The following is a 144,179-nucleotide window of genomic DNA, read 5'->3' as shown; positions in this document are numbered from 1 at the left end:
AATTCATGTTTGGTCATGCTCAACTTTGCTAATATTAAGGATACTTTTTTTTTTTCACATTGGGTCCACAGTTCTTTAGCAGTTCTGGACTCCAAGACTTCCCTTCAGCTTTCCATTCTTAATTTTGTAAGATTATGGAACCCTTGGAAAAATGCTAGTTGTTTTATGCCAGAATAAATGAAGGTCACTAGCTATGAGGAATCAACTTGTTATTAAATCTATTTGTATATCAAAAGAAGGATCCAGACATAAGAGTACACATATTTCAAGAGAAAAATAATAGTATCTTTCTAACATTCATTAGAACTCTATAAATTGTGTATAGAGTCATTTCTGTGGGGCCAGAAATCATCATTGGTCATAGTCTGGCTTTTTGTCTGGAACAAGGATCACTAAACTCACTTATACATATGTATCTTATATTCTAAAAAACCCATACATCATCTTTATTTAGCTGTTGTAAGAGGTGAAGGGTCCCCCACAAGCACTGGTAAGTTGTTTCAGTGATTGATTAGCCTCCTTCATGTAAAGATTACGTTTATCTGCTTATCCTCCACCCCCAGTGCTGACTCTCAGGCAGCAGAGCCTCTGATGTGCTGTTGTCTCTGATAAGAGAACCCTCAGCAGGATGCAGAGCTGGGCAGAGGTGGGGGAGGCAACTCAAGCACAACCAGCAGCACAGCCTCCAGACACCTTCCCCCTCCTGACCACGTTGTTCTTGTAAGGCAAGCTAACTAGCCCACATTTGGGGGTGATCTAAAGGGGTTATACTGCTCCTGGTACCCAGAAACGGCCAAGGGAAGCAATTTGGGTGTTCCTACACGGCATCCTCTCATCGTAGCACACACTGCCGATATCCACAGGCTGCAGGCAGGCGGCAGGAGAAGGGAACTCCTCCCAGCACAATGGCAGGAGGCAAGACAGACAGCTCCCAGACTGCAGTCTTTGGTAAGAATACTCCAAAAACCAGCTGCACCTGACTTCTTTCCCCATGGTACAGCTCAGCTGGTTCAAATATCTGAGAAGAACCCCCTCCTCTCCTTACATCATAGCACAGAGATGTGGCCATGTAGAAAAACCTCATTTTCTTCCTGCACCCACCTCCAGCTGAGCCAGGCAACCCTGGCCCAGCCACCACCTTCTGCTTCGTGCTGCCTCTGACTCACATGTCGTGTGCTGCCAGTGCTTTTGCTGCTTCCTGTCAGGTCACTGCCCTGCCTCCAAATGCACATTCCCTCCACCTTCCAAACCTTGACAGAGTCTCATTTGAAACAGCTGCTGTCAGCATTCACTGCTGGCAGCCTGACCCTCAGCTGACAGCAAAGAAGGCAGTGCTAAATCTTTCCTTCCTTCTCCCAATTCCTGCTTTATGTATGTATTTGCGGGAATAATAAAAGCTCAGGCACCTTCCCCTTCACCACTCAAGATATTGTAGCAGCCACAGGGAAAAGCCTTTTCCTCTCTGAGGAAACTGCCTGCTGAACATCTGCTCCCTGCTCCTCCTCACTGCTGCCCACATAGACTTCTGTAACAAAAGCCAATCAACCTCAGGTAGTTACTAGAGGAATCAAAGAAGACATGATTTGGTTAGGTCACAGTCTGATTGCAGCTCTGAATCTGCCTAGATCCATCGAAACTCCTGATGAAATCTTTTTAGTAGATTATAATAGCAAATGTGTTTCCTGCCAAGCATTTTTAGAGGAATATTTCTCTGCAGGCCCTTTCAAGGGAAGAACCCTCTTACAATCTCTTTGCTCAGGAGGGTCTGAACATACTTTGGACCCATTTGTGTTGCACCTGACCGATCCTTTTGGATGCAAAATCAGACATCCTCTCTTCAGAAAGGTGCCATTTTCTTCTCCCTTCAGAGATTCTGGGGATGTGATCCAGCTGATACACACAGTCCATGTATGGGACTCTCCCTGGAAATACAAAAACACTTCTCCAGCCATTTCAGTTCTGGTAACTCAGATAATTCTTACTCTGCATCCAGCCATGGCCAGGACAGAAAAGCCTTTTTCAGAGGAAGCTGGTGAGCTTGGCAAACCACATCCTCCTGCACCATGAGGGACACGGGGAGAACAAATTCCCAGGCTGGCAGAACAAGGAGCATCAAAGTAGAAAGCTGCACATATCCTGGCAGGGATTTTTTGATGGATGAACTTGGGGCCAAGCTGGGCAGCCTGTCACACCTTCAGACTGGTGATATATTCTCAGCACTGGCCCTTGACCAGACTTCCCTCTCATTTCCCTGGGCCAGTACTCTAACATCTGCCCAGAAATGCTTCATTTACCACATGGAAATGACTGCTAACATACATATAGTCTTCCATATTTGCTATTTATGGTTAAGGAAATGAGGAAAAAATAAAGGGGTTTTACATATATTGTCAAATTAAAAATGTCTTTTGTTACTTAGAAGGAGGCAAGGGACAATCTATATTTAATGCTACACTGTATCCCTTAGGAAACCCGATTTTATTCTTGTGTAATTTTGTGGGAGAAAATTGGTTTAAGTTTGAAATGGCCCAATTCTCTGCTGCAGTAAAATGCTAACTAACTTCTCTGCGAGCACCATCTATTTACTTACAGTTGAATGAAGCTGAAATGGCACTTGTCCTTGCTAGTGACCAAGAGGTGTCATTGATACCTTCCACAGGGCTGGGCACTCACGGGATGGTGAACTCAACTGGCTTTGGCAGCACCCACCAAATGACGACATGTAAAAGTCCTGCACCTCAGTCTGAGGTTGGTTTTTTTTTTGGTTTTTTTTTGTTTTTTTTTTTTTCCAAAGCTTAAGATATTTCTCTTATTTTGAGGACAAGGACAGCTTGCCTCAGCAGAGCTAACAGGTCAGGATGACCTTAAGGATGCCCTTAAGAGTTTCTTTTCTTTTAAGTAAAGTGGCCCTGAAAATGGCTTTCTAAAGTGGCATCAATTTAGCAGTGTTTTTTTGCAGTAGAATTTTGTATTTCAGTTTCCCATGTGAGTTAAGCACTTCTGGTTTTTGCACAAGGAGGAGGAGGAGGAGGCAGTTAAAAAAAAAAAAAGAGTGAATTGAATATTCATGAGCAGGATAAAGTAACATCTTTCTCTTGAAGCAACGAAACCTAACAATTTTTAATGGGATTTGACTTAATCTCATATAATCTCAAGAATAATATGCGATTTAAAAAAAAAAAACAACAAGGTATTTTGTTGGGTTTTTTTAAAAAAAAACAAAACCACCTTTTCTTAGTTTTTCCTGAATTTGTTATACTCTTTCTGGTAGCCAAAAAAAAAAAAATTTTCAATGATGCAGTAATATATCAAGTAATAAAGATATTCCAGTATTGGGGGGAAATCAGTTCCATTTTTTGGAGTTTGAGTTCATTAAAAAGACAGTCCTTCCCTGAGAAATTTGGCAAGCTGTCTTTGAACAGAGGGATAACAATATTACAAACAGATTATGTTTGCTTTGCTGGCCACACTGGTGATGTCTCCACAAATTTGCTTTGTTGAAAGCAAATGTACGATACACAAAAGGGACCACCCTCCTTTCCTGGTTAACTACCACATCTGCATCTCCTCCTCTTGAAACCCTGCAGACAAGGTGTCCTGCCAGGAGAAGTGATCAAGTCCAGAAAAATTCTGTGCTTTGATGCAGCACCTCTTTATCTCCCCACAGGCCACCTAATAGGTCTTGTATTTCCATACATCTCTCCTCCAGTGTATCCTCTTATTCCTTTCTATACCCACCAACCACCAGAGGCTCTGTGGGATCATGAACTTGATGATTGCAAGCACAATCAAGCCAACAACCCCATGCATGCCACATGCCACAGCCTTCCTTTCAAACTTGTCATAATAACCTGTTTGCCTTTGAGAGCTGTCCCCCTCTGCTGAATTTTGCTGAAATGTTAGTGCTTCATGGACAACAGTCACAGAATGGCTGAGGACAGAAGGGACCTCTGGAGGTCACCCAGAGCCCCAGTCATATCCTGCAGTCACAGACAAAAGAAGGATCTGCACCAGCCACCTTCTTCTGGGTACAACTTAACATAAGTTTCCTGATTCATGAACCCATTGGCTGCTTTGTGCTGTCTTTTTAGGAAACCTTTCAGGCTTTTCCTTTTGCATAGGGATTGCATAAGCTCCAACTTCCTAGGAAACCACACTAAAAAAAAAAAAAATTCAAAGCATATTAAGTGTCACAGCTAAGATTAGAGCCTGCAGGCAGGGATATGTAAACCAAATGTGTGCTATGAAGGAAGCAACAGTGTAACTGAACCCAGCTGGCTCCTTGTGAGCTCCAGAGAATCTTTCACAGATTTTAGACCTCTGATGGACTCTCTAGGATGCAGGAATGAGCAAACCTTAGGTTTAGTATCAGAATAAACAGACCCTGGGTGCAGAAGAACTGCAGGATTTTCTCTGATTTACAGGCACTGTCACATCCTATGATAATTAATTTCATTAACAGGCCTGATAGCAATCTCTCATTACTAAAGGAAAGTGTCAGAAACAGCCGAAATTGCTCTCATTACACATCTGCTCCACCTAGACAGATAAAGACTCTGCTCCCACGCTGGCAGGACTGCCAGTGTCAGGAGAGCAGCTGTACCCCTTGCTATGCTGGCAAAAGGAGCTTCCTTACAGACCAGCAAAGGCAATGGACTGTGAAGTTGTGTGTGAGGACCTGTGCTTTTAAGGATAAGAAACACTCTGCACAGCAGCCAGCTGACCTACATTTACAGCTGAAGATGTAAAGCTGACCCACAGGGACTTCGGTCTGACCTACAAACACAGAAGGAGTGCTACTCAAGCAGACCAGGTCTTTTGAAACTATAAAGTGAGCAAGAGCAGCAGCATGGGGAGAGGCTTTTCCTGCTCCCATGTGTGAGAAGCAGAGCAGTTCAATATACCAGGGTAAGCCACTGCCAGCAGGGAAGCACATCCCAGGATCACTCCTATGGCCTCGACATGCCTTGGTGCAGGGAGAAAAGCAGAGTTTTGCTATGTGGAGGCAAGCAGAGTGAGCAGTGAGATGGCAGCCTGGGCTAAGCTGGGCAAACAAGGCCCTAGGGTCCCACTGCAGGCAGTAAAGCTGCAGCAAAGCCGGTGCTGCTGTGCTGTCTCTGCTGCCAAGCTCATGGCATCAAAGCTCACACAAAGGAGCAACACCGAGCCTCAGAGAGCTCGCCACGTGAGCAAGGGTAACCTTCAAAAAACAAAGGGGACAAACAGTGCATTCTAGGGTTGCTAGGCCATGAAGAGAGAAGAGGAAGAGAGAAAGGCACAACCTTCCCTAGGCACAGTGGTGATAGTTGCATCAGCAAAAGAGAATGACACAAACTTGGGGCCAGATTTTTAACCCACATCAAACAAAGTAAGTCTGTTGAGATCAGCACAGTGCTGCTCCACAGTGTATGAGGATCTCCCCATTGGCATAAATCAGCCTTTAGAAAAAAACAGGCTCCCAGTTAATTTGCTGAGTCCTTCCCCCAAAAGACTGATTTTTCTTGAACAGAGCATTCCCTGTCCCACTGTGGAGCTGCAAGGTCACATGACAGCTGAACAGTACATGAGCTCTTTTTCTACTGCTACAGTGGTAAAGGAAAGATGTAAAAGAAAAACTGAAGGTTACTACGAGGCAAAATTGCATATCCTAAGCCCACCTATTGAAGACAGACTGTTGGTGCTAATTAAGCTACCTTGCCTATAGTTAAATTGCATCACACCATTTCATCCCTGAATGGCAGTTCTATACTTTGGAATTTTATGAGACAAAACCAGAGCAAGGAATAGCTCTTCTGGGCTCTGTAAACGTATGTAAATAACCACAGAAGGAAATAATCATTAATAAAGCCTGGATAGCAAGACATCTCCCAGATTACTCACTATTAACTTCCTCTTAGTTCTGTCTTGCAGAAATCTAACCATTATTTATCAGAACTTCACACAGACAAGACTTTTCCTGAGACCATGAAAAAGCCTGGTACAAATGCAATAAACCTGGGAGCCAGGGCAGCTTAACTGCAGCATGGAGCAGGGACTGACTGCTGAGACACAGCCACGTGTCTAACTTGAATCTCAGAGCTTGTGTTGGTGCAAGTTGCTGCAGGGAGTGTCTATATTTATCACACACTTGACTGGGTCATGTCTTGGTTCTCAGGTAGAAGTCATCTCCATATTGGATCTTCATGGCATTTCTGTGGCACCCTGATAGAAAGTGTGATACCCATGTATTGGAGCCAACATGGGACATCAGCTTGAACACAAATCATTCATGTTTTCATGCATCATATCTTTGTCCTTCTCCCCAGCCAGAGCTTGGTACCATAAAAAGGGGGTAAGAAGTTAAATAAATACTTCCTCTTTTTTATATTAAACATTGGTGTCCACCATATTATATATGGTCAAGAGGAATGAGGTTTGGTTTTCAGACCAAACAGGAACATTTAATATAAAAACCTAATCTGCTGTGATAAAGCTTCTGGAGGAAATTCCCATTTCCTGTATCATGGGTTCTGGAAAATAATTCAAGTCGCAGAATCATGGAATCATAAAATATCCTGAGTTGGAAGGTATCCACAAAGAGTATTGAGTCCGACTCCTAGCCCTGCACAGGGCAAGTGCTCACTGTTCCTTTCCTGAGACAAGTGCACTTTCCTACCATGCTTTTTTCAAGCACAATCTTTCCTATTACAAAGGTTGAGACAATTATCCATGACTGTCCCTGACAAATCTTATCAGTTTATCAAGTCAGTTCCAAATTTTACTCCTCATAGATTTCAGCAAGTTCATAATCAGCAATGCTTTTTTTGCCAACGTTAGGCCGTTTTTACTTATGGGAAATAGATATTTCTATTCATTCAAGGAAGATGGACTAGAAAAACATTTCAAAGTGATTGCAGGATTCAATATCATAAGCCCCTAAACCACTTTTAAAAGCTAGAAAGTCAGAGGCTTTAAAGCTGCTTTTGACAACTTTTAAATATTTTACCCTAATCTTGAGCTGCAGCAATTTACAAGAACCTGAGGAGATGACAGATCATTCCACAGTAAGGAGCAGCCTGTCAGATATAATTTTTGTTAGTGACCATCTCCTCTAAGAACAGAGGTATTGACCAGTATACATTCCACGTGGCAAATTACGTATTCACTAAAACCTATACAGTCATTTGGATTTATGAAACATTGCAGAACTCTCTCAAGGGAAAACAGAATAACAGGTATATATTCCTTCTGTAGTCTAGCCTGAAAATTACAGGCCTGTAATACCACATAGGGCGTTTTCCTCAAGAAATCCTTCCTAAGAAGCCAGCTGAAAAGAGAAGCCAGGTATGCTGGGGAAACATTTTATATATTAGCACTAAAGCAGCAAATTAAATTATTACACAGCCTTTAAAGTCCCCCCATTCCCCCCCACCTCCCACCCCCCATTTTAGTTACCTATGGGGAGACCAATTTTTTCAACTTTGTGCCTTGTACTAGCTCTCCATTTTGAGAGCCTATTTTAGCCTAGATTCCCACAAATTGCCACATTTTAATGGCTTCTTCACCAAAGGAGCAATGCCCATCTGGACACACTTGGCCAGCCACGTTGCATCAAACACATGACATGATGCTTGGTACAGAAATGCATCATCTGCTTTGGGGTTTAAGCTTTCACACTGTGCCCATCTTTTGCAAAAGGTTAAGGGGGACACAAAGTTTTTCTTACGTGGGTTCACGGGTGACTCTGTGCAGTTTTGCCATTTGCCACTGCCAAAGCAGAAGCTGAAACTACTCTGGAGGTGCTGACAGTGTTGCAGTTACAAGTGGCCACAGGTTGCTGCCTTACAGGCTTTCCCTTCCCCCTGCTTCCATCCTGCATCTCCTTATCCCTGGAAGGTTCACATGAACACTGTGAGGGAGGAAACCTCTCATGTTTGGGGAAGTAGAAGTGTACATCCACACATGCTTTGTAAACACTTCAGTTCACATTAAAGGCACGAGCTGTGCATAATCATTATCATTTTTTTGGTAGGAACACCCAGAAAGGTCCCAAACACTGTCTGCCCACTGAGATCAAAGTGGCTACAAGAGCTAAACCATAAGGGAGGATATGAGCTGCTCTGGAGAGGTCCTGTCACCCATCCATCTGTTGTGACTGTGGGTGTAGAAAACAGGGTGTCACCTAGCTTGTTTCCTCCCAGACTGCAGTGCTCTGCAGATGATAATGAGCAAACTTCAGCAAGCTTTGCTTTCCAAGATGGTATTTCCATGGAGATATTCCTGGGTGTCTCCAGCTGGTGTCCTGGCTATGGATTTCGGTTTTGCTTCTAAAAGGTATGATAAATAATGTGATTCCAAGTAAATAGGTTGTCTTTATTCCAAGGGATGTGTGTATCAGGCTGGTGGGGTTTTTTGGTGATGCGTATTTCTCACATAGAAAGAAATTCTGATTTTGCTTTGCGTTGCTTTCTAAATTTCTTCTCTGGTTAGTTTTTATCTATCCCTGCATGCCAGGCATCCTGGAATCTAGACTGTGCACCATGGAAAAGCCATCCTCACATAATCTGTGAAAGAATGGAATTTGCTAATGGGGAAATTAGTTTTATCTGGTGTGACATGGAATGTGAGGAGGTTGCTGGCTCTGCTGCTGAGGTGGGTGCAGCATTCTTCAAGCCTTCAGACTGGAAAACTCTGAGCTATCTAGGGTACCTTCTCCTGGAAGTGTCCATTCTTTTACTCAAGACAATATTTTGCTCAGAAAGCCCAGATCAAATGTTAGGTTCTGTATTCCCTGAAAAGAAATGCCTTACTGTTGCAGAAGCAGCAGAGCATGTGATCAAAGGATGCCATATGGGCCATTTATTAACAATGAAAAATGAATGCACCATTTGTCAGGCTGTAATTGAAATGGAAGAACAATTCCTGTTTTCACTCCCACTGCTGATCTGGCTATCTGTATCACAGAGCATAAACAGTTTCTCGCCTTACTACTCCTAGCATGAATTCACAGCACATTAGATTTACACATGGATATTGAGAGTAAATATTTCATGTTATGACTCAATAACATGCTGGTATACATGCTGGTATATATGTAAGCATATTGCCTACCAGCTTCCTACTTACATACATGTTTTAATGGGATTATGTTTATATACATATACAGAAATACAAATTCACATCCAAGCTAACCAACAAACCCAACTGTGGTGCAAACCAGCACATTAACGAAGATAAAAATAAAATCACTGCAGACAGTTTACATGTCATTCTGAATTCCAAGTGTTTTAAAATACTACTGCAATTTGCAAGTCCACATTCTAAACGAACATGCTGTAAGAGCATTGCATAGAAGATATTTTAAACTGTCAAATACAAATCAATGTATTTCCACTTTCTGAACTTAAGTCTTACTCTAAAAACAAAACATTTCCAGATAAATGCTTTTTAGAAATCAAAGAATCATAGTTTTCTCTTGGTTTCATTTCTACAGAATTGCCAAATATAATCATTAACAAAGATCACAAGCTTTATATTTTTAGGTGCCTCCTCTTTCTACTTTTCTCCATTTTCTCCCCTCAAAGTAAAATGTCTAGAATTTCCCTTATCTTTTATCTACTCCAACAAAACTGAGAAACTTGCAACATTTACAAGGCTGAGGGAGGCAATTGGGGTGCAAAGCACCACACCAGATTGACAGCGGAACAGGAGAAAATCTGCCGTTCTGTTTTGAGGCTGGCTGCAGTCATGGCCTTCCCACTGCTACAAGCTGAGGTTCAGGCCAAGAAAGAGCAATTCATCCCCTGTGAGTGATCCTCATCCCCTGCCACAGGGCCCTGGGGCACCCTTGCTTCCCTGCTCACAAAGACCACCAACAGCTCAGGCTGTTCCCAAGGAGCACTCCTTGGGAATCCATTCCACTGGAGCCCAAAGTGAGGCCACCTCTACCTTTGGATTGACAGTGACAGAATTCACCAACATTTTGCCTGTTGTGGCACGTAGAGTGATGGCAAAGGCTCAAAAATAAATCAGCAGCCTGTATTCAGCTCATTCATGGTTACTATTTTGCTGGAACACACCAGCAGCACATCAGTTACATGGTTTCGAAAAGCCCTTTGAAAAATCAAGAGAATCACTCATTCTCCTCCAAATAAATTGCATCCTACTTGAGGGAAATTACTAGTAAAGGTAAGAAGATTTTCAGAAGCTGTAAAAGCATGCCTCAGAAACAGGAAGAACAGATAACTTAGAGTTAGCTGCAGCTACAGAGTGTGAAAGCAGAGAAGATACAATGATACAGTAAGCAAGGACATGAAACAATAGTTTGAGTTTCTAGTCTTGGCTAGAATAGACCTTAAGACTGCAGAAAAATATGCTTAGCAAGATAGTAGAAGGTTTTAAGCTTAATAATGGAATATGGTGTATTGTTAATAGAAAACATACAAGCAAGCATTGTTTGAAGCAGGTGTACGTGTGCCTTTAGTGATTGGCTAGAACAACTGTCTGTAAGCTTTAGCAATGTGCTGTTGGCTGGAAAACTTTTAAAATGCCCTGTAACAAAGAAAACTTTGGCCACTGCTGGCAAGATGTGAGCCGTTGCCATCGTTCAATTGTCTCAACCTGTTATGAGGCTGATGTTGCAATAAAGGCTCAAAGAACGTCTCCCAGTGGTCCCGTCCCATTTGTGCCATACATCAACACACTGTTTAGTGGCAAAGCTCCATTTCCACCATAGGTTACTTTCAATGCATCTCATTTAAATCTAAAACTAGCAAAATTCACATCTTCACGCACAGTTTCCTCCCCTTTTATTTTCCCTTTTCAGTGTTACAACTATAACAGCCACAGATTGCAAGTTCACAGATGCATGTCTGACATTAATACAAAAAACTTCTCCAGAAGGACAAACATGTACTGAGCTGGCATGTCAATACTATGTTTTTCACATTTGCTAAACTTAAATCTTAACCTGAAATAAGCTCTAATTCAGATTCCAGAAGAAAATTCCAGGGAATCACAGACACATCCATAAAACTAGGTGTAAAATGGCCTCATCTTCCATATAGTGACAGATCCTGTGATTTCTAGAAGGGATGTTTGAAATCAAATTAGTACGAATGTCAGCTTCCCATGGCTCCCTTGGAAGCCTCAGCCAGCAAGAACAGGAGCAGAAATGGTATAGAAACACAGGAACAAGCAAAAACATAGTTTAGACTATGTTTTTGGCCAAATAAATGTTTAGAAGACATTTAAAACCAAAGTTTGTCAATGCTGTCTGGGACAATTGCACAAAAGTCATACTAAACTGTATCTGCCACATCATTTCTCATTAATAAAAGGTCCTACTTCACTCTCATAACCCCAGGTGGTAACAGGGCTACATAACTTCATGGACTGCCATTCCACTGGTCATGGGAGCCAGTTCAACAAGTTATTTCCTTCTGAGCTGAAAGAGAAATGGAATTGCACCAAATGAGACCTCTTCCCCACTTGGACATGTTGGGGAGACTCCTCCTTACAACTACAGCTGCAAATCCGTCTTCATGTCTCTCCTGCACCTACAAACTTGGCCCTCCCACTCCGTCCTCTTCCCAGAGTACTCAAAACATAACTTTAGCACAGTTTGGAAAGGCAGCTGTGGTGCAGGTGATTCCAAGAGGCTATAGCCAGCCCCATGCCATCCATTTCTGACTCCCTGAGGAACCAACTGCATCCCAGGCCAGTATAGTACTGCAGAGCTATTCCAGCCAAGGCAAATCTTGAAGCTGCTCAGGTTTCTCCTTGGCCCACAAGAAGAGGAATGAAGAGAAGCATCATTGCCATCAACAGTTGTGCTACACGCTGCCCAAGAGAATACAAAGTTCCAGCTTGGGAAATCTTTGGGGACTGTGTATAGCTTTACTCAGATTTAACTTAATACTTTGTCTTAGCTCTGAGGAAACTATATTGTCCCTGCATTATTTTCAGCAGGGATCTGTTTGCAGAAAACACTGACACCCCACTTCCTGCACCACCTCTCCTAAAAAAACCCTGGAAAATATTAGAGAGAGGTATTTTGACCAAGTACAGTGATAAAATGTTGTTTTCCAAAACTGTCAAAAATACACATTTTCAAACTCTGCTCTGAGTATCAGGGACACTGCAGGTTGTTAGAGTGAAACTCAGGTTATTTAGTATCATTTTTGAAGCAGCAGGTATGATGCACTCTCAGGATTGGCTGCATCTTTGTATATTATTGGACTGCTGCAGTCTAAAAAGCTGCATTCCTTCATCCTGTTCCAGTGCTGCTCGTCAACCATCAGTTCCTTAGGTAGCAATATTTTTTGGGGCTCTTCATAAATGTTTATCTGTAGAGCTGTTTGCAACTGATGTAGGTGCAATGCAGTATCCTGCCACTTTGAGCACCACACACTTTGGGGGCTCCATTAAAAACATTCCCTTCCTTTGCTCTGCCCTATTTTTGCTCTGAGGCAAAGAACAACTTGCAAAACGATCCATAGCATCAAACTTCACTGAAGTTACCCTTAAAAAAGAAAGGGCACGATTAATCAGCAATTTTTAGAAGACTTGAGCAAATATTAGCAAGCAGCTCTGGTATTTTGAGTTTCCATTAGCAAAATAATAAAACCAAAGAAAACATTTTAATATCAACATCTTGCAGCTGCATTTTGCTCTCTCATGACTAAAAAGCTTAAATCGATGTGTTGCAGCACAGGAAACAACCAGAACAGGACACAAACGCAGTGTTTTAACTTAGATCATTGCAACAGTTAATCGAGCATTTTGTGACAGCAAGCCATATACCAAGAACATTTTCACCTAATTAAGCAGCAAACGAGACACAGTCCACAGGAGCCGCGCATTTAATTGTGTCAGCAATTAGATCACAAAGCACTTCACACATATAGACGTGGCTATAGGACCCGTCTTTCTATACTCACCGTGCAGCAAGGCATGGGTGCTGCGTTGGTCTCGAAACAATTGCTTTAGAGCCTCAGGCAGAGCAACCTTCCTCTCACTCTCATCTCGGGCAAGTCAGTGTTTCTGGAAGGTGGCCAGGCAAGATCAGATTCATCAGCCAATAAAATTGTCTAAAGCTGCCGTTCCACAGGAGACCGTTCCTCCGGCTGCAGCCTCAGGAGCAGCCAAGAAAGGAGAAAATCAGCGTCAGAGTGCGGGCGAGCGTTTTGTCCCACGCCAAGGGTCTGCTCTCCTAAAATCCAGCTTCTCCCTGCCTGTGCTGCTGCACGCAGTCATCCTGCGTGAAAAAACAACTCGCACTTGGCTTGCCTGGGTAAAATAGGTGCACAGCTATTCTGAACACTGACAAGGGTAAAGGGATCAGTCAGGCAGGTGCCTCACGAGCTGGGAAGCAATACGGTGGCGTTCGGAGCCATGGATTCATGCTGCTAGAGGGGTACCCCAGCAGACCTAGCTTTCCGTGGGGCACTGGGAATAGCCGCTCACACAACGTTGTGTGAGTTCAAAGACAGTTCATGGTGGGCAATGTGGAGACTGTGAAAACCTTACCCCTATTTTATCTTCCAGAGCTGGACCTGCTGCAGTGGCTGCGGGAAGCCATCCTGTCCTCAGCCCCACGTGTTTGTCCTGGACTTCATTGCCATTCAGAGGAGCCCTTGATTTCACCCTGCCAGTCCTACAGCGGCAGCAAAATATCCCAGTGTGCAACAACGCTCCACAGAGGAGCTGTCTGACATCCCGGGATCCTTAGGGCTTGCTGTTCCTTGGAAAAACAAAAAAAAAAAAGTCAGTTAAAAAAAAAATCAAAAATTCAGTCATACAATGTGTTATCTAACCAACGGTAGATCCTAAAGGTGACAAGGCATTTGTGACAGTTACACATGGAAGCAAGTCAAGAAAGGCCTTTGGAGGTCTTTCCTTGTAAATTAACAGTCTGAATAAGACCAGGCCCATGTGTGATCAGTCTGAACACACGTATTTTGACAGCAGATGACACATTTTTGCCACAAAATCTTAGCAGAGAAAAAGCACAAGTGGTCTCTGCACACTATTTTACTGCCTTGCTGGCACTTACCCCCCCAACCTCTCTGAGGTTAAAGCTATTTGGATTTGTTTCCACAAAAAATTTTGCACCAAGTTGCTTTATCTGCAAAGCTGAGTTACCACCAAATCTGAGGGCAGCCCTGGTGAAATGCCACATTCTCAGCATCATTTCTTTCAGTCTCCTGACACAAATGAAAAGCAAATACCATCCAGTCTTCACCAATAATGTTACGTACCCTCACCTACATATGCTGGAGGACAAAATTGTCTGTGGTGCAGACAATCCTTTGTAAGGTTAAGACTTTGCAAACAGCTACACTGCACCTTGAAATGGGAAGGGATTCTTCATGAAAAAGCAAATGATAAGGAAAAAAAAAATAGGATATGAAGATTGGGAATTAGATTAGATATTAGAACAGTGTCAGCCAGACTGTCATTAACAATAACTGGCTTTCGTTTTCACATGCCACTGCCTTTAATCTCCTGGTTTATATGGACATATTTTTACACATTTATGTGAGACCTCTGCTCTCTACGTATTTATGTGAAACGTATGTCTCCTTTCATGCTGGTACTACAGCCATTTGGAGGACAACAAGTCAAAGATGTTTCCCCCAGAGCTCTGAAGGCTGTGTTACACTGGCAGAGCTGGAAAAGAGACTCCTCAAAAGCCACGCAATGCTAAAATCAGGAAGCACAGAGCCACAGCCTGACCAAATTCAGCAGCCTGGACTTTGTACTCTGATCTTGTAAAGCTGCATGTGCAAGCATTTATGATCTGGATTTTCCTTTGATGTAAATTGGCATAGACCCATGTCACTTCACACAGGCTTTTCTTCCAGCTGGGGATCTTCTGCTATCTCTGGAAAACACAGGGTTCCATTTGGAACCATGGGATGCTGCCATATCGTCCATTCAAGGGCAGGGCTGGGCAGGGAGCACACGCCAACCTGAAGGCAAGTACATGCTGAGGTCTCCCTCAGGTGGGGCCCTGGGCCTTGGGAACAGGCTTGTCAAGCAGTAACTTCAGAAAACACTGCCTTGGCTGCAGAGAGGCTGCCAAGCTGGACATACACTTCCTTGGAGCAGCTGGCTTAAGGAAACTAAGGGACACTTGACAGCTCCCTCACCTCTGGGAGCAGAGCACAAAGCCAGTGATGGGCCAGGACCCACACCAGAGACATACAAAAGAGGGGGATGCCAAGCAGCTTCCCAGAGAAGCCTGCCTCCAAGATCTTCTTCATTTTCGCACAGCTGAAAAGAAAAAAACAGTCAGGCAATCAGCTGTGCTTGGTGCCCCATCCCACTGGCAAGCACTGGGTTGATTTAGGCTGGGAGTTGTGCACATTGTGCTAAAAACCTGGTGAACACGTACATTTTCTTCTCCTATATGTTTGGAGTGAGGTCAAACTGCACAGAGAGGCACTGGTGCAGGGTTTGGTTTATCACTCATGGTAAACTTTGGTTCCAGGATCTAAATGCAGTAATGGAGAACATTTTCTATGCTGCTTTCTACACATATTTGAGGTGGTTTGGGCTCTAATTAATTTGGAACAGGGCAGGGAGTTCAGAAATTTTCCTTTTCTCTCTCACATCCCTGTGTCCCACTTTAGTTTTAAAGTGGTAAGGCCCATCTAGATTAAGGCACTAGGAGGGAGAAGGAAGAGAAAGAAAAGAAATCTGGCTGAATTAGAGATGGCTGACAGGGCATTTCATCAACCCAATTGTGTACTCAAAGCTTTTCAGAATCCATGACAAGAGTGGCCATGCAAATCCGTGAGTCACTGCAACAGCTGAAGGGGAAAAACCCTACACACACACACACACAAAATAAAAAAAGGAGGAAAAAAAAATAGCAGAACTCTGCTCATCTGCTGAATCTGCTCAGTGAGGAGTTTCCATAGCGTGCTTTGCCTAGCCGTAGCCCATTTTTCTTCTCTTTTTGAACTTTGTGAATTAGGGTGCTCCTTCTGGGAAAGCTCCATCACTTTCTTACACTAGGATAGGCCAGCAGCATGCAGGAAGCCTATGACACTTCAAGGAACTGAAGCATATCTTAGTAGTTAGAGCTAAGGCTATTAAATCTGCATTGGGCTTCTCTGTAACACAAGATCAAAAGCTGTTTCCCTCTTCCCCATCTCTTCCAGCACCTGGATATGCAGCTGATATCTGTGTGTCCTCAGTGAAGGGGCAGGGCAGTCTTAACCTTTTAACAGCAGTATTCTGGTCTTGTATGTTTTATGGGCTCAGTATTTGCACAATACTTTAATACTTATATTTTTGATATGTAGAAGACCTCAGTGTTAAAAGAGAATGCATTGAATTTTGGGAGAAAACTGTTTTACACTCTAGCCTTCACACTTACTTTGATAACAAAGGATAGCAGGATGCTGGGACTTTCTGTAGTTACACCTTTTCTAGCAAGGAGTGATGAAAGGTCACATATATGAAAAAACAGTAAAACAATCAGAAGAACTCAGACTTTTTTTTCACGCACCTCAAGTCTAAGCAGTCCCTGCTTGTCAGGACTCCAGAAACATGGAGAAATCCAAGTGCAATATGCACCAGAAACAGGCATCGGTCCTAGAGTACAAAAAAAGCAGCCTGCAAGAGAGTAACAGGAAAGTATTTCCCTGTGAATTGTCTACCCCTGTGAGAAGTGAGGTACTGTCTCTTGGAGCAGGCAGGTTAGCAGGCACAGCGCCCAGTGGCCCTTGCTTTGAGGGGGAAGGCTGCTTTGGAGTGATCAGGATGTGGAAGAGGCAAGATCCAAGAATTGGTGTTGCAGTGCTCAGCTCCAGGTTGCTTCACACAGTCCTACTCCATGAGCAGCTTGTGATGAGCAAAAGGAATGAAACCAGCTCTGACAAAGCTGGGGGTTTTGTGTGGCAAGCACATGTAAGGAACACCTACTGTGTATGGTGTCCTGTGATCTGTCATGACAGATACCTAACTTATTCAATAACACAGGAAAGGAGACCTTAAGTGATTCACAGCTGGGGAAAGAAAGAAACAAGTCATGTTGCTCAGAGCTCTGATTCAGATGAAGCAACCCTGCAAGTCTAATAATGCAGTTTTTGGCCTTTAGTGTTATTTATGGGAAAAGTGAATTTGAACAGATCTCCTGGGCTTGTTCAATAAAAGGAAGGGTCTGGGTTTTTATTTGCACACACACCCCTCCTTAAATCAGTTTGACACTGCAGTATAGAGTCAATGCCCTCTGCTTGGCAGCCTCATTACCATCTGTAACGAATGTAACGTCTTATAAATAATTTATGTTGTAACAGCAAATACAGTTTAGAAGAAAGAAAACATTTAGGAAATCTGGGATCAGAAAAGGCTAGAGTGAGTCAACATGGGCCTCTCTGTTTCCATGGAATTAAGAGCATTACCCTACCCGCCTTGGCTGCAGTCAAACAGCAGCCCAAGTGACCGGGCAGGAAATATTGCATCAGATTACCAGAAAGGGAAGAAGAGCACTAAGCAGGGAGGGAGATCTCCCAGGCAGGGAGCATGCTGGACTGGGACCCAGCAGGAGCCAAAGTTGTTTTCCATCTCAGTTGCTGATTTCTGTCCCACTCTAGGCTGATCCCTAACTGTGAGGGGGAGGAAATCTATATAAACAAATGAAAAAATTTAGCAAACAGCTGTTCTGGTGTCAATGCCTTGTCACATCCCATTTTCTGCTTGTTGAAATAAACTTTACCCATGCTTCCTCTGCTGCACTTGGACTAATTTATCATGCATTATGTATGTTCCTCTGTCTCAGAGATTAATTATTCATGAAACCCTCCACCCTCACCTTCTTTCCCCTTCCACGTGCACATGGACCAACGGGCACAATTCATCAACTCAAGCCCTCCATCACCACCAGCTTCCAAGGTGTGAGCCTGCAGCCTGGCCCAGCTGTGGACACTGCTGGCTCCTGCCGGAGATCCCCAAATCCATGTGTTTGCTGACTGGCTTGCCTCAGACCTCGGGAAAGTGTAGGAGCATCAGACCTGGCTGCTGATGCACAGAAATGTCATCCCCCCTGGGGCTCCTTAACAACCCTCCCGCCCCTCAGGCAGGTGCTGTGGGCTGGGGGCAGCCCAGTGTAACCCCTAAAAATGCGGGGTGGCCGCCAAGGCATGTACCAAAACCCGAGTGAGGCTGGAAACAAATTCTGCTCATCCCCCACACTGGCAGGAACCCAGAGGGCCCTCTCGCCTGGGACGGGACTCATTGTTTCTCCCAGCACCATTTTCACTCCGGTTTTGTGTGGAGGGAAATGTCTGAAGGAGGCAAACCTATCTGCTGGGTGCCAGCTTACACAGGGGCCAGGCCAGTCCTGTCCCCAGCAATGGAAGGAGTGGGTAGAGGGATGTGGACGAGGAACCCGGGCCTGACGGTGGTGGGGTGGCCAGGAGAAGATCCATGCCTGGGGTGGTGCCCAGGTGCCGGCAGCAGAGGAGCAGCCACTGTGAGGAGAGGGGCCAGGGGTGCCCTGTGATGGACCCAGCCGGCTCCAGCCCACTCCTCCCCAGCCACACCACCGTGCACCGCCCGGCCCCTCCCTGACACTGGGGCTGCCTCTGGGAAAAGGTTCTCTAGTGAGAGCACAACTCTCACCAACAGCGGGGGACACGGTTTGAGGAACAGCCCCGACAGCAGCCTCGGCTGGACGAGAGCTGAGGCAGCATGAGGAACATTTATAGACCCATGGAATGAGGAATTATATACAGCACAGAAGCTTTTTCTGAGAGGCAGGATCTAAAAGCTGTTCTCAACTCCCAGTGCCATGGGAATCTTGATTTGACTCAGGTGTGTTCTCAACAGGATCACGCATGGGAGCCATGAAGCGTAAGAAAACACTTGATGCCAGCCCAGTCCTTCCAAGTCAGCTCCCAGCATGCAAGTCCAGCCAAAGTGAGAAAAAATATGAAATTATTACTGGTATCTGTAACTTAAGTGCCAGATACCATTGCTCACATTTTATTCCAAGCCCCATTTCTAAACAGCCACGAATAGATTTGTTTTTTAAAAAAACAGAGCACTTTTCTTCTCATTTTAGTAGCAGTGATATCCCACAGTGTAGAAGAGGTATAATCTGCTGTCACCACTGCTGTCCTGGGCCAGTGCTCTCACCTGCGCTGTATTTCTACTTCATTTAGCACAGAACGCCTCACTCTGCACCACTGCCGAACACATCAAGTATAATGTGCCTTTTTCAACTTTTAAGTCTTCCCCTCTGGCCTGTATAACATTGCTCAGCTGAGCTCTTAATTTCCTACATGCCAAAGTCGAGCTCTTTGTTCTCAAACCACACAGCTTTCATGTGCTGCCAAAGGGGAATCCATCTGGGTGCCGTAACTTCCACCCTTTGAAATGAGTCCTCCCCACACCCGCTAGCAGACAGGAGGTCTGTGGCCACAATTCAGGATGCCTGCTTGGTTTTGGTTTACCAGGGATGCTCCCAGGGAGGATTGGAGAGAGCAGGCATTCTCATCCTAGTCACAAATCCTTCCTCACAGCTAAACCTCACAGGATGGGGGGACATCCCCCAGTGTAGCAAGACCCTAACTACCACTGTCCTCTCCATTTGCTTTCTGCCTTTGCTCCGAATTTAGTTATGTGAAAAGATGGCATTTCATTTAACTGTAGGAGTTATATGGGGTTTTTCCATCCCTCAGAGCACTATGGAATTGGTTTCCTGTGCTGTGGCTCTGCTTGGTGCAGGGAGCCCGGGACTGCTGCTGGGGACTGACCCATGATGGAGATGAAGCCTTTGCCAGGCACGACTGTGAAACACCATTCTGTCCACTGCAACTTCTTGGGCTGGCCCCTCTGCTGCTTTTGCATAGCAAGAACCAGGTCATAAAGGCAGACACACCCTATGGCAACTGATCTACCCCAAATGTCTCGCCCCCCCACCCACAGTCCTTACCCCCAGTAGGTCCCGCTTGCCTGGCCACCCTCACACCTGCTGCCAGTGACTCAGTGCAGCTCAGACCTCCATCTTCTCTTTCAGTTTCATTGTTGAGGCTATTTCTTGCTGTAATTAGTCAATTGATTCCCCCATATGCGAACACTGAGGCATCCTGAGACTGTCACTTCAAAGGGCTTTTGTCAGATTTGTCACCAATAATTAAAGCGTCTCCACCCAAGCAGACTGTGCTTTTGATCAAGGATAAACAGTTTGCTCCTGACTGTGGGCCAAGGAAAGCCATAATTTGATCACAGTGCTGGCAGATGTCCTAGTGAGCAGGGGAAACTCACTTTGTTATGCTTAGTAGCTCCTGCCTTTCAATCATGGGAAATCATAATTTGACTATTAGCATGTAAGAATTTTCCTTGCACACCAGCAAAGTTAAAAGGCCACTGTCAGCTTGGAACACGATGCCTTTCCTATGGAGCCTGATGAGAGCCTTCACACAAATCTCTCCCTGCTGTTTGCCTATAAGTTTCTGGAACAGTCACAGGTTATTGAGATGTTAGATTTTTTGCAATGGAAGTATTTAACTGCAGAAATTATTTACTTTTTCCTTTTCTGTTGTGTGAAAGAAGAAGCAGCATCACAGCTTCACTTCTGCAAATATTTGCAGTATTCACCTGCTATGAAACACACAGGTTTTTCCCCCACCATATCCCCTTAGCACCGCAAGAGTGCTTTCTGCTTCCCCCAGCCTTAGGAAAGCAATTCAACCCCGTAACACAGCTGCCAGCAAAGACATCAGTTCATTTTGCAAATTCTTTTTGGGGTATTTCAAAGATGATCGTTTGTCTCTGTTAATGATACCAACATTGAATCGCCTACAAAGCCCTCTGATTTTATCCCTACTCCACCCATTTTGCTGAAAGGAACTACTTCTGAGCCATTTGCCAAACTGCCTTCAAATGTCTCCTAAAAATTTTGTATCTAGGAAGTCTGAAAAATGGTAGACAATTGCAACTGCTGCTTATTAAAGTGACCATGGTTACCACACTGCTGTCTCATGCCTCAGCTGCTGGTTGTGTTTATCTCCTGCCTCTGGCCATAGCATTGATTGCAAACTCTAATCAGGAAATGGTCCTTCCCTCCTTGGCAGCTGCGTCCTCAGCCCAGAGGAAGCAGCCACCTGAGTCCTCCAGAGCCATCCTGCCTTTTCCAAAATAAACCAAACAGCAAAGTCCTTAGAAGTTGAAATGTCTACTGAGTAAAGGCTCGATCCCAAGAAAAACTGCAGTTTTGTGTTTTTTTTCTGGGTGCAGAGAGCAGTCTCTCCAGACTGTGATGCTGCTGGTTGTGTTTTCAGAAATTCTGGCTCTGCCTTATAAAAGCATTTACAACATATTGATCACTTCGTGTAATAAACTGCAACTACAACGTTTAATCTGAATTGTCCATGGTTCATAGAATAATACTTCCATGACTTCTAATACCATTTACAGCCAACGATGTTGAGAACTGTAAGGCTCTAGGGTTTGGTAATAACATTGTGCCTCCCTCAGGCTGACTTAGAAAATTTCATTGCAATAGAATAATGTAACCAGAGGGGAAAAAAAAATTAAAAATAAAAAGTAAAAAGACATCTAATTTCTGTCTGTGAAATGGAAAGTGGATAACCTACATAAATGTAATGGATGGCTCAGTACAATGCTCCTCAGGAAAGAGCATATACTTTCTACAGCTCTTTAGAATAAGGTCCTAACTGAAATCTATAAATCAGATAAAAGAATACTGTGTAAAAAATGTCTTGAACTAGGTCAACAAGTAGAATACTAAAATCCACATACAAGAGAGCCTTGGGGTTAGGGGAACTTGCCTTCAGTTCTACGTGGCTCAGAACAACATCAGCAGAAAGTTTAAAAGGATATTACTGATTAACATCCATCCACATTCAGATTCCTTATTCTCTGTCCCATCCTTTTCTGTGTGTTTAATATTGCTTTAAAAAAAAGCGCAAAAAAAAAAAAAAAACTTGGTTTACCAAGACCCTGTGCAAACTGCATACTCTGTGTATGCCTACATTCCCTCTCTTGTCTGACTTGGAAGAAGAGGGGAGGAGAGATAAGGTCATGTGCCACATGTGACAGGAACCAGAGCTTTCTTTGGAATTCTCAGTATTTCAGTCCCTTTTCCTGAAAAACACACTTTAGGAAACAAACATGGAATATTTTCCTAAATTCTGATTGAAACAGCTATGTTCATCTTTACTTTCATTTGCTTTTAAAATATGTCCAAATGGTGAATAAATAAAACAGATAGAAATTCCCAAAAAATACTTTTTTCAGGTAGAACTGTTCAAATCTTTATTTAGCAGAATTTTTTAAAGAAAACACTTTCTAAAATGAAAAAAAAAAAAAAAAAAGCGCTCATTTTCAAAATACCAAGTGGCAACATAGAGTGTCTTAACAGAAATAACATGACTGGTACTAACGTGATGCCAGTGAGCTTGAGACACGAAAACACTGATTGCAGCAAACACTATGAAATGTTTTTTCTGGCATCTCAATCACATTCTAGGAGATGTTCATGCAGAAGAAAACCAATTCAGTAGCTTTAGACCTGGCTTATAATTAAATTACAATGAGTTTAAAGGTTTGACTGATCCACATCGGTCACAAATTTTTCTCTGGATTTTGGTAAGTGGCCTCTGGAGCTCAGCTTTCCTTCAGCATGTGACAATCTGGCCTGTCATCATCAGCACTGGGAGCATCAGTCAGGCCAGGAGGCAGAGGGAACATCTGAGAGCTGTTCAGCTCAAAGCAGATCTTCCACAGGACCAGTGCTGATACACAAGCATGGGAAGTTCTGATGTGAAATGTTATTTCCAGGTCTGATTTATTCCCTGCTCAAAGGCTGAAGGATTTGTAAGCAGCTGGGCAGTTGCAGATAGATCTTCCAGAAGATTTAGAGCTCTCTCACACACCCATCTCCATTATTACCTTGTCTGTAAAAAATATATCACTAGAGCTTTGTATTGAAATCTCACTGTATTTCAAATAGAAGACAGAGGAAGCCAAAGCAACTCAGCAGATGTTGCCAGATGCTTTAAAAGTTACATTTAAAATCTCCCCAAGGACCTGTGTAAAAAAAGGCAGGAAAAAGTCACGTTTAGTATTACACACACACACATATAAACAGATCCATCAAATGAAACAGCCTTTTAACTGTTACTCATATTGAGTAGTACGAGCAAGCACGTCACTGTTTGCTGTCTTTATTGATGTATCTGCACTGTGTTCAGCAATCCCATAAATCTGCTATTGCTGGGAACAGCTGTGGAGCAGACTGCTAAGCTGGGAAATGAGCACACAGCTGGTAATGCTGAAAAACCAGCTCCAGGCTGGTCCCAGCCAGAGCCCTTACACCTTGGAATACACACACCATCAGAAAATGCCTAGGTATCAGCAACACTGAAGCGTGAGAGCACTTCCCGAGGTAGCAAAGGATTATTTGGCATTATCAGGCTATTGCTGAGCTTAGGAGTTTCTGAAAAAAAGTCACCTAACCAGGTGTACAACACACTACGTTTCCCTGCAGAGCAGTCAGATGACTTTACACAGGCACTGTGGCCTGGGCTTCATGAGTGACATGGGCAAGGAAGGGGAAACAGCACAAGGAGTGGAGGGAGGTTATCAGAATCTGGGAAGGAAGTGAAAAAAGAGCAGTCTGGGAGGGAAATTTTCCCATGGAAAGACCAGTGGTATCATGTGCCATCTGGAGGCTTAAACTAGAAATGAGCAGGATATATTTCCCTTCTGGAATGACAACAATCACCTTTTAGGTAGACATACCTTAACCAGAGCTGACAATAGACCATTATCAAAAATTCTGTTTTCCTCCTGATAGCGTATTCCTGACTCTGGAAGCACCACATCAAAAATCTGCCAGATGAAAAAATAAAACAAGTCTAGAAATCCCTTAGAGAGGATCTGTGATTTTCTGTCCATCCTGCCCCTGTGGTGAAACAAGGGCAACACTGGCACTGTGTGTGAAGAGTGCTCTGTTCCTCACATACGGAGCACCCAGCTCATATGCGTCCCTAGAAATCTTGTCAGCATTATTAATATACCAGGAATGTCCATGAGACATCAGCACTACACTTGGAACATTGCTCCAAACAATCTGGCTTTTCCCTGATTACTTGGAAAGTTGGAGATAAAAGGCGAATTCAAGCAACTCACTTGGGATCAAATTAAGCTCTTTTCTCAGTGAAAGGGGATAACTTGCTAACTTTGCTTCTGGCTGCCAGAAAATTATGTGTATTAATTTAAAATTAAATAAACCCAGGGAACACAACTTGAATGAATAAATGGGGCTCTGCTAAGTAACAGGGACTAAGAAGAACAGGTCTGGATTCATAATCTTTGCTTCAGGTCTAAGAAATAGCTTGAGAAGGGCTCTCAACTTCTCCCCACATGAGATGTACTAACAGCTCCTTCCCTACAGCCAACATTGCTGGCAGGAAGCAGCTCCTCCTGGTGCTTCCAACTCAGGTTTTCTTCTTCATTTGCCTCCTCCTCCCTCAAAGGCAGGAGGCTGGCACGGGCAAGGCGTCTGCCGAGTCCAAGGGTAACAAACATGGAATGGAACACCATATTGGAGAAAGGCACTGTTTGCTACCAACATCAAGAACACTTCTGCAAAGTGCTGAAAATGGAACAGTTTGCAGGCAGGAGTTTTTCAACACTACCAGCTCTTACATGAGGAGCTGAAAGGGACTCCCTGAAGCAGTGCCACAGTAAAAGAAGTAGTACAGTAACTTCTCTGGTGAGTACAGGAAGTGCAGAACACTGTACCTGCCCACCTCAGAAGCAAGTAAACTGTTAATCTTTGCTTTCCCCTCATTCCAGCCTTTGACCACAGTGATTGCATCTGCATTTTTTAATTAGTTTTTATCCAGAACACCCAGGAGCTGTTAAGACCTTGGCTTTTTCTTTATGGTTCAGAAGAGTACACTTGCCACCCTAATAGCACACAGTGCAGGTGTTTTTCCCTCCCAGCCCCCATTTCTGACCCTCTTCCACTAAGGAACCCACATGTTCATCTCCAAAGTCTGTCTGCTGCCTGATAACATCCAGCCAGGAAGGGCATGCACAGGCATCATCAGTACATCCCATTTATCAAGCCAAGGACAGGACAGAAACATCACATCCTCTCCTTTCTGACCCCCATCTCTTTCATCTCCGAGGCAGTAAAACTAACACATGACAAGACCAGGTACAGAACGTGATTTCAAGATATTCAGGTTCAGCTCTACCCACACAAACAGACTTAGGCTCCAAATGGCAGCCAGAACAGCCGGCTTTCCTGAAGCTCCAATATCACAAGGATAAGACCACCATGACGTGGCTGGCACATGATCCCACTGAACAATGACAAGACAATCACACTTGGCTCTTCCCATCTCACCACGCAGTCATTTCAGAAAACACAGCAGTTGCCACAGAGGATCACAAGATTTTAGTTTAGTGTGAGCACCCTATGATGAACTGGAGAGCTGCTGAGTGCCAGTATCACCCTCCAGGCATGTGATCCTCCTTGGGAGCAGTTCAGATGGCAGCCAGGAACAGCAACTAAGACTTTTAGGAGAAAGGCACTTAACTGAGGTAACTTTCTATGCATCTACAGACAGGTGATCTGTAATTCAGCAGCCAGGTATAACATTACAGAGATATTTCTGCATTCCCTTCTATCACCACCTCCAGACAACGCAATGTCTTCAAGAGATGAAAAAGTCCTCACTCTTGTTTCTCTGGAAGCAAACAAGTCTTAGAAACACTGGTCCTCCCCCAAGGCTATTTCAGCATATGGAAATCTTTGATGGACCTTGGATGATGGTCCTGTTTCTTTACCTGGTATCAAGCTCTTCATTTAGAGAAGCTACCAACTGCCAGGACACATTAACATCAGACCCAGGGCCTGCCAGGGAAGTCTGAAAAACAGATTAACACCGTCCCAGGGAGCTCCAGAGACTGCAGTACACAACTGACTCAAGTGCCACCCCAGAGGATGGGAGTCAACTTTCCATTTATAAAGTCCTTTGAAATGAAAAGAGGATTTTAACAAATTAATTTTAGTCAAAACAAAATACCAACCAAGGAAAAAAAAGACCAAAAGTGCTCTAGGATGATGCTTTTTAATTGTTATTTTTATATTTTTAAGAACAAATCAAACCATTAAAAATATTACAGACACGTACTGAAATTTCCTGTACAACAAATATGAAAACAATAAAATTTGTACATCATTTCAAGATATTCAACAGTTACTTATTTGAAACACATCAACTTTTCCCTTCTTAAACAGGCCCCAAATGGGAAGAAAGAGTAAAACAGAAATGCAACAGATGCAATTGTCACACAGTGGAGCTTTCAGTGGACAGCTTTAAATAAGCAACAGTGAGAGAAAACACTGACTGAAGAGACAGATCTCAGCAATTATAACACAGAACATCAGAGGGCAGGGAGAAAACATTTGCAGGAATTCAATTCCTCTTGACCAAGACAGATTGACAAGGCAGTGGAACATTATTACCTGTAGTCCTTTTCCTGGAGAGACATCCTATAAAGAATGTCCTACTTACTCACACTGACACTGCCCAAGTTCATGTTTACAACAGTTTAAGCCTTACCAACCTTTTCCACCCATACACAGAATCAAGAGGTCATTTACTTCAACCTTCAGTTTCTTCTCACAATGTGTCCGTTTTGGGAAAAAAAACCCGCGTACAGTTCTTCAAAAATGGATACTCATTAGACGATGGCACATGTGAGAATTTGATGCCTGCTTCCAACACCAAAATAATGGGACAGATCCATTTGTTTTCTGTAAGAGGATCTGGGCAGTGATTAGGCAGAAACACATACTGTCCTAGCTCATTTTCTGATGTTCTGCTGCAACAGAATAGAAACAACATCATCTAGCATGGAAGACTCATCTCCCTCTCCTCTATGCTATACAAAACAAGGGCCTTCTGAAGCAAAAGAGCACTCGCCGCCCTAAGGCAGCAAGTTCCTGGGAGACCTGGAATAATGAATACTGGCTCTGTGCCCTGCACAGATGTGCAGTAATTAAAAAGAGTACGAGAGTTAAAGAAAATAACATGACTGTAAAGGGCAGACTTTCCTCCCTCCCAGTTCCTTTGGAATGGTTCTGTTTGGTGCAAGTGGTTTATCTTTGTCATCTGACAGCAGCTTGGGAAGAATGCAAATGAGAGATCCACTTCGTGGGCTGCCAGTTTGGATGGAGGTGGGCAGGATCATGAACCTCATGATGAGGGTTTTTAAAGTATTTCCAGAGAAAAAGAAACAAAATTATATTCAAGAACCCACAGTGGCTGCTACAAAAAAACCCCATAAAACAACAAAACAAAAACAAACAACAAAACCAAACCCCAAAACCTAACAACCAAAAGTGCACTGTGGTTCATCCTCCAGTTTCGCTCACACAGCACACCACAGTTTCACATCAGGTTGTAAAAAATTCCTCAGGATATTTGTAAAGTTACAGTTGTGCACCAGGAATTCCTATGTTCTCCTTCAGCTAACATTAGATCCTGTGAGGTTGCCCGGTTCCACTGTAAAGCCACATATACTCCTAGCATTTGCAGCTTTTTCTGACAACTCTACCAAAACAAAGAAAAAACCCCCAAAACAACAACAAGAAAAAAGCAGCAGAATTCCAGGGACTCTGGTTATTAAACCTTCATAAGATTTATTTCCCTGCTTTATAGCTATTCTATAGCATTATTCATAAAATTCATTTTCAATTGCAATGCAACCAGTGCAATGATCCAAAGACCAAAAAACACATCCGCCCCCCACCCCAAGCTACCTAAGTCCTTCATTGGTAATGCCTTCCTAAGTCTAACAGTTATGTACCAGCAAAATAAATCCAGTCTGATCCTTGACTTGTGAAATCAGCAAATGGGGGGATTTCTGCTTGTTCCTTCAGTTTCTAAAAGGACCAGTCAAAACAAAAGCAGCAGTATATTGCAAATAATTACAAAATAATTACACTGGATCAGTGAGATGCAGGCAGGTATAATGTGTCTCAGTTTTGAATGGCTAAAACAACCGAGAAATTTGTCTTTACAGCAGAATTTTGTGCAACGTCTTTTGGTAGAAACAGTAAAGCCAGTCGATCCGTTTGGGAGTGCTTGAACACTTGGAACCTTAGCTTCAGCATTTTCACAGATTTATATATTTGAGGAAAAACAGCAACAATGATAAAAAGACACCAACCTGAGAAAAAACTCTATTAGAGTGAGCATTATTCCATAAATCATATATTGCACCTTTAAATAATTCATTATAAACTGTATCAAAACAGGAATATCAGCCAGGAACAGGGAGGAGCTATTCTGTCCTTCACCCACACCCCCACTCACCCCCCGCACACACATTCACAGATTCACTTGCTCTGTTTTTAACTACAGTTAAAGCTCGGAGTGATAGACCACACTCCTTTTTCTCTGGCAGAGGCACCGAAACATTAAGGCAGGGGATATTTGTGGTGAAATGCAAGAACGAAGCTCACCTCCAAACTTCTGGAGAGTCCTGCCAACAGTGCAACTACAGTTAAGTTTGACATAAGCCTTATTTAAAAATCTGTGTTCTCATTAAGAGTTTCAGTACAAAAATAAAATCTCTGCTGTTTTTTTTTTTTTTCCTAGAGTAGCAACTAGAAAAGGCACGATTTCCAAATATAAATGTCCATTTGAAGGAGCCATTTGTACTCCTTTTTTAAATAAAAAGGAACACAGAAAAAAAAATAGATCACAGAGGCACATATCTATTAACTAAGTAACCAGATACAGTAGATAAAATATGTTCCTGAAACTTATAATTAAATATATCAAAACAGCCCACCAGCCTGGTGTCTGTAAATGAAATCATATAAAATTGTAATAGAAAGCTTGTGTTATTATTTTAATATTTAAATCCTAGTTCTCTGTTCATACTGCGAATGCTATCTCCTCTATCAGTACTGTTAAAGTCCCAAGAAAAAAACCAAGATTCCTCTGTTGACTTTAAGAAGTTTTGCTTCGGTTTTGTTGTTTGGGTTTTTTTTTTTAACATCAGTTTGCAGCGCCTGCCAGCATTGTGTTTCATCTCCTGGAGATCAGACCTTTGAATGCAGACACAACTGGAGAAGCCAGACATGAGACACTGCACACAATCCCAGAAAACACGAGTGGGACACTTCCCTTGGCTCTGGGCAGGTAACACCTCCTGGAGGCACTGGGTTCATTCTGGCCTATGCATGGTAGCCATTGGCCTTCCCAAAGGCTGGCCCAGGTGTGAAGTTCTCATAGATTGCCATTGCTGTCACGTTTTGGTAGATAAGGTCAGTTTTCCTCTCTCTCTGGGATTTAATGATATCCATGACACACTGGTTTAGGAAGACGTACTGGTCCTGATGGGAGAAAAAGAGAAGGAAATACATTTCTAAAAACCACCTGATTTTGGAAGTAATTCTGCTTCTGAATATAGGTTTGGGCACTGCACTGAGTGTTATCACAGTGCTTGTTTTAGAACTTATATGCATAGTTTATAGAAAATAGAGCTGGAAAGGACCTCATGATGTAATCTGATCAACCCCCCCCAATAAAAAAAACTAGGATCAAGTTTTGCTGTCTTGAACTAGGATCTATCATGCCCAACACTATCCTAGAAGACTTTCATCATGGAGATTTTACAGCCTTTTTCAAATTAGCATGAGTTAGTCCATACACCTTCCTGGATCAAAGTGATAATTTCTGTAGGAATACTTGTATTCCTGCAGAACACAAAAGCAAAGATGCACACCGAGACCGCTTGACTCCAGGTAATTCTGGCTCTCAGCTAAAGGATAAAACCCCCATAGGTAAAACTACTCTGCAAAAAAATCTGCTTCAGGATTTGATCCCTTCCAGCTGCAAATGCCAGTCCTACAAAGTACTCTGTAAAGATATTACTTGGATGTACTATGGTCTCTGACTGCAACTACTTTTGTGGGGAAGAGATGAGGCAGGAAGGAGGGAAATTAAATAAGGAGCAATTGTAGCTCCTTATTATCTTATTGTCCTGTAATTCAGAGCTACAACTGGATGATTATGCACATCTGAGAGACGTGCTGGTGGGTGGCAGAGAGGCTGACCTCAGTCTGCACCATGAGGGGCCGGTGCATGCGGAGGTCGTACACCACTCCGTACACATCCACGGTGTTCTCCATCTCCATCTGCTGGATCAGCCGGTCGATGGCGATGAACGTCCCCGTCCTCCCGACGCCAGCGCTGCAAAAACACGGACAGGCTGTTTGTGCTTCCTCTCAGACACCTGCTCACTGCTGGCCTGATAAAAAGTCAGGATGATGCCTCCTACTACTTTAGTGGCACAGATAATCAAAGTCTTGGCAGCACAGTGGGGTGGCTCTTAGCATCACCAGGAGGGGCTTCTCAGTCATGCACATGCACAGGATTATATACACAAGCTCTTGAAAGAACATCTTTTCCAGCTCACTTTTCCATGCTAGGAGAGATGCTCTGTTCTTACAACATTTTGTATCCCTTCCTTTGCTACCTACACAGCACTACTCCTTTCTGAAGCACCGAGCAAAGGTTTCAGTTTGGCAAGGTAAATAGCCCATGTCCTTACACAGAGAGACTTCGGTTATAATCCCACTGAAATAGAATTGGCTGTAAAAAAACCCCACAAAACAGAAGTGTGTCTAACAGAAACACCTTTTTTCCTACCTGCAGTGCACCAGAGTAGGAGAGTCCATTGGATTCTGGCTGGTGTACTCATGAACAAGGTGCCTGAAGTTGATGAGAAGGTCTGTTGTCTCTGGCACTCCGTGATCCGGCCAGGAGGTGAAGTGGAACTGGCGCACCGTGTGGCTCTCGGGGGTGTTGGACTGCAGGAATACACATTAAAAAAAAGACAGTGAAAACTGGCTTCAGAAGAGTAACAGTTCAACTTCCTGACACATGTACTGGGCCAAGCTCAGCTTCATCAAAGATGCCCGTTACAAACTGTGCAGTAATTTGACCAATGGCATTCCAGTTTCCGTCTTCTTTCTGCTGTGATATAGAATACTTCGAAATAATTTCCTTGAACTTTACTCCAAGCTCATCTCTACTGCATTGTGTTTGTTGATGGGGCTAATTGCTCATTACAGAAAATAATACAGGTGTCTGCATAAGCATCAGGTTATTTACACACGAACAACCAACAGTTAAGGCAGTCCTTACCTTTTCTACAGTGAAGTCCCTTATTGTCCATTCTGGAAGGACAACTTCTGAGACCATTGTCACAATAATGTCACCATAGCTCTTGGGTTGTTTGTCTGGCCAGTACTGCTCACATTTTGTCTAAGAAGAGCGTTACAAAGTTAGACACATCACACACAGCAATGAAACAACTCACTTGAATAACACCACCTGAAGCAGGGCTAGAAAGCACATCACCCTTCTCTCAAAGGCTATTCCAGGGCAAGAGAAACTGTACCAAAATCATTCCGCAGAGAGAAGAACCCACCCTTAATGACAGAGGTTCCACAACCCTCATCAGCAGATATAAAAAATAAGAAAAAAAAGTTGTGTTTGTTTAATTTAGAAAACAATCTTCCACCAAGAGGATGGTTGTCAAAAGACTATGGCCAGTCTCCAAAACACTAAGGTAACCATAAAATCAGAAGAGATGCAGCTGCCTTCAAGAGACAATTCAGTATTGATAACAACATACCCGGGCTTGTTCCACACATTTTGTCAACATAACAATAGAGTAGATACTCTTTTCCCAAATCATTTGCCAGAAGTCTTCTATGGTATTGGGTAATGGACCCTGTGCAGCGATAAATGCCTTCTTTGAGTTATAGCCCTAAGAAGAAAAAAACAAAATAAATGTGTATATACACACACAACATCAGTGAAATAAAAGCTGATTTTAAACATCATTATGAGCCCTTATGCCTGCATCAGAAAAATACACATTATATTTCATTTCAGCTGATGAAGCAACTTACAGGCATATAGTTTGCATTAATATAATCACCAGTTCCAGAGCTTTGATTTGAAAGCTTAACACGAGAAATATCATCTGCAGAAAGAAAAAAAGAAAAGACAATCATGAATTTTCAAACTGGAACCTTTCAGTAAAATACTGTTTATCTAATGCATGGTTTCTAAATAAAAAGTGTTCAATGTGCATTTTAAGAGTAAGTATTTAACCTAAGGAATCATAAATAGCAGTAGCCTTCAGAAAAAGGAGTGGCCAGGATAAACACTCAAAAAACATTGATTATTTTGGTTTTAAATATGGTTTGGTATTGCCAGTTTGTATATTTTTAATCCAACACAAAATTTACTACAGTTTTAAATACTGGTTTAAAAAAAATTGATTTGTCTCGTGCTGCTATGGCAGCTGATGTTTTTCTTCCAAAGCATCCTCAAGTACCCATCACTGTTCACTTTTCAATTACTTCTGACTCTCTGCTACACTGGGATGCCCACAGGCAGCTTGACAGGGCTTAAACTCTTACTTCATCTGGAAAGCTGGCCAGCAGGGTCTTAATATTTCCCATAGCTCCGCACATTTATTTGTCTGTGGTCAACTGTTATCCTGTTGTGTTTTCAACCTGGACTGCACACTTCTCACAAATGGAAAATTAAAGTTCTTTAGTTAAGGAAAAGTTCTTTAAAGAAGCTTTCTGAGGAAATATCCTCGAGGGAAGGCTCCTTCAGGTTTGCTTATACAGTGACTTTAGAAAAGCAGCAGCCCAAATTCATTCATTTGGAAAATTACATTTGAAACTTCTGGGTACTATTAAAGCCAGATTAGCCAAACTCAACTGTTTTCACTTAAAAACTCAACCAGTAGAAGACGCAAACCCAAAGAGAACAACTCACATGGTAAGACATTGTTGTATCTATTTTTCCCCCTGTTCTCGGGAAGTTCAGCAGCAAATTTGGGCTGATGAACACCAGCAGACTTGAGTTCCTACAATAAAAGGAGGATTCATGAGCACCTGGTCCAGCTTTAGCAATCATACAGAAAAGTGAGAAACAGGAAAGTAGTCCAAACACTCGTGTCCTGTGCTGTGAAAGTAGGCATGTTAAACTGTGATAAATGTCAATAAAAATCATCTTATTACAAAGTAGGAGGGCGACAGTGGCAAATCTTTTAGAGAAGGGATTAATACAGAACATAGGATTAGCAGCATGTTTAAAACCCACAGATGGACTTTAAAAGCCTGGAAACAGTTCTGTGGAAACAGAGACTGATATCAATGCCAGCTCCTTCTCTTCCCAGGGCAGTGAAGCACTGCATAAGCTTTGCAGACATTATAGGGAGAGAGAAACAAACACATCATGAACCAACTGGAGGAAGCAAAATCTGAGAGGAAGGTAAGGTGGAGTGCCAGCCTGTGAAGTACAAAGAGACAGAATTTGAAGAAGAAAGTCGATTAATAGCTCTGAGGAGATGAGAAACAGAATGAGATTCTTTAACACCAGACATGACAACACAGAATCCCCCCTGACACTTCCTTCCTGTCCTTTGCTCCTTACAACAATTGAGCTTTAGCACATTTCATAGAAAAACTCTTACGGTCAGTAAGCAAATCACAGTTGCTGTTTCTCTGACTGAGCTATTCACAGGTGTGGTTTGCAAATCACACCCACGCACTAAAGAAGTCAGTGAGATTAGCAAGAGACCTGTCTTGATACGTATAAAAACCCCCAAAGCAACCCAAGATGAGAAAACTGAAGAGCAGAGGCATTATATAGTGTCCCCTAGGCTAACTTTATAGGACTAGGGTGAAGATTTCTCTGATGAGAGCTCTGACAAGCAGGCCATGCTACAAGCCCACAGTCAAGAGATAGTAATTCAGGGCAGGAAGTATTTATCATGCACTTCAACTAAATTTGGAGCTGCATAAAGGAAGGGAAGGCTATACATACAGCTTAATCATCTCTATAAAAAAGGACCCTCCTCTCCTCCTTCAGTAAGCCTTGTGCATGCTCCATAGGAAAGATGATTTGTCTTTCCAAAAATATTTGTCATGAAGCTCTCTCTCCACTGAGGGCACATACCTCATACTCTTCAGCAAAACCACAGTTGGAGTCAGCTTGCTGCTTCTTGAAGTATGACTCAAAGTTCTCCACTTTAATCATTTTTGATCTAAAATGAGAAAAGCCGTATGTCAGCAACTGGTGTTAGGTAAATAAGCCATGAATTAATTCAGTTAATGTGTTAGAAAGTATTCTTTACTTACTTCTTGATTCTTCAGGAGAGGGTGAAGGGAAGAAAAAAAGGCTGATTAGACACATGCAGTTGTATTTTTCATTATGCGAATCTAAGACTGAAAGCATGACTGTTAGTTGCAGTCACAAAATGGTGCATTTACAAGGGACAGGGTATCAAGCATAGCATTTAACTGCTCTGTTAAATCAAGGAGAGAACTATGCAGGAGAGGAACAAGGTGTCAATCAGCTGCTTAATCCCTTTGGATCGACCCTATTCCCTGGTGTATTTCGTGCCAGCCATCAAAGTTTACAGAGGTGGGGTTCCATGGGATGTTGTGGCCACGGCTTTCCACCAGCACAAAAACTGGTGCCAGAACCAATAACATGATTCAGTTGCAGTGTCTGTGACTTCCAATACATAGTGGTTACTCCCTCCATGGCCATCTTTTACAATTACAACATCTGGATGAATGGTTCACCACAAAGTAGTCATTAAAAAAAAGAAAAATTCAGGTCACAGAACATCCTTTGCCTTTTTGCATTTTATCAACAATTTGGATTGTTCCCTCAATATGCACAAAGTCTGTGTTTCATTCAAACATCCTGTTTTTCAAAACCAAGTGGAATATTTGTGTGTCTAATAGTGATTCATGAAGTGAACACTCAAATGCCTCTGGTGGCTCTAGAAGTCTCAATCAACATGATTATTTTTAGTCTGCATGCTGGCATCTTTCAGTTCCACAAGGAATTAATTCTTCAAAATTCTCTACAAAACTGCACAGGAAACAAGTATCTGAGTTCTGAGTAATTTTTCCTAATATCACTTGAGCTCAGAAAATACCATGAAAAAAGATATGGACTTACTTAATTGGAGAAAAAGACACTTCAGTATTTCTTTTATCTTTCCTAAAAGGTGAAAGAAAACAACACAATAGGTTCACAGTAGAATTCAATAGAATTTATATGAGATTTCTTATGTTTCCTGTGCCTGTTGAAAACAATTTCTTTTAAAGCATCTTATTCTGTGGAAAAAAAAAACCAACAAACTCCTGAGGCAAACTTTTACACCTGGAATTTAAAAAACAAATGAACAAACAACAACCCCCCCCCCCCCAAAAAAAAAAACCCAACAAAAAAACCCTTTATCCCTCTTTTGGTGATGTTGTGCAATGGGACTGCTTCTTCCTGTTGGAACCAGAGTATAAAGCCTAGACACAAAGCAAATATTTTGGTGGAAGATGTACACCTGAGGGATCTGCACCACTAGCTGATTATCTCAGGAGAACTGCTGCTAATCCCAGAATCCCTACAGGAAGTGGTCAACAGCAATGTGTCAGTCATTCAGTGGTAGCTGAATGAAAAGAAAATGTTGCTAGCTTTAAAGGAAGCTCTTCCCATGGCTGTGCACAGCTATTGGACACAATTGTAAAAATAACAACAGTAAATCAAAGCAGCTGGAAAGAAAACTGGACTAAGTGCCCTACTAACTCCACAGAAAGGAAGTACTACATGGCCAGAAGCAGGAAAAAGCCTTTGTGTACTTTTACATCCCACGTTATCTGAACAAGATTGGAAACTGAGAGACCAGCTCAAACTCATCAGCTTCTGGAAATTCCAGAACAGAAGTTTCATGTGACAGGCCATCAAGCAATTAAAAAGAATGACTGATGGATAATTTAAAATCAAACCACCTAAGGTACATTTACATCCAATTAGTTTTAGTACAATAATTCAAGATGTTTGCTCACTTGTGACTAAATGACTTCATCACTATTCATGAATGATGAGGCACTGGCACAGGTTGCCCAGAGAAGCTGTCAATGCCCCATCCCTAGCAGTGTGCAAGGCCAGATTGGATGAAGCTCTGAGTAACCTGGGATAGTAGGAGGTGTCCCTGCCCATGGCAGGGGGGTTGGAACTGGATGATCTTGAAGGTCCCTTCCAACCCAAGGCATTCTATGATTCTATAATACTATTCTATGAATTAAAATTTATTTTGTTTGGCTCTTCTCAACTCATTAGTTTGTAACTATGGGCTCAAACAAAGCTATTAAACAAGTGGTTTGATACTTCAACTCTAATCTGTAACATACATACAACATTTAAAAATGTCTTGACAGCCATGTATCATGAAAGAGAGAGCCCTTTTTAGGAGAAAGATACTAAAGTGAAACATTAGCGCTCCTCAACACAATCAACTCAACAACAAACACACATTACCTTCTCCTTCTCCAGAATATAAACCCCCCTACAGCGACTACAGCAAAGATAGCCAAGAGGCATCCAATAACCACGCCAGCAATAACACCTGATAAAAGAGAAAAAGTATTACTCATCTTCATCTTCAGAAACTTCTAACTGAACCAACATGCTACAGCAGAACCTTGCAAGGGACTAACCAAGCATGCTCCACTCTACTAAAAAAAAATTTTAAAAAATCTTGTCTTTTACTGTCCTTTGACAGTACCAGTACTGAAATCTCATTAAGAATTATGACCAGAGAATGTTAAATTAATATAAATTTGGGATCAACTGGGACCAGTACCTGCATTTCAATACATCTGCTTCTAGTTTAACAGAACTGCGAGAACATCAGTTGCTCTTTGCTACTTGTTGCTAGACCAAAGTCTCACTGTGTAATCCAATCCCTTTCAGCAGGCCATAGCTTTTGGCCAGTCCCGCAGTGGAATCTTACACGGAAAAAAGGGATTACCTGCAGGACTAGCAAGGTATGAATTTACAGAGCAGTGCCACTGAAAAGCTAGAAAGAAACAGTTCATACAAAGAAACCAACGTGTATTTTGATATTATGAAACTTGCCATAATTAAGCAATCTCCACACACTGTGTATGTGCCAAGTGGCCAGTCCTATATTTGACATTAACTATACCTGGATCCTGGGGTAGTAAAACTGGTTCAGAACAGGGTGAAAATGATACATAGCTGTCTTCCCCCTCAATCACGTTGGCCATAAAGGTTATATTAGTGAAACCTGCAACACATGCCCTGTTGAAAAGGAATAAGAAAAAAACAAAACCAGGTACATTACAGGGTTTTAACAGCCTTTGGCAAGATCTGTAATCTTTCCATTAGATGCTCCTTCTAGATTTCAACAGCAGAAAACAACAAAAGAGTGGTTTGAAATAAATACCTGTATGAACAAAGAGGGATCAATGGTCCGTTTTCATAGCCATACATTGTGTTTCCCTTGCCTACATTAATGATGTTTTTACCATCCCGAGAATGGGAGGAACGCGATTCTGCCTGCTCTGTTTTCATGACATATGTAACATAGGCAGTTGTCTTCTTCTTCTTGAAATCTTTGTATGTGTTGTTCAATTTAGACTTCAAAGACTCAGAACCTTGAGGAAAAAACAAGAACATGGATACAATTCATCCATTGGTTCTGTATCACTTGACACAGTGACTGAAAAGGTCATATTAACCATAGCTTCCACTCCTCTACAATTACTGCCTGAAATGAAAGGCTGAGAGCAACAGGATCATTTCAGAAATCTCTTCTACTGCAGTGCAATCTACTGCACCACCTCTCCCCAGTGTTGTTTTAATTTGCCATTGGTTTTACTTGTATACCAGAGCTTCTGAATAAAGGTACATAAGTGTGGGAACCAGGCATTCTCATGGACAGACTTTACCAGCCAAGTCAGCTACATTTGTATGTGTTCTATTAATTCTTGTATGTAGAGAGTAAAACGGAAATGGCGTGAAAAAAACCCATCAGTATTTGTGCTACCCAAACAGCATCACGCCTCATTCAGGGTGACACTAAACTTGTCCTGACCTTGTTCCTTGTTCTGTCCTACAAGAAGTCTCACATCTAAACTGTAAGAAATGAAAGAAGTAATTTCTGCCTTTCCTTGAAATAGACAAGCACTGGAAAAAAACAATAGTCAGAAGAGTTTCCTCTTCAGAAGATTAAGAACAGGCTACCACAGTGAGCAGTGACCAACAGGACATCATTTCCAGAACAGCACCACTTTACAGTGTCTGTTCTTATACCAGATGAACCCTAGAACCTTGAGGCAATAATACAGTTGAGGCACATGTAACCTAAGAGGTAATAAACAAACTCAACCTACCAGTTGTCCCAACAACTCAAGAGCAAGCCAACTGACAAATCTTCCCAGTGTCAAGGGAGGATGAAGAATCTCACTCATTTGAGAGAGGTTTGCTCTCTACTGACTGCCTATAAAAAGCTAAAAGGTCCTTCTAAAATTGGGTATAATAGTGAATTCACCTTTAAAAAGGAGAAGCCTTGCAGGAGGCTCTGAAAAGTGGAAAAGCTCTGGTAAGTTCTCTAGAGCTGTGCAGACAAGGGGTGATCTACCACTGGCAGCAAAGCTCTCCTCAACTGTAACTGCAACAACAGGGTACAAAACTGTCCTAAAGCACTAACTTGGTCTCATTAAAAGCAGATGAGGTTGCAATTAACTCAGCTGCCTAGAAGTGGGTGTTTAGTACTACCTGAGATATGTCCTGTCTTGTCCCTAGTCTCCATTCCAACAGGATGTACACCCCTGGTCATACCTGCAGCTCTTTGTAGATGCCTTCAATACCACCCTAGGACATTTTAAACAGCCTTAGACACCATTTCTTACACAACATAATAAAGTCTCCTCTGTCTATCCTAAAGGAAACCGTGACTGGCTTAGAACAGAGAAACACATCTCAAGAGTATTTGTGCTATTTTAACAATAAAGCTGAAGAGATGCTTGGCTGTAAGGCTGTCTTCTGCTCCCATCAAAGCACTCACTCTACATTACAAATGTGGGCAAACTTCCTTATTTCTCTCAGTCACATCCTACAAGACTTCCTTGAATATGTTCCAATCCAAACTACACAGAAAAATACACCAAATCTCCGTGTGACTAACCAGGATTGGCTGAAGTTACAAGCAGAGCTGCATGCAAGAGACTGGCATTCAAATCAGCAATTCTAGGGCAGCTGAGTAGGCATGTGAAAAATAGGAATTTCCTGCACTGATGTGATGTAACATACATATATACACACATATATATGCACACACACACACACATTTCTTGGATGTAGATTACATGGAAAACCACTGAAGGAAGATCTATAATCAAAATTCTGCAAAATGAATTTCTGGTGTTGTAACAAAGGATAAGCATGACTGTCAACTCCCACTTAGCAGAAACTGCCCCCACCAGGTGCCTTATTCCTCCAGAGCACTGGCAAAAATGAACAGCTGTTCACGTGGAACCTATGCGGCAAAACTAAGTTCCTTAATTTAATGATTTATGACTAGACATTCACCTATCAGAGACATTTCTCAGTTCTGATGCTTTAAATAGACCAGTCTGAAACACGACCCTCTAGTTTTCCATGGCATTTAACTTCCATTAATGCTGTCAATGATATTTAAGCCTTCCACCCACATCCCATCTCTCTTAGTTGAAGTGTTTTGAGTAAAATAAGGAAAAAAGCTCTTTTCCTTTTAAGACCTTACTGAAGGCATCTTTCAGCTAAAGAAGGAAAGGGGGAAACCATTCCCTATTCCAAAGCTGCTTCTATTAGCTGCTCTGAAAATTATTCTGTGGGGAAAGAAAAGATACTACACAGCCTTGGGGAAGGCAATCACTGGCAAATCAAGGTGGCAACAGCAGAAGGCAAATACATATATTTACATACAAAGATAAGTCAGGCAGGAAAAGACTGCGTGAAAACAGGCACCCTCTGAAAGCAAGGAGTGACCTGACTTCAAGCAAGCAAGGCATTTGCCTCACAATTTCTGAGAAGTGACTGAAAATTGTGCATCTGCTTTTTCTTTTCCTAACACTTATTTAGAATGTAAAACAATGCTGTCTGGTGAACTGTTTCAGCTACACAATAATATCATAAACATCTTACTTTGATCTTCTGTTGTAATCATTATTGCGTAGGCTTCTAATGGACCATTCAGTGAATCAAAATCAGAGAATTCCACAGACAACGAGCTGTGACTGACAGCCTTGACTTGAGGAACTTCGGTTGGAGGAGGTGGGTCTATCAACAGAAATATTTTTTAGTACATTAGGCACTGATAAAAGTTTTCCAAACAAGAAAGGGCTGTGATAACCAACACTGTTCACATAATGCATATTTATTGTGCATCACATTAGACCAGGAATTAATGTAGTGTTTTATTCATAATCTGCAGGCTGATAATGTAGTACATACCAAGCCTGGTATTCTGCAATCATGAAGTTAATTCTTTTGTCCTACAAGTATCTTTCATTCTCAGATCTTAATGCTTACCAGTAATGCTGGTGTGACACAACTTGTCCACTGGAGAGCTTCCATGGCCATTTGAAACAGTTATGACAGTAACATTATAGGTGCTGAAAAAATTTAAACGTGGTGTTTTGAAGGTTTGCTCAAGGCCTTCTACTGTGCAGCGTGAAGCCCATTCTTCCCCTGAAGTATTAGATATTTTAATTTTGAAGCCAGAGTTGTTACCCCAAGGACATTTCCACTTCAGCATTAGGAAAGGCTCCTTGGCCACTGGTTCACACCTAAGGGAATTCACTGAGACAGGTACTGCCAAAAGAAAAAGGAACAAGAAATCAAGCCATGCCCTTAACAGAAAAAGCTGTCTACTTGTATGTTATGTGCATAAATGCTTGTAAAACTTCAGTATTCCCTTCCCCTTCTAAAAAGATGCCTACATGGCACCTACTGCCTACACAAGGACTTGTTACCCTATGAGGAAAACAACAGAGAGGTTTACTGGGAAAATTTAGGCTGAGTACCTATCAAGATCAGCAACATTTTCAAAATACTGTTCAACCCTTTAACATATTACTCTAAGAACATTTTTAGATTAGTATGTAGACTGCAACTAAATCCCTCTATAACTATGTCAACCTCTTAGTGGCCAACAAGAAAATTAATTCAATCTCTGTCCATTATGAGCACAGCAGTAGCTATCCTTAAAAGCAGCAACTATAACAAGTCAGTTTGGGTGAGAGTCTTCTAGGACATGATATAAAAACTGCAACCTTATGACCAGATACAGAATGATACTTAAAAAGTAATGAAGCAGTAACACTGAGAAGAGAGGTTCCTCTAAACTAAGCATCTTGTAAAACTTGGCCTTCAGGACCAAAACAGTTACAATCCACAATTAGCAACACACATCAAATTCATTTCCTCTCTCAGTAAAGTATTTGGTACTTTCAAATACAGGGGTTATAGACTCATCTATTAAATTATTTTGTTGTTAGAAGGGGTATTATTTTAAGAAACTAAGAAGCAGCACAACTGTGTACCAAAAGAAACAGATTTAGCAAAAATAGATGTTGAGTGAGTAGGACTTATTTCTACTGCATTTTATAAACACTTATTTTTCGTCAGTAACACTGTCAGCTAATCCTACAAATACGGTGAAATTATAGGAGATTACAGACAAACCCTGGAACAACACCGCTGACACCTGGTGACAATGGATGCCTGGTTTCTAGAGGAGTCATGACTTTTGATCTCTATCCTGTAGGAATAGCTAGATGAAGTATCATCAGCGCTCCATGGGAAATGTCAGAGACCAGCATACTCTAACCCAATATGAAAAAAATGCTGGGCTCTGTGAAAGTCACGAGGAGACTCCAGAAACACTCAGGAATATTTTGTGACAGACAAAAAAAGCAGAGGCACAACTGTGCTTCCATGTTGCAGTCAGACTGAGAATTTTGAGTAGCCAAGCAGCACTTTCAGAGTGCCAGCAACTCTTCAAATTCATCCCAGAGCCCCTTTGGAAAACCTACTCGGGAGCTCTGGGCCAGATTCCTTTCACCTCAGTCAAAATGGGACAAAACAAAGGAAAGGACAAGGAAGCATATGACCACAACAAGGAGGAAAATAGTCACAATGCCTAACATGAGGAATGCAGAAGTAACTCAGCCTTCTGTCTGCTGATGGGCTGAGTAAAGCAGCAGGGCTGACAGCCACACCATCCACTGCTGCCCAAACCCAGCTGCATCCGTGGCCCTCCAAAGGGGGAAGTTCCCCAGGCAGGATGCACACAATGTGGGAGACCTTCCAGATAGGAACCTGAGGGCCTCACCCAGAGGAAATAGGAGGGAAGAAAACCCCCCAGCACAGAATCCCCTTCCGCACATTACCATTGCTGACTCCAGGTAGGCTGTGTGCAGCAATCCTGCCTACAATAATACTGTATCTCAAACCCTGGGCAGGTGGGCGAGAGCCCTGTGCTGCACAGCAAAGCACAGACCACCAGCAACAGCAATGCAAGAGACTGTGACTTACTTGTAGACTGGCTTAGGAAGACTCCTTCTCCTTCTGTCTTATTATCAGCTGCTACAGCAAATACTGTGAAGTTGTACATTGTCCCAGGGATTAACTCCGTAATTTCTGCTCTGGTGTCACGGAACGTCCGGTTCTCCACAAACGTATCACTTACAATCTCTACCCTGTACGTGTAGTTGTCAGAAGCGCTGTCATTCACCACCCATTTCAAGGTGACAGAAGTCACACCAATGGATTCTGCCTCCACATCAAGAACCCGGCTGGGCCCTGTGAAAGGCAAAGCAACAACTCGTTACCCTGCAGGAACAGCTGCTCACAGACATGGACACAAGAAACACAGCCACACCAGGGCTCCACTCCCCTCACAACACTCATGGGCCAGAGTGCAGGAGCACCCCAACAACATCATCAGGCATCCCTGGAGCGTGTCGCACCAGTGGGCAGCTAAGAGAATTGATGGAATGCAACCTGAAGCAGAATTATCTCCCTTTGAGACTAAAGCAGAATAGATCATTACAATGACAGAGCTCACAGGATTTTGCTTGGAAATTTGGAGATACTGGTAAGGAGAGATGCAAAGTTGTAGGGGGACTAGAGAAAGGTGGTCTTTCTGTGTACAGTAAACAGTAAGGAACTTCAAATACCACTGAAAGAGGAACAGAGGTGATGAACAGTGGCAAAGAAGCAGCTTGCCTAGGTCATGCCATGAATGTACTCCTGAGCCAGTGTTATCTAAAGTTCATTCTGCTCCAGCCACAGGGCCCCAAATCATAGTAACTCTATACAGGAGCCTTTGAAAGAATGTTCTGAGGCCCTGATCCTCCAAGAAGTGAAAGCAACAGACTCACCCACAAAAATCCCAGGCCACAGAGGAAGTTCTTGGAAAGAGTTCATTGTACCACAGGCCTTGGTAACCAACTTCAACAATCATTGCTTTTGAGGTGTTTGTTTTACTCCAGTTTTTCAAAGAAGGCTATGTCTCTTTCACACAAACATCTGACTGAAGGCAGGCAAAGCACAGCACTTCTGACTGCAACAGTCTTAAATTCCAACACTTGGGCAGGTGAGCAGAGCCTCAGGCTGCACAGCAAAGCACAGACCACCAGCAACAGCAATGCAAGAGATTGTGACTTACTTGTGTACAGGTCTTTGGACCTTCCTTCTCCTTCTGTCTTATTATCAGCTGCTACAGCAAATACTGTGAAGTTGTACATTGTCCCAGGGATTAACTCCGTAATTTCTGCTCTGGTGTCACTGGACGTCCGGTTCTCCACAAACGTATCACTTACAATCTCTACCCTGTACGTGTAGTTGTCAGAAGCGCTGTCATTCACCACCCATTTCAAGGTGACAGAAGTCACACCAATGGATTCTGCCTCCACATCAAGAACCTGGCTGGGCCCTGTGAAAGGCAAAGCAACAACTCATTACCCTGCAGGAACAGCTGCTCACAGACATGGACACAAACACAGCCACACCAGGGCTCCACTCCCCTCACAACACTCATGGGCCAGAGTGCAGGAGCACCCCAACAACATCACCGGGCGGTCCTGGAGGCTTTTGCATTAATAGCTGTGTAACAGGAAACTGAGAGTGAGCCATCTCAAGCATGATTCATTTTCCTTTCACAGGCAAAGGCAAGAGGGGCACAGGCCACCCCAGTGCTACCATTGCAAGGTTTCACCTGGGAATCCAAAAAGGTGGGCAGGAAGGAGAGAAGAATGGAGGCGAAAGACACTGGTGGTGCAACCCTGTACAGCAAAAAATAAGGAAGATGAAATATCACTAGAAGAGAATTAGCAGTGATGAACCAGACACTTCTTCAACCTTCATGCCCTAAACTTCCCTCCCATAGAAGAGGAATCATCTCCAGACCCTCTGGAGACACTCTCTATGGCCCCCTATTCTTTCTGCATCTTTAAAAGAGGGCAATTTGCCATTACAGACAGACAGCACAGGGGAGACTTCTGGGCATTGATGGATCAGACATGCAGGCACATTTCAGGAAAACACAAATGACAAGAACAGTCTCTATTTTCCTTCAAATGCACTCTGTGAAATGATCAGGCTGGGCTGCCTTGCAAGCCAGTTCCAAAATGGTCCCTCCAACACCACATATCAAGACTTTTAATACTCAACATGGCAAGGTGCTGGATGGCCAAAGGAGTTCTCCTGATCTAGCACTGCTTGAATCTCTCTCCTGGCTGCACCATGATGGCAGCCATAGGCCCTCAAATCACACAAGTGCACCTGACACAATACGCTCTTTGTGGGAGCCCTTTGAAATGAGAAGCTCAGGCCCCCATACTCTAGGAAACAAATGCAAATGCCCATTCCAAAAAATTTGCAAGAGATCAGAGCTCAGGGAAAAGTATCTTCTCTTTGCTGGAAGTCTTGGAGCAAGCTCTACCAACAGCTTTCTACCAGGGCAATTCTGCTTCTACACTAACATCTGATGCTTGGAGATTGGCCAGCTCCAGGATGGAATCATCACCGATGCCTGCAACAGTCTTAAATTAGAACCCTTGGGCAGGTGAGCAGAGCCTCATGCTGCACAGCAAAGCACAGACCACCAGCAACAGCAATGCAAGAGATTGTGACTTACTTGTATACAGGTCTTTGGACCTTCCTTCTCCTTCTGTCTTATTATCAGCTGCTACAGCAAATACTGTGAAGTTGTACATTGTCCCAGGGATTAACTCCGTAATTTCTGCTCTGGTGTCACGGAACGTCCGGTTCTCCACAAACGTATCACTTACAATCTCTACCCTGTACGTGTAGTTGTCAGAAGCGCTGTCATTCACCACCCATTTCAAGGTGACAGAAGTCACACCAATGGATTCTGCCTCCACATCAAGAACCCGGCTTGGCCCTGTGAAAGGCAAAGCAACAACCTGTCAAAAATAGAAATAAAGGAAGAAGAGCCACAGCCACATTTCCCTATTCCACACAGAATGAGCAGCACTTGGAGCCAAGCACCACTTCCCTGTTTCAGGCATTCACACTGAGGCATCTCTGGAAAGGTCATGGGAGCTTTGGGGGATATTCTATTTCATTTCACATGCAACAATTACTTGTTTCCACAATGGTTTGCAGACAGAGAAACACACGGAAATCAGGGAAGGAAACAGTCCAAGCTGATCTTGGTCTGTTAACTCAGAATTGTGCCCATGAGTCCCAATTTAAGACCTTCAGCCTAAACTCTTCTCAGTATCAGGAAAAAGAAATGGGCTGCTTGAGCAGGTCCAACAGCTGACAGACCTTAGGGGGCTGTGTCTGCAAGTCCAACGCAGCAACAATTCCAGACAGATGAAACTCACCTCAAACAGCCTAGACAAGCTTATTGACTCAGTAGCAGCTCCAGGACACACTCCTCTAAATTGCTTTGTAGACACATTACCTGTTCTCTTTGCATCTCTGACCTACAGACAAAAGTCAAGTCTCCTCCTATCCCATCTATCTGGTCTGGGAAAAAGGTGCCTGGCATAAATTCAACAATATTGGCATCACACTTTATAAAGCAACCCTAGGAAGTGAAGCAGTCACAGTCCACAGGAACCTCAGGTCCCAGACTCTCTGAAGAGCTCTGAACAACCTTTAAGAACAAAAAGCCTCTGTGACTGTGGCACCACATCCCTGCACACCACACCTATGGGTACGAGCTGTGATAACCCACCCCCACAGGTGTTGGGAGGGGTCTATGCAGCCCTCAAGTGTCTAGGAAGTCATGCTGTGGTAGCAGCTAGATCTCTACATAGGCTTGAGCAGACAAGCTGATGAAATAACGGATTTACAGGCGGCACATGCAAGCACAGAGACAACTTCAGTCCTTTTGCAAAGACTGCTGCATTCATGCTCGCACACAGCTGGAGCAAAAAAGCAGCGACACAAGGAGAAATAGGACGAAGCTGTAAACTGAAAGTAAGAAAGCAGAGCAAATTGGTACAAACAGCATGGTTACTTGCAATTGGGGGCACCACTTCCTTACTTGTATACACATCTTTGGACCTTCCTTCTCCTTCTGTCTTATTATCAGCTGCTACAGCAAATACTGTGAAGTTGTACATTGTCCCAGGGATTAACTCCGTAATTTCTGCTCTGGTGTCACTGAACGTCCGGTTCTCCACAAATGTATCATTTTCAAACTCTATCCTGTACGTGTAGCTGTCAGAAGCGCTGTCATTCACCACCCATTTCAAGGTGACAGAAGTCACACCAATGGATTCTGCCTCCACATCAAGAACCCGGCTGGGCCCTGTGAAAGGCAAAGCAACAACTCATTACCCTGCAGGAACAGCTGCTCACAGACATGGACACAAGAAACACAGCCACATCAGGGCTTCACTCCCCTCACAACACTCATGGGCCAGAGTGCAGGAGCACCCCAACAACATCATCAGGCATCCCTGGAGCCTGCTGCACACCTGGGCAGCTAAGAGAGAACTGAAGAAAAGCCATCCTGAGCAGCATTTACCTCCCTTTGACACTCCAAAGGAGGAGCTTTGGTCACCACTGAAGCAGAGCTCCCAGGGAATCCAGAAAGGTGGACAGGAAAGGGATGGGTATGGTTGGCAATGCAGGCAATTTCAGTTTGGTTTATTGGTTGGTTTTTGGTTCAGTTGTTGTTGTGGGGGAGTTTTGGTTTTATGGTGGGAGGCTAGAGGGAGTTTGCTGTTTAATAAGTAAATAAAGAAATCAATCAAGGCTCTGTTTCTTCTACACATTAACCACTCACTCTTAGCATCTGGCCCAGCTAAGGTTCCTATGAAATGACAACCTCAGGCAGGTGGGCAGAGCCCTGTGCTGCACAGCAAAGCACAGAACACCAGCAATAGCAATGCAAAAAACTGGCACTTACTTGTAGACTGGGCTATGGAACTTCCCTCTCCCGTTCCATTATCAGCTGCTACAGCAAATACTGTGAAGATGTACTTTGTCCCGGGGATTAAGTCGGTAATTTTTGCTTTGATTTCAATGGATGTCTGGTTCTTCACAAGTATACCATTTGTACCATTTACAACCTCTATCCTGTATGTGTAGTTGTCAGAAGCGCTGTCATTCACCGCCCATTTCAAGGTGATAGAAGTCACACCAATGGATTCTGCCTCCAGATCAAGAACCCGGCTGGGCCCTGTGAAAGGCAAAGCCACAACCTGTCAGCCTGGCAGGAACAGCTGCTCACAGACATAGACACAAGAAACACAGCCACACCAGGGCTTCACTGGGCTCACACCAGGGCAGCTAAAAGAGAACTAAAGAGAAATCATTCTGAGGGGCATTCATCTCTCTTTGACACCTCAAAACAGTCACAGCACAGGCCATCACAGTGACTGAACTCCTCAGGCTTCCCTTGGGAATGCAGAGGTAGGCAGGAAAGTGATAGAGTGGAATGGAATATTTACTTAGAAGGGGCTTACAACTACCCTCATCCACCTACCTGACCACCTCATGCTTCACCAAAAATTAAAGCATGTTACTGAGAGTATTGTCTGAATGTCTCAAACACAGAAGGGCTTGGGGCACTGACCACCTCTCTAGGAAGCCTATTCCCATGTTTGAACTCCTTGTCAGTAAAAAAATGCTTCCTAATGTCAAGCCTAAACCTCCTCTGAGGCAGCTTGAAACTATTCCCACTCATCATACCCCTGGACACCAGAGAATAGCAATCAGCCACCGCTCTGCATTTCCCCTCCTCACTTCAGGAAGCTGAGGAGAACAATGAGGTCATCCTCAGCCTCCTTTTCTCTAAACTAGATAAGCTCAAAGCCCTCAGCTTCTCCTTACAGGACAGGCCTTCCAGCCCTTTTAACAGCTTTCTTGCCCCCCTCTACAGGCATTCAAGGACCTTCACATCCTTCTTCAGTTGTGGGGACCATAACTATACCCAGTACGCATTCAACTCCTGCATCCATACCTTTGATAAATATGTAGAGCAGCCCTAGGACTGAGCCCTGAGGACAGCACTGGTGCCTGCTCACCTGCCAGACACAGCCCCACTCACTAGAACCCGGGGAGCCCTGCCCTGCAGCCAACTCCTCACCCAGCACACCATGAACCCTCTCATCCCATAGCTGGACAATTTGTCCAGAAGGATGCTGTGAGGGACGGTACCAAAACTCTCACTAAAATGCAGAAAAACTACATTCACCACCTTCCCTTCCCCACCAGGTGGGTGACCTTACCACAGAATGATGATGGAATTAATTAAATGGGACTTGCCCTTGTGACCCGTGTCGATGGCACCTGATGACTGCATTGTACTTTAAACACCTTTCAACAGTACTCAGTACAATCTTCTCCATAGTTTTTCCAGGAACTGAGGTTGGACAAACAGGCCTCGGACTCCTGGGTCTCTGCTTCCACCCTCCTGGCAAATAGGAATAACAGTGGCTGGCAGAGACCTCTCCTGGCTCCCAAGGCCTTTGGTAGCTGATGGAGAGGGGTCCTGCTGTAACACCACTGAGATCCTTCTGCACTCAGGGATGAATCCTAACAGGCCCCATGGACTTGTGAACATTCAGCTGACACAGGTGGTCCCTCACAGTTTCAGTGTCCACAAGGGGAAAGTCGCTGTCCCAGCACTCATGGGCCTCCAGCTCTGGGCATCAGGCACACCAAGGTATAACAGTATCACCAAAAACTGAGGCAAAATACACATGGAACGCCTCTGCTTCTTCTTCATCCCTACTGGGCAGGTGATCATCTTCAACAAGGATCAGTCCAATGTTTTCTTTACACCTCGCCTTGCTACTAATGTATTTCAAAAAGCTTTTCTTGTTATCTGAAACAGCACTGGCCAGTTTCTACTGTAATTGAGCTCTGGCCCTCGGGTGTCATCTCCCTGTATAGAAAACCCACAGACAGCTCTGTAATCCCCCTGAGAAGCCTGACGTCACTTTCAGAGCTCAAACAATTTCTTCATCCTCTTGAGCTCCACAAGGAGTTTTCTGTTCATTAAAGCTGGTTTTCTGCCCTAATTGCTTGACTTTTGACACAGTGAAATTGCCTGTTCCTGCGCTTCTAAAAGGCGGTTCATAAAAACTGAACAGCACTCATGGATTCCTCAAAGGCAGGCTCCCAGGGTAGGCTGCTAAGTAGTGCCCTGAATAGTTTAAACTTGGCTCTCCTGGAGTTCAGGGGAGCACCTCTGCTGTCTCTTCTTATTCATTACACTTTAAATTTGAAACTCAGTCATTTAATGATCACCAAAACCAAGTCAGCCACCTACCGTCTCCCATGAGTCCTACTCTATACACAAACACCAATTCTAGGAGACCATCCGCCCTAGTTGGCTCGCAGCGACAAGAAACTATCGCCCACATGAAGAGATATGAGGACAAATATAGAGAGGAAGCAAGGTGGATTACGTTTGGCTGGTTTTTCTTTTTAAAGCAAGGATGTATTTCTTCCACACCTAAAGACCCCACTGCTTACTAGACATTCCAGATTAGGCTCCAGGAAGAAGAACAGATCTATACAAACAACAGCTTTGTATTTTAGCCCTCATGCAGTCAGGAAGAGCTATGAGCTGTCCACCAGGAACAGGGTTGCAAGAGACTGTGACTTACTTGTATACAGGTCTTTGGACCTTCCTTCTCCTTCTGTCTTATTATCAGCTGCTACAGCAAATACTGTGAAGTTGTACATTGTCCCAGGGATTAACTCCGTAATTTCTGCTCTGGTGTCACTGAACGTCCGGTTCTCCACAAACGTATCATTTTCAAACTCTATCCTGTACGTGTAGCTGTCAGAAGCGCTGTCATTCACCACCCATTTCAAGGTGACAGAAGTCACACCAATGGATTCTGCCTCCACATCAAGAACCCGGCTGGGCCCTGTGAAAGGCAAAGCAACAACTCGTTACCCTGCAGGAACAGCTGCTCACAGACATGGACACAAGAAACACAGCCACACCAGGGCTCCACTCCCCTCACAACACTCATGGGCCAGAGTGCAGAGCACCCCAACAACATCATCAGGCATCCCTGGAGCCTGCTGCACACCTGGGCAGCTAAGAGAGAACTGAAGAAAAGCCATCCTGAGCAGCATTTACCTCCCTTTGACACTCCAAAGGAGGAGCTTTGGTCACCACTGAAGCAGAGCTCCCAGGGAATCCAGAAAGGTGGACAGGAAAGGGATGGGTATGGTTGGCAATGCAGGCAATTTCAGTTTGGTTTATTGGTTGGTTTTTGGTTCAGTTGTTGTTGTGGGGGAGTTTTGGTTTTATGGTGGGAGGCTAGAGGGAGTTTGCTGTTTAATAAGTAAATAAAGAAATCAATCAAGGCTCTGTTTCTTCTACACATGAACCACTCACTCTTAGCATCTGGCCCAGCTAAGGTTCCTACAAAATGACAACCTCAGGCAGGTGGGCAGAGCCCTGTGCTGCACAGCAAAGCACAGAACACCAGCAACAGCAATGCAAAAAACTGGCACTTACTTGTAGACTGGGTTAGGAACACTCCTTCTGTCTCAGTATCAGCTGCTACAGCAAATACCATGAAGATGTACACTGTCCCAGGGATTAAGTCGGTAATTTTTGCTTTGGTTTTAATGGATGTCTGGTTCTTCACAAGTATACCATTTGTACCATTTACAACCTCTATCCTGTATGTGTAGTTGTCAAAAGCGCTGTCATTCACCGCCCACTGCAAGGTGACAGAAGTCACATCAATGGATTCTGCCTTGAGATTATAAATTGGGCTGGATCCTAAAAAAAAGAAAAAAATTTTAACCTACAAGAATTTTTGCTGACCAACACATACAGCACTCTCCTCTCTGCCATACCCAGTCTCCGTAAAACAGAAAGCAGCCTGGGAAAACAATAAAGTCACCTTTCTCTACTGCAAGGCACACTTGCAAGCTCTGCCATCTACTCCACCTCCACAAGCTTCACTTCCCTTCAAGCAGTAAAGCTGTCTAGGTGCAGCAGTGACTTCTGTGCTGCCTCAGCCGTGAGCTTTATAAAGTGTGCTGAGGAAGACCAGGACACACGACATGCTGTCATTTTTCCTTAAACTGTTTCCTAAACATTCCCTCTATTGTCCCAAACAGAGGAGTCTTTCTAGCTGCAAGATTCACACACCTCTCCTGTACATATGTGACACAGAATGTTCTGTACTCGGTAGAGGACTTCTGCTGCACCCCATCACTTATGCATTTCAAATCTGTGTGTCACAGTGAGTTGAACTATTAACTTGTAACCTAAAAAGCTTGTAACCATAATAAGCAGGAAAAGGAGACCAAGTCTAACATGGATAAAACTATTCCAAGGCCATGCAGCAATCACAACATGAAACTGCACTACTAGTCAGGTGTGCAGATGCATTTCTTGGCCTTATTCTCTACTGCAGTACAGCAGTTGGATCCACACCCCTGCAATGTTCACACTCTGAGAGTTTAGGCTTAAAATGCTATCACGATATAGAAGTGCAAAACACCCTGAAGATTCACATCGCAGTCACACTCCAAACCACAAACATGTTATAGCACTAAGATCACTTCTTGTCTCATCAGATGCAGCCCTGATCACTGTTCCAACTGCAGAAGTTCTGCTCCCACTTGCAGAGTTTACTGATAAATCATCATTATTACCGGTTGCCGGTTCTGTAGTTACATTTCTTGAGCTGCAATCTTCAGTGCCTGAAAGAAGAACATAAAACTCTGTCTTTACAAAACTTCTGGACTTCCCATTTGCAAAAGTACAGTCAGTAACAGATATCATGCACAGACCCGCAGTCACTTCTGTTTTCCCAGTTCTACAAAAACCTCACTGCACATTTCCTGGTTTTACCACTTTTCCTGGTTTCACCTCTTAACTTCGTTGACATAACTTGAACAAGATTCAAATGACTGCCACATTATTTCAGCCATCCACTGACTCTACACATGGTTTGGATGAAAGCTATTATGACCTCTCTTTTCAGTACAGTTTTGTTTGAAAGCAGTTAAAACAACTTGCAGCCACACTCTGTGTGTGTGTTTTCTTCATGTACTATCAGAAGTTTTGTTTAACCTGGCACAGCAATTTTGCCTCTCCCCCTCAGCATATTCCCCACTCATATGCCCACAAAGTGTTTCCACAAGTAAGGAAGAGACATGGCTCTGTGTCTAGAGCCAGAAATATTAGATCAATTTTACAGGCCAAAGCATAGAAAGAGTTGATTCAGACCCTAAAATTTAAAAGCTAACTAATTTAAGTCTGATGTTCAATATTAACAGTTATTTGCACGCACTTTCAGAAATTTCTGCCACATGAAAACATGTTATCTTGGCCAATACAGCAGTTCTAGACTCACTTAAGATTTTTTTTTTAATGGCATCACTTTCTGTGTCTATTGATTTCAGGGTTTGTTTGGTTTTTATTGCCTGTAAGTATATCTCCCATCTTTCTAGGCACATTACACCTGCACTTGATTTCACCAGAGCTCTCTACAAACAGAAGAGCAACGGGATTTAAGTACAGTCTTTCATTTTTAAAAGTCCTTAAATGCACTGTAGGTATTACAGTCACTAAAATAACTGAGTACATCTTTTTAACTGCTATTTCTAAAAATTCTTTCCAGGAAGCTTTTTTTTCAAAAAAAAATACTTTGCTGATACTGTCTGATCTTTTTTAAAAGCAACTAAGAAAAGGAGAGTTATTAAAAAAATAAAGGCAAGCAACAAAATGATACTTACAAGCAACTGTACATCTGACCTGGAAAACAAAATCAAATAGAAATTAAAACTACTGGAAGCTCAAATAAAATAAGAGCTGGTTTAATTAACATGAGAGGGGGAAGAAATCTGTTTTAAAAAGTCTTTTTTGAAAAAGATTTTTTTAATCTGCAAAAGACATACATAAAATTCTATTGACATAAAAATAACACCAAAAAAGCACCAAACTAGTAGAAAAAACCTAAGCATACTGGAAAAATGTTAGTCTCCACATTCTAGAAAGAACTAGTTTATTTTGTCACAAAAAAAAAGTTTGAATAACATAAGGTGGTTATTTTGCACATACAAATTTATAAGTCAAACCTGTAAGATCTTAGTTAAAACACACTTTAGTTACTACCCTTGATACCATCCCACAAAAAATGGCAGATGTCAATTAGGTCTTTCTTATTAATAAGATTTTTCCTTTAACCCTTTTGCTGTATAAACCTTCTTTCTACTTCTCACAAAAGAGTGTTTTGCATTTTCTGAAGCAAACACAGGGTTGTCAAAGTTCAAAACATGCTCTGAAATCCAGTTTACACATGTGCACACATTCGTAACGTTTCAGCAGTTGCCATTTAACTGCAGCCTGAAACTCCTCTGCTGGTAATACCGACAAACATAGCAGAATTTTGCTTTGAGGATGATTTTTAGTCTTCAGACTTTGCATTTTACTTCCAAATAGCCACTTTCCTTCCTGTTGGTGGGATAATTGGCCCATAAATTGTCATATTAACGTCCCTGCGGGTGGCACCACAAAATGCCGCTCAAGGGAGTGAGTAAAAGCCCCAGACTGAGGTCTACAAGAAGCAGTCTTATCTGAAGCACTTGAAAGATTTGTTTTCTCTACACCCCCCTCCAATTTCTTAGCTGCTTGTGCAAATCCACGAGCTAACTCAAACTAAGCAGCTGTCTCACAACACCCCTTAATGCAATGCTTGAATCCCAAATCAGTCACTCCCCCAGCTGTCACGTTGCTGGCGCCACAGGGAGCTCCAGAAGTAGCTCCTTGCACCAGTTACAGGTCCGAGCAGACACACCCTCCAAAAGCAGTCAGAAAATACCATGAAATCTTATTTCTGCGATGGTCTCAGTGCCACAGCATGAAGAGTTTGGGTACTCTTCCTAGGCAAAAAAGCCCTTGTAAGCATCAAAGACCTAATGCCTGGTCTTCTCCAGAACAGCCCTACAGACAATGCAGCACACAACTGACATGACATGGGATGCAGATGTTCTACATGAGGCTCCTCCTCAACCTGAGCTTTTGAGAGCTCAGCCAAACTGCAAGGCTATTTAGGAAGTGAGGAAATACTTGCCGGCACCCAGGCCAAGAGTACTTCTGCATTCCTTCATAAAGTGTCTGAGGAAGAAGAGCTCAAGAAGGAAACAGCCACTCTGAAGGCAGGAAGACACTACTGTGCAGTGTCCAGAGCAGAAGAGCTAAGCTGTGTGGAAACAGCTGCTGAATAGTGAGCAAGAGGAGAGATCCCCTGAAACGCCGGGCAATCTACAAACAAAGCCAAAAGGATGTTGAGTTTATTAAGAAAGGGCCACAGGGCTAAGCTACAGTGATTTCTGCAGCTCTACAAAGAATCAAGAGCCTGACACACACAACCCATCATCCTTCAGTTAGTTTCTCTTCTGTAAAACTGCCTGAAACAGAATTTTCTCATCTCCACAAATTTTGACTATAGGGGCACAGCATCCTTCCTGACCAACAGCAACAACAGGTATTATATGACTGTGAAACAAGTCTGCCACTAGCAAATACCCTTTTTACCATCCCATTTTTTTCCCTGACAGCTCAAACAAGTAACACTTTGATTCCTGTTTTATGGACATCTGATCTAATGGCAAATAATTACCAAGCTGCTAGAAATTTGGTTGTACTGTCACATGTGGGTTTTATTAAGGATGCTCAAACAGCCTCTAAAAGGAAAGTTCCACAAAAATTCCTGTCACATGATTAATGAACTGCATCCTGTCATTCTACTTGCTTATCACACCCTGGCAATACTGCCTCAAAATACTCTCCCGACTTTCCAGAACCCTACGTGCAAAATCAAATTTAAAAAAAAAATCACATCCCACTGGCAGCAGGCAGGCCTCCTTCTGCAACCCAAAACCACACAAAACAAATGATCCCATTCCCAAGCATCAGCCTGCCTGATTCAGTTATTCCATGCTGTATTTTTCAACATCAGCCATGAACCAAGCTGTTCTCCAACCTGATGCTATTACTTAGAATTTACACAAAGCATTTGTTTATGAATTCACAGGATACTTGCACTGAGCACCTGATTCTCTTTGTGTTTGCATTTAATACATCATGAGCCCTGCCATCTCTGCTTTTCTTTTACAACGACACAAATCCCTATTATTCATATAGACAGCTGGGTAATTTTTTTTCACTTTTGTGAAACTTTGGTAGGGGTGGAACATCCTTAACCAAGAAAAGACAGCAAAATGCCAAATACTGACCATTTCAACTGAAAAACAGGAGACAAATGTATATATACACAAACCCATCACTGTCATCAGCTATGGCAGATGAATTTTTTCATGTGTCATACAGCCATGCTTCGGGCCCAATCAAAGGCTGTAGGTTGCAGAGGAGCTGAGGAATTCATTTGAACTTGCACAAGGTCTGTGCTGTGCTCCTTATGTGAGCAGTTTACAACTGACCAGGAGCTGGTGGTGTGTGATCCGTGCAGAATTCAGCTCCATCCTCCTCAGGTGCACACAGGGTTGCCTAACTGAGGAACCAGCATTAGTCACATGACTAATGGTGCAGGAAAACTTCTTTAAAAATAGTGAGTGACTGAGAAGACCAAATCCCACTGATATTTGATAACTCAGAGTAAGATATTTTCAGGAGCAGGATTTAAAACATGCCAGCTCTACACATGCACTGGGAGAACCACAGGGAAGACAGCAGCGCAGGACTTCAGCTCAGCTTGGCTCTGCTGCCAAACTGTGCCCTCTAATGAAGTTGAGGTTCCTGCCCTGGGGAAAGCCCGTGTGGACAGCAGCCAACCTACCTGCTCCAGTTTTCAAAACAAACAGCATAGTTTGGTTCACATAAATATAATATCAAAGGCTGGCTAAACAGTCAAAGTGAGCAAACCAAAAAAATTGTAGCCAAAAAACCCCTTAACCACAAATCCTTTCCAAGAACACCATCTGAGGTTGCTGCTTATTGTTTTTGGTGTGCCACACCCCTCTCAAAGCTGATGATCTCCCAAGTGTGGACCTTCGGATCTTATCATCTCCACCCACCCATCCTCTCAGGTTTGGAGGAGTTCCATAAAAATACCACCAAGCTATCACAGTGGTCTCCAAACTGCTTCTCAACCCTTTCAACAAAGCAGCACAAATTAAGATCACTGCCCCACTAGGTAGTACCCCTGATCTCATACCATTTTTCCCCCCTCTATGCCCACCTACCATTAGTATGTGCAAAACTATGGGCATTAGGACAAGCCTCCACACAGCATCATCATGATGGTTTTATGACTCCAGGCTTGGCTTTTTGCTGTCAGCCACCACCACTCAGCCAACAAACATTAACCAGCAGAAACAGTAACTTGGCCACTTACAGACCCCTCTCTCACCACTGATATTTCCTACATAGCACAGACTTATTCAGGAAGCATTCCCACAGAAAGCTTTTACTCAGGGGCACACAAAGTAAGTGAAAATCAAACTCAGGAAGCCCCACAGTAATGGAAACGGGATTGCCCAAGTATTGCATCCACATACTGATACAGCTTGCCAATACTTGCTGATTTTGTAGAATTTTTAAGGCATTGACATCTATTCCACCCCGGGGACAGCTCTGCACTTCGCTGGGAGTGTAAAATCTAGATCAGCAGGGAGTGACACCCTTCTGCCAGAGACCATTGTCCTGCAGGAAGACAAGGTGGGTTTTGGGAAGACAAAATGTTTCTGTCTCTTGAAACCCATCTCAGGCCTGTTCCATCCCATTCATTTCCATGTTATTTCCAAATTAATGAAGTATGTAGGCTTACAGCACCAGGCAAGAAGAATGAGTTCACCTGAACTGGGGTACAGAACTATGTGCTTAAACCTGCATGAGCCTATGTCAAGGAGCATGCCTTATCTGGACAATGCGTGGATTCTGGGGTGGAAATACATGACACTGGAAAATGAGTCAAAATACACTTGGGTAACATAATTGCCCGATTTTCCAATTTCTTTTTAAAATGTCATAAATCTTCAAAGCATTTCCCTGCATTTAAGCAGTAAAATTCAAGTGTAAATCATTACACTACAACAAAACACAGAATCATCAAGGCTGGAAGAGACCTTCAAGATCATCCAGCACAACTGTCAACACAGCACCACCACAATCACCCCTGAACCACATCCCCAAACACCACATCCAAACAGCTCTTGAACACTTTCAGACAGCCTTTAATTTACACAAAGATAAGCCAAGCCATGAAAAGCAGGTGTTTTCCCCTGTGCTCACTGTCCAACAAGGAAAAAGACAATGTGGACAAAGCCAGTGTGCTGAAGGACTGCTAAGATAACAGTTCAGTTACCAATCCCAGTGGCATTTGTGGCTATTTAGATCTCCTGTATCAGGTCCTTACTACTTGAAGGAGGAAATAATCAACAGGAGACTAAGTCAGAAGGTAACATTTAATTATGTTACATAATTTCATTGAAGATTGATTACCTTCTGGATTCAGTGCTAGAGTTTGGGGTTGGTTTTCTTTTTTTTCCCTTTCTAGTGTATATTTACTCTGCAAAACACACTTTAACTGTAGTCCACAACAGTTCTTGTGTTGGTTTTGTGGGGTTTTTTTCATACAAATTAACTTCAGATGATCTCAATAATATGATGCATTCATTTCCAACCAAAAATGGAAAACATGCTGTGGCAAGTCTGAGTTCCACCTGTTTTCCCTCTGGTATTTTATGCAGGTACTCACAACCCATACACAAGGCACCACTTCAACAGAACGTTTGCTCTAACTGGGTTTATCCTAGAGTAAAAAAGCTCTAATTTTAGAAACAGCACTAAGTTTTTACAGGATGTTTGGAGTCTTCTTTTAACTCTAAATGAGCAGCTCTGCTAATGAGCCTGCACAGGACCAGATGGAGATGCAGAACTCAGAAGGGAGATACATGGGCTGGTGTTTGTTATGAACTGGGTGGAGCTGGACCCTCCTAAGCCACCCTGTTGTATTAGGGGGCTGAGCAGAACCCTGAAAACAGGCACCCACAACTGTGCAAGGGCTATTTTGAGCTGTTATGCAGTTATGTGAAAGAGGAAAGACTATTTCCACTTTGCATGTATTTATATTTTGCCCTGACATTTCTAAATTCTGTCTTCCCTGAAGCAAGCCTTTCTGCAAAGGGAGACCAAATAGAACTTTTTTCCACAGGCTTTTATGAAAACATCCGAGGACATTCTAGTTTGTGCAGCACCGCCAATGAACTAAAAGTGCTGTGTAAGACAAAGCCTTGCAAGAAAACCAAGACGAGACACCAAAAAGATATACGTGATGACACATACTGGAGAAAGCTCTTTTTTCCACTCTTGATCCTTCTGCAAGTTTTACCTGTATCTGCTTTTCAGATGGTTAGCCTAGGAGCAAGGAGTTTTCAGGGCAACATATCCAAAATAAAAAGTACAGACACCAAAACCCAAACATGACTGCATTGCAACTGACAGCTCTCTCACCACCCACCCCAGAGAACACCATTAGATTTCATTCCAATGACTTCCAGTTTAAAACTTTTAGTTTAAAACGTTTCCAAGCAGTACAGAAGCAGTTCTGTCTCACCCAGACCTCCAGGTCTTGATTAACTGCAGGCATTAAGTGCTGCAGACCACCTCATAGTTTAGTAGGATCATTCCTCCAACCGAGGAAACAGCAGAACTTCAGCCCAAAGAAAGGCTGAAAAGTTTCAACAAGCTTAAAAAACTCACATAACCCAGTAAGTTGTACAAGGAACTCAGAAACCATTCATCTGAAGAAGGTTATAAAGAAAAGAGTGTTCTTGTTTGACAATGACAAGGAGTAATGCTTGAAACAACTAATTACTAACCCCCAAACTGCTATCCTACTCAAGTTCCATGTCATACCATGGTGGTTTCACCTGGGGCAGAGTTAACTTTCTCCACAGTGGCTGGTGTGGGGCTGCCTTGGATGGGGTACTTGGTTGTTAGCTGGGGTTAAACCACGACACTTAACTGACATGGGTGGAACTAGAGATGGACGTGCAAGAGCAGTGCTCGAATTGAAAAAAAACCCTTCGCTTCTAAGAGGAACTTCCAGTTAACACTGCCAGTCTTTTTCTTTTTTTTTTTTTTAACTGAGGAAGCATCAACCTTTATTTTATGTGAACAAGCCACATTCCTGCGTACAGCTCAAGAGCACTCTTTTTTCACTCTGAGTCATTACTCAGGCACACCCTGGAAGAAGCAGGATACAACGAAAAAAGGAGAAAGAAAAAAAATACATACCCGGGCGGCAATGACACAAGGCTCACTGTGGCCAAGTCAGCAGGGCTGGCCACCCAGGCACCATGGAAAACACTCACCAGAGCCAGCAGCTGCCTGGACTTCGCAGCCCAGTCACAAAAAGGAGCAGCATTTCCTGACAGAGCCCTATTTCACATCTGCTTAGCCGAGCGCAGTCAGGACTCTCAAGTTTCTCTTATCGCAATGATATTTCACTATGCTGTGCCAGACACCTTGGACTCTGCACAGTCTTTGCTCAGAGAAGTGTTAAAAAATACTTTACAAGTAGAATAACATTGAGCTGGATTTGGTTTGAGAGTTTTCCAAGTAAAACTACTTGTAAAGGGATTAAAAAACTTACATTAAAGCTCAAAGACATCAAGAAAGATTATTTATACTGACAAGAAAGGACCAAATTTTTAATCTATGACACCCTTTCTGGTGGCAGGAGAACCATGGCCTGTGAAAGCCTTCAAGCTCACTCACACAGAGCTCAAAACTGTCTTGGTTACACAGAAAATCCTTTTTTTTGGGGTCAGCCTTGATGCTGGTACACAAATGTTTGCCTTAATTCTACACTTTTCTTAATTAAGTTTATCTTTCTGTCTTTATCAGGGTCCTGAAAACTTAATCTAAAAATCTGTGAGCAGTGCAGCTGGGAGAAAGCAGCCTGTGACCACTGCCCAACGCAGACTTCTCCAGCTAACCTTCATCTCCTCCTTCACGCTCTGTTGCTGTTTATTACCATTCATTTATGCTCCCTCAGCACATTGAGTTCTAGCTCCGTGTGAAATGCTCCACTAGAACCCAAACAAATTCTCTGTCCGGCACTGCCCCTTGCCCTGTAGCTGGGTAAATCTATCCAAAGGGAGGGAGGAGAGCAATCCTCCCCGTCCAGCCCCAACAGCAGCTTTGCAGGAGTAATGCATTTCGAGACCACTAGAGGCCCCAGCAAAACCATCTAACTTCAGCCCGAGGGATTAACAGCAGGGAAAGATGCCCGAATTCCCAGAAAAGCTGACATTCTGGAAAGCACGAGGATGTGGATGACCACATTAAGAGCGTAAAAGGTGGATGCAGATGTCAGCACCGCCTCAGATGCAGACTGTGGGAGATAATGACACCAGGCCGAACTGGTTTGGGCAGGCTCAGTGCATCTTCAAACATCGTAAACCTGTCACAAGGAAAGTAATTTCATACAATAAATTACTGGCTGGACCTTAGACTTGCTTCACAGCGCATATTTACAACATATCACATCTTCACCTGCACTGGTTTACAGGGAATCTAATTTTTTTTATGGGACCTAAAAGCAAAGTAGCTTGACTTCCTCAAAAGAAATGCAAATTGCCTTACAGCAAAAAACATGATGTGAAACCTTTTCCAGCTCCAAAACAAGCCACAGATCTGGCTCATCTACAAGGATCAGATTATCACAAACAAACAATTTGATTAAACAATGTTTTCCCATATGTTGTTTTCACACGCAGCACCATGGGGCTGCAGGGATACCCTTGGGGTTTGCCTGCAACCATCAGCCCATTTAATCCTTCAACGAATTTGAACTGTAGCAAAAGACAAATGGACCGAAAGCGTTCAAAACATGTAGTAGTACTCCTGGGGAGGGAACAAAAGATCTCATTGTACAGCTCCACTAAGTTCATCTGGGGCTCTGGTAGAGTCTCTCTTTCCCTCCTCTTTGAACAGAAGCTGAATAGAAGCAGGAATGAGAATTGGCTCTGCCATCACCCCATTGCCAGGCTCGTCTCTGTGAATACACTGTGGCGGCATGAGAAGTTATTCACCGACAACAACATGGGCTCTCTCTCATTTACCAGTCAATAGACATGTCTCTCAAAGGTCAACTCCACGGCCATCTGGGAGGGCTGGCTATGGTGGAAAAAGGCTGGATAGTGCAGGGTCAGAACCAGAGATCAGACCGACACTGCAGCCTGAACAGCTGCAAACTTATTCTAGAAAAAAAATACCCATGGCTTCTCTCTCCTTCCAAGACACACGAAGGAGCTCCTGCTGATCTGTGTATTTGGCATAGCTCTGATACAGATCAGACAGCTAGCTGGTAGCTCATTTCAAACTCTTATTTTAAGAGGCAGATGTTTATGTTATTTATTACCAGTCTGGAAACATGCTCATTTCAAATACATTGCACATTATGGGCAGGATTTGCTTAGCCTGTTATATCACTTGAAAAAAGAAACCAAACCAAACCAAACCTAACCTAGAAAGCCTTCAAAGCTAAGAGTCCATTTTCCCCAACATTTTGGTCATTGTTTGATTAGAGCAACAGTACCACTGATGTGGCTTCCCATAGCTTCTGGTATCTCCATACACTTATGGATTTTCCCCTATCTACACTACAACCCGGAACACAAAATCATCTCTATTGCATGGTCTTGACAGACAAATCCAAAGTTTTTATAAAAGATTACTGAAAAAAAACTTTTTGAAATTGCAATTAAGTGAAAGACAAACAAGTGAAAAGATAAAATTCATTACATTTACCCCAACTTGTTTTACCACTACATGAAGATCTACTACCAGTGAGTTTAACGATGAAGCACAACTATTTCAATCAGAAATTCCCCCTCCAACTTGAAGATGGTTCTTGCAAATTTTAAATGCACAAGATTTCTTTTTTAAAATCTCTATACAAGTTCTGTTTCTGATGACATATCCATGTATATTTTATACAAGCAGCCTCCTGTTTCACAGGCTGCCTTAAGAAAAAACATTAAATGCACTTTGAAGTTTTATCAGAAGTACAGGTACACTATTAAGAATAATTGTGTCACACAGGCCTTCACAGCACCTGACAGTGTTGCCCTAATAGAAAAGCAGAAAGGGGCAGCAACAAGTACAGTACCATCCTCCAAGCATTTTGGCAGATTCTCCCTTTGGCAAAATCTGTAGTAGCAAGTATTGCCTCAACTACAGCCAAGAAAAAAAGGTAGACATTAAAAAGTACTAATATTGGTCAGGCACTGACTCTGCAGATGACACTGGGGGTAGGGGAGGGCTCCCTCAGTACTTCTCTTTTCCCTCCCTTTAACCTATTAACTTTATTCCTTATATAACTTTATGTATAGAAAGAACTATATTCCTTCCCTATTAACCCCTTTAGTCTAATTATTGTTTCCAGCATGTTAGGGACAGTTTGAAATTCAAATGGAGGGATGTTCTTGAGGTATCCTCAATGTATTTTAATCTCTCTTAATATGTCTGTACAAAATGGCAGAGTGAGAGATGAGCAGCAGGTACAACAATCAATGACAACTCCTCATCCGTCCTCTTCATTTTTCCTGCTCTTCAACAACACATTAACACTTCAGTTCATTATTCTTGGACTTAAATTGGAAGTCACAAGAGTAGATTTGATTTGATTTCAACCAGATTATATGTTCAGTGTCTTTGAAACAGTGGACGTGTTCTCTTTTCTTCCACTGACCTCAACAGACCACAAACATGGAAAGTGAAAAAATATCACTGCTCCTCTAGAAGGTTTCTAACCTTGAGCTAAGCTACAGAAACAGTTTCCCTGCACCACTGCAAAATGCCTGGAGAACCCTGAAGGACGAGAACTTGGTGATTTCCAGACAGACACATTTCTTTCTGGCCTGATGTTTGGTGTTAATTTTTTGCACTTTGCAATAGCATGAACAGTTCTGTCATATTCAAGGAGGAAACAAGGACATACCCAAAGTCAGCTATCTAGAGCACATTCACTGCTATTATTTATTTGCCCAAAACCCCCACAGAAAAACCCAAACAAACAAAGAACTCCAAAAAATAAACCACCAATGTCCCCTACTCAAAAAAAAGACAAATCAAACAAACAAAAAAATCCACAAACCAGTAAGGCTATGCAAATGCTCAAGTATTGTCCTAAAACATACCTCGTCCACAAACAGGACTTTGAATTATCTGCTAAAGATATGCTTCTGAAGTTTCTCATCTGTGTGTTTAAGGCTGACAAGTACCAAAGCTCTGAACAGAAAAGCCATGTAAACGTGTCTGTGTTTGGTGCAAGGGATTTGGGGAAGGTTAGACGGGAAACCCTGCAGTTCACTGTGATGCATTTTCCCCATGCACACATGGGACAAAGCTTCATCTTCACAGTCAAATGCTAAAGGCACACTAATCCAGCTCTAAGACAAAGATAAAACTAGGTCCTCCATGCCTTGTATCACGTTTTTTGTGCATGCCACATAAGGCTAAGTCATTTACTGTCTTTGCTCATCTGACAGCCAGAGTTCCTCAGATTAGGGGGGAACATACCTATTTGTATCTGTTTATAAACTGCTGCTTGCCAACAACAAAAATTTTAAAGCAGCAATATAAAACACAACCCTGAAGTGCTCTGCACCACACTGCCAGTGGGATTTTGGTATATCTGTAATCTTAGCACAATAAAAATTGAACTCAGTGAACATGAACTCAGAGCGCTGAGTCCCAAGTCAAAGCCTTGCATCAGATGACACAAATAACTGGCCTTTGTTAACCCATGTGCAGGTAGGGGAGAAAGATAAGAGTGAAGAGGAAGTTAATTGCATTCCAGCTGCTGAAACCCCACTATCTATCTACCTTTTAATTGATGTGGTTTTGCTTCCACATCACCTTCCCTGAACTGCTCCTCTAGCAGCCTCAGGCCCTTTCCTCCCCACCTTCCAATAAGGGTTAAACAGAGAGTGATTCACAAGCTGGATTCCTCTGCACCTCTCCTGTCTCCAACAGAGACAGTCAAAATGTCACAGAGTTATATAACGCTGACAGAAATGTGACTACCTGAAGAACAGGTTTGAATATAGAATTTATAAGAACGATTACATACCAGAACAAAGCAGTGCATCCTTCACAGGCTATGGCAGCCTCTCCCATCTCTGGGAGATACTGCTTTCTTTACTCCTCCTCACACTTCAGCTGCAGAAAACAAACTAACAGAAAAATGCACTTTGGAGCAATTTGCCTTCTTGGTGAGAGCTGACAGCAGAGTTTGATCCACACACCCACACGGGGTTTGATCCCTGGCCTGCATGGCAGCATCTCCACCCTGTGTTTCAGCAGCAGTGAGAAGGAATCCTGCAGATACCACCAGGAAGAGCTTCATCAAGAGGGAAGACTCAGCGAAGACGACACATACAAATGAGACCGAGGGCACGCCAAGCCAAGTCAGACTAAAGACCACTGTTCAGGGCACCCAGACTGCCCCTGCAAAGCTGAAACACTTTTCAAAGGACTGAGAAACACATTAGCTTCACTACACTAGCACACACAAAGCCCTAGTTTTGAAAGATGCCTGATCAGCCACCTGACTCAAGCTATGAAAATGAAAATATACCCACAGACTTTTTTCCCATCATGTATTGGGACACATGAGCCTCCAGATGCCAAAAGGCAAGAGGGTAGATGTCCAGATGACCCCTAAGGGCTGAACATCTCTACTAAGACATTTTCTCCTTTTCTTTTCTAGTGATATATCCAGTCTGCATGACCCAGAACCTTTTAAAATCCACTGTTACAGCACTTGCTCCCTTGCAATACAGTGAGTTTTATGTCTGTGCTGCCTCTAACAGCAACTGCACATTGTGAAGTCTGTGTTCAGAGACCACTTTAAATGCAGACTAAGTTTTAGAGTCCAGTCCCTGTTCTGCCTCCCAAAGACACTTACCAAAGCACATTCCTTACAAGGAAGGCCAAACAAACAGAAAAGTGTTTGGATAACTAAGGGGTTTCCTCCTTGTTTGAAAACGGAGGAGGGACCAGCAAGTGTGTGCTCTTGCAGTGTCACCCAGGGGGTTCAGATGCAGGCAACCAAAAAGATGAACCCTGATCATATATTGTTGCATGTAAGGGAAAATAAAGAATCACTCATGTCTCAAGATCATGGGTTAAAACTCAAAACAACACCATGAACAAAACCACAAAAAAAAAAAAAATCCTCAACCAACTAGAATGTCTTATCAGAGATAGCTCTAAAATCAGGGATGTGTTTCTACAAACATGTCACGATCAAAGCCCTCTACAAGAAGCAAAAAGGTAGTTTGTAGCTGCTAAAGGGAAAAAAATGTGCACTGAATGTACTTCAAACGAGCATGTTTTATTATTGACTCCAGTGACATGAAGTTACATACTTTCATTCATTCAAACACTACTACTCTAGTGCCAGGAATGTAGCACCAGCAGACACAACCCAAGCACAGAAGAAACCAAAAGAAATACCTTTATACTGACAGAGGTCAGCCCAGGGGTAATCCTGCACTGAAAGGAGCAAGTACTATGATAAAAGACAACAATTAAACAGGAAATTCTCTGGTAACATCTGTGAATTTTTTGATGCAACACCTACCACTAGATATTTCCTAGCCAATTTCCCAAAAACTTATGTTAGATGATATGACTTAACAGGATTTAACCTTCATATTTAAATCAAAGACAACAAATTGCAGTTGTGGTATTTTTAACTCAAAGCACTCATACTGCAGGTTAACCAAAACAGTCTCATTTGAATTACGTCCTTTATACTCAACATTCGAACTGCCCACACTGGAAACTGGAGAGTGAAAAAACTGAAGGGGATAGAACATTACTTTTTCAACTTTTTATCCTGATTTAACTAGAATTGCATCCTGAAATATTATTTCCAGTTCTCCTGATGAGCCTCTTATCCCACTTCAACATACACTGTATGAAGATTCTCCCATTCCAAAATATTATCACAGTAACATTTTAAGCTCTTACACCGTTCTTTCACACACCCCTCCCACATCATAGGAACACTTCACGTATCTATCAATTCTTATCCCCTATAATATGCAACCCCTGAAGTTTTAAGTTAATTTCATTAGTATAAATTTTATTGCAATTCCATCAACAGAGCACAGAGTGTATTTCTAGGAGCTATCAGAAAAGCTGGGTGTTAATGGTGGCTCAGTCACCCCAGAAACAGTATCTGCATAGCTACACAACCCAAAATAGACCCAAAACATCATCTTCCAACAGAGCTGATCTTCTGCAGGAAAAAAAACCTTTCCAGTGAAGCATCAGAGCTTCCTCCTTTATTTCAAACACTATTCAGACACCCAAGATGCAGAACAGCTTTGAATAAGAAGTTTAAAATGCGTAATAGTTTCCCCTCTTATTATAGAGAGTTAATGTTGCCCTGTAGATATCTTGTTTGTGTTACCACACGAGCTGGTTCCTTCTACTGAAGTACCAGAGCTCCTGCTGTCAAAGCTTTCTTTTTGAAGTTACAGGCTTACAAAAACCCCCCAAAGAAACTCCAGTAAAAGAAAAGCCTTCCCCTGACTGCAGGAGCCAGATTTGCTTATCAGCTGAACTGGATCCACAAGGCTCACAACAGCCCAAAGACTATACAACAATAAAGAAACAGGCCTAGCAAATTTCAGTATTGCTGCTTCTGGATGGAAAGGGTTGGTTTTGGGTTGGTTTTTTTTTTCTTCCCTTGCTCAATCATTTATTCATTAAGAAACACGGTTTCAGGGAAGACTAAACTATTCATGAATTTGTGCTGAATTTACAGCAGGGTTCACTCGAGGACAGCCCCCTCCGACTCGCATCGAAACCAAGGCGGGAGATCGAACGGGAACTGCTCCGATCCTGACAAAAACATTCGGATGCCGAGCACGGGGAACAAAAGCCGAGGCAACAAAGGGCCACGTCCAGCCCCAAGACGGTGAACGTGGTTCCCAACAGCCCCACGGTCACAGCTCAGCTGGCAGATCCACACTGGAACCTCCTCGCTGCCTGGCCACAGAGGGAAGGGCAAAGTGGGAATGGGGAACAGCTCCCGCTCCAGGACATGCCGGCTCAGACCTGCCCTCGCCGTGTGCCCAGTTGTCCTTAATTACCGCCCGGCTTGGAACGCATTCCTGCCCGGGACAGACCCCGAGGTCAGGCCCTAATGAAGAAAAAAAAGCTTCAACAAAAAAACATACAGGGATGTGCCGCTGGGAAAAACATGGGCTGCCCCTTTTCTCCCGCTGTCTTTCCCTCAACTCCACCCCCTGGGGCTCTTGGGTTTAAACACAAACCACACAGGCAAAAAAGAAGCCCAAGGTAAACCACTCCAACATGAGGTCACACCAAACAGTCAAATTACCCTAAACTACCGAAACTGTGGGTTTGTGTTGCTGTAAAACTTCCCCCTTCTAGCCTCCACCCCCATCCCCACTATCTAGTGGAATTGCCACAATTTTTCCCTTGGAAAAAATTTAGGCGAGAAAGTTATTTTCCCATATCTATGCCACCAAATGCAAAAATAAAGACGTAGTTTTTTTGCTTTCTTTTCATGTTGTACGAAAAAAAAGAAAATCTGGCCACTGCAGAACTGTGTGCACATCAGTGAGGGTGAGTCTGGGACACATTCACATTTTATTAGCACCTAGAAGCCAACAGCTCCGGGAGGAGAAAGTTCTGTAAAAACAATAAATAAACATTAAAAAGAAGCACAGGGGAAAGGCATTTGTTTGCACACCAGGGTGGGGCGGCAGCAGAGTACTAAAGACATAAATTATTCTTTATCCTTTCTGTTTAGCCTTCTGCATAATCCCTCTAAATAGCAGTAATTTGGGGAACAGCATTAAATTCCTCTGTCAGAGGCCATTCTGTCCATACCCCTTATTCAAATGCAGTTAGAGCACAACGGGAAGAATGATATTCGTTACTTTCTGCTGCTCAGGGTGAGACTAAATCTACTCAACAAGCCTGTATGGAGACACCTAAAACACATCCACCAAAATTAAAAAGCCTGGAGAAGGAGGGATCCGAAACACTTAATCCCAGTTTTGCTGACAGACAAAAATAGTGGGAAGTTAGACCCAGAAGTAATTTAATTACAAGCAGGATAACGGTATGAAGTGGCAGTAGTGAAATCATAATGCAACGCTCTGACTCACACCATGTATGCACAGCAAAGCAAGATTCTCCTGGCCTGAGGTATTTTGGGAATCTGTGTTCTAATACATGCTGTAATTGCAGCATTCCAGCCCTCTGAATTAGGCCCAAATAGCTCCTTTTATTATGGTACCTTTACTGAAGAAAAAATACTGCGTCGCAGGCGCAGTTTCTTACCTAGAAAGTGGCCATTCATACAGAAAACTACTCTTTCAGTACCCACACAGATTTCAGGAGGCATTACACCCAATTAAGTCCCAGCAGGGCTGCCCGTTAGTGATCACTCAAGAGACTGGATGTTTCCAGCTCTAAGGCTTTGGACACAACTTGCTGTCAGCCGCAAGCGCTGCCCCATTTACCCAGCTGCATCTTTATGATCCATCTGCAAATTTAGCTTCACCCCACCTGATGATAATAAAAGGCAAATAATTAAATATAAAAGAGAGGCTAGCTGCTGAGGTTGAACAGAGTTTTGCATTTCTCCCATACAGAAGCTCCTTGAACTGCTTTTCCCACCTGCTGCTGACACCTAGCCAAGCTGGCAGGACCCTCTTCCCAGCCCCACTTCCCAGCCCTGAGCGAGTGCAGCAGCAGCCACTTGGCACAGGAGAGCAGGCAGAGACAGAGGAAAGCCTCCACCCTGCGGCACAGCTTTTTCAATCACCACTCAGCCTCAAGACTTCTAAAAACAAGATCAAGACAATGAAAGATCTCAGTGATATGATGGGAGCCAAAACTGCCTTTTTTTTTTTTTTTTTTATGTGCACACAAATGAATCAAAAGTTCCTGCCCGATAATGTCTTCCAGCACACAACTCCCAGCCAGTGGCACATGCCAGGCTGGGGTGGAGAGCTCCAGGCATTCACAGCTCTAACTGGAAGAACACCCAGTGCCTGGCAGTATCAAGAGTCTTATTTCCTAATTTCCACTCTCAAAACCATTGGTGCAGAAAGAAGTGTGTGTGGAGAAATATTTTATGTATATATACATTTGGTATTTATGTATAAAAAAAATTTGTATGGTTTAGTAAAAAGAAAAATCAGTATTTGAGATATTTTTTCTGTTATTGATTCTGGACTAATGTTCTGACAAGCAGCAAACCTCTGTTTTTTACAGGATCTCTTGATTTTCCCTACGCCAGAGAGTTGCCTTAAGATCATAAGGGAAGAAAAAAAAAAAACACAACAAAAAAATCCCACTTTTAGCATTTTCCCACAGCTCACCAGCAAGAGCAAGGCTTTAAATTCATAAATAGTCTAGGAAGCACATAGAATAAACCCCACACCATCTCAGGGCCACTGTCTAAAAAAAAAAAACCACCAAAAAACTATTAATATTCAAAATGGGATGTGGAGAAGGTGATAAGGGTTGCACTCGACATATTTCTGTATCTACTTCTGAAGAACACCGAGTACCTCGCACAAAAATGTTGTACCAGGTGCTCTCCCCCACTCCCATTTTGTTTTCCATGAGCAGGTCTCCCAGCCCCACTGGTATTTGGCTCCTCCTGAAGCCATGACAGCTTTTAATCGAGAACAGTGGCTAAGAGAACACCTGCTCTGGGGTTTGCAGGGGAGAGGGGTCCCCCCAAAAAGCCAATACACAGAGTTTCAGGATGTTAATGCAGGAAGATGCACATCTTTCTGCATGACCAGCCTGCTGCAGAGGGGTTCACCCCAACATAAGAGGGACATGGTTGTCCCAGCCTCCACCTTGTTTGAGGTTTTCCAGAGCAATTGCACCAGCAGGAGCCGCAGTGTTCCCTCACGCAACTGGACATTTGACACCAAGGTCCCAAATCGCCAAATATAAAAGAATCTCTGACAAATACAAAAGAATACGTATTTACAGGCAGTGCATGCTATTTCCGTGGAGCACATTTTTATTATAGTTATAGGAAGTTGCCGAGAAGTAAGATCTCAGGAAGCTGAGAAGAGGAACCAGATCTTTGAGGGACTAACAGGAATCAGAAGAGTTGCAATAAGATTGCTAAAACAGAAGAATAGATGCCTTACGGGCAGGATTAAACCTTGCACTTCAGTTATAAAGCCAATCCTGTGTTCAGGAGAGGTGGAGAACAAACATGGAATCTCTCTCCATGGCTGAATTTGAAGTTCCTTTGTTCCGCCAGAGCTGGAGGTATCTACCTTTCACTGACACTTTCTCCTCTTGCTGCACAGTTCAAGTGAGGGGTGAGTGCAGCCTCCATGCCCCCCACGCAAGCAGCTCACATTTGCCTTGAGTGAATAACAGGAAAAGAGAAGAGGGCTCCCTAAGAAGCCGAGGCTCCACTCGCTCTGCCGAAGCTGCAGACTCCAACCTCAGCCTGGCTGTTCTGTCTCTGCCGAAAGCCTTTGAAATGAATTCTTTGAAGTTGGCCAGAAGTGGCTCTGAACTGGGGAGAGTGAAGGCGAGGGTGGATGGGGGCCAGCCAGGGGCTTTTATTCCCACACAGCGGAGTCCAAGTCAAGCTTGGATTCAGCAGATATAAAGTGCCTTTTTTTTTTTTAAAGTCACCATTCATTTTACAGGTAAAAGGACATATAAATCCTAACTCATGTTCACAAGGTGACCCGTGGGCCAAACTGCCAAGTCTCAACAAGTGCTAAAAGACACAAAAGCATGCACTTATTTCAGCCTCACACTGCTGCAAACATCATCCCTTAAACACCTCTGTGACAGGGCTGGACTACGTACCAAAGCCCTTCCCTGCGTGTACTTGTGCAGAAATTACTGAAAATTCCCTTAAAGCCCTCTGCAGCATTTCTGCTACAGGGACAAAAGGAGCTCTTAAAGCAAGTTTGAGTTTCTCAGGGGCAAGTAAGAGTGGGAACCATGTAAAACTGGCATTTTCTGGAATCCTTCTGCAAAGGGCAGCTCTGATCTTCATTTTCATTCCTTAACGTAGTATCACACAGACTGTAATTCTAAGGGTTACATCTTTGGAGAGTAGCAATAAGAACTCTGGCTTAAAGTAACAGCCTGCCTTAAAGCAACCCTGATCCACTGGGACCTGGCAATACATCATCCCTCCGAGCAAGGAGCAAAGAAACACAATAAAATAAAATAAAATAAAAACCAGCTGAAAGTATTACACACTAGAAACATTTCATCCCCCCCCCCGCCCCCCCATGATGCCTGAGGACCAAACGAAGGCAGGCAGTAACTGCAGTGCTGAACACACGCAGGCAGTTTTTCAGCAAACTGATGAATGGGAATTAGTGAAGTTTCTGTTGCAGAGAGTAAGGAATGAGGCACAGCAGGCAGCCAGTATTTGGCCCACAGAACTACGAAAATGTCAGACACGATTTGACCATTCCAAAAAAACCCCCAAAAGTTCAAATGGAACCAGTTGCACAGAGAAGACTGCACCAGGAATAAAGTGCCCGAAATTCTGGAACCCTGGGTTCAGCCATAGTCAAGTATTACTGCTGTTTTCCCGTTCCCAAAAGCTTTGTATTCTTTAATACAATTAATTTTCCTTATAATTTAGGGCTTATTGCAGAAGTGTTTTCCATTCAGTCCCTGACCAGCTGCATGTAACAACCAAGAGGAGAGATGAAGACTTTTGCTTCACAAGTTCCCTTGCTGCATTTTATAACCATTTCTCACAGACCTTTTAACAAGCCAGTATTTTTAATAATCTTGGTAAGGAAAAGGAACTTGTCAACACTATTTCCTCTGTATTTGCTCTGCTAATTTAGTGGCTTTTTGCAACAGACTAAACCAAATGACTTTCAATTTTGAAATCTAAAAACGCTTTGCAGCCTGCATTTAACACATGAACATTTAGAGTATTATTTGAAACACAACACAGCAACATTTCATAGTGAAAGGAAAACATTTTCCCATAATAAAAAAGATGCAGCATTTTCTGTACAGCCCTGAGTATAAGGGTCTTTAGGCTGCTAAAAATGGTGCAACAGTTTCTACATTATTGTATCTCAGCAACTTGTACATTAAATTTGCAGAGTTCACAGACAAGTAGCCACTGTTACTCTATTCAACCTCACTGGGTTGTATTTTCTGTTTTGTTTTGCTTTTTAATTAATTACTTCAGATCTACAATTTGAAATCACTTAACAGTTCCACTGGGCTGCTTTTAGGAACACTTCTCATCTCCTTGCCTACAGAAGCATAACTTGTTAGAAATTACATGAAGAAATATCACAGTTCTAGTGCAGGAAGAAGAGGTTTCTCAAAACGAGCACAGCAGCAAATGCGTTAAGCAGAAATATATTTAACTGGCCTGCTGACCATGGCCACTTACTGCAGCCACGAAGATCCTTATGCAAAGTAGCTGCAGTTAACATCATGTTAAAAACCACCCAGTGCTATTTTAAAAACTTTCAGTTTCAACAGTCTTTAACCAGATAAAGTATGGTTCTTAGCACGAAGACAGTTTCCAGACATAAGAATTCTTTCTCCTCACGGACACCACAACACAAATGAAAAGATTTTGAACCAGACCCTGAGCTAAGCTCTCTCGAGTTGTGTATTTAGCATGTCATCAACACAATAAGCCAATAAATTGCTGCCCCTTCCTTCCATGCTTTGTTTTTAGAGGCCTCATTGTATTTTATTTCAGTTTATTTAAGCAAGATTTCTATCGCTGCTGGTACAGAAACGGGCAAAACTTGTTATCTTTGCAAATACAAAAAAAGCTCCTGAAAAATACATCCATATATATTAATTGCTCTGACCTTCCAACTTTACAGCTTAAAGCTTGCTAGTTCACTCTAATCAGCAACCACAAATCAATATGCCTTCATACTCTGACAAGTTATGGAAATGAACGACATCAAGAGCAGCACTTTTTAATGTTTTCCTTTTTTTTTTCCGCCTGAATCTCCAAGAACAGCAAGAAGGCCAGGCAATACACCAGCTGTAAAACTATTACTGAGCCTGCAGCACTTGCCTGAACATACAACCTTTAGGAAGACTTTGACACTACAGAAGAAAACTTCACACTAATGAGAAAGCTGAAGGTTAATTACTTCACATTGTGGGGATTTCCTACAACCCCACAGACACTGAAGAACAGATCTGAGAATAGCTTTTATTGAAGATTTTCTCAGATCAGCCGCTCAGGTTCTGATGCACACACAGGTGTCAGCAAGTGCTGTTCTGACAGACCTTTTCCTATTGCCTGCTTTCTCAAACACCCCAGACATTCAAAATAAAGACATGTGACTCATTTTCCCAACCAACTGCTTACAAGGATTATTGATTTCACGGGTCATTAGACACATTCCTGCTTTTTTCATTGTCTCTGCTGCAAAGTGGCGATGGGACCCCAGCACTTTCAAAGTAGTTATGAATTTAAGAGCGGCAATGACAGAAGAGAGAGTAAAAAAGAAAAAAAAAAAAAAAAAAAAGGGTGGGTGACAGAGATGACATGGAACAGAACACCAGTAGTTTCAGCACAAGAATTCCCAAAATACACCAAGGAATGCCAAGCCGTCTCTTTCTTCCCAAAGCACCATAAGGCAACAGCAAACAAGAGGAAGAGTTAGATAAGGAAAGAGCTGCAGCAGAGCTGGCAAATGTGTTTGCTGTTTGCTTCCCTGGTTGTGGGTAAACAGCCAAACATTTGTATGACTAACTGATCCTCATCATTAAATTTCTGTATAAATCTTCCTATATCAGAACATTTCATATTCCTATACTTAGAAGAGAGGGCTTTGCTGGTTTCTTAAAATTCTCTTTTATTTCGGGAGTCTAAAAAACATGGGGTACAGACTATTTTATTCTCTGATTACTTTTTTCATGAGGATACTCAAATGAAATATGGTCAACAACACCTCAAAATGCTGCAAACAGGTATCCTACAGCCATACAACTCCATAAAAAAGGCTTGCTTATATTATGAACAGTTGCACACAGCCCTTCTCTGCAGCAGCTCAGCACTAATGCTTTGGCTGAGCACTTAGAGCAAGAAGAGGTGCCAAGTGACAATGGGAGAAAAGAACTTTTGTTCAGCTATGTTCTTCCCACTCCAATCTGCGATTATTATTTTGATCCTCTCTAAAAGGACCAAGTTTGCATTCTGAGGTCTGCCCTGTGTGAATGAAGCAAGCCCCTCTCTCTATAGGAAATTACAGACAAGGGGGAAGCTTTCCTCCCATTCCTGATTACAGAGAGCACTCCTACAATCGCTGTCATCAAAGAGCCTGGTGGTGCTCCAGCATTCCTGCCCACACACACAGTGCCCCCTGCAAACATCTACTCTGCTCCTTTGCTGCTCTTTTTCAGGTGCAGGATGCAGGCAAGCTGACAAGAGGCAAGTCCCGCTGTGGAAATGTAGAACATCACTGAGCCAAGCTACCAGCCCAGTCCCTGCCAGGCAAAGCAGGTAATAAATTGCCAGGGCAAATTTTGTCAAAGGACCCTTGGAATCCTGAGGAGAATCCCATCTGCCTGACTCCTCCAACCAGTATAGCCCAAACATGAGTCCCAGCTCAGGAGCCACCTGCAACTACCAAAGAGGAAACTGCACCGAAAAAAGAGCCCCAGGTTCATCTCACCTAATACCTCTCTTTAAACATCTCCCATGAAACTATGGCCCAATACCCATGGTGGGTTTTCCCTACCACTTTTCTTCAAACAGTTTTTAAGCGTCATGTTCCAATGGAGGCAAAAAGAAAAATTCAAAGGCACAAAAATCACATTGAATGAAGCTTGCAGTACTTCTACCTATGTTTCACTGAGACCTTGTTCACAGGTACAGATAAACACAAAGGTGGAGTGCACACATATGGACATAAGATTTACAAGTGAAAACATCTGGTAACAGTAGCTTGAAACTGCCAGAGCTGTACACAAGGCTTCAGCCTGCTTTGGAGCTTTTCCTGGTAAAAACTAATAGGCTTTAGACTCGATCTTGTAACCAGAAGTAATTCCTTACCAGCATGACCACAAGAAAGGTCTAAAAATCACCCTTCTTGTTAAAAAGTGTCATAAACATCTTAGACAATATGAATATTAAGCCTCAAACGAAACAAAATGTGTTTGGGGAAACAGATAAGGGCCTTTGGATAAAATAAACAGCTAAGAAACAAAAATTAATTCCCTAATGTAAACTAGAGGAGGAAGAAAAAATATCTGCCAGTAGATTCCCATGTTCTGACCTCTGAACAAACTCTAAGTAACCAGTCTGCAATTTCTAACAGCAGCAAGAAAAGAAAGTAAGTGCATAGGAAGATACTGAAGGATCCCAGTCCTTCCAACTTTTGCTAAGCAGACAGGACACAAGTCAACTGAAGGAATAAAAAAAAACCAAAACAAAAGACCTTACAGTGCACAGAGCTGCAGCTCTTTGTAGCAAATCACCAAAACACTGCAGTCACTACAGGTGAAACATTACAAGTCACGGACCTATACATGACCTGGGAACCAAGGCCTGACCTTCAGCCTCAAGTTTCTTCCTAAAATCTATGTATGCCTTAGGGTTTAGCTACATTATCAGTTCAAGGTAAAGCCAGCTTGATTTAGAGATGCCAGATAATCTATCACAACCCAATGTTAATGATTCCCCAGCTTACTTAGTGCTAGCATAATCACCCATATCTACTCCAAAAGACAATGTGGTGATAGACAAATACTCAAACTATTTTAGGGGATCTTAACATGAGTATTTTCTAGGCTGAAATAAATAGCAAAGCCCAACTGCACCCACTGAACATGCTAGAAAAGTTACAGATCTTCAGCAAAGTAGGTGTTTTGCCTTCCAATAGTGTTAACAAGCAGTAACTACTCAAATTAGTGTGGATAACTGGTCTTAAAAGTGTCCGAAATATTGGAATAAAGCAAGATTACAGTGTCTATATTACACTGCATATTTTTTATTAAAAGAGGGTTATTGCTAAGTAATTAAGAAATTAACCTTTGTCACTAACCTCAGGTCCAGCAAGGCACAGACATACTTTCTCATATCTCATGATTTGTAGCAGACAGGTCTCCAGAAAACGCTGGTAAATTTGTTCTGTTTTGGCTGATAGGAAATAGCTAGCTTTTGCTACACGGGTGTGAAACATTCTCAGCACATTATTTCCAGTGTTCTTGAAAAAAAAAAAAAGTCCAGAAATTATTTTAAAAAGGAAAAGTGATTTTTATGCTTGGAGGAGCTTCCTGTCTTTGCAGATATCGAAGAAATTGAATTCTGGAATGACCTCTTCGGCCATCAGCATATTGCCATTACCACCACGCTAGATTTTGATTTGCTCTATTCAAACAGTTCACACATTTAGCTCTGAAACTGGTATTTGATTTGAGGCTTACGGAGCTGGATGATGACACTGCATAAGAAACTAAAATACAATTAATATTACTTTTACTACTGCTGCTGCAGAATGTGGCTGACCCTACCCAACTGTGGCCATTCCTCCTCTCCTCACACCGCCCTCACTGAGGCACGGTCACCCACCTGACTGCACAGGGAATTTGTTAAAGCGGCTCATTTGGCAGAGAACTTTTCTTCCAGAATAATGGGAATAGCTTTCTGCTAGTTTAGCTATCTCACCCAGCCCAACACGAGGTCAGACACGGGCCAGCAGAGGGAAAGGGAGCAGGCTCACGTCACTGGGTGACACAGGGAAGTAGATGGCCATTAGATTGGCTCAGCTGTTTCGTAAGGCCTCACCCTCTTTCAAACATAAAGGAAAAGATCTAACACTTACCCATCTCAATGGCATTTGAGGCAGGAAAACATTCACCTTCCACCAACAACAGTCATTTCACTGAGATGACATATTTCAGTTATGTAAAACAAGAAAACAGAATCATTTGCTTATCATTCTTCCTGGTGAAAGCTCTACTGATGGCTTACAAAATGATGGCATGTTCTTTTCTGACCAGGAATCTCAAAAGCATCTTTTCTGCAATCCACTCATTCCCTGCCTGCTTGCCTCACTTTCCTGTCTTTTGCCTATGTGAGCCAGTTGAAAGACACGAGACAGGCAAGTGACTCCTTTAGAAAACCCACACAAATTAAGGCCCTTTTGCCTTAACAGCGCACATGGCTGGATATGAGAACATCCTTTTAGAAAGACTGTTTTCAAAAGCACTCTCTATTCCAGGCACGCTACTTTATCACTGTCATGACTGAGATGCACAAAGCACTTGCAGAGGGATTATTCTGACAAGGCAGGAACAAATCATCTTTCAGCCAGCACCAACAATGAAATGAATGAACCAGTTGGGAACCCCGATGCAATTCATTAGACAACCTGCACTACTCCTTAGCAGAGGTTTTACAGTATTCATTCACAACAGAAAAGGTACCTTGTGTCCTTCAAGTAATTACTATAAACACTGCACAAATTAACTGCTATGAAGTACTTGTTTTTAAATAAGATGTTCTCCTTCCTCTCTGCAATAATATTAGTGGAGAACACAAACACAGCAGCTTGAAATAGCAGAACTTGAAGAAAGTAGGAAATTTACCACCCTTTCTTTTGCCTGTTCATGCAAATTGCACGTATTTGCACTTCAGTAACACTTAGAAACAGAAACCAGGGCACCACTCTATTGAGAGCTCTGCTCTCATCTAAACCACTCCTGCCCATTGTCCTTCCAACCCAATCACAGCAATACGGAGGGTCTTTAAGGCAGCTGGCAATTGCAAAGGATTTATCCCTTTCCACCAGTGCAAAACATTAATTCTATCTGCTACAGCATGTGTTTCAAAAGCTGAGTCTACAGCATTCACCTGATACAAATACTTCATCGTCCAGAATACGTTCAGCCAGATAATCACCTTTTGCTGCATGTGCAGGGTAAAAACTGTAGGAATGACAAAGTGAGGTAATTTACCCCTCCCTGTTTTAGAAGTTCTTTCCAAACGTCTGCTTCTTTGGCAAGGAGACTCAAGAAAGTTACCAAAATCCAGTGGACCAAGGTTAAGAATTAAAAAGCTCCAACTTCGCAAAAAAAAAAAAAAAAAAAAAAGAAGTAATATGTAGGAATACAAAGCCAGCAGCACAAAAAAAATAATAAAAAAACCCCACCAAAATTTCCTTCAGCATAGAAGGGGAGCAGGCAAGTGAGATGTCAGAAGAGTTAAGTGGTCATAGGCTGCAGCTCCGCTTCCCATCATTAACAACCAAAAGGCATAAGGGTTCACTTCAGTACACAACCAGACCTTCCATCTTCCTTCAGAAGGGGAGAAATTTTCCCCTCAGGCAGGTGGTGATGCTGAAAATAAAATATAAGCTCCAAGAGGAAGAACAAAGTGGCTAAAGCCCTTCTGAGATGTACAAGGGAGTCAGAAAAAGAGGGTTGGAGAAAATGCCCCAGGAGCTCTTCACAGCTTTGGGTGCCATTTTATGAAATGGTCATTGAACTCTACACAGCCAGTCCTAAATGTATAATATGTCTTCCTTACTGAGATAATGAGAATATTTTCCTTATTTTTTCAATACAGTGAGTTAAAATAATATAAAGAAGTCACACAAGAAAAAGACAAGCTGCATAAAACCCAGGATATTCAAAACAGTTGCAAGAACCACAAAGGTGTGCTTTTTTGCATATAATAAAACCTATTATGTCTAATCACAGAATATATTCAAGCAACACAAAATCCCACATACTCCTTGAAAGATTAGACAGATAGCTCAGTGCAAAACAATGCACTACCTGTGCACTGAGCTTTTCTGATGAGCAGCAGAAGAAAAGCAGAATTTCTGTTGCTGTACATGCCAAACAAATTTTACTTCTGTAACCCATCTTCCAACACTCCCTTAAATTATCTCTATTGATAAAGGCAACACACAAGTTAGCTCGATTCACTGAGCTCAGCACTACCAGAATTTTAACTTAAAAGCTGCACTGTTAATTAGATTTTCCTCCTGCTTTTAATCAGTTGGAGATATTTATTAGGGATAAGCACAGTTCCTGAAATCTAGGAAGACTTGTGGGCTTACAGATATACCTTACTCTTTCCTACAGTACTTTTTCCTTCCCTTTTCTGTGTCTGCCACATGCGACATGACCAAAAACACAGAGCAAACGAAACACTGACTTGGCAAAGGCACTGCCAAAAGCTCCAGGAGGAAGGGTGCACATTTGGGGGTCGGTTTTGTTTTTTAAAAAAACTTTCAGTAATCATCATATTCAGGGTCATGGCAGTAGGAAAGTGTCATCAAAAACAACAAAAGCAGAAGAGCTGCTGCTTTACAACTTGACTAAGTCTGCTGGATTAGGTTCTACAGGAATTTAGGATAATTTACTGTTTAAACCTTCCCCAAAAGAATGCCCAGCAGACTACACTAAGTGGCCATTTTTAACCCAAGAAGATGCAATTTTTCTGAGATGGATCCAACCCTCCTACAAAAACAAAGGGTTACAACAGCTGCCAATACATTAATTTCTTCTTCCTAAATACACACTTGTATTAAACTAACCCCTCAAGACCAATGTGGAAAACTGAAGTGGAAAGTGAAATGGAGAACTTAAAGAGTATATATTCACACATGCAACAGGAAGGAAAGTTTACTAAACGTTAATAAGCAACAGTGAAATACTGAAAGCTAGAGCACATAACCCAAGGTGAATGACACAGTAAGAGTAAAGCATGCCTTATTCTGCAATTTAGGCTTTATTCCATAAAGATTTGGGAGGAAATGTGGCTCACACAGTGTGCACGCATTGCAATCCCTGGTAACTATAATACCTATTCCAGAGTACTGCAGAACAGGTGCTACTTTCAAGGACTAACAGGAGGTAGTTGGGTATTTGGGGGAAAATGCTCGAGGCCGTAAAGAACTGTTTTTGTTTAATGAGTAATAGGCCTACCTCATCCCCTCCACGACTGAAAAGTCAAGGAAGGAAAGCAAACACTGAGTGAGTTTACTGTGTTACAGCACAATTTGCCCCTGCTGCTTTTAGCTACTCATTAACTTCCACGCATCTTAATCAGACAATAAAAGAGAGACAAACTATGTTGTTTTCCCCTCCACACTAAGAAACAAATGAAGGAAATGATAGGTTTAGAACCACCGTTGAAGAGATACATCACACCATGGAAAACAGCAGATCAATGATGGATCCCCACTACTGCCATGGGGCCACAGAGACACCAAACACACGCTTCCGGAGCCAAAGTTTCATCTGGAAATTCCCATACTGTAATGAAGCCAGATCCAGCACACCAAGTGATGCCCAGAAAAAATTACATATCACAAAACACCAGTTAGTTGTAATTTCAAGCACTTGTCCTAAGACAGCATTCTTGTCAATGTAAGCCCTCAAAAGTAGGCTTAAGGGTAATTGACAATGCACAGACTGGGACATCAGACAGATTTTGGCTTCAGCAGCTTTCGGGATTTAGATTTTGCCCCAGGCAGTGTGTGAGGCTCTAGTGACAGCTCAGGAGAGGCTCAGTGAGCAGTCACACAGGTAAAAAGCCACTTGAGGCTAGAGCAATACTGTGATGAGCTCCTGACACCAGGGAACAAAGGAGTTGATGATGCTCCTCCTCCATGAGGACAGAAAGGTGGTACAGGTCAGCCCCCACCTGAGAAAACACCACCACCATCCAAAAACACCAGCATTCCTACAAACGCAGTCAAGCAAAATCAAGCAGGTGCTGGGGATTCCTCCTCATAAAAGGGCTTTCTTTTTATTAGCAATGAAAGATGAAGAAAACCAAGATCATGAAGCACAAACCCCCCTGTTGTGACCCCTAAAACGATGCACAGTCTACAAAAGACAAACTAAAATGGACAGAGCAATGGACCTTTCACTCCCCTTAATTCAATTTTCTCCTTTAAGTCAGTGCACTATTATTGCCCTTGTAATGAGACTCTAACACTGAAGGTTTTCAGCTTGATGGCAAAATCACGTAGTGTCCATCCATCTCCAATAATAGCAATATTGAGACAATGAACTCTATTGAGGCATCTAATAAGGCAGATAGTCATTTGCATAGTACATTTTCTGTGACTCTCTGTAATACAACATCTCAAAGACTCAATTCAGACTATTCTCCTTTCCCACAGACATTTTAAAAAAAGGATTCTTTTACTAGAAAAAGAAACAATGACCCCTCCCATAATAGGAGAAAGCAAAAGATAGAATTCTCCTCCCTACGATGAGCGCACACTTTTGCCCGTGTATTTTTAATTTGGTTGGGCTAGCTTCTTTTCCTTTTTTTAAAATTAACTCTATGTGCTTTTCATCTCTGACATGGCTTGAATCAGAAGTTTTTTCTGATTTTGTTCCAACAGGCCTCTCAGTAGAAAGTACTTTGGGAGCTCCATTCATCACCATAAGAAAATTTCATCTTTAACTCCTGTGCTACAGTCTTTTTCTTCATGTCTTCACATACTCCTCTCCTTTGTGACTCCCTAAATTGTGATTTGCTCGACACACCATGGTTTTGGAGATGCACAAGCCTGCTTATGAGCCCTGAGTTTTAGGATGGGCTCTGCAATGCAGTACTTGGGTAAGTTTGACAAATAACTTCCTTCCGACAGACTGTAACAGCCTCAAAGAAATATACACATATATAATGGATGCTGTACCTCAAAGTTCAGCCTAAATAACACCTCCAACTACTGCCTGAGAGAAGCACCAATGATTATGTCCTTGCTCTTCAAAACCCTTCTACTTTGCCCTCTTTCCAGTAACAAATCCTGGACTTGGTCAGTGTTTCATTTCGCACAAGGAAGCGCACATTTTATTCCTGGAGGCAGTTAAGATATCTCTACCTGCACAGTAAAGACACACACTCAAAATACCACCTCAGTGTGGTCCAACAGCTCATGTCTGCTTGGCCCTCTGTTCCTCAGCATAGTTCTAAGCAAGCTCCAGATTTTAAGTGCTTCATTTTCCCTGCCAGAGCCCACAAAAGGAGCAGTGTGAGAGAACACATATCCATAACTCATCTCCCCAACTCCCAGCCCACGATACGATCACTGAGCCACCTTTGGCCATGAACACAATCTCTCTGCAGCCAGGCCAGGGTGCACAGGAGACAACCACTGAGCTATCAAAGTCCTTGGACACTCCCCTGCCACGTCCCAGAAAACCAGCAGTGGCATGCACCCTTCACATGGGTCAGGTATGAAGCCTCCCTGCCGAAGGCTGAGCCAGGTTAACCTTCAGCAGCCCCGTGCTGGGCTCTTAGGAAAACGAAACTGGAGGGCATTTCTGAAAGGCCGGAGAAGGTCAGAGGAAAGAGAGAAAAAGCTGCCACACAACAGCCCTAGTGAGGAACAGCATTGCACTCCTTGTCCAAGTTTCTGATTTTATCAGATTATGCCACAGTGTTAACATTGTTTATGGCCCTATTTTGTGTCTGTGAATCACCCACTCCCAGAGACTCTTCCTCCACCCCAGATTATAAATAGCACCATATACAGAACACAGCCTGTGAAGCAAAGGACACTTGCTGAAACAAAATAATGTATATTGAACGGACAAAAATCTTTCAAAAGCCTTTCTTATTTATTTATAGTGCTGGCTAGACAGGCAGATTCCCACATTTCATAAACCCTGTAGGTCACTATCTCCATTGCTCATTCACAAACAATTCTGCTAATAAAAAAAAAAAAAAAAGCCCTCTAGTTATAACTGAACTTATTCCCCAGCACACTGCTTCTTGGCACATGCCTTTTGAAAAGACATTTTCAAACAAACAGTATTAGGTATTTCTCCTATTTGAAGGCAACATGCGTCTAGACCATGATATGACAAGATGACATTATTTACGTACCTGGAGACATTCAAACATTGCAACCAACCTCTCAGCGCTCTACCAGTACACTCAAGTAATTTTCTACCATGTCATAGCAGACTGAGCCTTAAATTTCCATTGATTCTATTTTCATAGGAAAATATATTCTCGATAGCAAGCACAAAATCCATCACATGTTGTTTAATTCCCTCTTTTCTCCAGAAATGACTTCTTGCATTAGGAAGTTCACAGTGCTGTCATCCAGGTAACAAAACAGACAAGGAGATACGTGGCCAAAAGCTGTAGAGAACAGGCTCCAGGGATTCAAATGCACAAGACACCTTGTTAAACCAAGACATAATGAGCTGCAGGCCTTAGGAGCCAAACAAACACAAGCCTGGGCATTAAAGAAATCCAAATTCCCCTCAAGATGGGATGGATGGAAAGCAAGCACACACGTTCTGCTTTGGCAAGGCATACCTTCAGTGCTCCTGCTGAACCCCAGGCAACTCATCCAATCTTTCCATCCCCACGCTTGGACATATCTGCCACACAATAACTTCACACCAGAAGAGGATCCGGACTGGATACACATCAGCCTAGCAAGGGCCTGCTGAGCTCACGCACCCACATCAAACCCACACTACTACACCAGCTGCCAGACACACCAACACCAGGGATGCTGGGGCTGGAACAAACTCTTGATTTTTCCTCCAATTACAGAGACATGGTTACACAAAATGCCTGTGTAAAAGACATCCTGCCCAGAATCGATCTAACAGAAACAGAAGAGACACTGAAACAATCCTGGCGTGTTCTACTGATGAAATTTCTTGTAAGTGCCTAAGGTGAACTCATTCAAGTACTTCAGTATTTGATTCACCATTTTTCCCCCTGCCATTCATCATATGGTTATTTATCAAGCCAACAGTTCCTTAGTCAGTTGTAGAAGTTAAAACCTGATGTAGCAAGGTTCCTCTTTAAAGCACAACAGAAGAGTAAAACAATGCACTCCAATGCATACTTCAGGAACAGTTAAATGTATTAATACTGTTGTTCTTTTTTATTTTGTAGACTCAACAAAAATCAACTGTTTATAATCTTAGCAAAAAGGAAAACACTAGTGCCTGGAAAATATCACAGTAAGTCTGGACATCATTTAAGCCAAGTACATAACTTTTTTTTTTTTAAATTCTCCTACTGCTTATCTCAACACACAGTTCCTTTCCCTTTAGCCTGTTTCAAACAATACTTGATACTAAACAAACAAAAGAGCAAAATAAAATAATTTCTCACTAAAGGTTCATTTCTTCTCTTGTGCATTTACAAATACATACTGTGGACATACACAGTCACATTTATATATAGAGAGATATAATTATATATATACACACACACACATATATTGAACTGGCTAATGCTATTTGGAGTATCCCATTATCTTATGATAAAAACTGACTAGTATTAAAAATTACTTTTTGGTAGAAAGCAAAAACATGAGTAGGGTCCCCTTGCAATGACTTAGCAGAACTGAAATTCAGAAAGTCCAAGCTGTGTGCCATCACTCCACTGTTACCTCAGACACTCGTGCCTTTTTCTCCACATTTAAGAACAGAAGTTTTCCCAGGGGCTCAACACATCAATTTTCAACATCACTCTGAAATACTGACCAAAGGACCTACAGCAGCAATATTTAACCTTCCATAAGCTCCTTCCACATAAGAAATGTGTCTGTAATAACAATCTTTGTGAATGTGTCTGATCCACACAGAGGGAACTACAAGATCATAAAACAGGACTGTGACACAGTAACAGTGATGGGGCTCTCCCACGTAAGTTCTCATTTATGCACACAAAGGGGAAACAGGGAGGAGAAAGAAATTTAATTAAGAGCTGACTGAAAAGTGAGGCGTATGGTTCACAGGAATTTTTGCTTTCAATTAAAACACCATCCTCCTCCTCCTCACCAAGTTAAATAAATACAAATGAAACCAAGCTATTCTGTGATGCGTATATGCAAAAACTGAATATAAGCATGAAATAAAATTGGGGTGGAAGCTGTACCATAGACCATGTGCAATTACAGTCTGAGTTTTGCAAAAAACACTTTGTCACCACACTATACAAGCACTTATTCCTCTCCATCACTGAATGTGACTGTTTCCCCCATTAGTAAAACCCATCCTACCTACATACCTAAAATTTGACTTGAAGTGTGGGCAGAAAAGGAAAGGGGGAGATAAAAAGTTGTAAAGAACAGGGGTAAATTTTAGCAGTAGACTTTTAAAGATTCTTTCAGAGAGAAATCAAGTTCTGAAGTTTCATATTGATAAAAATGCTAAAATATGAAAATAGCTATGTTTCTAAAATAATATATTACAGGGAACCGTGTAAGAGACAGGGCCATTAAGGATGGATTTTCAATCAAAATTACAAACTGCAATTATGTACATACAGAGAAGACGTAAGAAAATGGGATATTCTGGATTTAAAAACAAGTATAAGAAATGCTGTGAGAAAGACCCTCCACACTTGAATTAAGTAAACTCAGAATGGGTGGAGCTTTCACCCACTTAAAGTTACACCAGGATTACCCGGCCTGGAGAGGGGAGAATTTAGAAAAGGCCTTGCCACTGGGATGTGCCACATCTCTGTCAAGGCTGCCCATCTCAGGTGTGCTTGGAGATTTCACCAGAGCATCACCAGCACAGTGTCTCTACCTGAGGGTGCTCTCACACACTGTGCATTCCACACCACAGAGCCTGGCTGAGGGTGAACATCTGCAGCAGGAGAAAGAGCTGTTCTGTATGACAGGGAGGCAGGCACTGATGCTCTGAAAATCAAGGGCAGCTAGTTAAATGAAAAATCTGAATGGTAATTCACAGGGTGTAATGTGACATTACCCAGGGTCTCCTATCAGCAGATCCCTCTTCACAACTTACCCCAAGTGCTTCGATTTGGAGGGAAAGTTTTAGGACTATGTGCCAACATCCGCCTAGATATATTTACTTAATTATGAAATGCTGCAACCAAAATGCTTCAAAACATTGAGAAAGGGTGAAAATAGATTGCTGTGCCAATGCTCTCACCTCAGCTTGAAAGGGAATTGAAAAATCTAAGGGAGGCAAACATACCTCTTAGCAAGGCTGTGTATGGGGAGCTGCACTGGGACACTCTACCTGCAGCCCAAAATACATCCAGGCAAGCTGAAGCTTCTCCTGCAGCACCTTCTTGTGAGAGGGCTGGCACTGAGCAACAACAGCCAAGCATGGGGAGCAGAAGGCTCTGCCTCCATCCTTTGGAAAGAGGCAGACTAAAGTCAAACAGGCAGCGTTAATTCCAACACTTCCCAGGTTTTCAGAGGTGGATTATGCAGCCACAGAAATGATCCCTAAATCCAGACTGTGTGTTTACACTCATACATGCTTAAAATAACATACATTTGGGCACTTAAGAACAGAGACTGCCTTCCCATGCATTTTCAAAGCAAGCAAGGTAGGCCCATTCCCAGTTAGGAAGCTTTGAGCAATATCCTGAAGTGTGTGCATATATATATACATATGCAAACAGTAACACCAGTCACATCTTCCCCTCAGTAATGGTCACCATAGACTGGAGATTTTACAACTGGGCAGTGAAGCAGATGAACCAGACAGGCTCACTCCTCTTAAGCTCTCAGATCATCATGAATTGACCATCAGCAGACAGTGATCATCATCACCTCTTCACAAGAAGCACACAGCTGGTGATCTCATTTAGAGAGAGCCTGCAGGTTCAGCACTAGCTGTCCAGAAATGCCTTCCATCACTTTTAACCAGTATCCAAATTAGAGGGGATAGTACCATGTTATCACAGCTGTCAAGTGTGCAGAGGTCAGGGGGTGGTGGGTAGCATGTGAATTTGGCCTCCCTCTCATTTCAGGAAGGGATGTCTCACCCCAAGAGGCTCTAATTAAGAAGGAGGAGGTGGACTGGTTGGTTTCATGTCAGAGGGAATATGGTCCAGCTCTGTGTAATGCAACAGCAAATGCTTGGGCACTGCTTCAACAGCTGAGGCACGCTGTTAGCTTACATAGGCTGCAGCAATCTCACTACTCATGTACATTCTGTGTTTACTCATCATCCTCCCCCAAAAACCTATTTCCTCTTCTTCAGAAACTCTGCGTCCAGAGATGGACATGATGAAGGAGTGCTTACACCCAAGGCTCAAGTAGCCTCTCTTACACTTGTCCTCCTTAGCTGTACCCACACACAGTTCTTGTTTAGCTCTCTTTGCCGCATTAAAGGAGGGACAGGAACATCTCTAACTGAAGTCCTCCAAACACCACCCAATGCATACAAACCACAGACTGCTCACAAGACCAGTCATAGCCCCATAGGACATACAGAAACAAACTGTGGGTTTTGTTGGTCAGGAAAAAAAAAAGCAGTATTTGCTGTACAAAGGCAACAAACAGGTTTGTTTCAGTTTTGTGTCTGGGGCTAGAACAGCCTGATGGAAGCCATTTCTAATGCAGACATTTTACTGGCTGGTTTTTGCACCTTTTCAATACAATGGCTGTTACCTTTAGCAGGATCTGCACATCCATGTGCCATCCCTTCAGAAGCTCCCTAGCATCCCAATGCCTCTTGCTGCCACACTTGCTATGAGTAGCGGCTTCAGAACTGGGACTTGCTCCATGACACATATCCAGGGTGATATTCACTGTCCCACTAAATGCCTGCCAAGGTTTTGTGCAGCCTCACCCACACCCCTACTCCCTTTTCCCAATCACTCGAGTGGTTTCCCACAGGCTGCCCTGTGTCTAGAGGTAAATGTCTATCCCACCACACAAGAACCCTTTCCCCATCTGTGCCTGATGTAAGGAATGCCTTTCCTATCTACAAACCCACCAAGAATTAGTCAATTCACTTAGAGAAGAAAGAAACAAGACCTCACAACCCCGCTTTTGTCTGATTTATAACCCATTCATGACCAAAAAGGAACCCTGTATTCACAAAACACAGGAAGTTGTATAAAGGAAGCTTTTTCCCCCCGCAGCTCTCAATTTTGATGCAGTTTGTGAGCAGAAGTGAATCCTGGTGGAGACAGGTGAGGTTGGGCACTTTGCTGATTTCCTGTATGCACCTGCTGATTGAGGAAAATTTCTTTTTTGAAGTCATTGCCAGAGATCCTAACCCCAAAAGATTCCTTAGTAGTAGCCATGTACAACTATAATGTCCCATGGCATATTTACAACCTCTAGGTCACACAACGCAGCCAGTGCAAGAAAGGGGAGGGAAGTGCAAAAAAGATTTGAGGGGTGGCAGGTGAGTACAAACAAACCTTGACACAACAACCTACTGTGAGTCCTAGAACTTCTCAGTCATTAACTTTATCTTCAAAACTCCAGCAGGATTTCATCAGTGCTGTGCTTCATACTGGAGCATGAAACAGTAAATGTCTGACTTCAGGAAAGCAAAAGTAAGAGGTCTTTGTTCAGAAGGGAAACTGAAGTTTGGCACTATCTTATCTCCCATCTTTTCCACACATTTCTACAGGACGAGACAATGTTCAGCTGACCAGTTCTCACTGCAAAACTCAGATTAACATTCACGGAATGAATTTTGATGAAATCTGGAGACAACAGGGACAAATACCACAAGTAGCAATGACTGAATAAATGTCTACATATGAGACACCTGTTTTCTTTTTCATCTTGCCTTTTTACAATTGAAAAAATCATTTGCAAGAGGGAAGAAGCAACTAAGGAAGGCAGTTTGCAGAAACAAGACTGCAGGAGACTCAATCTGCAGCAACACATTTTTTTGCAGAGCTGGCATTAAAACTTATTGTTCCTCTTAGCAACTTTGCCAGGTGTTATGAATAGCCCTAAATTTACAGATAGGAGCAATCACTGCAAACACTGCTTACAAACCATAAATGCACTGCACAGAATTCTGCATGCAGCGGAACCTGTGGGGCACACAGAAGGTTATCAGAAATTACCTCCTGTCCAGCAGCAGCACTGCAAGCAGGCAGTGGCTCTGCTAGGATGAAGCAGGGGCTGCTCTGTGAGAATCACCCAGTCATTGACTTAATAACTGCTGGATAGACTGCAGTCCCTTCCTGCAAGTTGAAAACAGTGCAAGTGAGTGAAAAGGATCTTTTTTTTTTTGTAGGCTGCTCAAACTTTCAGAAATTTAGAAGAGAACTATTTGCACCATTTAGATGAAGTTCTAACCAATTCCTCCATAAAGAACTAGGCTCCATTATCAGTGAAGAGGGAAAAGCATGCTCTGCAGTAACTAAACAGCACCTCTGACCTTCTGCTCATTCCTCCTGCAGTGTTGTGCTTCTCACACTGAACCAGGAAATAGTTGAACAGATACATGTAAAATTATGAAGACTGAGTCAGAAGACAATAGTTAAATAAATACCAGTTAATCCACATACCGTAGATCTGTCTTGTAGGACTGGGAAATGAATATTGCCAAAGGCTGTTCCAGATATTGCATCCACCTGCAAGTATTTGCTGCTGGCTAAAGCTCAGCACATGCACTCTCATCAGCAGTGGCAGGACTCCCCAAAATATTGAGGACAAGAAAGAAAGAGAATGTTAGCTTAATTCAGAGTGCAATAAACTAATTATATCTTTTAATCATCAAAAGCATATAATGGCTTGTTGGAAGACTTGTTTAGTTTTGGGTGTTTGGTGGTTTTTCAAAGCACATTATAAAGTTAGTTAAGGATACAGCTCTTGTTTTCCAAGAATTTTAGGCCTTCAAACTCATGAATATAGAAAGCTGATTATTAGCTTCTTTAATGTGGCTATTTTACTACGAGTGTACAGCAGACATCACACACAAGAATGTCACAGAGGAATTGGGCATACACAATAAAAGCTCAGAAGCAATTACACTTTCATTATATAGTCTTAAACCCACATAAAGAATACGTTAGGACATTTATATTTTAGATCAACTGCCCTTCAGCAATAGTGAAAAATCACTGGAGAGAAAGACAAGAAGATAAAAATGCACTAACATGCTGCTGGCAGACTTGGCCATTAAAGTCACATCTTATGAACGAACATCTAAACATTTTGGAACAACATTTCATCTGTAACTGTTAAGCTGGAAAAAAGGCCTGTTTCCAAATGGATTCAACACATAAAATCACTTTTTTGGTTTTCTTCTGTTAACTAGCTAGGGCTTTTTCTCTGGAACTATCTCCTCAAAATTTTAACATGTCCAAATGGAAGTCCTTCGTAAGTTACAGACAAAGGCAAGTTTTCTTTCTTTTAATAGGGACAAAGGAGTGTATTGTTGAGATTTGTCATGTACAATTACCTGCATTGTTATGGAGATTACAGAACAAAGGCCCAACAGATCCACTTCCAGATCATACAGCCTTGTCCTTTCCCATAATTATGTCTTAAAATTAGATTTCATTCAACACATAGACAACACCAATATCTATCAGTGCTTAGCATGCGCTTAGGGACAGTTTCAACTATTTTAAAATGGATGTGGCAAAGCATTTAATTTTTCACTGATCACTCCAATGAACATGTTCAATTTAACAGTACCAATAAAGCATGGGGTTTTTTAGTTGGTTGTAAGAAGTCTTAAAACTAGAACACAGTTAATTAGAATTACTGGCTTGTCTATCACTCACTTGAAAAAAATGCAAAAGAAGCTTTCACAAAAATTTTTCCTTTTTTCCTTTCATCTCAGAAACAGGATTTTGAACAGCAGAGAGATTTTGAACTTTAAAAAAAACCAAATACAACAAAAAAAAACCAAACAACTTTTATCCTGCAAATATTAATGCTGCTCCTTTACCTCAAGTAAGACCATGTAGGTCTCCCTTCCTAAGATGTCAGATACAAAATCTATCAAACTGTGAGTTTAGAGCACCAGGCCTGTGTCTCTGACATGCCCAGTGTTCCAGCTGAAAAGGCCAGATCCTGATCTCAAAGCTGGGCTGCTCATTTCTCCCTGGTGCCCAGCTGCACAGAATGAGAGGTGAATTACCCTGAAAGAGTTATGTAAACTGAACCAAAGATAACGAACTTCCCCTAACAAATAACTTCTTTTTTTTGTTGAAGACACACGTTTACTAAGACTGTGGGAAAGAAACTGTGGTTACAATTCCTGTACTTCCCCTTTATAAAATAAAGTATAAATCCATAGAAGGTGAAAGCATCAAAGAACTCAGTTAACCACGCACAACCTACTTAGCAAAAAAAAAAAAAAAAAAGAAAAAAAAAATCACATCAGAACTGACCACCAAAAGGACATTTGGTATTGAACTTCAGGCCAAGTATTAGAAGAAGCAGCTGACCCTGCAAGCAGAAAGAATACTAGAATTTAGAAAGTGTAATTCACGTAGCAGCAACATCAAGGACTCAGTTCCAAACCTGGAATTATAAAACGTGCAGTGTCAAGAAGACTTTGGAATTCCTTTATCTGCCTTCACTAGAGAAAAGCAAATAAAGAAAACAGAATTTGATGATCCAAAAGGACCCTACCAATTTATTGTTGCCCATTTTATTTCCCCCTTGAGCTGATGTATTTTTAAGCGTGTAAAATTCCTGCAGAACCAAAGATCATGATCACAAAAGGAAGAAAATCCTAAACTCCCTTTTTAACACAATACAATTTTACATATGTAAAACTGATGCCAGCCACAGGCACCCATTCTTTTCCTCACATTGTGTTTCATAAAATGTCACATTTATTGGTTGAAAAGTACAGTGAAACCATGGCACATCTCATATCGTACTAAAACCACCAGAAAGGCCAAGTCAGTATCTTTTGATGGTTCCACACTGCTACTTTCCGCTAATGTGCATTTCTTACACCTGCATCCCAGAGGGAAACAGTGGAAGCCCTTCTCTTTGTCAGCCAAAACCACATCTTGGTCTCAGAGAGCTCATTTACCCCAAACCCCTGCCAGCACACCAGACTGGTTGCCTTTCCAATCCAGATGTCCCTGGTGGTGGAAGCCTCGTGCATTTCCACTCCAGCATCCATCCTGCTCTTTCCACTTCAGAGCACAGAGGCCACCTTGCACAAAGTCAAGCAGCAGAGCAGATTTTGACAAATAAAGAAGGTAACTAAAATGAAGTCTCACAATTTTCCCCTTCTGTATCATGAGACCTTCAGGAAAATTAAGTTGAAAGTTGCAAGAGGACAGTCTGGGACTCCATTGTCTGAGCTATTTTGGGAATGAGGAAACCCTGGGAAGGAAAGGCAGCAGAAAGAAGCAATCTCCACTTATCAACATGGACTGTTGATCCTCCAGGCACAACAACTGCTATGGGGAGGCAGCAGGAAGCCTTCCCTGCCTGTAATACCATGGGCAGTCCCATGCTTTGCTGCTCATTTAGGCTGGCCTGCCCCAAAGCTAAGCTCTGCTGCCCCACCCTTTGCAGCATCCTCCTGTGTCATGAGTCAAGGTGGCCCCCACAAACCAATCTTCTGGCTGGCATCCTTCACATGGCTCTCTCCTTCCTTCGAGAAAAAGAGCTGGTAGAAAATACCATTTGAAAGGGAGGACTCAAAAGCAGGTATGTAGAAACAGACCAGCCAGCAGTTCATGTGTGTATATAAGAAAATAAACAAGGAAGCTTATTAACAAGTGCTCTGATTTACTAGAGCCCAAGTGCACAAGGGGAAATAATGACTGAAAGCTCTGTCTAAGCTCCGCCAAGAGGGGGAATGCAGAAACAAAAGCCACCAGCATTCCTGTGCAAAGACACCCTCCAGAGCCATCCACCATTGCAGAGACAAACCACCAGCAAGCAGAGTGAGATGTGTAACATCATGAACTGGACCAGGAGTCTTCTTACAGGCATGCAGAGTTAGCACCCACCTGCCAAGACATCCATGACTGATTCATTTTGACACACTCCATCCACAAAAAAAAAAAAAAAAAAAAAAAAAAAAACCCCAAAAAAAAAAACACCAACAAAAAAACCCCATCCTGCTGAACTAGCAGAAGCAGAGGCTTTTAAATATACATTTAAAGCCATGCCAAGCTACAATCCCTCAATGACCAAGGACGGGCTGGGTTTCCACAAAGCTGGTCTGCACAAATAACCCCCTTCGGGGAACACTCCCATGCAGGCTAAGTGCAGGCCAACTGCTTGCAAGCTGGCAGACACCAAAAAAATAAAACCCCTACCAAAATAGTGTCAAAAGGAAGTAAGGAATTACTCTGAGAATGCACCTAATCTCAGAGCCAGCTGTGTTGTAGATACAAATCTAACAGCCTATCAAGGGAAAGCTCCCAGGCACTCACCTGGGCTATGATGGGAGAGAGGGCTCCAGCACTTTGGGGCTCAGAAGAACTAAGAGGCTGCATCTGCTTACCAGGCCACAAGAGACAGGCTGTAATTTGCAATAAACCTCTGCACCTGATGTTCAAGTCTTTACTTGATGATTTTACAGTCTCAGAAGCAAAAATTTCTCACCTTCAATGAGGAAAATAGGGCTGAAGTTCACACAAATTATTCTTTATACTCAAGCCCTGGCTCATTTGGTGCACAGAACACAGAAACCAGTACTACAGTATGTGGACAGCGTTCTCCTGCACACCACAAAGCCAAACCAATCAACCAAAAAACCATTAAGCCCTTCCAATAAACAAAACACCCAACCCAACATTCAAAGAAAGCATCCATATCCTCAACCCTAAAGCAGAAGCCCACACACAGAACACAACAAAACCTTTGCAAGCAGTAGTAACTTCCCAATGACACACTAGGTATTTCTTTTACTTGTTCGGTTTGGCTAAAACTGTACAAAAGAATGAGAAAATTCACAAGTGTACCAAACAAACAGGAGGGACAAGAAGAACAGGAAACAAGCAGATGGGCAACACTGGAGAGAAAAAGACACTTCCAGGCAGTGTCTAGGAGAGCCTGAATGTGACCCTAAGAGGGGTCCCTTCTCCTCCCCAAAACAGTACTTATGTCAAACACAGCTTTAGCCCTCTTCCCCACTCATACCAGCTGGGTTTGAAGCACTATGTATAGCCAAGGTCAGTTATAGACCCCACAGGCAAACAGCAACATCACCCCTCCCTCCAGTGAGAGCTGCCATTTCTTCTTCTTTGTAGGTGCAATTTCTTCAATTCTGAGACACAGTGAAAAGCACAGTTACCTTTCTTCTATTACACTTCTACCACTGGAGAAAGAAGCTTTCCTACATGGCCTTTGGTATCTTCACAGAGAGCACAGAAGGAAAAGAGTGATGGGTGGACTGCTTGGTTTCTAATATCAAGGGGTTCCTCCAATTTCCTGATGATGGTAGGAAAAGAAGTACTTTCAGTGACATGCCAAATACCAACAACATTTATGGAAAGATACAGACATACCTTTCCCTGCCTTTTCCACTGAAAGCCCATGAAGGCCATAGAAGATAACCAAAGGAGGCCATGAATTTATTGATTCAGCTCTGGTTGGACCACATTTACATGTCCATTCTTTGCTGGATTACAGAAATACTTTTCCCACTTAATCTTGGATTTTTCTCCTGGAATTTTGGATTAATAGCCCCAGAAGGCCTGTTTATGTGCAGATACATTTGGGAACAGCTGGAAAGCACTTAGAGAAGAGCCTTGCTGCAGCCTTCCAAAGCAGCGCATCTGTTTTGTTCTTCTCTTCCTGCGATCACTCTTTCCCCTACACTCTTTGCTTTCTAACACTTCATATTAACGCATGTTCACCCCCTCCCAATTAAAGTCCTCCCCTGCACAGTCATCTCCTACTGAAAATTAATTTCCTACTGATAGCTCCATTTAAGGCAAAGCTCTTTCACTCTCCCATCCCTACATAGCAGTAGGCCCTCTCTGCTGGAGAAAATTCAACTAGCTCCTCCTACACTTCCAGCACTTCCTTTCACGACGTTCAAGGTACTATTTGCATTCAAATTTTAGAGTCAAACTAAAAGCATCAGGCTAACAACCAGATGTGCAGCCACCAACTGGTTTAATAGTGTCTCTGGCCTTTGTGCACACCGAGAATCTTTCAAGCAGGCAAGTAAATGTCACAGATTCGCACCTGCAAACATCCAAGTACCCAACCACTCTCCAACAGTGTCAAAATGCTCCCTCTATGATACACTGTAACTCCAGTAGAAAGAAGGAAATGCATAAATTAAAATTATAGAGATTATGCCCTGCACAATGAACAACCAAAGATTTTAAAACAGCAGCAATTTCCCTCATATTTAGAAACTCCAACCATAAAAAAAAAATTACATGCCATGAAAATTCTCCACAAAGACGTGCATGTAGCTCACATAATTGAGGAAGTACTAATAATAGCATGGCTGTTTGCACAGACAACATTTCCACTGTGGGCCTGAATTCTGATCTCAAATATGCAGAAGAAGATATTTTGTTGTGTGTTGCTGGCTGGAGACTCAAAGTATTGGAAACCATGTGAGTGTGCTGCAATGTGCAGCCAGCCGATGCCTCTAAGGAAGCGCTAGGCACATCCATGCCACGCTGAAGACAAAGCCTCCATTGAGCACTGCAGAAGGTGCTTGTGTTGTGGGGCTTTGCAGGGAACACAAAGAAGCTCAGGAAATTAACCTGTGTTGCCGTTTTAAACAAAAATCAAAGCAGTCATCACAGAAAAATAACCTGGCCTGGCAAATGAAGTTTATTTCTAAGCTCTGCAGACAGAAGCAAACTGGTTCGCAGCTACAGCTTCCCCTTCTGGTCTGTGCTGCTTAAGTTCAGGCCTGCTCAGCTCTCCTGATCAGCAATGCTCATACCCGTGTTTTTAACAGTGGCCATTAAAGGGTTTACCCCAGAAGTGCATGAATAGAAGCAGCAAGGGAGCCTTGCACTTCTCAGTCTTGTTTCTCTTGTAAGCCTCTCAATGAGCTGTAAGTAGACCAGTCACAAAGTTTAATGGAAATTACTATGAACTACTTCTTGCATGTGCTGAAGATTACCCAGAAAAATTTCACGAACTAAAATTTAAATTTACTGTACTACACAGAAGATGACTCAACGAGGCTGATTAATAATGACCAATATATGGCAGAAATTATCTCGCATGCAGCATACACACACGGTAAGCCCACATTTGAGATAAGATGGTTCTTCATTTAAACTCCTCAGCTGGAAATTCAGACCAGTAATTAAGTTATAATCCTATATAATCAACTCACACAGTATCAGTAGTTCTGTGTATGGAATAAGATGTAACAACACGCTATTAGGTCCACATAAAAGGCATCTGTAATTCTAAACACCAAAACAAGCTAAAAAAACACCGTCTGTTGCTCTTTTACTAAAAGATGTTATTTATCATATCACTAATATAATCACTCTCAATAAAATACAGAGAGCAAGGTTCATTTTTTTAACAGCTCCAACCTTGCCCACTATGCTGTAATTCCTCAAAAATAAGTGAGATGCTTATCCTTGAGTAAAAGACACCACGGAAAGATCATGTGCCCATCACACCACTGAGGAGCTGCCATGACACAGCTGCTCCACAGCTCCGGCTGCTTCCCAGTCCCTGCGTGTGCTTGGGCCCACAGTGGTGTCAGTGTGGAGCACTGTCCCCACAGACATCTGAGAGGCAACACATAGGCCAGACGCAGCCCAGAGAGCCACTTCCACCCCACCTGCTGCCTTCCCACTCAGGGGCTGGCTGGGAGACTGCAGAGACGGGGCAACAGTTCTTACGGGCAACACATGAAGCCCAGCTCACGCCACACATCTGACAGTCCTGCCAGCTGCTGTCACCTTCCTACAGCAGCTAAATGCCTCCCCAGGCAGTGCCAGGCCATGTCCCTGTACCTGAGCACATGCCACACCTCAAACAACACCGGCCAACTCTAACACCCACCTGAGCCTATACAAAGAACCCTACACAAAGAGCAGAACTGTGCCCTATTAGAGAACATCCTCATTTTTAGGGGGCAAGACCATGTGAACAGCATTGGGCAACAAGACTATCGTGCTTAAAGCACAGCCTCCAAGCCAGGCTTTATTCTCCATCCTTACTGCTTATAGGCTATAGACACATATATTTTCAAATATGAGTTATTCCACCCACCCTGACATAAGGGACCGTGGTGAAATTTCGTAATTTCAAATGAGAGGATGATTTGCAGAACCACACCATCAGTGAGCACCTAGTTTACATCCTATTCCTCTAAGGAAAAAATCCTAAAGGACCTTTCTCCCCACCTGTCTGCAGTTTAAGCATGTGCTCCTAATGTTCAGAACTCCACCAGGTGCTGATCAGCACTAATTAAGAAGCCTGGTAAACTGAGACTTCCCTGCCTCAGCCTTCACATTCACAGATACAATTAAGCCAAAATCGAGGATGCTGTCTTCCAACTTTTCAATAGTGACACTATGAGCTGCAGAGTCCCCACCTGAAATTATGAGCCTCACCAAGATCTGCAATCTGACCTGTGTCCTGTAGCATGTAGACAGGAGCACTGATAACATCAGGGGATGACAAGACCTAGTTGAGGGTCTGCAGCTAGGTCCCCAGATGATGAACACATAAATGTAACTACATGTAATTAAGGAGAGGGTCCACTTTTTTAGTATTAATAATCATACTAGACACCAATTAACAGCCTGACTTAGAGAACATTAGATATCACTAAGTCACAAGATATCATACCCAGCTTGAAAAGAAAAACTACAAGCAACAGAGGTCATGGCAGGCAGATCCTGCAAGCCTGTACCCAAGGGCAATGTAGGCCTCTTCTGAGATCTTCCAAAATGCCGGCGTACTTTAACACCCAATTGAGTTTTAGCTCTTATTCAGAAGAGATTTTTAAATCCAGGCTTGGTGCAACAACAGAGAACAAATGACAAAACACTGCAAGGTACACCAACCTGAAACAGACAAGGAAGCAAATGTTTACAACAGTCATTGGCTGCAATCACAAGCTGGTGCCAACGCCAGGTAAGGAAAAAGTAGTCAAAAATGTAAAGCAGCAGTACAGTTCTGCTCTGCAGCTCTCAGGCAGATCTGTCACCACAGATTACTGAGCACCTTGGTTCCTATCAACACACATTCACACTTGTGTAGCAGAAACCACTGAGGCAGAGAGGACAAGCGGGTACATCTGGAAGCAAAAGTTCAGCAAGCCCCAGAACGTCAGAGTTCACAGCAGCCATGAAGCACTCCTACGGGAGCGCTGAGAACACCATCAGCTGAGGGAAGCCAGGGTGAGAGAGACTGTGCCCGCATGCTGAGCGGGTCACCTGGCAAGCGCTCTGATTTACATCACTGAAAGGTGTTCTTGGAAGAACATCCTGCAACACACGTGGGAACAGAGCGGGGCCTCAAAGCCAAGCGTGCTGGCCAAGGCCTCCTGCCGATAGGATCTGCTGCCCTGCACCGCCAGGGCTGCTCGCTCCGCACCACGGCAGCATTTTCCCGTGGAAACTCCGCGCTGATCCCGAAAGCTGTAATCCAGCGGGTGATACGCACGGGCAATGCACAGACACCCTATTACCACATATACCCTGTAAATATAATTAACCAGGAGCGACACGAGGAGGGCAGGCTACAACACCGGGGAGATGAGAGCCGTCCCTGTCGTACCCAAGGCAGCATTTACCCAGGAAAACAACCGGGGCAGCCTCACGCCCCGAAAGGAGCCACGGGGCTGCACCGCCTGGTCAAACCCCAACACAGCCCCCGCTGCGGCCGGGCGGGGGACAGGGGGAGGCCGCGGGGATCCCGCCCCAGGTGAGCGACGCCCCCGCCGGGCCCCACCGCGGCCCCCTGCCTCCCCTGCCCTCCCCTCCGCGGGCGGCACCGGCGGAGCCGCGGCGGTACAAAGCCCGAGCCCGGCCGCACACCTGCCCCGCCGGCTTCCCCGCCGAGCCGCGGGCGCCGAGCCGGGGCAGCCGCGGCGGGGGCAGGTGCGGCAGCCCCCCGCCTCCCGCAGCTCGGTCTCACCTCGGCCGGCAGCAGCAGCAGCGGCGGCAGCAGCAGGAGGCAGGGCAGGGGCAGCCGCCTCATGGTGGCGGAGAGCGCTCCCCGCTGCGCGCACGGCCGCTCAGCCCGACGCCGCCGCCCCCGGAGACATGGCCGGGCTGAGCCCCGCACCGCCCGGCGTCCCGGCCCTCCCCCGCGCCCCGCCCTACGAGAGGCGGGGGGACGGAGCCGCGGGGGAAGCCCTGCGCGGGGCGGAGTGAGGGGGCGAGCGGGGCAGCGGCCGCCGCAGAGCCGGGCCGGTCAGTTCTCTGCGCCGCCGCTCCTCGCCTTCTTCCGCCGGCCCCTCGCCCGCGGCTTAAATGGCCGTCTGGCAGCGGGCGGAGGGGCTGCGGCTGGCGCTTCCCCGCCTTTCCCCCTCCCTCTCTCCCTGCCGGCATCTGACATCTCCCCCGCCAAGCCGGGCCGGGCGAGGAAGTGGCTCCCTCCGAAAGTTTCCCGGTCTCCGCCGGCACCCGCGGAGGGAGCGGCGCCGCGGGGCGCGCCCCGCCGCCCGCCCGGCCCTGGCACGGTGCTCGGGGGCGGGCGATCGCAGAAGGGTGAGGGGTAAGGCGAGGTTAACCCAGCCCCGGGGACTGCGCCGCCGGCCCCGCCGCCGGCCGGAGGCGAGCGCTGCCCCGTCCGTCGCCAGACGCGGCCCCGGGCGGGGTAAGGGGCGGCCGAGCCCCGCCGAGGGTTTGCCGCAGTGAGGGGCTCTGCTTGTTGCACCATCTTCCGTCCCCAAACCGTCCCCCGAGAAAGTCTCATCCCGCTCCAAGCATGGGTTTGGACGTGTTTTATCCGTGTCATCAAAAGGGACGTGACATCATCAAACGCAATCACTTTTATAACCTTAACTTACTTCCCAGGCTCGGTGAAGTGTTCCACATTTCATTCATCTTGGATAAGGGAAAGGGGGAGGCAGGGACAGCTTACAGAGCATATCTTTAATTACGGAAACACTGGCAGTCCTCATTTTCTCAGAAGTTTTGAGCTCATATGTTTGTCATTTCCCTGTCTTTTCTGAGTCTTCAAAACATATGCATAGCATTACGGAAGCAACTTTTTCCATGGGAGTTCATGGGAAAATTCACAATAAGGACATTGGGGTTGTTCTCTGGAAAAGAGAAGGCTTCTGGGAAACGGTGTTGGAGCCTCTCAGTACTGAAAGGGAGCTTGTAAGAAAGATGGGAACAGACTTTTTAGCATGGCCTGTTGATACAGGACAAGAGGGAATTGCTCTAAACTAAAAGACGGTCGATTCACACTAGATATAAGGTGAATCACTGGAACAGGTTCCCCAGGGCAGTTGTAGATATACTATCCCTGGAGATGTTAAAGGGCACGTTGGGCAGGGCTCTCAGCAACCTGATGGAGTTGGAGGTGTTCCTGCTTATCACAGGGCAGCTGGACTAAGTCACCTTTAAACGTTCCTTCGAACCTAAACTATTCCATCATTCTGTAAGGGCACACACAGACCTTGTTTGGGAGGCTGAGACTTACAGCTGGAGTTAGTCAGTGTATAGGCATCACTTCATATCAGTATGATTTGTAGGAACTAGATAATTACTTCAGAAAAGGGGTTTGTTTTTAATGTTAGGGAGTACTGAAATGAGGTAATAAACGCTATACAAAAAACATTAATAAAACTTTTTATGCTTTCCATTCTGAAAAGCACCTGAGATTTTTTTTCCAGCTGAAGACTCCTCCTGATGAACCACACACCTGACAGAAGTCTCACTGCCTGCTGCGAAGTTGTTATGCTGACATAACTTCTGCAGATCAAACCCTACCATTTGGAAATTACAGCTCTGACTCATAAAATAAATTCCCTGTTGCTGCTCCTTATGCCTGGGCAGACCCCAGTGGGTTTAAGTTGCCAAACTGCAGCTTCTGGCCAGACTGGGTTCCATTGTCTGGGCTGCACCTTAAGTGCCACAGCTGCACTTGAGCAAGCACACTTGGTCATCCTTGGCTCCAGCCCAGTGGGAACAGCGTGGCTGTTTTTAATTGCATACTTTTCTAGTACAAAAGCCTGGTAACTAATCCAGTTGTCCTTGAAATTCAGTGGGAATCTCTTCACTGATGTCAGCAGTAATGGCAGCCAGCTCTGAAAGAGAAAATTAAATTTAAAAAAATTAAAAATGCACCAAGGAAGCAAGAAGTGGGGTTCTCACCTGTTAAAATTTTAAGTATCTCCAAGCTGATGTTGCCATCTCCAGACTCTAGACATCCTTGGACTTTTAAGGGCACTCATTCTTCTTCATTGAAGAGGCCACTGAACTCAATTTAGAAGCAAAGGGCATTATATTTCTTAGGCTATGTTAATTCTTTGTTCCAGAGAGCAACTGGGCAGCTACATCACTATTACAGGAAGCTGAGCTCTTTTGACCACACCACGTCTGTCTGGATCTGGTATAACTGGTGGGGATTTTCAAATAGAAGAGACATGGAATCTGTAATTAATTACTTTCTCATTAGCACTTGTGGCTGAGTGTATGTCATGACTACTTGTATGTCACATACCTGAACCAGGAGGCCTATGAAGTTCTGGGACACATTCTCATTTCTGGAGCATCCAAATTAGTAGAGAACTGCATTAAATTTGCTTGTAGAGATCTCTAAGCAGAGTATTTCTAGGATTGTAGTAAAACATTGCCTTTATGGCATATCTTTAATTATAACCGTAACTAATGCCATCAGTAGGATTTATGCACAGTGGGTTAAACTGGCACACAGAGAGCATGGGTTTGTTACTGTTTCAGGGTATCTTTCTGACTGAATCTTACCAAACCTCAAGGGAAGAACTGACTCCTTTCCAGAAACATTTCTGGGGTGTTGGAAGTACCCAGCTTCCAACTATCAGGGACTCTTGTCTGGACAGAGGAGTGAACTATGAAGATTCATAAACATTTGGAAAGACTCAGATAGATATGCTGAAGGTGGCCACAAGAAAAGGGGAAAAAAAGGGTCAAGAAATATCCGGCACTAAAAAGTGTCATTATCTTGTAACATAAAAATGCAATTTCTGTTTGATTCACTGGAGGAAAAATTAAAAAGAAAACCACTGAGAGCAATCAAACTTTTTTTCCTTATGTACAGATTCTAGAGGAATATTTGTGTCCTCTTCACTGCTTAAAATTCTGGGAGAAGGGTTCCAAAAAAGCTTTTCTGATTAGATTTTGAGAGCTCCATGGAGAAAGAATCACACGTGTACTTGATTGCTTCCTTCGATCAATGCTCCTGCCCTTTATAGCACACTCTGGTTCACTGCTACCCATGCACACCTCAGGGAAGAGATGCCTCTCAAAGAGCGTGATTCATGCCATAACTGGAGCCTTCACATGCTGAAAATGGAAAAGGGAAATTAAAAGCCAAATTTTTTCAAGTTCTTCCAGGCGCAAATCATTCAGCAGTAATAACCATCACAACACAAACAATTTCCTAGGAATAAGAGGCTCAAGGTTGCATTTCAGGCCACAGGATCTTCACAGCTTGTTACTAATCTGCTGGAAATTTCCTGAATTACAACTGCTACTGCCTAATTGTTTCTATAAGTGAGTTTTGTTTATTCTACAGGCTCTTATTAAAGCTATATGTGTGACAGGTTTATGAAACTGAGTAGGTGTTGCTTCTGGGCTAAAGCTTCTTCTTTTTAACTCACTGGAAGTTAATTTGTGCATCTGAGTCATAAAACATCTTCAAATGGAAGTGTCAGAAAGAAGTTGCTCCACATCCTTATGATCCAGTTTCGAAAGAGAGCTAAGTTTGAGTTATGTTGGGCCCCTGCACACAAATCCAGAGAGAAGGTGCATATTACTTATGGGTGCTCTAGTTTACACCATGAGGAATACTACTAATTCTCTGGGCAAAATTGGAAGGCTGCAAAAATATAGTGATCCAAAGCTGTCCAATTAGGAGGAGTTACCTTGGCTGGTAATACTTGTCTTTCACTGAGACTGCCAGTAGAATACACTTTTAAAAAGAAAAAAAAATCAGAATGGTCATATTTAACTGCATAGCACAGCCAGCTTTGATCACAATAGTGTATTCTCATTAGTTATTCCCAGTTTCATTCATCAGCTCAATGGGCAGTGTCAGCCAAAGTATCGAATTGTTGAGCACAGTCGGGGAAGGAGTTGAGAACAATGCAGAGAACATGGTTTTGCCAATGTGTAAAACCCAGGTGCACCCATGTCCTGACTGAGGCTTGTCACTGCTCTCAGCATTGCAAGTGGGACAGAATGGTCTGAGGGAAGGTACCAAGAAGGGCAGGTAAAGAAATGTGGATGATGGTGCAGCTGTCTTATCAAGGGAATTTAAAAAAGCTGGGAGTTTTCAACCAGGAGAGGAGAAAGCTCCTTGGAAATAAGATGAATGAAAAACTTGTTCACTAAATCCAATTTAACAGTCACAATAAAGTGCTTTTGTACATGGCAGGCAACGAGCTTGTGAAATATGTAGTCACAGCAGGTTTTAAAGGCAAACAGTATGAGCAGTTCCAAAACTTCATGGACACATTCATGGACAATATGTCCATAAACAGGGAGAAGGCAGAGATGAGTCTGTAATGTTTGGATGCTGGGAATGGTACTCAGAGCGCAGTCAGGTTAGTTTGTTCTTCCTGAACAGAATCTCCAAAAGCCACTGCTGGAGACAGGGTACCAGATGGATTCATCACTGACTGGGCAAGTAGCACGTTCCTTGACTACTGTTTACAGCCAAAACAGTGCAAAGCACAAGGATACAGCATATATAAGAAACAAGTGTATTAGCATGTGGCTTGCTACCTCAGCAAGACAGGTAACATGCAGCAGGGTATGTTACTATTGTCATTCTCAAAGGAGGAAGTGCTTTCTGCTGTGATTTCAGACTGGGGTCCAAGATCTGCTCTGGCTTTGCTTTCCCTTGCAAGTCCTCAGATTCAGACATTGTGGGACATCTGTGACTCACACAGAATTCCAAATGAACTTCTGTCCTGTCCATCACTGCTCAGTGCCCTGGAGCAATGGGAGCCCAAAGTGCTCTTTCTGGTTCACATTGCTCTGGCTCTTACACCACCTCAGACCATAAAAGGGTCCTCCAGGTTTCCATGTACCGCTGAACCCAAAGAGGAATCTTTCGGGAACAACTCTCAAGCAGAACCACAAGTCCCTTTTACACTGCAACAGTGGAATACTACACTAACCTCAGCAGCAGCTTTGGTGAAAAAACAGTGAAAGGCTAAATGCCTTACCTGGTATTTAGCCACGGACACGATGGTCATGCCATCATGAGGGATGCAGAAAGGTTTCAAATGTTGGATGGGACTCTAAACCGATTTCTGCTGGTACAAGCCCTCCCCAGCCTGTAGCTGCAGGGGGTACTGGTTGGGGACTGCTGGGTAGTTTTTTAGCTCCTAAACAGTACCTTTTTATTTTTTCATTACAAGGCGTTAAAGGTGCATTGAGCTGCTAGCAGGGCCATCTTTCAGGAGGGTGAAACAGACAGGGTATTCAAAGAAAACATGGCATTTCTTACAATGAGAGGGAAGTTAACTTGAGTTCTGGTCCCAGGTTTGGGATGGTTTTATTTTGATTGAGGGGGTGAAGACAATTTTTGCTGTGGGGGCCTGCAAAAAACAAAAAACAAACCTGAAAGAACTGTTTGGTTTGTTTTGTTTTGTTTTTTAACACAATTTTCAAAAAGACTTTAAAGTGCCATAGCTGAAAATGACTTTTTGGAAGTCGATAACACCTTCAATCTCTTAAATTCACTCAGTGGCCAGCTTCCTTTGTGTGGGAAGGCAGGTGAGTGGGAGGATATCTTTCACATAGCAATTGAAGGGAAAATATGCATGAAAACCCCACAGACTAGCACACTCCAAAGCTCTGAGTCAGCTGCCCTGGCAGCCACGAGGGCCAGCCGTGTCCTAGGATGCCTCAGGCTCAGCATCAGCAGCCTGTCAGGGGAGGTGAGGTCAAGTGAGGTGGTTGTCCTGCACTGCTCTGCACTGGTGTGGCCTCACCTCGAGGCCTGTGTGCAGTTTTGGGTGCTACAATATAAGAAAGATATAAAAGTGTTAGAAAGCATCTAAAGAACAGCTGTGAAGATGGTGAAGGCCCTGGAGGGGAAGCTGAAGAGCAGCTGTGGTCACTTGGTCCATTCAGCCAGGAGGAGACTGAGGGGAATCCTCATTTCAGTTACAACTTCCTCATGAAGGCAAGAGGAGAGTCAGGCACTGAGCTCTTCTCTGTGGTGACCTGTGACAGGACCTGAGGGAATGGCCTGAAGTTGAGTCAGGGAAGGTTTAGGTTGAACATCAAGAAAAGGTTCTTCACCCAGAGGGTGTTTGGGTCCTGGAACAGGCTCCCCATGGAGGTGGTCACAGCAGCAAGCCTGAAAAGTTTGGGCAATGCACATGGTGTGATTTTGGGAGTTCTGTTCAGGGCAAAGACATGGATTTCTTGGGATCCACGTGGGTCCCTTCCAACTCAGCATATGCACGATTCTACAGCACCTGAGCTACTTCTATCACAACAGAACATTTTTGTATGTGATTTGTGTTCAGACAGACGCTAGCCTTTTAAACAGGAATTTACACAGGAGTGAATGGACTCTATTCCAGTGGGAAAGAAGTTGTGGTCCTATAGCCTGTCTCACCAACACAAGTTCCCATGTAATCACTTGGTTGCAGTCAGGAGTAATGTCATGGGCTGCAAAAGGCTCTAGCACAATAAATATACATCAGAGTTTTACTCAGACTTGCAGAAAGGGCAAGAGGAAAGCCCTGCTCAGTACAGGCAGTCCCTGTCATATTACCAAAGGCCACTGCCATAGCTCAGCTGCCCCACACAGGAGCTAGAGCTCTGAGGCGGCATAGAAAGCCAGGAAGCAGTGACTGGCAGAATTCTGGGAAATACCAGAAACTGGCAGAAACATTTCCTCTTCTCCACCTGCCAATTTTTTTATCCTTGTCTCCAAGCTCATGAAAGAAAGGCATAATTTTTTTCTCAGCATATAAAGTTCCAGCAGAATCACTTTCAATTACTGTTTAAGTCCCATAAATGACACCATGTAATCCAAATGAAATAACACCAAGCTAAACTTGGTGCTACAAAACATTACAACAGCTGAGTCTGCCCTTGATAATGAAGGAAATCACCTGCCTCCTGGAAACCAGCAGGTGTGTGCATGACTGGCAACCTCTGTCAAGGGCATTAGGAAAGGGAGTGGCTGGATACATTTATGTTGTCCAGAGGCCCCATCTGCCATGATCTCCCACAACACACCCTGCCACCTTTAAGCAATGAAACCTTAAGAAACTTGTTTGAAAAAATCATGCTCATGACACCACTTGCAAAAATACCGATGCTTGAACAGCACCAAGATTTCCCATATCAGAGGATTGTCATTCCAGAGTCACAGGTGACCACTGAAATCCCAAGGTGACGGATATCCATTAAAGAAGGAAAAAGTTAAAAGGTTAAAAATTAAATCTACCTAAATTCTTTGACAAAATGAGTCAGCCTCCTTTTCCCTTTCTTCTGACATTACAAATTACGATGGGAGGGTGGAGGACAGTTTGAATGCTGAGCTTTTAAATTGTTTTGCTTATTAGCAAAACCCTACCCCTACCCCTGCTTCTCCTGGTAAGTAATAACTTGGAGAAATGATGCCAAAGTGCAGGTGTCTTCCAAGTGTGATGCGTGTCAAATATAGCAGTAACAGACTGCTTGTGGACATCCTAGGAGAGCAATTAGCATCTTCAGAGTCATTTAACTTTTGGTCCATTGCAGAGATTTCCCCTAAGATACAGGCACATCATCCTGTGCTCATTTAACAGATGGTACTGAAGCATGAACTATTTTCATGGCAATGTACATTTGGCAATACCATAAAAGTGGGAGAAGCAGTTTTCTGAGCAATAAAACTACTGACTGGAATGCAACTGGCCTGTTTTACACATGACCAGTATATTTTCTGCACCAATGCCTGCTTTAAGGTAAACATCTCATTTTTTACAAAGGCATGCAAAAAATGACAGGAAGCAGAGAGGCAAAAAGGAAGAGGTGAAACTGAATCCCTGAAGTGCTTGTGTCCATCACTACATCAGAAAGATATCTTAAGGCTTCTCTTGGTGGATGTCAGGTCCTATTTACTGTGCTCAAACCACTGTAGTTGAATTGGGATGGTTTCAAGCAGCTTGGCAGCAACCCTTAGCTTAAACAGCAAGATGGCAAGAAGGCTAAGAAGACGTTTTCCTGGGAAGAAAACAAAAGCTGACATCAAAAATTATCAGTTCACATCCCAGCTACTACCTATGGTTGAGTTCCCTGGCTCTGAATTTGCATCTCTGCACATTCAATCCTAATGCCTGGTGATGTGCTCTGATCTTTGTTCGTTTACTTGTCCTGTCTGACTGGAAATGGTGTTTTGGCAACAGCCTGCTATTTACTGTGGCATCACAGCCCTAAATATCCTTTAAGACATGCTGAGGCTTAGCTGGCCAAATTCTTGTGCTGGCCTTTCAACTGTCATTGAGAGCCAAGTGCCTAGCTTGATGCATCCTTTTCAAATATCCCAGGTTCTAGGTTTTGGTAACATTCTAAAAAATATCATTTTTTTTTAATTAACTCCTTTCCATCTACCACTTGAACCCAGTCACTGCTGTACAGCCTTCTGATGCTACTGGGAAAAGCTTTTAAACAAATGTTCACTAAACTCTAGAAAGTGAAATAATAAACTACACATCAAATATTGAATGAAATAATGCCATTTCCCTGTGTTCTTCTTGCTTGAGAACAATGATGCACTGGCACACTGCTTTTAGGATTATTAGTTTGTGTGTACAATGCTTCCACCTGTCATTCCTCAGTTAAACAGGCTGTTCTGAACAGTACTTCTGCTCCTCAGGAAAACAAGAGTCCAAAGGGCAAGGAAGCCACATCCACAACTAACAATCTCCATGGAAGGTACAGGTCCTTTTAAAAACTGATGGATTAGATTCAATCTGCTTCAACAGGCACTCAGCAGCACCAATCCAAGTTAATTTCACAGCTGACAGCTTAAAGGTTAGGTGCATAATCTGTCCTCTTATAAGGGAAAACTTCCCTTTTCTGAAAGATCCTGAACTTTCCAGAGTGCATTTATACAGATACATTTATAAAGCTGTTTCAACAGCTTTACAGGCTATGAAAATAAGGAATCATTAGGTAATTTCTATGTTTGTCCTCTTTACTCATTGCTGCAGAGCAGAGTAACTCCAAAGCACACCTTGCAGAGGGGCAGTGGCTCCATGGACTATGTTCTCTGCCAGAGGTGATGTGGCTTTGCAAGCTTTTAGTCCCCATGTGTGCCTGGGTAAGGAGCTGTACCTGCCACCTCTGTTTCTAGTTGAGAGATTAAGCACATAACTCCTTTCAGGTAACTATTATATGTGGTTCTGCAGCAATACACTTGCTCAAATTGACTGTGTCACTGCAAAACTGCTCCTTTTTGGCAAGAAACAACAGTGGCCAAGGAGAATAGGAACAGGAAGAGAACAGGGTGAGGGGAAAACAGATATCAGGGGCATAGCAAAACAATTACTGCCTTATTTCTCCACAGAACTCATGCCTCCAGGTGACATCAAAGTAAGGAAATAAAGATTTAAAGCAGGTGATCAGGAATAGAACAAACTGTCCAGAACATGAAATCAGGAGGTCAAAAGCAAGGAAATATTGAAACTAGAGGGTTTTATTGTTGAAGGAGCATTCCTGCTACTGCACTAAGCAGAGGTAGGACTCAGTCTGTGGCTGCAAGCACTGCAGGAGAGGCCATAAGCACATTGTATTGGTTTTCTGTCAGACTATGCTGTCATCTTTGACAAAGCAGACAGTGCTGAGGCTTTCTGCTAGGACTGAGCTCTTCACTCTCAGCCACTCTCACTGGCTTCTTTGTGCTGATGCAGACAAAGAGTGACACTTAAGAACAGATACAGGGGAAAAAAAATCATTGTCATGGGAATACTCACCGGGCCCACCTACTAGAACGATGTGACCAGCCTTGCCTGGGTCCCAGGCAGGTGAGTGTCTTGTAGCTTCAAAGCAGTGTGTCCTTTTGAATGATTTCTAATCCCTGTAGCTGAGGAAAGCAGGAGATAATGGAAGATGTGCTTATGCTTCTTAGTGGTTATCAGAGGGAATTATAATGGAGCATTTTCAAAATTAATTCATTTCCTATATCCAGCATAATTAATCTGGGGAATAAAACTGATTAAGTTTCTCTTCTAGAAATCTTTTTTTTTTCTTCACCAGAACTTGATCTTGCTTTTACTATTAATATATGGTTTGGTGAGATAACTATGACCCAATTTAAATTATTTGTTGCAGCATCAATCTTACCTAGGCTTTAAGCCCGTTCTGATTCTATAAGGGGTGTGTATCTCCATGATGCAGTAAGTCTTTGTCTGAAGGTAGATGATTTAAAATTAAAGTTAAAACCATGAATACGTTGACCTGAGTAGCCAAGAGATTCTGATTAATTATCAAAATTTTATTTGCTGCTCTCCTCACAAGCAGTCCTCAGGTTTTAACTTGCCCAGGTCTTAAGAGACAGAAAGATTTTAATGTTGATTGCTGTCTGCATGCTCATTAGAAGTTTTGATTTTCCAAACAAGCCTTATAGATAAGAGAAATAATTTTGATTTTTCTTTAGAGGATTAAAGATTTGATGGAGTAACTCCTTCCCTTTTTTGTATGAACTGACCTTTCAAGCTCCATGTTACTGGAGCTTGGTGCTGCATAAAAGCATGGGCTGAGGAGGAAGTTAAGATGGCCATAGGTAAAAGAAAAACAAGAGCTTTAGCAGAGAAACAGAAGAGATGAGGAATTTATTTAGCAGTCAGTGGTGGTGCTATTCCTTTCTAGAGGGTTGCTGCCAAGAAGATTCCCTAATTTGCCTCTCCTTGTTCCTCAGCCCTCCTTCTCTGGACACAGAAGACTGCTGTCCATGTCCTGTTACTTCTACAACTCATTTTTCCCCAAATGTGGGCCATGCTCCCTTTGGTATCCCACTAGCTACAGCACTTGCTTTGACCATGACAGCTTTACTGCTTCACCTAAGTTCTGGCATAAGAAGCTGGAAGAAAACTGTTAGCCCAGATAATCTTGCTCTCAGGAGGTCCTGCCAGTCCCCCTGCCCTCCCCAGACATCAGTGGTAGCCACAATGCATTCTCTAAGAGACACCCATTGACTAGTAAAGCTGGTAAGGAAGTAGCAGAGGCCAAAACGCAGTGCAAAGTCTGCTCGTGCTGCCAGCCAACTATAAATAATTGCAGTCATCTCAATTTCTCTGATTTAATTTCACTTTGACTACAGCAGCACCACCTTTAACAGTGTGACTGCCAACTTCATGGCGGTGGTTTTTTTCTTTGCAGAAGGTCTTGCATTTGCGTCACAAGCAGCAAAGACTCCAAGCTTTTATTTTAAATGAAATATGGTCGGATCCTGAAAAATGATCCAAAAGCTCCCTAAAGGATCAGAACCCAGAATGTGGGAGGGGTGGGGCAAAGAACACATGATTTCTAAGTTCTTCTCATGATCTTTGAACACCTGCCAGAGCCAGAAGGAAAGTCTGGGTTTTGAGGAGCTTTTGACACTCTAGCGGGTCACAGACTTTCATTCAGTCCTTTGACATCTTTCACTTTGGTTGCAAATTGACATTCAGGATGCATGAGGTGAAGAAGGCACACCTTGAATTCTTGAGTTCCTGCCACTGTTAAAGCTGTTCAGTGCCTGAAACGCTGACCCTAAAAGCCTGGCCTGGCCAGACAGTGCTGTTTGGACAAGGAAAGTCTGCCCAGGTGCTTTTAATTACCAGGAAAATAGTTTTCCAGAAATAGCTTGCTGGCTGTTTGCCAGATCTATTTCTTCCGACAGGAAAAGCAAAATGTAAACATCCAGCACTTCATAACAGACCACAGAAACCCCTCTCCAACTGGAGCAGGACTCTGGAAAGACGGTGCTATCTTCTTGTCTCCTAACCCTGGGCTACCTCCCAAGCAGAATTATCCCACATACCTTAGCAGTTTGCCATGGGGACATTGTGGGAGCTCCCTCATGCTGCAGGAGACATTGCAGGAACGTCTCTGAGGAATCCACTGGATCTTGGTACCGAAATGTTGCATGGGAGAGCAGATCAAATAGGGAGCTGCTGCCCCACAAATGTTTATAAAGCCCCTGGGTACTGCCAAAAGAGACCAGTCCCACCCAGCTGCCTCCGAGTGACAAAACTGGGCCCACAAGAAACTGATTGAGAAGGAGGGTGCTCTCATTTGGTTCTATCTTTGGCATTTATTTCTTCTTCAAACCTACTGCTACGGCTGCTGTCAGCTTTTCCTGAACTTCAGAACTACTTTTTAGTTATGTGGCACCTTGCTTACAGGTGATGTAGAGGCACCTCATGGTATCTTGTATGTTGCAATATCTCCAAAGGCAGCTCTTTAGGGAGTATTTCACTTTCCCTTTCTTTGATCTGTGCCTGGGAATGACTTATAGGAGGCAGACCCCTGGGAAAAGTCCTGATATCTCCTGATAACTCTCAGCATATGGGGAAGCAACAAAATGTATTTTCTGGGTTCTGTCACCTATGCACAACACTCTGGCAGGAAGAAGATGAGACAGAGAATGTTACAGTGAATAAATAGAGCTTCACTCTTTGCAGTAGCTGCCAGGCAGCTCATGGCTCCAATTCTCCCTTTGCATCCTTGTTCCCTGCCGGCACAGCATCTGTGCTGAGTCTTTCAGCATTGAAAGTTCCCTATTTCTGGAGTCTTTAGCCAAACTACATGACAGGAGATACATTCTTATTAGTGCTCTAGTTTCTAGTTTGGCAATTTTTTGGATGGCATCCAGTGGACATGTTAAAGGTTGAGGAAATGGTGTGGTTGATTACTCAGATATTACTCTTAATTCCAGTGATGCCTTGGGATTATCAGGAGCAAAGTTTCTTTGCTGGTAAGTGCTACACGAGTATGTAGGGTAACATTTGCAATAAGGAGGTGATGGATAGAAGAGGAGACACAGATAAGGGAAGTTGTGTAGGGATGGCACAGTAAATGATTAAGGAGCCTTCCCAAGGTTGTAGAAAGAGATCGTGTGAGAGCCAGAAACTGAGATGATGTCTGCTGAGTCATAAAACACGAGTTTACTCATCTGAATTTTTTCCCACTGCATAAATACCAAGGAACTCCTCTGTGATACAACACACACAAGTTGCTTAAATGCAACTGAACTCAGTAAACAGAGGGTGGTTTCATGAGTTTAAAGAAAGGACGACCTTCATCTTACAGAGAGTGGAAAATAAATTACTTCTTTGCAGGGAAGGCATTGGCGGGGCAGTGTCACTATTGTGCTTGGTTCCAACAGGGAGATGACTCAGTAGTGCTGACACTGATGCTGCTGTTGGTCTCCCTCGCACATCTGACTTCCTTGCTTTGGGCAGTTTTTGCAACTGCACCCATCCTCCACTGGGTCTCCAGCCCATTTAAAGTCTCCACAACCATCCCCATTCATAGTCTCCATAGCCACAGTCAGGTCAGGAGGGAGCTGTCTGAAAACACCCGTCTGCTACATGTATAGTGCCGGGGGGAGGCTTCCAGCTCAATGAAATCCTTGCAATTTACAGTAAAGAGAGGCTGGAAGAGGGCGTCAGGAGGGAATTGTGTTGCAGAGCACTGCAGATTGAATTGGGAATTTCTCCTCTGGAGACCAGTTGTGAAAAAAAACAACAAAGGATGATCTTGCTTCCTCTTCACAAGAGGTCAGGCAAGGCAGAGGGTTGGCATCAGCCCCAGCCAGATGAATTTAGCAAGAATTAGCAAAAAATCCAGTGTCTATAAGTAACCTTTATAAAAATTAAGACCCTTATATGGCACCAAATAATGCAAAGGAGAGCTTCCCAAGAGGACTTTCAAAACATCAGCACTGTGCCATGGGGAAACAAGCAGCTAATTCAGTCACTAAAGAGATCTGATGCTTTCTGGGGAGGCTCTGGGAACTGAAGAGGTGGAGTGACACAGGATGGTAAGGAATGAATTAAAGCTGGAGCAGAGGTTTCCAGTGTGTAGAAATAAAGCTCCAGTTGGCCAGAGTCTGTCTGTTTGCCCTGTCAGCCTCTGATCTGGCAGAGTTCTCTCAGCTCTTTCTTTAACTTGCATCATTTAACCAATTTGTTGAAGACAATGTGGCTGCATCTGGGCTTGAATGTAACACACAGACTAAATGCTCTGCTGCTCTGCTATCTTGAAGTGCTTCCCAAAAATGCAAGATTGAGCCTCTCTGGCATTGCCTACACTAGAGTTTTGCTAAACATTTCTCACCAGTCCATGTCAGCTGTCATGGAGAGGCAGCAGCAGTGTGGACTCCTGGGCAAAGCAGACTTTGAATTTGCATATTAAAAGTCTGAGCCCATGAGAAAAGATTTTTAGAAGGCTTAAATGTATTAGAAGCTTAGCTAGCATTGCTTTGCCCATTCTAGAAAGAAAATCTGTACCTCAGAATCCATCTATAAGGTTCTAGAAAAATAATTTGACTTTCAAAGTAGCATCTGTTCTCATCTCCAGAGAGACTTGCACATGTCCAGAACTCATGAAAACGTAATATATTCCTCTGTAGAAGGCCAAACCTAAGCATTTATTAACATAATATTAAACATCCCCTTTGCAAGGTGTCAACCTTCCTTTAAAATATTATTTTCTAACTGATTTTTCTCATTATCTAAAAGTTGTTCATGAAGTGCTGTTTAATAGGTTGAGTGTGAAACAGGTCACACCCAAATTGTGAAATTGAGTGAATTGAGAGTGGGTTGAGTGTGAAAATGAAGACTATGTCAAAACAAACCTCAAAAAAGAAAAATTATTGAAAATTTTGGTCTGTTTGGGTGGTTCCTGCAATTTGTCTTTTTGTAAAATGGCTTATGGCCTGAGAAAAAATTTAAATGCTCTTAGTTTTTGAATATTGTCCAATGAAAATTTCTGAAGGTTATTTTTTTCCATTTGAGAACAGAAACATGACCGCTCCATGGTCCCCTGCCCACAGCTGTTAAAAGATATGTAAAAGCACAGAAAGGAGCCCAACCCTGAACAGTAGTTATTAAACTTCCCCCTTCCTCTTATTTTGCAATAACAGTTCAGAAACATGCACAGTTAACTTTTCATCATGAAAACTATTCTCATCTAAGTTGCTAATACACCCATAGAACTGATAAGCTAAGAATATTTCCTGATTTTTTATTATTTCCACTATTTATTTCCATGCCAAGCAGAAGCGTGTTCTCTACCCACTTTGAAATTCATACTCAAAGATACATTACCTGTGGAAAGGCAGACTTTAGGAGGTTCTTTTTCTTCTCTATTTTTGTTCTATCTAATGCTTTTATAGAAAGATGTTCAAGAATCTGATCATTCATAGTGCTCTGAAAGGACTTTTATTAGTAACAACCAGGACTTAAAGGCCAAGGCAGTACATAAACAAGAAATTTCTTCTTTTAGCATCAGGATCCCTGAACAAAGGGATCTATTGATCTTCTGAACTGTAATGCAGAGCACTCAGTTTTCTGTACGTTGCCTACAAAAGCTGCTCCAACTTCCCGACAGGAAAACGATGCCAGACTGACTTCATAAGGCACCCTAAAAATGGTTTGATCTCTTGTGAAAACTGGAAATTACATGGCTATTCTTAATACTCTTATAAATATTACTAAGAGTCTCTTTTAATGGGCTGCTAAGAAAATTCTGTATTAACTTCTTGGGGTGGCTTTTACTGAAGCAGCATTCTGCAGGTCCTTTCTACATAAGCACACTTTGGTAGTGGCAGGAGGAGAACTCTGAACACAGACACCCACACCGCTTGTCACAGGACCCTGAGAGGACCTCTGAGAGTGGGAGCTCTGTTTCTGCTCAACTCTGCTGCTCTTGAGTCCCCCAGCTGACTCCCTGCATTTGAGCACGAGGCCACCCAGCCTTGCCATCCCAGGGACCGTGATGTGCCACTTCAGGGCTGTGTTACTTGGGATTTGACAAGTTTGGTAGGACTGGCCACACTGGGTCTCAACCAGGGGACAGCTCTGCTACCGTGGCAGGTGCTTGTGTTCTGCAGGAATTGAGGCCTGAGAGATGGCATCAGATCTCCTGTTAGCCTGATATCCTCTAAGTGACAATGGCCAGCTGCAGCACCCTTGGGAAGAAAATGAAAAGAGAGTAACACCATGCTAAAGTTGTAGTAATGGTTTCCCAGAGTCTTGCCAGCAGCTTTTCTGCAGCATCCAATGTGCAGCTCAGGGTTCTAGGGTGTGAAAATATAGGAGTTTGTAGTGCATCTACATGGTTAGATCCTGCCACTGACACTTTTCTGTGTGAAAGAACACAATTCAACAAGAAGCAAAATACAGATGTTTCTTTCTTCAAAAGTTAAATTAGACTTTTAAATACCAGAATCATTTGATGTAAGCCTGGGAAAATTTATGGAAAAAGAAACTAAAGAGCAAGAAAGAGGGGAACTTACCAGCCTGCCCTGATCTGATATTCCCTTGTCTACACCCCACCCATTTGACACTGTTGAGCTGAATTGGTACCAATAATATGATCAACTCCCAACTGGGTGAGGTTATGCCAGTAGTACAGGCAGTCATCCTGTCTTAGCAAAACCATTTTCAGAGGAACAAGAGGAAGGACTAAGAAGACCTTTGTAAAGTGCACAAGTATATCAGTGCTTTTATGGCTTGGTTACTGGAAGCCCTACACGTGTTTCAGTTGATAAGGCAATCACAAGGTTTTCATTCTCATCTGAATGAAAGAATATTTAATCTTTGCAACATGAAGTCCCATGTGCTAAATTAAATTTCCTGCCAGCTCAGCAAACAGTTTTGCTACTTTGAACTGCATTGTGCATGATTTCCTTTCATCACAGGATGCATTCTGTCTTGAGCATGAACAGCCAAGAGGGTTGAGCAGCCCAGACTGCTCCAGCACAAGCATGAACATGCTGTGGTATTCAGAACCGTCATCCACCAGCAGGCAGCTGGGGTGGGATGCAGGTGACAAAGCAGCAGTACCTGTAATGGGGACAAGTCTGTCTAAATGAGTCAGTGCAGGCTACTTTTCCATGAAGAAAAAAGGCTACTTGGTGGCACAGTGCAGCCCATCTGATGGAAGTGCCTGGCTATCCTAAAAGTGCCTCTTTCTCTGCATTGGTTTTCAAAGGTGTGTGGAAAAGAAGCTCAGGTGTAGACAGACACATTGCAGATCTCTGTGATCAGGAGGGAAGAATCTGACTTCCAGTTTCCCCCCTGTTCTAGCTAATAGAAATCTTTGCCACAGTAGATTTAGGGAGGCTTCTCTAGGTCCCCCCCTGCAGCTCACTCATCTATGAGTATGTTTCAAAATGCTTCATGCTTATAGGCAAAGTTGGGCCATTTCATTCCAGAGTTACCTAAAAACCTAAAGCAGAGAAAGCTGGTTGTTTTTTTCTTTCAAGGGAAGAGGAGGAAGAGGGGGAAGAACTAATGGCATAATTACAAAAGTGTTTTTTTCATGTCATATACCCTCAACGAGATCAGAACATTGCATCTTGGTAAAGTTCACCAAACGTTTGTACTGATTTTGTAACACAGTTTCATCTGGGTTAATTTTTTGTTAAACTTTCCTTATTTACATTTTTACTATGTGAGAGTGGGTGACACTTGTGATTACAAAGATTTTCAACAAACAGAATGGATGCAACAGTACAAAAGCAAAAGGGAGACTGGAGTCCCCCATTGTAAGGGAACAGAAAATGAGTTAGCTTTTGGTTAACTCCATTCACAGTTTAGCATCTTCTCAGCTTTTCTTGCATCATTTGGAGTTCATAGCATTTTAGAGATTTGCTGACGCAGGTTCAAAAGTACAGGGATTTTGGCTATTAAAATCAAACTCAGAAACACACTTTTCTTTGTTTGATCAGTGAAATGTGACAGGAAGATGAGTCAGACCTTCAAACTTCAATTCCTCAGTATCTCAAACTCTAGCCTTACTTGACCAGAGTAACTGAACATATCTGAAGAAGAAAAGCTTCATTTGCTATAAGAAGGAATTAAATGTGTATAAACAGACATTAGGTTTTGGCAGGCTATTCTCTTTCCTCATCCTCAGTATTTCCCCAATTACCATACAGCCCAATCATTCTACATAAGTTGTTTTTATTAACACTATAAGAGGCCATCTGTCTCCAAATACCCAGTCAAATAATAGAAACCAACAGAAGAATAATCAAATTCAGCTACTGACAGATCGAAAAGATTTGTGTGCAGAATAAATATTTACTTTTTTAGGCACTTCAATATCATTCTGGGAGTTTTCCAAGCATTTGTCATTTCAGAGTGGCAGGGAATGGTAACAATTCTTTCTCCACCCCACCCACTTCAAGAATTTTTACTTTCAATCACCAAAGATGATGTAACATGAGGCTTTTACAATCGGCATCATGTTATCACACCCCCAAAATAATGAGCATGCTGTGATTGTTACAAGATAATAGAAAAAAAACCCCAACACATTTTGAACCCCAAAATTTTGACTCTCTTAGAGAAGTCTCATCCAAAAGATCAGAGTTTCTCTACAAAACTATGGCTGCAAAAGTGGGCGGGTCTTCTGAATGGATCCCTTGGATCAATGTAGATGGATTTGGTTTAGCAATCAAAACTAAACTACTTGGATTAATTGAACAGTTTCTGTTGAGAACTCTCCCATCAGGTAGCTTTTTCCAACCACTCTGCTCTCAGCCTGGAGGGGGTTGTGACCCATATGACACAAGCTGCTTTGTTTTCTAGCAATGGCCAGCAGGTGGTTCTGTGCAGCATCCCTGTCCGTCTTTATCTTCTTCCTTGTTTTTGATGGAAATATTGAATAGGACAAACAATGCTGATTTTATACTGAAGATCTTAAAGGGAGCTTCTATGCAAATTAGTGTGTTTAAAAAAACACAAATCAAAATAATTTTTACTCCCAGGTAACAAAGCAGGACAAGAGAAAATAGCCTAAATTTTTTCCAGAGGAGATTTAGATTGGATATTAAGAAAAATTTTATTCACCAAAAAGGTCACCAAGCAATGGAACTGGCTGCCCAGGGAAGTGGTTGAGTCACCATCCCTGAAAGTGTTCAAAAAAAGTGTGGATGTGGCACTTAGTGGTGAACCACAGCTAGTTTGATGGTTGGGTTTATGATCTTAGAGGTCTTTTCCAACCTTGACAACCCTAATATTGTGCGATTTCACTGGCTGACCTCAGAACTGAATTTGACTCAGTGGTCATAACTATTCTAACCTGTAATTGTGGGTTTTAAATAAAGTGTCAAAATGGATCAAAAGCAGCTCAGAACAATGAAAGCAAATTAAATACAATGATGAAAGATCTAAAGAGTTTTATGAAAATAGACTAAATTGCCTCTTGAATGATTATCTCTGCTTGAATACAGAGATGCTTTAAATAAAACTTATCTTTCATAGAAAATGTTGCCTTCAAAATAAATTTCTGGTTCTTAAGAAAATTAAATTACAGGAGGGATATCTTCTCATAACTCTTACACTGTAGAGTTTTAATGTACTGAGAAAAATACCACAGTAATAAAAAAGGTACACACGTAGCAGGTTTGTGTAAAAAATTGCATAAATGTTTGCAATATGGTCTGAAGTACTATCATTACTGCTTTGGGAACAAAAACCTTTTCACCAGGGATAACTACAGCTGCCCAAAATGAACTATTATGTAATAGCAAGGGGGAAAAAGGAGTGAAAGAGGGAGAGGAAAAAAAAATAACCACTCTGCATCTCCTCATAGTCCCTGGAGTATCTATCCAGACCAGATGTTAGGAGGGAAGGATGTGCTTGTGCTGCCTGCTGCACAATAAACGATTATGCTTTTTGCAGTAGGGTAAGTAGAGAGGTGTCAGACATGCTGGGGTACTCATTCTCATGGAAAGCAATTGGCAGGATGAACCTCCTGTTCTTAACTGTAAGTCTCACCTTCAGAGGATGAGGGGACAATTCCTGGCTGGGATGTCTGGTAAATTGACTCCTCTTTTTTTGTGCCTTGGCCACCTCTACGAAGGCTTAAGCCAAATCACAATTTTGCATTATGTGGAGTCATGTTAAAAATTGACTCATTCATTTTAAAATCACAACAGTCATGTTAATAGATATATTAGTTATTATACATTGCTGCACAATAAAGCAGTTGGTGTAAACTACATTTGTATCTGCTTTGCAGACTAAAAAAAAAAGCCAAAACAGTGCATTTGGAAAACAAATGTCGTTTTCTCCAATGACAAAAATTCCACTAATAAAACATATTCCACTTCCTGCTTAAGCTATACTGTTCTAAGGCACTTACCACCCACATAGCTTAGTAGAGGGAAGGCACTGAACTTCAGAGCTCAGGGAGGGACCAGCAATAAAAAATGCTCTTCGGCTGTTAAAGCCACACACCATTTTGCTGGGCCTGAGAAAAGGATGGACAAGTAACAGGAGAGTTAATGTCAGGAAATAATAATAACACTAATACTTCACTAATTACTCTTTTCCTCTGCACTCGATCAAAAGTGAGATTAGGACTGCAGCTAACCAAAAAATAAACCCCCAAAATTTATGTTAAGAATAAGAGGATACATCTGTTTCCTGCCTTAGCCAGATCTGCTCACTCCTGCCATCAGAATGGCTGCACCGAGACGCAAAGTTCCAGAGATTAAAGCTGAGGGCCACTATTTTTACTCCGACGAGCTCCAGAATATGCGTAAGAGCAGTTCATTATGTCATCTCTGCCTGTGACAATGCACAAGTGCTGCCAAATGGGGAAACTCGCAATTGTGAAAAGCTCATTTGAGTGAATGCAAGTAAGAAATTAAGGAAATATCTGTCCCAAAAGAGTTCTTTACGCCTTTTCTGGAAGTCAAAAAGATGAGCTTACCATGGATTTAAGTGAGCACAGCACTGACATTTGGCTTTAGCAGGACTTTGCCAGTTTGTCCAACGTGTCTCAGCTCCTACAGTGGAAAGCCTTTTCAGTATTTTAGATCAGGAAAAGAAACATTTTGAAAATGGACTCCTTCATTTATTTTTTCTTTTACATACTTCCAGTTTTGGCCTGTTGGCAAGATTTCTTAAAAGATGAAAATTGCTAGCAAAAACTCTCAGTGTGGGAATACCTAGTCACACTGACAACTTATAACCATCTGTTACTGGTTACTCATGAGTGGTTGGAGTCCCCTTTGTGCTAAGCACTTCATATATGCATAGCAAATGAGAAAGTGCCTGCCCCAAATAGCTCAGAACAGACAGAGCTAAGATTTGCCCAAGACTGCAAGATGTACATAGCAGAACTGGGAAATAAGCCCAGGTTCTCTCATCTCAAATCCAATTCCAATTCATCTTTCTAGCTGAAATGGATTGGAAACTGTCCTATGTCTGTAAGGAAAAAAAAAAGTTCTGCACCACTGATGAATACACGCAGGGTTTTGCTAGTCTGTGGCTAAACGTGGGAGGATGTCCTGATGCTGCAAAGGAAAAGGCTAAATTACTGTTAAGCTGAATAAAGGTGGAGGCTACTGCCCATACTGTTCAGAGTGACAGCAGCAGAAATAATCACTTTGTTTCACACAGGCTTCTCTCCCTGTGAAGCCTCCTGTCCTAAAGGAAATAGCAGTGTAGGTTTTGTCATCCTTTTACTCCCTTCCCTAATATAAGCCCAATGACTTTCTGCCATTCAAAATGCCCGAACCAGGTTTTTACAAATCAGAAAAACCTTTGGAAAAGTTTTTAGTTGTCTTGTTTGGGTTTTGGTGGGGTTTTTGTCCAATATCTGAGAATCTGATTTGGCAGAGATCTGAGTAGGGAGTAAGAAAGGGAGAAAATATCCCAGCTCAAATAAACAGCCTGTCCCTGCTCCTCCTTGCCCAAAAGATCTGCTAATATCACAGCATCTTTGCTGTAGAAGATCTCTAAAACATCTTGAACCATTAACAAACAGTGCCTGGTGCGGTTGCACTCCTAACTCACAGATTCAGTCAGATGGAACAAATCCCAGCCCAAGGATATCCCTGGGTTACTGGTATATAACCCCCATCCCTGGCAGTGCTCATGGCCAGGTGAGATGGAGCTCTGAGAAACCTGGTCTAGCGAGAGGTGTCCCTGCCCATGGCAGGGAGGTTGGAACAAGAATCTCTTGAAGGTCCCTTCCAACCCAAACCATTCTTTGCTTCCACTGGGGCTTAGAGCTTGGGAGGTGCGGGAGGTTTAGAGAAGACATGTGCAGGAATTGCACGTATTCCTGTAGTGATTATTTCTGTAGCAGGCAAACAGCAGGAGCTGTCATGTGCCCAAGAAGACAGGTCTGTGTTTGTCCTACTGACCTGCAACCAGGTTTGTTTCTCACAGTCATTCCCTACAGAGGCAGAGGAGGTCACAGCTACTGACTGCAGGCCTGGGGCTGTGGCAGTGACCATGCAGCTGCTCTATGCTATGTCTGCCTTAACAGTGTATTACCACCAATTCTGGAGCCCAGGCAGTCCTCACACAGAGCTCTTTTGCCCCAGGTTTGCAAGGAATTAGTTTTTGGAACCAGAAGGCACTTAATTGTAATGTAAATGAAGAACCATGGAAGGTAGTGCCTGGGTTTTTGACAACATGATTCACAGTGGTTACTTTTGTCCTTTCAATGGAAGCGATGTAATTAGGAAAGGCACAGTCAGATCGCGTTGGCCTTGCAGGGGGAGACAGAACTACAGTGATGAAGAACATAACAGAGAAGTGGAAAATCAGCCCTCCTCCACAGTTCATGCAGCACTCACAGTGTCAGCTTTGAACTGTTCTGCAGTGTATTTTGAATAACACATTACATATACGCCTGGAATAAAACATAGGAACCCTAACACTACGTTGATTGGATTTTGTAAGTGGTTAACTCATAAATCCTCTTAATGAAACAAATGCATCCAGGCTGGTTTTTTTAGGATTTTATTTTTAAAGTCACTACTGCCAAATTTTAACTGTAAGGGAAGGTGTTACATGTGCAGCTTCTAATGTTACTTCTCAGCCTGCAATGAGATTGTGGTATTGTTAAAATGAAGGAATTCCTGTTCCGTGGTGTTGGTTTTGGCTGATCCTGTATTGTGAGTTAACTTTGTGTGCTGTATTTTCTTCAGAACAAATTTCCTTCAATTCATCAGCAGAGGTTCAAGCTCCTCTGCTAAGAGTTTGTGACATTTTTTTGGAAGTAGTTATGAACTCACCAATGCAAAGTTAACAGATGGTTGAGAACACTCCCTTGGGAATGACGTTTCTAATTTTTCTTTATCCTTTATCTTTTGTTTATACTCTTTTCCCTTTCAAGACTATGTCTTTTCAGCCCAGAAAAACTGTTGTATGGAGCATTTGACACAATCCTAGAGAGCGGCAGAAGAACCCAAAGCAAAGAAGAGCATTCTAATTATCTGCTAGAATGGAGACCTTAAGCGACAGAGATTCAAGAGCAACCCTTCAGTCTGTTCCTGGCTTTCTCTCAGACTCATTGGATAATCATAGTTAGTTGATTACAGTGGGGTATTTCAGACCCAACCATAAAGTCAACCAACAAATTATCAGTGGGGTGATTGGTGCAGAACCAGCAAGTCACCTGGAGAATTACCTCATGTCCTGAGTTGAAGTATATTCTATCACCATCTTCATGAACTGTTGAAACCAGGTGAGGCAGTGCCTCCTCCACTCTGGCTTATCTTCTGTTAATGGGCCCATCAGCACCTTTGCCACACGACTCACAGATAACCCCCTCCTGGACTACCTCCTGTTAATGGGCCCATCAGGCCTTATCACATGACTCACCATCCCATTGTGAGATGCTCCGCCCAGAGGGAGAAACCAAGCATTCCAAGCTGGATATAAACTGAGACTCTGAACACCAGAGGGGCGCTTACCCACTGGATTCCCAGAAGACCTGAGCTACCAGACCTTTCTACAGGATCACTGCTTCAGGAAGACCACCTCATTTGGACTGCTTCCATCACTCCGCTCAGGTTGTATTCTGACTCTGTCAGTGGTCTTTTGTATTATTGCATCTATTTTATTTTACTTTCTTTACTTTTTTCCTATTAAATTGTATCTCTGACTTGGAGCCTCTCATTTGTGGTGCTTTCAAACCACTACACCTCACAACAAAAATAGGTTTGTGTTCCTATGTTTCACAAAGGGCAGAAGCAATGAACACACAGAGCAAAACTGGAACGAGCTTTTTGACAGAGTGTTCTGGATCATGACAAGAGCATGCCATTAAGTATTTAGTCAGGGAAAAGAGGTATGTGATTGCAGGTAACATAGGTAAGTCATCAGTCTTGGTAATTACAGGTAAGAAACCAGTATGCTCAGCCAAACAGTGGGGAAAAATGCATTAAAATAATATGATGTCAATAAGAAAAAGAAGTGACAAATTCTTTTGCTTTCAAACTAAAGACTGCTTGCTCTTTATTTTGCTTTGAAGATCTTTATATTTTTTTACAAATGGACTGTTTTGAAAAATTCTAATTGGCTCACTTCATACCAATGCTTGTCGAAGCCTCTTCAAATCTTTTGATAAAGGCAGAGAGGACTAGCAAAATGAAAAAAACTAATGGAAACAGTCAATGAATGACCTTGTCACATAGTCCTGTTTAAACATACACTTTCCTTAACAAGTGCAATAAGATGCAGCTTTGTATTGGATATGGAAAGAAATATCTCCCCTGAAAAGTAAGATTTTGCTCAGCCATGAGGGCTGCTCTCTTTAATGTGGCAACAACAGGAATACAAGAGCTTCACATTCCCCTTTTATATGTTTAACCTTTGACAAAAAGGTTAAACACTTTCCTCACAACTGACTCACATCAGGAAACGCAGGAGCTCCACTCTCCAGATGAAGCCTGGCTAGCTGAAAATGCGATGTCAGCATCTAAGTGCATTAAGACAAGGATTCCTTGTGCAGTTCCTAGTACTGCTACAGGGGCAGGAAGTGGGTCAGCAAGAGGGTCTTTTACAGACAGGAGGGAGATAAAATAGTGCCGGGAACAATACGGAAGTTCAGGGTGGAGAGAGAATTAGCTTGAATTACAAACATCTCACTGAGATCTATTTTAAACACATTGATGTATTAAAATCCCCCTAGCAACACAGCAGGAAAGTTTACAAAACATTAAATGGAATATCTATGAAAACTTTCCCTGCTTTCCATTCTTTGTCTTACAGATATTTTAGGGCCGGATTCTCATCTGGTGTCAATATGCCTAATTCCCTTCACTTGACTGATGAATGTAAGCTCAAGTTTGGCCGGATGTGTTGGTTTGTTCATTGGAAGACTGGTGACCAAACTCCTGAACCGTAGCAGCTCCAAAGTCAATCAATTCAGCAAGTACTTAATACATCAAAAATTCAGGGCTGGGGATCAGAGAGCGCCATTGATGCTTAGTGCCCTAACTGGCTAGAGATGTCCAACAGAATAAATACAGGCCCTGCCAGGTGGGACAGAGTTGCCATTGGAGTGCTGAAGAATGAATGGTGGAGGAAATGCAGAAGTGCTGAGCAGGGACATCTCCCCAGGATAAAGCACAAAGAAATTATTAGAAGTGAGTCCAAGGGTGACTCCTCACCTTATCTTAATATTTGGAGGGGTCACCTACATAGGTAAGTGTGTACCTGCACACCCAGAATAGTGCACACCCAGGAGTGCAGTTCCTCCACACAGGGTATGCTGGGGAATAGGAAGAGAAATTGTTAGGAACATGGCAGTCAGCAGCTGGAAGTAAGGTCTGCCTGCATTCATGGACAGATCATGGCTGGTATGACAGCCAGGCAACAGAGATTCTGGAAGGGTCTTGGCAGGGGTAGATTGTGCTACTCCCCTTCCTCATACTCTGTGACAGAAAGGGGAATGGAGCATGTGAAGAACTGAGCACAGTTTTCAGGAGCAAATCCTCTCTGAAGTGAGCCTCGAGCTTGCCATCTGCCCCAACTTCATCTCTCTCCTCCAGCCCCCACTGCTCTGTTCAACCTTCTTCCTTCTGTATCTTGATTTGACCCATTCTTCCCTGGCAGAGGAAAATCCACTAGAAAAAGTCATAGCACTCCAGGACTTTCTGGTCTTCCAGGCTTCTTAGCTGCTGCACTTTTCCCTGCTGCTCACAACCAGCCCATCCCTCTGTCCTGCTCACCTTTCTCATATCATATGGCTTCATGCCACAGCACACAGGGGCATATTTCTCCTGCCAGAAGCCTGCATTTTAGGGTGGAAGGGTGAGCTGGCACCTCTGCTTGGCCTAGGGCACAAAAGCTCTTGCAAACAATATAAGGAGCTTAGGAAATGGTCGTGGCCAAGTTCCCGGTTCCCTTCTGCACAGTGAGGCAATTGTGAAAATCTGTAGCTCAGCACAGCATGGGATGGTGTCCCAGTGTTGTCCAAAAGTACTCTCTCCAAGACAATGTGCAGAGAGGATGTGAGGAAGAGGCCATTCCAGGACTCACTTGACTCAAAAGGAACAGAATTGCTTGTCACAGCAGCACAGAACCCTTCAGCCAAGTTGGTGTGGATGAAGGATTCACAGCATATTAGAGCAGAGAAGTGGAATCTTCTCCGGATTGAACCTACAAGGAGCTGATCTCCTAAGCCATGAACCAAAATTATAGAATAAAATCAGATCTCTAGGAGTCATCTGCCCAGCATGTCTAGAGATTACAACACTGTGCTGAAGGTCCATCTCCTGCAGCCCTCATTATGTGTGCAATATAGCAAAGGGTAAATCCTAGCTCTGGAACTTTGTGAGACTTCTCACTTCAAGTGAAGCAGAAACTGGCTCTTGATAGGTGATTCAATGTCCCTCCAACACCAAAGCCATAGAAATGAAAAGGAGCTCTTCTGCATTTGAAGAGTATTCAAAGGGAAGAGGAGTTTTCTTGGACACTGGGATGAAGACACAAAAAGGTATTGCCAGAACATTGACCTGCAGCACCCGTTGTATTGCAAGGTGCTAAGACGGGACACAGCCGCCACCTCAGTGCCCCCCAGCAGACATACCCTGCAGTAAATTACAGGGTTATATTGGCTTCACAAATGGCACTGTGGTGGCAACCCCCACATTCCAAAATCATCACACACCCAGGCTCCAGCTGTGCCCATCCTGCCCACCTCACAAGAAGCGTTTTGAGCCAAATACTTTACATGAAGTCCACAGCATCTGCCACAGAAATTGTCATAGTAACGCTGCGTTTTCTGCAGCTTGGTATACGATGCAGCAGGCACCAGGTGGCGATATCATTACAAGATTAGCTGCGACATTACAAAATCATGTTGTAGTAGAAGTGTTAAAACTGTTACCTAGACACTGTCATAGACCATTATTGATCCAAAATGAAAATTTTATCACTCTCTAGCAAGTGCCTGATTTGTCCTGCGCTGACTTTCTGATCCTCTGCAACAGGATAGGTTTGCCTTTTATAAGACCAAAAGGGAGCTCATGTCGGTGTGGGATAACTGACAGATTTCAGCAGGAATTTCTGGGACAGACTCTGAGTGGGTTTGCTCGTGGTTCTGTATGCACAACCACATGTGTGTTTCAAAGAGTCAGAATAACTCGTGAATGGGCAGAATGAACTCCTGCCCTGCTCGTGGAAATGGGAGGCACTGTGCACCGTTGCACTTGGCAAAAAATTCCCCACTGGGGTAGAAAGGGGGGAAAAGGAGTGGGTGGGACAGTCATGTAAGGGCTGACTAAGTGAACAAATGCTCACTTAGTGGAACAAGGAGAAGAAAGTAACAAGACAGTAAGGAACATCCCCAGCTTGCTGGCTGGAATAGCTGGCACCAAGCACTCAGACCTGCAGCACTAATGGGCTCTCCAAGTCAGGATCAGGAGCAAACAGACCTCAAGTCTGTTTGTCCTCTCATCAGGACTAGCAGATTAAAGTCAGCAGAGCTATTCTGACATACATTCCCATATCTGGATGCCAGATGGGAAATAAGTAACACATTTTTAAGAGTGAGAGTGACTAACCACTGGAACAGACCCACAGGGGAAGCAGCAAATTCTCTGTTTCTGAGCCCAAACTGGATGCCTGCTTAGTGCAGGCTGTGTTTTAGGGAGACACACAAAGCTCATTGTGAGGACAGCAGTCTAAGGTCTGTGATTAGAGAACATACTATTCAATCTGGCTCTGAATTTTATTAGTCTGTAGCAGTCCAGAGTATATAAGAGGAGAACTGGGCCCTGCATTGTTTCCCAAGAGGGTGCATGGTCCAAGCTTCTGGTGTACTCACAATGCAGGATTCAGAGTTCATTTTTTCATAACTCATCTACTGGTATAATCATATAATTTGATATTCACATTAGCACATCTGAACTGGTTATAATAGAAGTAAATTATCTTCCTACTTTTTGGAATGAGTACCTTTGCTCTGTGTTGTGATTTTGGAAAAGCAGGATATACCCCAACTCTTCTGTTTTACTCTTGCATTTCTGCTGGTCAGTCCCACTTAAGATTCCAGACGAATTTCAGGAGATGGGTAAAGGCTGTTGAGGTAGAATTGGCCTCTCTCTACAATAAAGTACAATATTGAAAGTTCAAAATATACAATATCAAAGATCTATTTGCACATCGGTTCTCACAGAAGGCAAAGCCTGTGAGGTAGTTAAAAAACATTTCATATCAAAAAGATATATAATTCTGTCCAAACAACTAATACAGTTTGAAAATGTTTGTCTATGTGTCCTCACATATATTTCCCTTTAATGAAGTGTGGTACAAAAATATGCAACAAAGATGGGTCCATGCTTCTGTAACTGGCTGGAAAACTGATTCAGGAAACTTCATCAGCTGAGTTTTGTAAAAAGTTCTGGATGAACTAGCTTTTGATAAATGAGATAAATTTTGCTTACACTTTCATTTCCTTTTAGCAACAATGGACATGCCACCAACCATAACATTTTGCACTGGTTCAATTAATACTGACGGTCTGGTGAATGAAAAGGCAAGATATAATATCTCTAAACTGTGACATTTTATTCTTGGTATTTCATTATTATTCATTCAGTATTCACTGCAAGGCATCTCATCTTGATTAATGCAGTGGATATTCAGGTAGATTTCCCTTTTCTTCAATTAAAACTGTGTTATAATTCACAATTGGCATAACTAATTGAAATAATGCTTCCTTTTTCAACCACATAATCTATTCATTACAAAAGGAGGTAGCAGTCTTATTTTCTGCTCATTAGGAAGTTGCATGAAAAGAATAGACCAGAACTCTGGTTTGTTGCAGGTAGGGACACGAAAGAACCACACTCACTCAGGTTTAGAAGTAAGCAAAAAAAAAAAAAAGAAGTTTATTATTATTTGTGATTTCAATAAAATTTGAAGTCTAGTTAAAAATTAGTAGATAAAAAGAACACTTTTCTGACCCTAGTGGTCAGTTCACCAGTCTATCAGAGACTGGAATAAAAACAATTTACTTGTTTATGTTACATTCGTAAGACACTCTACTAAAAATATGTAAACAGTCATCAGAAGGCTAAAAAATCAAAACAACACTGGTTCTCAAAATAAAAGAGATTAAAAGCTTATTTTCTTCTGCCATTTAAACGTATAGATGGAGGTGAATATTTGTGAATTTCGCATCCACACATGTGCCCATCTCCATCTCTGAGCATCACTGCACATAAAAAAAAGAAGTTCAGAAAGGAATGATCCAGAGCAGTCCCAAGACACCTTACTGAACTGTATGCAGGAGAACACAGCACTTTGTGTCTGTCCATCCACAAGCTCCATTTCCAGTCACCATGACATTCTGCCCCTCATGTAAAACAACTGAAGCCATTTGGGATCTCAGCTGCCTTCCACCTTCAGCATAAAAGACGACTTCTTTACTGCTCCCAGGCAGATAAGCCTGAATCCCCAAAGGTCTGACTGCACTAGAACAGGCCAAAATGTTTCTCTCTGTCCCCCAGGACCCAGCCTGTCACTACTGGTGTTCAGAAAAAGCTAACTCCTTCCAAACCTCCCCTTTGGGTCCCAAGTGCTTCTTTTCAAATTTTGAGATCAGAAAAAGATCTACATAATTGATGTCATTCTGGGATTAAATCATGTGCGACGGTCAATCTGGTGAATGAGTGTACTTTTGGTCTCTATTTCACATAGTGCTGCAGAAAGAGGACTCTTCTGTTCTCAGAATTTCTACTCTTGCCTGCACATTTGCAGTCTCTTGGGTCATTGCCCCTTTTTTTGAACAGTGTGGTTTTTCCTACTTCAAACAATAAACTAAGCTAAGCACTTCCTCATAGTACTCTTCTAGTTTTACCATCTCCTTTCTTTACATTGAACAGGATTTTAAAACTTTACTCCACACCCATTTTTGACACAATGTTGCACTGCACCGAAGTTAAAAGGTACAGTTTCTGGGGTAGGCAGATATTCATTCTCCTTTCAGTTACTGGTGTGCTTTGTAAAGCACAAACAACAGACAGCTATTTCAGCAGAGCCCCGACTAAGCTGTGTTTTCCTGGAAAGATATATTACCAAGCAGTAACAAACACAGCTGTTTGTTTTTTGTTTTGGGTCAGGTGGTAGGAGATATGAAATTAATTCAATCTCTGAGATTCAAATCATGAATGAACATAAATAATATGAAAATCTACCACTTAGGAAATTACAGTATATGTTCATTTTTTCACTGCCTCTCTTTTAGGAACAAATCCTACTTGCTATTACACTGGTGTAAGTTCACAGCAATAGCACTGGTGGTGGTCTTGCACTGAAGTATAGCCTTGTATATCAAATTAGGGGATGGTCTTCCATCTGAAGGTAAAAGGCATTGTATGAAAAATGCTGATTACTTATTAACAGTGGAGTGTTGCAGGGTCACTACCAGCTGAGCTAATATGTATTTTCAAATTCTTTTGGATCACTTGCTAACAAAGCTTTTAAATATATTTTAAGATACAAGTTAAAAATGGAAATCCTGAAGAAAACGTGTTAGTTTTTAGTATTTCTCACCACTACCCTGAGAAATTTCTTCAAAATCCAAGAGAAAAGCATTGTCCTGCTCTGCATCCCCTCCCTAGGTGCATGGCTATGGGCTAGCCAGCTGTGTGATCTCTTGGACAAACCTCTGGCCCAAGGATCCCAGCAGCCAGACCATACTGCCCCCCTGCCATGACCTCACTTGGTGGTCTCTCCATCCTGCCTCCTGTGCCTGACTTAAACTTCAAGCCAGGAAAGTACCACTTTTTGGGGCAGTCTTGAAAATAAATCTCGTGAGGGACTGAGTGAAGCCTGTGTACACTGGCCTGGGGCTGGTGAGTGTACACTTTTGGGGCATGGTCTGTTAGCCAGGGCTGGTCCCCAGGAGCCATGGCCAAACTCTAGCTATGCTGGCAGAGCCCCTTAGATACCCATCATACAAGGACTAAAGAAGTTTCTCTTCTTCTTGAACTTCTTAATCTTCCCTTGAACACAACAGCCATCACTTACAGATTTTCCCCACTGGTGTAGTAGAGATAAGCTGGGTTCAGAGCCCTAAGTAGGGCTTTGACTACCAGCATCCATGGACCCCAGGACCATCAAGCAAAGGTGTGTGTGGTGGGACAGTGACACAGTTAATGCACAGTCAACCTCTCCAGTGCAGCAGCAGCTGCTTCACTTGAGACTCAAATCTGCTGCTCTTTAGCTGACAAATCAATCTCTCATACAGATCGAGTTGTTTGTTAAAGAGGTTGCTTTATGCTACAAAAAACTCATTTCAATAAGCAAATCCTCCTCCTTGTTCTCTGTTCCCCTTCTACCTTGTCCTATCTTCACACCTTTGGTTCCTTATCTGAGATTGGCACCTAAGTTATTCCCTGTGAGGATGTAAGGGGGCCTTTTTCCCTCTGTAATTTATTTTTTTCCATTTTGCAGCTGCCCTTGCCATTTTATAGACAAGTTCCCAGGTCCAAAAGAACAGTGCATGACTGCTGTGGGTGTTATGTGAATGGAAATTATGTGGTTTGGACTTTCACATGAGAATTCCAGAAGGAGGCAAAATGTAGCAAATAACCTTCATAAATAATTTTAAACAAAGCTCAGGAAATGCCATCATAATTTAGCTCTCAATATCTAAAAAAGAAGTTCACACTGTTATAAGACTCCTGTTAAGTAAGTATGTTTGCTTAAGATGTGATTGGAAAAATACTGTGTTACTGTTTGCATTTTCCATTTTGTATCTCCTGTCCAGGCACAGTTTACTTAAATTAATTAATTTGCACTCTGCAGTATTTCGTCATCCAAAAACAGTCCCTCTGGGGCTACAGAGTAAATGGCGGGAGGGAGATAGGCACAAACGAAAACGTCTGGGGAAGGCTGGAGCGAAAAGCTGGTGACATCTATGGAGCTGTAGAGTTATTGCAGTTTCCTTTGCCCTCCCCTTTCCTCAGTCATTTGGGATAGGAAACAATCCTTTACCGAGCGTGGGATTCCACACTCAAAAGGCCAGTCTGCTTATCTGTTGTCCTGTCCTGCCTCACAAATTTTTTTATGTCGCTACAAAATCCTGCAAAAGGAGATTACTCTTTTTTAAGGGATGCTCTTTACAGATGGAGCCAGACAGAAAAGAACCTGGTTTGTTTAGTACAAGACAGTGATGAGTACTGGTTAGGGCGGAGATACTTTCTCTACTGTAAAATACCAGTTTTAGTAATCAACTTTATGGAAACAAAATTAATTTCACCAACTAGAGATACAGTTTCAGGACAGCAGTAGATGTCTTGTTACACTCACCTTTGACATCCAAAGACAAGCTGAAATGAGATTTGAAAACAAAACCAACAACATTTAGAGCTCAAGAGTAAGGTTTAGGCATTTCTGATAATTTCCCTTACTGATCTGCCTCTAGGCTTAGAGGTAGGATAGTAGATGAGATGGGTTTGAGCCATTTTGTGAGCATATGCAGTTACAAAATTCTCTCTTACATCATTGGTTTTATATAAGGAAAATAGCTGTCTACAGTCATGACTTTTTACTTGCATTTCTCTCAAGTAAGTTTTATACTGTTCAATAAAAGCTCACCTGTCTTCATAAAAAGGTAAATTTTACTTATTTAGCATATAAAAGCAAAAACGGCACAACTCACGTTAATTTCAAGGTATTAGAAATAATTTAGTTACCTACTTATACCTAATTTTACTTCTGTGTTTCTTGTTTAGCTGCCCCAAGAGGGCTCGGGTTCCAAAACATTTATTTAGTGAGAAATTACTTCAGTCTGGTGCTCTGATACAAGACAGAGAGTAAAAATATTATCATCCTTTTTTCTTACCAGAAGGAACTGAGAGACGTGGTAATTTGCTCATACACTCCAAAGGTCTGTGTCAGAGATAGAATTTTAATCTGGATCTCCCGAGTCTCTTGCAGTGCCAGTTCTGGTGTCTCAGTGAAGGCAGCCTTGAATTTCTGTCACATTTCTGAAGGCAGAGGGCCTCACACAGGCATCCTTCAGCTCCCATACATGACTGCAATGCCTCCGAGAGTTGCTCTGAGTGACAGGAGGCGTTTTCCTTCCCTGCGGGCAAGATAAGTGTGTTCATTATTTTTTCAACCTGCATTTTGGAAGGTTACTTATGCAGGCTTAGAAGTTCACATGTGACTCTTCTCTGCCAGTACTCAAGAGTCATGGTCCCTGCTGCTGAATATTTCCACTGCTCTTTTGATCCACAGCTTTGAAGAGAGATCTATCAAAGAAGAGGGGGAACTGCCACAGCTGTCTTTTCTATAAGTATTTATTTATGCTTATAAAGCCAGATGGGAAAGGTGCCCATCCTGTGCTCTAGGCACTCCTGATGATTATTTAAAACCACAGTATAACTGAAAGACAAAACCAGTAGACCCACACAGCAGTAACCCTTGCTTAGAGCCTACATCAAAACTGAGAGAGAAAAATAAAAGAGAGAGAATATCCAGGCCTCTGGGATGAAAAAACGCCCCATGCATTGAGAAGCAGCCATGTTTCTAAACACCCTAGAATTTTCCAACTCCTCCAATCACAAGAGATTGGGGAATTCTGCAAAAAATGAGGTAGAAGTACCCAGATCAAGCAGTCTGACCATAACAGAGCAGGTCCCAAAAACATCCAGGTTTATCTATGCCAATTAAAACAAAACAAAACACTAATTTTTCTTGATGACTGAAGAGCTTCTCAAAACTTCTGACCTGGACGGAACTTGTTCTTCAATGGTCACACATATCAATAACTCCATATAAAAATCCCCCACTGGCTCTCTCTTGCTCATGCTCCTAAACATACCATGGATAAAATACAGCAACTTTACAGTTTCCTCTCTGATCCAGTACAACAGCACTCAAACACAGAATGCAATCATACACTTTAATGTCACTGGGAGAAAAAAAAAAAAACCAACAACAACAACAACAACAACAAACAACAACCAAAAGTGAAACCAACAAAAAAAAGTATTGACAAATGCCTTTCCCCCACCTCCCTCTCCGTCTGGGTCTTTTCTAATAATTCAGTGCCATATTCACTGGAAGTTGTTGTTTTCTCCCAGGAGGTGACAGCTGCCTTGAGAGATCATTCCTGAAGTACCCTAAGTGGCTTTCAGAGCCAGAGGTGACATTTAGATGCAGGCAGAACAAACACAGGTTTAGAACACCCCATTGGAGGGGCAGCTGAGAGCTCAGAGTGCCTCAGGACACAGAATTACAGCCCACTCAGACAGGAGGTAGGAACCAAGAACTAATTTTCAAATATCCCAGTGAAATCCCAGACATTCCTGCTGCAATTCTTTGCCTTCCTGCAAAGAAGTTGAAGTGGCAGCCAAAAACTAACCTTATACTGCAAGAAAATATGTTATTACTTTTTTTTCAAAAATCATCCTCTGGTTCATATTTTCCTTAGATGTTAGTTTTCTAGAAGGTCCAGGCTGGTTTCTGTAGTTCTGGTATCTCTTAGCAAGTTTTTTGAAAAGCCTCTGCATTTGACATGTTGGAAAATATTTGGACAGCATGAAGGTTCACTGAATTTACTCTTATTAGACCTATTTAAACATCTCTAAACTGATGACCAAATGCCCCTTGGGATGGGGGCAGTTTGCTAAAGTCATTGACTTTGCTTTTAAAAGGCATTTTCCAGATAAAAATATAGCCTGTCTTCAGGCATCATGAACCAGTTGGCCTGTGACAGAACCACAGGATTCTGAAATTTTGTTAGCTATTTTTTCCCTCACGAGGTACAAACCATTTCACCCCAGCCAGGTTTCTAAACTCATATTAGCAGTGTTCTTGTATATCTTGCATTCTTCCCATTTGTCCTGCCACATGCTCTGTTGGATTTCTCCCTGACACCACTATCATGAATGCGGTAGATGAAGGGATTGCTTCAGTCTTGTGATGCCAAGAACCCTGGTCTTTGCTTCTTCTTACCACTAAACTTCACATTTTTGAGTGAAACTGGAATGGTTCTGAGTCACATGAATGCTAACTTGTGCCTGTGAACTTCAGTACCACTGCCTTCTGCTTTTTCAGGTCAATCCCAGCTGAATTCTCCTGTTAATTCTGAATGCACACAAGGTAGGGCAACCAACAGTGTGCCCTGGGACTCACCTGGCCCTAGACAATTTAGGGAGACCCAGTGTATTGGCATGACAATCACTAATTACTCAGGTGACACAGAGACAAGTCAAAACCAGAGATAAGTCGAACTGAATTCAAATAAAAAACCAAAAGATCAGGAAACATAATAGAGCAAATTCACTTTGGGAATACAGAAATATCTGAGGCCTCCATTTCTTAATCAGCACTTATTGTAACTTTTCAACCCACAGAAAGGAAAGCATGTCAATACTACCATGTGTGCTGGGTTTGCATTAATTGATTTGTGGGCAAGTGGGGAAAATTTTGGCCCAGTTCCTGATAAACACAAATTTTCAAATACCAGATTTTCACACGGGAAAAAATATTTACATTTCTTTTCTCTTTAACTGCAGAGTGGGAAAGAATCCTAGCCATAAACATATGAACCTCCAGATTACTTCTGCTTTTAGATGGAGGGATGGAGGCACAAAGCGACTGAGCTCTGACAGATCCAAGGACACAAAACCCTAGTAGATCACCCCAAATTACTCTCAGGAGCCAGGAATTCTGACTCTTTGTCCACTGCTGTAATGACTAAATAATGATGCCAGCCATGATAAAACCATATAAGAGGAGAAGGTGGGCGTTAGAACACCTGCAATTAGCAACAACTAGGCTAATCTTATGTAGTCTGTGTAATCCAAACATTTAGAAAAAGACTTTTTCCAACCCACAGAGGAAAATTCTATCACTCTGTACTCCTACAATGCATTGTACTACATTCCTTGTTAAAACAGTATCAACAGTTTGTGTAACACTCTTTACTAACATATTCTTAAACTGGAAATAGGAAGTGAGTAATAACACAAGCAACACATCTCCTGTGTTACTTTTGTGTGTGTTTGCAATGTATTAGTCAGGTGTGCCACTGCTCTGAATCAACAAGAGAGACACCAGGTCACTTGAGTGCTGGTGACATTAAACTGAAACCAAAGGTCACCCTTTTGTTTCTCTCCTGCTCTTGGGGGCATTGCATCAATAAATATAGACAGGACTTCCACACTGTAAGAGTTAATGTCCACAGAATTGACATTTAAATGAAGAGATTGAAATACTGTAAATTTAACAAGCAAAATGGATCTCAGATAGAATTGACTTTGGGTCTAGTCACGCCTCAGTGTGGCTTTAGGCAAGTCTCTCACCATCACATTGCAATGGAAACTGGAAGGGATCTTTCAGCTGATACTTTGGCAAATGAACAGGAACTTATTCTTAACTCTTTTGTTTCCTAATCATTGAACTGTTCCAATAGCTATTTGCATTCAAACAGCTCTAGGCATTAACATGAAGAACACAGAAATAGAAAAATCAGACTTGAAGCCTTTTAAGACTTAGTCAGTTCTGGATATATGTAGATGCAACTTGCACCAGTTTCAAAAGGAATTGCCCTGGCTTATGCCGTGGACGAGTGTGACCTTTGAGCATGTTTGTTTTGTATACTAACTCAAATATATGCAGGTATGAGCTCAGAATAGCCCCTTTGAAGTTAGGTCTGGAGCAAGAGGTTAAGGAGGCAGTAAGGCAGCTTTGTCCACAGCCATACCATTTAAATAAATTACAAAAGCTCAAAGTAAAGTAATCTCTGAAGAATTTAAGAAAGAAACTTAAGCACTTAATAGTTTTGACCTATCATTTCAGTTTAGAAGGAATTTTCCTGTTGCTTCAGTTAATATTCTGATATATTATTTTGCTGATACATTGCTGATATATTTGAATCCTCAATGACACTAATACACAAAATAGTACTTCAGTCTCATCACACAGTGTCCCATCTTGACCCTCCAGACCAGGAATGAGAGTGTGTCCTCAGGCTGTGAGGCCTTTTTCTCCCCTCATATCCCATCCACTCTACTCTCAGTGAAGTCCCAGTGCCTAGGGCCCTCTCTGGTGAAGCCTGACAGCCCAGTGATTCACAATGATTCACTCCTGGCCATTTATCTAAGTCTTCCTAGGAATCAGGTGGCACTACAGGAAAGTCAAGCTACATCCCCAGAGACAGTCTGCAACTTGTCCTTTGACAACTGCAGCCAGAGGGAGACTTCTAATCGTTACAAGGTACAGTGCTGACATGAATCCCTCCCTTTTCTCCTACAGTTCCAAACCATCAGGTGTGCATTAACAAGCCAAGTCATACCAAAACCATTCTCAACAGCCCACTTTCAATTAACCTTCATTTCCCTGACAAAGCAGCACTTTGCAACAGGCGCTAATGACCAGGGCTCACTATTCCAAGCTTGGCTATTGCTTTGTTCTGGTGATGTTATTTTATATAGGAAATAGATGAAAAGATGAAATGTAACTCCCTCACTCCCTCCACAGTTGGATGGGGGAGAGAATCAGAACGGTAAAAGTGGGAAAACTCATGGGTTGAGATAAAGACAGTTTTATAGGTAAAGCAAAATGGATTCCCCCCTTCCCAAGGGCAGGCAGGTGTTCAACCATGCCCAGCACAGGCAGGCTCCGTCACACGTCACACGTAAGTGTGACTAGGGAAGGCAAATGTCATCACTCCAAACATCCCCCCTTCCACCTTCTTGCCCAGCTTTATAACTGAGCCTGATGCCAGATGGTGAGGAATGTCCCTCTGGGCAGCTGGGATCAGCTGTCCTGACTGTGTCCCTCCCAATTTCTTGTGCTCTCCCAGCCTCCCCACTGATGGAGGGGGTTGAGAGGCAGAAAAGGCCTTGTCTCTGTGTAAGCCCTGCTCAGCAATAATGAAAACATCCCTGTATTTCCAGCACTGTTTCCAGCACAAATCCAAAACACAGCCCCATATCGACTACTGTGAAGAAAATTAACTCTAGCCCAGTCAAAACCAGCACAACCAGCAATTCTCAGAGCTTGGAGCAAGTACGCTTGGTTTCTTTAATAATACTCCTTTGCTTCTTGCCTCCTCCTACTCAGGCCTGTGACAGTCCGCCCCTGCTCCATTTTAAGAAGATAAAGCTACAGAGTATGGATAAAGATGCAGGGTAAGGATATAGATGTTATATCACTATATGTAGTGATACAACAGTTGGCCACAGGTAAATAATATCTTTTTTATCTTAAGATGAAGCTCTCTCTCTACAGCTGAAGTTTGGATGACCTTTCCGTTTCTCTTGCTGAATTCCATGCTCAAGTGCCATATGGATCCCATGTCAGCTACTCCTACTGTGAGTGTCACATGCACCAACTGGTGTGCTTTCCCAAGCACTGGATAATGAGAATGGCTTATTTCTTTCACATGTGGTTAACACAAAAAGTTAAAATCCTTTGTTTCTTGCAGTAGATAAACTTCAACAGTGTTCGTATGATGCACGTAGAGAGGTAATAAATAGCATGGCACACAGGGCTGTTAAACAATAGCAATAAGGCTCTTCTTGCTTAGTTTTTTTCATTGTCGTTCTTGATTATTGATACTTTTCCAATTGAGAAAATCTGATTCATAAGCTCCCATATGTCACAGCTTGGAGTAACTTCTGAGCAGTGCCTGGTGAACTGGCTTTGTCACAACAGGCAGAACGAAAGGGCGCTGCTGCTGGCAGTTCAGTAGAGCTAAGTGACAACGAGACTGGGAACGAATACCAACTAGAAGAATTCAAAGAAAAAGCTTGACAACAGCTTCAGGTGCCAGACAAAGCCGTCTTGCCGAGCATATGCCAACTTCTGATGACTACACACAATATGTAGGTCCTTGGTTGCTTAATCAAGTTATTTACAGCAAAAGGATATATATCTTGTCTTTATGTTACCTGCTGTGATGTATAAATTAAAATTCCTAGCTGGTTATATGCCCCGAAACCTAATTAAACCACAGACCAATCTTGTCTTTTACCAATATACTAAAGGTGTTTTTTAAGACATGAAGATACTATTAAAACACAAAGAATTATTTTCTGTGGTGGTGATCTCATAAAATACAATACTGAAATTATCTCTGCTCAGGGTATTGATCATAAGGCCCTAATCAATTTGATTTCCCTGGTTCAGTATTTTAGCCTGCCATCCCTCAAAGTCCCCATTTTTCCTATAAATCCTTTACATCTCTCTATGTACAACCATAATGGCTGCTATATACTGGCAATGAATCAACATCAGTAGCAAAAGATGTTTATCACAGACACATGGAAAACTTAGGAAGCATCACAGAAATTATCACTTTATGAACGAATTATCTGAATTCCCATATTTTTAAATATTTTTGACCTTGGTAGGACTATTTCAAGACAGAAGATACTTTCTATGGAACATTTTTCTATGGTACTCTTGGACCAAAAGTACTTGTTTGCAGTTTTGGATGATTTTGGACATAAATTTTCTCTCTTCTTGATCAAGAGGACTATTAAATCAGACAGATAAACAGGTAAAAATCTTTAGCCATACCCAGCTAGAGAGATTCCAGCTATCTCAAGTGTCTGTCAGTGCTGCTTAGCAGCAAGGCATGCTGTGAAAGGCTTGTTTACTAATATTTGCAAGACTACAACAGATGTACAAAATGAGCTAGGCTACAGTGAACATTAAGAAAGGGCAGCTGATTGTTTAATCTAGAGAGAGGGAATTTGCTAGAAACACCACTAGCTGTTTGCTGGCAAAATGGAAATTTTTATAGTCAAGAGGAATATTCTCTATAGCATCATCCCTTCCTTTCAGATTTGTTCTTTTTTGCCCAAAAAAATCGCTGAAGCTGAAGTATGGATTTTTGTGTATGGGAAGGTCTGGCTGGTGGTTGCTGTTGGTTTACCAAAACTTTTGTGATTTGACTATTCGTATGTAAAATATGCAACAGCAAGAAGGAAAAATGCACTCAGAGACAATGTTTTGAATGCTAGATATGGGCAGGAGAGATCCTGCAGAGAGATGAAATCAATCTAGGGGTAAGTGGGGTATTTTAATGCTTCAGGAAGCTCAACATGTATTAAAGGGAAACATTTTAGAATTGACTGTACACATCTCATTGGTTTCTTCATGGTTAGGTTTACACAGCAGCCATTAGTCCTTTTTCTTACTGGCTAATACAACAAATTTTCATGGCTGTGAGTATATACACATATAAATATATATATATGAGATACTTCTCAATTCAGATTGCATCTAAAATCCAGCTCCTGTAGTTTCACGCTTCTGTAAGTCTCACCTGTTTCGTTATGACCCTGTTCAGTTGGTATAGAAAACTACGACCCTGGCCTCAAAAATTTACTTTCCAATTTAGAAAAAGATACTTTAATCAGTGATAACAGGCATCAGGGGAAAGAGGAAGAACAATATAGGTGATAAGATCAGGCAATTACAGAAGTTAACAAAATTATTTTGATTTTAGAATTTCCCCATCAAATCTTAACATCTAATACTTTGTTAATAGTTTTTAATAACCATTTCAAAAATCAGCCTTGCCCAAATGAGCAGTCCTGAACTCTCAAGAGTGCCAGAAAGTGATTTTGAAGTTTTAAATACACTGCATTTGTGGATTCTGTCTCAAACTACCTCCCAGGACCTGACACCAACAATGCACAGAACACCCAGTGAGTTCTGTAAACAGTCTTAAGTTGAGCAGCCACCTAATACCAGAAGTCCCACAAACATCAGCTGCTTTTGAAAGTCTGTGCATTGTCTATTTTAGTTCCTTTTTTTCGATTCCAGCATACAGTGATCTAAAGCTCTTTCACGTTTCATTATCAGACTATTTTCAAAACCATACATTTTCACAGTGTTAGAGCTCTTGTACTCTCCTGCAATGAAGGTCTCTCATGCTGCAGGTATAGAGGTCTGCAGGCCTGATCCCCTGAAAACATCCTGCCATCAGTATACTTTTTGTCCTCAAACAAGGAATAGCAAGCTGCCATTCTGCTTTCCTCTGAGCCATATGCTTCAGCATCTTGAAAGCATACAAGCCAAGACTTCCTTTGCTTAGCTTGAACCTCTGAAATGAGATAACCTCACAGTCTCAATCTTATGCTTTTGTTTTTTTTATTTCTGACTTTTGTGCAAATTGAGGTTTATAACTCAAGCATAAATTATGCTCCCAAAGTTTTGAATCTGACTATGTTAACCTTCTGCAGTGTGCATTTATCAAAATAGCTGCTGGTGACAAAGCTGAGAGGGGAAACCCCAGGACATGCACCATATGGTGATAGGGACAGCAACAGCAACAGTAAGAAATAGTAATTACTAAATAAAACAATCCTTCATGGTTTCAAAATGGCTTTTCCAGGAAGTATTAATACCTCCAGGTTAATTCTTCCTTGTGACTACTTGGTTCTCAATAAACACATCTCTTTCTCAACTTTGGGAAAAGTTTTTTTTTTTGGTTGGGTTTTTTTTTTCCTCCTTCTGCCTTTTTTTAACATTTGAAATGTAAGTAGTATTATAGTAACCATGGCATCCTGATGACATAATGGTTACCATGAGAACAAAGCTGAAATAGTGTCATTAGAGCCCCTTCTCTCTGCTGTGTGTTGAGTTTTATATTTAATAGAGATGGCCAAACTGCTGCCACCCAGCCTGGCCAATTCTATCTGACTTCATGGTTTCAAAGCTCATAAAAGCAGAGCTGCCCTGTGCTGTTTACTGCCTTCTGCCTTGGTGCAGTTAGTTTTGCTTCAGGGCAGCTGAGCCACCAGCTTATAAGCCAGGTCTGCATAGCAGCAGGTAAGAGGATAACTGCTGTAACAGATTCCCTCAGGACAGTGGCATTTGTCATGTCCCTTGTGCATCCTCCAGTATAGCCCTTGACCATGAGTAAAATGGTGGTTCTTGGTCTCCACATGCCGGACAAACCAGATTTTAAATATTTTTTTGACCTAACTGGCTGGAATATTTCTCTGCTAGCCTGTACAGGGTCTCTCAGTGCATGATTGCCTGTGGTCCAGTCCTGCAATTACCTCTGCACCCACAAAGGAATCCACTGGCCGCTGCCAAAATGCTGTACCCAGGGGGCAGCTACAGCTTCAGACAAGCAAAAGTTATTCCCAGCTAGTTTCCTCAGAGAGGATCCTCTCTTTTACTGCAAGAACCACTGGACACGACTCACTGCATATTGTTTGTTCATTTTGCTATCTATGTTTCCCAAATGCTATTTTAAGTTGCATTTCTCCCTTATGCTCCTACCAAGTTTACTGCATGAAAACAACCCTCTGGTTTTCATTTCATATTTAACCAAAACAAATGTGGCGTGGCTCTGTTCACTTCAGTAAAGCTATCTAGATTTGTATTCTGCATACAGATATAAGAAAGTTGGTCAGAGGAAAAGACATGGAAGGTACTAAAAAACAAAGGGGCCAATGAAGCAGCATTTCATACAAAGCTCCCTGCATTCTGCCTGTGCTTCCACACCAACCCAATTCACTTCCTGCAGATGGTTCACATGCATTTTCTTCCTCCTCTAACCAGAAACCACTGCACAGACTCTTCCCTAAGATTCTGGCCATAACCTGTTCTGGTTGAACAGCTCCGTCATCCATTTCTCATAGAAGTGATGCTCCAGACCCTTAACCGTCTTTGTAACCCTCCACTGGACCCACTCCAGGAGCTCCATGTCTCTCTTGTGCTGAGGAGCCCAGAGCTCAGCACACTACTCCAGGTGAGCCTTCACCAGGGCTGAGCATAGGGGCAGAATCACCTTCCTGACCTGCTGGCAATGCTCTTCCTAATGCCTCCCAGGACACAATTGGCCTTCTTGGCCACCAGGACAGACTGCTGGGTCATGGACTGCTTGTTGTCCAGCAGCACCCCCAGGTACTTCTCCACAGGGCTGCTTCCCAGCAGATCAGCCAAGGTCAAATTGGTCTCATGTCCAGCAGGTCAAACAGGAAATATACCCCAAAGTCATTTAGAAACCAGATGGATTAGATTTTTCAATGACTTTCTGGACCATGAAATCAAATGGACACAGACCAGTCAGAGTGACCTCAGTACCTGGCAAGATAATAGAACAGTTTATGCTGAGTGTCATCTTGCAACACCTACAGGATGGCCAGGGTATCAGGCCCTGCCAGCACGGGTATAGGAGAGGTAGGTCATGTTTGACCAACCTGATCTCCTTTTATGACCAGGTGACCCACCTGGTAGACGCAAGAAGGGCTGTGGATATTGACTATTTGGACTTCAGCAAGGCCTTTGACACTGTCTCCCAGAGCACACTCCTGGATAAGCTGGCAGCCCAGGACTTGGACAGGAGCACTCTTTGCTGGGTAAGGAACTGTCTGGATGGCCGAGCCCAGAGAGTGGTGGTGAATGGTGCTGTATCCAGCTGGCGGCCTGTCAACAGTGGTGTCCCTCAGGGGTCTGTGCTGGGACCAGTTCTGTTCAATATTTTTATTGATGACATGGATGAGGGTATTGAACCTTCTATTAGTAAATTTGTGGATGACACTAAGCTGGGAGTGTGTGTCAACCACTTGGAGGACAGGAGGGCTCTACAGAGGGATCTGGAATGTTTGGATCGATGGGCAGAGTCTAACAAAATGAAGTTAAATGAGTCCAAGTGCTGAGTCCTGCACTTTGGCCACAATAACCCCCTGCAGCTTTATAGGCTGGGGACAGTATGGCTGGACAGTGCCCAGGAGGAAAGGGACCTGGGGGTTCTGGTCAGCAGCCAGCTGAACATGAGCCAAGAGTGTGCTCAGGTGGACAAGAGGGCCAAAGGTATCCTGGCCTGTATCAGGAATGGTGTGGCCAGCAGGAGAAGGGAAGTCATTCTTCCCCTGTACTCAGCACTGGTCAGGCCACACCTTGAGTGCTGTGTCCAGTTCTGGGCCCCTCACTTTAGGAAGGACGTTGAGATGGTTGAACGTGTTCAGAGGAGGGCAACAAAGCTGGTGAAGGGATTAGAAAACAAGCCATATGAAGAACATCTGAGGGAGCTGGGGTTGTTTAACCGGGAGAAAAGGAGACTCAGAGGTGACCTTATCACTCTCTATAACTTCCTGAAGGGTGGTTGTAGACAGCTGGGGGTAGGTCTCTTTCTCCAGGCAGCAATGGACAGAACGAGAGGACACAGTCTTAAGTTGCGTCAAGGGAAATATAGATTTGATATTAGGAAGAAGTTCTTCACTGAAACAGTGATAAAATACTGGAATAGTCTGCCCGGGGATGTGGTGGAGACACCATCCCTGGATGTGTTTAAAAGGAAACTGGATGTGGCACTTGATACCATGACCTAGTTGAGGTGTTAGGGCTGGGTTGGACTCGATGATCTTGAAGGTCTCTTCCAACCTACACATTCTGTGATTCTGTGAACCCTTACCAGGATCCTTAACAGCTGCCTCAGACAC

The 144,179-nt window shown here is 42.8% G+C and overlaps 1 protein-coding gene across 1 annotated transcript; it reads right to left on the bottom strand.

The window, feature by feature from the left end:
• Window positions 1–26,105: 26,105 nt before the first annotated feature.
• LOC136292242 (receptor-type tyrosine-protein phosphatase eta-like) lies at window positions 26,106–99,652 on the bottom strand. The gene is given in 26 exon segments (XM_066187672.1): window positions 26,106–29,389; window positions 30,113–30,248; window positions 30,708–30,868; window positions 31,206–31,325; window positions 31,699–31,833; window positions 31,979–32,052; window positions 32,862–32,952; window positions 34,047–34,134; window positions 35,064–35,105; window positions 36,420–36,507; window positions 37,090–37,205; window positions 37,351–37,561; window positions 40,092–40,226; window positions 40,479–40,760; window positions 42,486–42,752; window positions 43,621–43,887; window positions 45,091–45,357; window positions 46,474–46,740; window positions 47,344–47,616; window positions 50,054–50,320; window positions 50,923–51,192; window positions 52,077–52,124; window positions 53,163–53,181; window positions 99,237–99,512; window positions 99,514–99,570; window positions 99,572–99,652. Coding segments are annotated over 26 exon segments (4,197 nt in total). The 3' UTR covers window positions 26,106–29,230.
• Window positions 99,653–144,179: the final 44,527 nt, after the last annotated feature.

Source organism: Chamaea fasciata, unplaced genomic scaffold, assembly GCF_029207755.1.
Source record: "Chamaea fasciata isolate MVZ Bird 193981 ecotype frontalis unplaced genomic scaffold, bChaFas1.0.hap1 SCAF_7, whole genome shotgun sequence".
NCBI classification, from domain to species: domain Eukaryota; kingdom Metazoa; phylum Chordata; class Aves; order Passeriformes; family Sylviidae; genus Chamaea; species Chamaea fasciata.
This window is presented reverse-complemented; position numbering and strand designations above follow the sequence as displayed.